Source organism: Vigna unguiculata, chromosome 4, assembly GCF_004118075.2.
Source record: "Vigna unguiculata cultivar IT97K-499-35 chromosome 4, ASM411807v1, whole genome shotgun sequence".
Taxonomy (NCBI): domain Eukaryota; kingdom Viridiplantae; phylum Streptophyta; class Magnoliopsida; order Fabales; family Fabaceae; genus Vigna; species Vigna unguiculata.
Window position 1 is genome coordinate 4,263,908 of NC_040282.1, and position 144,179 is coordinate 4,408,086.

Genomic DNA, 144,179 nt, shown 5'->3' on the forward strand with positions numbered 1-144,179 from the left:
AATCTAGCACAATCCAAGCATACACTCAATTACGCAATTCAAGCACTCATACAACAATCAATCATGCAATTCAAAGTCATCAGAATGATTTCTAGATGAAATTCAAGTAAAACAGTTAGCTTTCCTTACCTGTTATCATGTTTAGACAACTTTATAAACGTCAACGCATTAAAAACGTCAACACCTCTAACTCCACATGATGCTCTATCTACACATAGAAACATCACAAGAACGATCAGGACATACCGTTATGATCATTGATCAGTAGAGACTCATACTGATGATTAAAACGTCGCATGCAAGTGGAAGAGGGCTTGCATGCACCAGAAAACAGAAAAAGATTAAAAAAAAGAGCAGAAACTCAACTTACGCGAACGGAGAAACTGATCGGTCCAATTTGAAGAGCTTGCCGAGAGATCAATCCTACGGTCTCGGTTCTTCAATCAGACGACCAGAGATACAGAACCTTTAGAGAGAAGTCAGAGAACTCTAGAAAAGTGGTTTCTAGAGAGATGGTGTGTTTTAAAATAATGAAACTCGTTTATAACAATTCTATTTATACTAAAACCTTTTAATATTAAAATAATCGAGTCTCACTATTTTTAAACCACTATCACTTTTAAAACGCCATCTTCTAGGGTCTTACATGAATCAGCATATATATATATATATATATATATATATATATATATATATATATATATATATATAAGTCATTCATATTTATAATTACTTTCTGTTTGTTGACATGATATGAGGGTTTAGTGAAGTTCATAAACATTTTTAATGTGTATGAGCTATGCATTTAAAAAGAGTTAAATACGTTTTTAATTTCTTAAATTTAAATAAAAATTGGAATTAATTCATTTTTAAAACATTGGTCCAATTTAGTAATGTGTGGATTTAGTCTTTTGAACCGATTTTTGTTAAGTTTATTTGATATTTCAAAAGCGTTTCATGATAACATTTAAGTTATTTAAATTGTTTTACACATTTTCGCTTTAATGTTAGCTAAGAAACATGTTTAAAACGTCAAATAAACTTAACAACATTTAGTTAAAAAACTAAATCTACACATTTATAAATATAGGAGACTAAATTGGTTCAAAGTTTCAATGAGAAACTAATTTTAATTTTCAGTTAGAGCTAAAGGATAGAAACAAATTTAACTCTATTAAACATAAGAAAGATAAAACAATCATTAGTGAACTTTTTTAAGTGACATACATTCATGGGAATATGTTTGTTGAGGGTTTAAGAGTGTGTCATTGATGGGTTTATATATTTCATCATATGGGATTATAATCATGAGAGATTGTTATATATATATATATGTATATATATATATGTATATATATATATATACATATATATATATGTATATATATATATATATATATACATATATATATATATATGTATATACATATATATATATATGTATATATATGTATATACATATATATATGTATATACATATGTACATATATATATATATAACATTAGTTTTACACATATATATGTGGTATTTGACACCACTTTTATCAAAAAACCTTAAAACAATGTGGTTATGAGCTTTTTATTTATATAGTGTTTAATTTTGTTTTTTCTATCTCACGTATGACTTTTGATTCACACTTGAATTATTCTTTAAGCAAGTTGAACAATGAACAAATAACAAAGTCCAATTGTAGTTAAAATGGAAAGAAAATATAAAGTTCACTCAAAATGCTTCACACACAATTGAAGTCATGTAATCAACTAAAAATTGTAAGTTTATACATCTAAGCATGTATTTTTGTATTGTGAGTTGTCTTATTCTTTTCTTTTTGCCTGTATATGACTTGGTCAATGCATATAACTTTTCTTTTCCAGATTTCATTTCAAGTTCATGAGGTTATTCAATTTGTCAACACCCAATTTCGTCCGGGTAAAAAAATAAAAAATAATAATGCAAAAGATAAAAAAGGTGAAATAAAATGTAAAAGAGAAAATTAAAAAATTGTAAGAAAATTAAAAAGTAATAATAAAAAAAGAAAGCATGTTTGATACATTATTTTAACCCATTTTATACTTTCATTTTCTCTATGCACACCCCCACTTTCTTTTTTTCACACCATTCCAAACTCTCTCCAATCTCACGGCCACACACCACTCCTCACAATATCACTTTTTTATTCTTTCCTTTTCTCTCTCTCACATCCGCGGAACCCACACTCTCTCACACACATTACTCATTTACTCTCTCACTCACTTTATTCACGTCACACACTTTTCACTCTCTCACTTGCCATTTTCATACACTTTCACATATTATGTCATATTTGAATTCAAATTTTTTATTCTTCCAAACGAACCAACGGGCAAGAAGAAAAAAAAGGAACAAACCCATCAACACACGCAAACCCTTTTCAGAGACACACATCACGCCACTCACCTTAAAAAACCCACCATCAACTCCCTTCATTTTTTTTCTTGCACGCATTCTCTGTATTCACTGCCAACCCACAAAAACAGCAGTCCAAAATGACTTTATAGTGTGAACCCAAACCATTCCCACGGGATGCTTGGTCCTCCATTTTTCTTCTACACTATAACCCACAGCAGAGCCATTTTTTTTCCTCCTTTTTCACGCAAAACACGCGTACATCTTCATCATCTTCCACCATCACTATTGTCCTTCACCATTCACAACCTTCCAAAAGCTACATTTGTGAAAATAACAGAAGCAAAACTCCACCTTCTTCATTCCTTCATTCATCACCATGTTCATCTCCCATCTGCATAAAAACCAGAGACCCGATGCCAGCTCACACGACACAATCACACACATCAACGCAGAACAATCAAACTGAGAAGTGGGGCTCGGGGTCGTGGCTTCCGGACTTTTGGTGTGGCTCGTGCGAGAAGAAGAACGGGGGGCTTGGAGAGTAACGGAAGCCGACGACGCGTCTGGTAGCGGTTGTCGCCGTCGCCGGGAGCTCTGACGGATCGGGGTGCTTGCGAGATCGAGACATTGGGGCTGGAAAGAGTGGCTCGTGTCTCGCGAGAGAAGACATTGGAAGATTGAGAGAGCACTCGCAGAAGAAGACTTTGCGAGGTCGTTGTGCAAGACGAGCGTCGGCAGCTCCGTCGACGGTGGCCACCATCGTCTCCGGCGTTTACGGTGGCATATGCGCGTGACCCAGGGCTGGGGGTTGTGCTGTGTGGAAGATGATGGTTGGGAGAAGAAAGAGGCGTGGAGGGGATTTAGGTTTTAGGAGATGGGTGAGACACTTTTGCTCCCCGCGCATCCCCACTTTCAATCTTTGCACCCCCCTGTTTTCTTGTGTTGTTTTTTTTTCTCTGCGCACCCCTGTTATTTGCTAGCATCACACTCCCTTTTGTTGTCAATTTTGGACATGTTTTATATTTTACTTGTTGCACACACATTTTTACTGCACACACCCAATGCTTCATGCACCTCATACATTACTTATGCACTCCCATATTTGTGTCTTCAACTTTTACCCCCTTTTTTCCCACATTTTTAATATTTCAATAAAAAATCAAAAAAGGTTTGAAAATCATAAAAATTCACAAAAAACAAGAAAATTCAAAAATACAAAAAATAATTTTATTTCACTTTAGTGTCTGTCCGACCACTCGCGTTGTGTGACACTTTCTTTCAAATAATTCAAAAATACTAAAAATAATTTCTTTTTCTTTTTGTGTCAGTCTGGTCGTCCACACCGCGTGACACTCATTTTCAAAAATACCAAAAATAGTTTTTCTTTCTTTTTTCGTGTTTGTCCGACCGCTCGCGTCGTGTGAGACATACTTTCAAGTAATTCAAAAATACCAAAAAAATATAAATATCAAAATATAAAAATATCAACATTTTCAAACAAACATATCTTTTAAGAACTACGTGATCCTTGATTCTCCACCGTGAGATACGTAGGAGCAAGGCCAGTCCTTGTCAGGTTCACCTCCAAAAAATCAAATTATTTTCTCAATTGTTTCTCATATATTTTAAAGAACTACGTAACCCTGATTTCTCATTTTTAATGAGAATACGTAGGACCAAGGTCAATCCTTGTCGGGCCCAAAAAATTAAAAAAATATTTTTGTTTCTTTTTAGCATTTTTGTCTTATTATTTTTGGGAAAATTAATATTTTGAAAACCACATCAACTTTGCATTTTTAATTAAAGGTACCACCTTTGGGCAGGCGTTGTAGGGTGCTAACACCTTCCCTACGCGTAACCGACTCCCAGATCCAAAATCTGGTTTTCCGCAGACTTGTCTTATCTTGATGGTTTTCCATAGTTTTCCAGAATAACTATGGTGGCGACTCCAAATCTCTTTTCAAACGCGTTTTTCTTTTTCGGTTCGCCTTCTCGTCGCGATTCCGGTTGCGACACAATTCATCTTTATATATTCAAATTTGCAACATAGTTATTTCAGTTCCAACAAATGTGACATGCCTTTTATGTGAAGCATCTTGCTTCATAACTTATACTCTTTCAGTCATTTAACATACCCAATGAAGACACACCTCTATAATGGTGAGGAAATAAGACCCTCCGTCATGAATCTAAGCTCATTTTGAACCTCAAAGGTTTGCATTACATACTCAAACATTAATCATACTCAAACTAATGATTTACCCCATTCCAAGAAGAAGCCTTCATCAAACACTAAAAAATCCTGGCAAAAAAAGAAACGGAAAGGAATGCGTTCAATAATTTTTGTTTTTAAGAAATTTCCTACTCTGAAACGAAATCACATTAAAAACGACTGCTTTCAAACCAAAAGACATTAAAAAGCAAAAAAAAAAAACATAAAACAGACAACTGCATTAACACTAACCTCAGAAGGATCCAAGAACATGACGGAGTTCTGGTAAAAAATTTTGAAACTCAGACGTTTGGAAGCTGACATTTTCCCTTCTGCCAAACGAAACCCAAACCTATGGACTTTGAACGGTTTTCTTTACTTCTGCTTTCCAGAAACAGAACAATACACTTAATAAAGCGTTTCTCTCCTCTTTTACTCCAACGTTTCCTTTCTTCCTTTAATCAAATCGAGACGTCACATATAACAAAACGCCACATATTTTGAAAACATAAATAATAAACATAATAACTTACCGCCAAAATCAGATTTTTCAAATCGAATCTTAAACATATAATCATACTGCTTCTGCTGTGAAAAAAAAAATATTATATTATAATAATATTTTGCCTTTTAAATTAAATTTATTCTAAAAACCAATATCTATAATTAAAATTTCTATTAATCAAATAATTCCATATATACTTACGTAAAACATAAATAAATGTAAAATCCAAAACCGAAAAAAAAAAAAAAAAAAAAAACACGAGCCGGGTCACAACCTCGATAATCATAAAACTTTTGCTTCTTCATTCTATCATCTCGTAAACCTCAAATGTCACAATTTTATGTTATCTTACATCATTTCACTAGCCATATACTTATGTACAATCACTATTGAACCATCTAATAAACTATTCCTTTTCACCATTTTAGCAATTACAATCCTTTAAAATCTATATAATACTTCGTATTGACAAACTCATAAAATTAAACAATTAATTGATAAAAAAAAATTCTCTTAAATTGTAAAATATATCTCAGATCTTGATACAATATCTCCGATTATCAAACATATTAGTATATTTGAATTTATATCAAATAATTAGATGTAACATCAAACCAATATTAGTATGAGTTTTTTAAAAAAAATTATATAATATCCATAAGTATCTAATGGAAAGTATGAAAAGCAGTTAAATTTTTCGCGTAACATATTCAACATGAACTTGTAAAGCACAAACATAAAATGACTAATTCTTAAGACTCTATCATAAAGTCACGGCACGAATATTAGATTCTGCATCATCAAGATTTAGGTGTCAAATAAAGATATCACAAAAGAATTTTGGTTTCATTATTGGTTTCATTCACTGTTAACTTTCTAGAAGAAATTTTTTTTTAACAAAATTATAAATCAATATTTTTCAGTGACCCTAATAACACTTAGAATGGGAAATTCACCAACTTCAAACTTACTATACTTTGAAATTTACATTTAAAAAATTTTGTGTGTCATCCATCAATAACTTTAAAAAAAAAAGCTTTTGAATAAATGACAAATTTGTTTGATTTAATTTCTAATTTTTTTCACCATTTTAATCCTTATATTTATAAAATCTGTATTTTTTTACCAAATCTTTAATTTTGCGAACATTTTTTATTTTTCTAAACCTTAAATCTAACATTTCAAAAGTATCATTAATAAATAATTTTAATTAATATGATTCCAATAGTTCTACATAGTTTAAGAATAATTTAAGAATAATTTAAATAGATCTTGTTTCTTTATTTTTCTAAAATATTTGTAATGACAAAACCAAAATAGGACGTGATGATTAACTTTAACAATGTTATCTCAAGATACTTGAATTGATACTACATGTAAAAATCAAAATATTTTTTTATCATTTTACTCAAAACTTTGGTTTAATACACTTAATAGTCTCACATTGTTTAATTCTTGTTTGTTAAATTATTGAATGTACCAAAATATTAATTAATTAGTTAATATATAAAAATAAAAGAAATTAGCATACATGAATTTTATCTAAACTTTATCTTTTTAAATAACTTTGAAATTTATTACGAAAGATTAATATAAAATGGTAGTAAGTGTTTTTTTGGCAAATAGATGAGAAAGGAGAATAAAGTTTCCTAAGACAATTTTTCTTATCTTGTCGGAATCTTGCATCTTATGTCGTTTCCAATATTTTTCTTGAATTGAATTCCTAATAACTTGCATTTTGGACAACCAAAAGTAGGTATATAACAACCATTTATTCATCTCACTAATTATTGTAATAGTTTTGTTTCTTATTTAAGATTATGTATATATCAATTATTTTTCAGCTTAGATATGGTAACACGTATTATGTTATGCCATTTTAATATAATTATTATATGACATTTCTAAATTAATAGTAAAATGTCTCATGATTCCTTAAGCTTTTTATCATATTTTTTATGCTTCTTTCAGTTGTTCGTAAGCATATTTTCTTTATATGATTCCTTTTTATGCTACTAAAACAAAGCTATCCGAATGAATTTGGATTTTTTTTTTCTGGAGTTTTTTGTGTTATTTTTTTGATTGTACCTTCAAAACAATTTGATGAGTATTGATTTTGAAATTTAAAAAAATATTAAAAAGATATTTAAAATACTAACAGTATAATTTTAGTGTTCAACAGAAGATAACACCAAAAAATTCAGTAGAAAATCTATAGAATGGTCACTAGTAGATGTGTAATGAGAAAGAAAAAAAAAATCAGCGATATGTAATGAGATTTCTAGATGATCCATGTTTTTTTTACAATATTTATTTATTTCATGTCATCTTTTTAGTTAAAGGTTTTTCACCGTCTATTTTTTATATCAAATTTATATATACTTCTTTGTTAAAATTTTGTTGTTGTTTTTTTTTAAATTAATATTTTCCAATATGTACAAAGAGATTTTCTTTATCTCGAACTTTTGTAACTCATTCGAAGGAATATTTTTTTAAACCTTTATTATAATTTCTGTTTTTTTTTTGTTTATCTTGATTAAATTTCAATTTTAAAATGATTAAAAAATTCATTAATCATATTCTCAATATTAATTAAATTTTAAGTATATCATAAATTTAAATATTTTTTATCAAATCTTTATATTAATTATGTGACATGAAATTTTATGATTAATATAAAATAATGTTCGGTTACATAAAATCGCAATTCTTTTAAAGGAAAAAGTAACAAGATAAGATAATAACTATATCGTTTAATTAAAAAAAAAATAAAAAATAAAAAATAATATAAATACTTTAAAAACTTAAAAATTAAAATAACTAAAAATAGATTACCTTAACAATAATAAAATTTATGAAACATTTAAAATTTAATTAAATCTATTTTTAAACAATACTAAATCTTTTTATATAATGATAATGTTCCTGTAAGTTACATATTCATAAATATAAATCATATATTGAAACAGTGCCAAAGTTGGGTTTTGATACCTTTCTCGAGTTTACCAACAGTGCCCAAAATAATAATTGAGAAATTCTTTTTTCTTTTAGGTTTTTAGCAGTTCAAGGCTCCGACATTTTAAAATAACAAAAATAAAATGAAACGAAAGACGAAATTCACGTTTGAAATTCAAGTGGGACCACTCACCTCATACGTGTCAACCAACGAAAAAGTAGGAATCCTTTCAAACTTTTTTTACTATTTTTATAAGGCTAAATATGTTTTTGTGATTTTAAAATTTAATCATTTAAAAATTTTGAACTAATTTAGTCATTAATCTTTTAAAATATATGAATTTAATCATTTTAATCAAAATTTGTTAAGTTTATTTAACATTTCAAGCGTGTTTTATAATAATATTTGACTTAACTTAACCTTAAAGTTATTTGTTAAACAATATAAATAACTCAAATATAATACTGAAATGTATACGAAACATTAAATAAACTCAACACAATTTGATTAAAATAACTAAATTAACATATTTCGAAAAAATAAAGACTAAATTGATTCAAAGTTTCAAAATTGACAAATTCTAAAATTCGGACAAAAAACATATTTAACTTTTTTTTTTATTTCATCGGTTAGTTTAAGATCAATGAAATTCTGAATACTTATATTACATTTTTATCTTATTTTTCCTAATTTTAATCTGTTTACATTTAATCATATTAAATGGATCGTTAAGATAGTATAATTCACAATATTAGTCTGTTTAGGTCCCAAATGCATTAAATGGGTGTTTTAATATCATAGTTAAGTGATTTTAAAACTTTCATATGTTGAAATGCATTTTTATTCTCATTTTAATTATTTATTTTCTTAGTCTTATTACTAGAAAAAAAATGTAGATTTTCTTTTATTAATTTACATGGACAGTGACATTTATTGGTATTCATTGTGTTTCAAGACAGATGCAAACATGTTTACATGTCAGGTTTTTTTTTTAAACATATATACTTCAAAATAGAAACAAAAATAGACCATTAATGAAGATTAATGTTGTGAAAATGAAACTATGAAGTATTACAATCAGAAAGAGACTGAAGAAGTTGGTGAACAGAAAAAAAAAAAAAAAAAAGAGTACCATTTTGTCTGCTTTCTAACTTTACCCATTTGTTTGAGTACATCTCATTCATTCATTACACTTTCTTCCTTCTTCTTCTTTTTTTTTTTCAAAATAAAAGAGTATATATACATTTTTTAAGTAATTAATAACCTTCATTTTGATTATGAAAGATTTATTATTATAATTACAAATCAAAGAATATGATAAGATGAAAATATATTGGAGATTTGAATAAGTTTCATGACAAACCAAATAATTAGAAGAAATAAAAAATAATATATATATATATATATATTACTTAATTAATTATGAATATTTTAAAAATTTAAACTGTGATGAAAATATGGTGGTGATACGTACATCCTCGTATCCATCCTCATATCCAATTGAAAAAGTCGAAAATTTTTCATATCCATATCTATATTTAATCAATGCAAAAATAAATTCAGACAATACTCGGGAAAACAAATTTATTTGTCATTTCTTGTTAAAAAATATAAAGCAATTTGTAAGGAAATCATTTTTAATACTATTAGGTAAAACATGATATCATATAAAATCAGCCGCCAAATTCATTTTAAACTAATAAGAGAATCCACACATTTATTGTCTTAAAAAATTTAAGACTTTCAAATCAAAATGAAAACTTATTTCGAAACTAGATTATGTTTGAGACATCATCTATCATATTGTATTTTAGTTAATACATTAAAAACTACTCCATAATTGATCATGGGTGACGTAATTCATTATAACTTTATCCTCTTATTTTCTATTATTTAAAATATAATAATATATAAATAATAATAATAAATTAATTAAATAGTATTTTTTGTTTCTATTTCTCTTTTTCTTTCAATTAAAATTATTTTCATTTTCACGCCTTTGTTGTACCTTCTTTTTAATTATCTTCTCTTGCATTCTCTCACATTCTAACATATCATCTAATAAAGTTAAAAGAGTTATTCTTGAGTCAATCCATCTCTCATATTAATATATATTAATCCAATAAATATGAGTAATGTAATAATTCATAAAAGTGTTTTACTATATTCTATAAATAAAGTGATGAAGCTACAACCTTCTCACAAAGATAATGGAAGTAAAGTATATATAATGAACAAATGAGTAGTCAAAGCCTTAAGTCAAAAATAGTGACTCCCAAATTTGAATTCATAAATGTTAACACCTTTTATATTGTCACTCACTATGCTACTAAATCATGAAGACGATTACTTACAAACTTCAAGAAAATGAAGTCATGAAGTCTCATCCTTGTGTTTGAATTCTTTTAATGTAAATTTATTATTCAGTGTACAAGAATTTGATGAATGAGATTAAGTACTATTCATGTTAAGGAACACACATAATAATAAAACATGTATTAATTTATTATCTAATAGAATCCAAACAACTAATAATAAAACATATCTAATTAATGGTATAATATTATCAATATATATAGAGAGAGAAAGAAAGTAATTAATAATAGGTTAAATAGTAAATATTATGCTAATAATTGGGTTATTTATTTATTTTTTATATATACAATACTCATTACTAGAAACTCTTATCAGAATTTTGATGTTATTCTTTCTAAAGATTTTAATTGGCAGGTAATTACTTTGTGGATAATTATTTTTTACAAAATTATAAAGATCACAAGTATTCTTTATAAAATTTGTTGCGAAAAGTGTTTTATATAAAATATTTTGTAAAAAAATTGGCAACAATTTTCTGTAATTTTTTTTTCATAATAAAATTTATAAATATTTTCTAAAAAAAATTCAAAACAAAATTAACAAGAAATATGAATTTTTTTAGTAGAGACTAACACATTTAAAAAAAAACTTATAAATACGTATTTCTACAGAAATTATTCACTCACTCTTTTATACTTACTCTTATATATTTAATTTTCTTATATTCTCACTGAATTGAGTGCTGGGAATCTTCTGTAAGTAATTTTTTTCTTCTATCTTCACTGATGATTTGCAATCAACATTTTGGTTTCACCTAAAATTTTTTTGCACTGTTTTCAAGTAAGGACAATAATAGAAAATTATGATGAAAGAATACAAGTTCTTACCTACTTGTGTGGATTAACATTGGTGCATATAGTTGATATTAAAGTCGGTTTGAATTTTTTTTCAATTACAAATCTAATCATTTTAATTATATTAACTATAAATTTTTCATCCTAAATTAATCAGTTAAATTTTATTTAAAAAAACAACAAATATTGTGAAAGCTAGGAATTAGAGAAATAGATATGTTGAATTAAAAACTCAGTATACTTGAAACATCATTCCACAAAAACACACATAATACTTAGTCAAATTATGCATAATAACTGTATGAAACATGAAACCTAATAGACACATGTTGGTGCTGAATTGAAAAGTCTAAGAATTAGGTAAAAGGTTTTGCAAGCGAAGAAAGGAAGATAAGTTGAAAATACATTAATGGAGTGTGAAGAGAGAATGAAGATGATAAGAAAATAGTGAAGATGAAGTGTCTTGTTTTAATAACTTGCACACTCATGTTTCCACCATCAAGTGAGACACGCCACTTCATGCACCTATATATTTTATTATTCTTATTAAAGCCAACAAGAAGTAGATAGATTTCAAGATCACCAACTCCCTCCTATTGCTTCATATACTATTATATTTGAACATAATCTAGAGCAAAAACTATTTTAGAAAAAAAAAAATTCATATTTTTTATGATTTGTAATTCTATATAGTTTCATAATTTTATGTTTGTAACTCTACAGTTTCACTTTTTTCTAAGTTATTATTTATTTTTTATGGTTTTTTTTTATCTCTTGTTTTTTTCTATTTTGTTAAATAAGTTGATCATGATTCAATAAAATTTGATTAATTAAACTTAATATTTTTAATATTTTTGTCATCATTCTTCTACTTTTTTTTTATCTTAAAAGGTAATATTTAACTGCATAGTAAATAACCGATTTTGTGAGTGTGAGTGTACTAACATCAATGAAATTTAAATTTTTAAAATTGTTGTGGTATGTTCAATATTTTTACATCATTGAGGTTACATATAATTTAGATATATCTTTTTTTATCTGTTGAAATGTCTTGATATAATTGTAACGAAATTTTGAGTGTAATACCTTAAATACGATAATTGACCTTAATGATATTGTTTTAAGAGACTTGAAATTAGAACATTGACATCATGTGCGATGTAAATGAGATTTTGAACACAGATTGTCGTTCTTAAGAAAACAAAAACTCTTATTCTCTTAACCTTAATTATCTCTTAAACCTTGATTAAGAGTAGTTTCAGTGTTCAAAACAAATAATTCATTGAATGCAGGAATTCACCTTAATTATATTATTTGAACATACTTAATATTAAAACAAAAAGTTATTAATCTTATGAGTTTCATAAAATCTCATTTCCATGGAATTTAAAATCAACAACATCAGCATCAAACTGAGAGTTGAAGATTGATTGAAATAATGTTTAAGCAATCTGATTAATTAGTCAAATACTAATCAACCATCAAATTCCTTAAAAGTAATATAGCAACAGAAGAGTGTAGACGTTAATCTATTCACTAATCCTTATTATTAAGCAAAAAATATGTGGTGGAAAAGATTTGATTGTAATTGGTAGTTGTGTGTTGTCTTTTGCAGTGCCTAATCATCATTTGTGTTTCTGTCCACACCTCTATCGTTCTTCCAAAGGCTGTTTTTTCTCTTTTTGCTTTGTTTTATAACATGCTATTTTTAAGTTTGTGGTCAATAAAAAATGAATTTTCATTTTAATTTGAATTTAATAACAATTATTAACAATAAAAATTTCACACTCTCACCTAATTAGAAATAGCGTTTAAATGATTTGTTCGGTAATTATAGGAAAAAGTAATTGAAGTTCACCTTAATTTATTTATAGGGAGGATTCTTCTTTTGTGTTTACATTCTAAAATATTAATTTTACCCTTTGAAATATAATTATTTATTAAATTTTTGAAAATTGACCATTACTTTTACAAATCTTTTATAACATTTTTCTGTCTCTACTTCTTCTCTTTTTTCTCTATTTATCAAAATCAAAAGTTATTCTTTTATGCTTTTTGATATATTTCACTTTATTTTTAATTTTTAATAAATATAATTTTATTTATATATTAACTTAATAACATTATATTATCATCACTTACTACTATAATATCACGCATATTTAAAAAATATGTAAACCAGACGCGATAACACATGTGTTTATGTAGTAATAGAATAACGATTGTAAAATACATTAATAATATTTTGTAATGAATTTTTCTCTGGTTTAAAGATGATCAAGCTTAAAAATATTATTTATTTTCTCTGGTTTTAATTAAAAATATATTAACTATAACTTTTATTAGATTTGTTAAGCTTTTGTAACATGATAGAAATTGTCATGACAATTCTTGAATATATATTTTTTTAATTATCTTTAACTAAGAATTAAATTCGAGACTTTGAACTTGATGTTAATTATTATATTTAATACTTATTAATATATCAACTACTATAACTTATAATTAAAATAAAACTCTCATTTTAGAATAGTTAATTTAATAGTATAAATTTTACAATTTGATTTGATTTGATTGGAAATTAATTTACCTCACTTTTATTAAAAACAATTAGCACACCATATATAAGCGTAAAAAATTGTTTATTACTTGTAATATTAAAAATAAAGACATGGCTTGTAAAACAATTAATACTTTATTTCATCTTAAAATAACACTTAGATTGTTTTTTCAAGAACATTTTTCTTCTTTCAATGCAAGAAGCATTTTATGTGATGTAGAAGGAAGAAGGAAAATAAGAAGTTTATTTAGGAAAAAAAATGTGATTTTTGTTAACACAATCATTCACATGGAGAGTGTGTTACTATCGAATTGATGAGTGCCCTAAACTAATTTATATTAATGATTTAATAATGGTAATGATGTAACGTAGGGTACCCTACACTCACTCATACAAAACTATTTTTATCGTCTTGATTGGTGTGCTCTCTACGTCACTTTTTTCAACAACTCAATTAATATAAGTAATTTTTTTCATTAAACACGTTGTCATTAAATCATATTATTAAAATTGTGAAATATCACTTCTTTGTGATCATTAAGTTGAGGCATCAGAACCCATTGAAACTGTTAATATAAGAAAAACATCAGTACAAATGTTTAATTTTTTATATTAAATTTTAACAATAATTAGAGTTTTATTTAGACAATATGGTCAGATTTTAATGTTATAATTTTTGAGGTTTTTTAAATTTTTAGCAAAATAATAATTTTGTTGCTGTCTTTTTTTTCCTTAATGAGAAACTATGTGACTGATAAGGATGACAATAAAAAATAATATAAAAACTTCTAATATTTAAGATTTGAAATAATAATAGACTAAAATAAATAAGAAAATCTCAATATTATAAAAATTAAAAACTTATATGAATATTGATTTTATTATAGATGGTACTAAAATAAAATTATAAGTATAATCAAAACAACATTCAAAACACCTAACGGATATTCTTAATTTATATTTAGAAAAATTTAAATCCAAACATGGATTAACCTTGAAAAAAAACACTAGGACACTATATTGAGAACCGAGCACAAATATATATACTAAAACAAAAAACATTAAATAATCTGAGTTGAAAAGTATATTTTGTTATGATTAATAATTATTCTAAATTTAATATGGAGGTAGAAAAGACTCTGGAATAAGAATAAATAAAGACACAATAAGTACAAGTGTGGAATATTATAGAAACAGAGTGTACCTGCAAGTACATGAAATCCTCATAGAGGTGTTTACCATGCTGTCCTTAAAAAGCTGCCACATCAAGAGTTAGGACACACAAACAAACCAAAAGCAGAAGAAACGTCACAGCACACATTCTAAATTGGGACGAAGAGGTGAAGAGAAAAGATAAAACAGAGGAATTGCTCTGTTTTCTTTGTGTGGTTTCTCTGGGTGTGTGATATTCATCAAAAGCTCTCACCTTTAGTGTTGTGCAACAAGTTTTGGTTGAGATGGCTGACAAGGAAGAAGCCATGCATGCTGTTTTGAAGGAAGCTGTGGATTTGGTACTGAACAGACCAACCCATATCTCTGTTTCTTACTTCTTTGTTCACGGAATTGCTTGAACTTTATGAACTGTTTATCTTTGTTTCTGTCCTGTGATTTTGCAATATTTTAGTAGTTTTTAAAGAAAAAAATATGGGGTTGGTGAGTGTTTTCTGGGTTTTGTTTTGCTGTTTCTGGAGTTGGGAGTTTCAAGTTTTGTTCTGTTTTTGGCAAATTTCCTCGGATTTTGTTGTTTTGAATTTATTTATTTATTGATTTTTACATTTGGTTGAAATTTTTTTGCAGGAAAACGTCCCACTTGAAGAGGTTTTTCAGACTCTGAGGTGTGATTCAAATGGACTCACAACAAAATCTGCTGAGGAGAGGTTGGCCATTTTTGGCCACAACAAACTTGAGGAGAAACAGGTCCTTCCCTTCAATTTGTCTTCTTCTTTTGCCTTTTCCTCTTTAGTAGGGAAAGGTGCTTTGTAGTTGCAGATGGGAAAACATCCCTTTCTCCACTATTTGATGGGGAAAATGTAAAGTACACCTCCATTTTGGGTTGAAAGGAAAAGAGAGATGGACAGGGAAAAAAAGAGTAAGGAAAGTGACATAGATGGTAAGTGATATGATGAAAAAGGAATAGACATAGAAAGAAAAATGAGATGAAAGGAAATGATAGAGAGTTGATATCATATTATGAGTTGCTGGTTAATAAATTTATTGAAGAACTTAGAAAGAGAGCTGCTCCTACTTTTAATTGGAAGCTTGTTCCTAGGTGTTATTTTAGTTTGTCTGCTGAGCTCTTTGTTGTTTTTGCAGGAGAGCAAGGTTTTGAAGTTTTTGGGATTTATGTGGAATCCTCTTTCATGGGTCATGGAAGCTGCAGCAATCATGGCCATTGCTTTGGCCAATGGAGGAGTAAGTTGCTGCACACCTTTAATAATTTATTTTGTTTAAAATGTTCATTTTGATTTCTTTGTGTGAATGCTGAGAATGGGAGAAAGACTTTCTGAAATGGTAGTACAAGTTTCTTTTGGAACTGCATTATGTTATTGGTTTTGCCAATTTCCTGAATTTTTTCTCTTCACATTCATCAGGGCAAACCTCCTGATTGGCAAGACTTCGTTGGGATTATCACACTCCTTATTATCAATTCAACAATAAGTTTCATCGAGGAGAACAATGCTGGTAATGCTGCAGCAGCTTTGATGGCTCGTCTGGCACCTAAAGCAAAGGTATTAGTTGTTAGAAGCTTATTGGTGTATTTGTATTGTTAGGTAACTCATTTTCAAGAAAGTGAAAATAATTTGCTTCCATTTGATGTATCTCAATTCATGCACCGATTTATATCAGCCATAATAACGGATGTTTTGTCTTAATTTGACTTTTACTAATAACATTATAAAATTCTTATTCAGGTCCTTCGGGATGGGAAATGGATTGAGGAGGATGCTAGTGTTCTTGTTCCAGGGGATATAGTTAGTGTTAAGCTAGGTGATATTATCCCTGCGGATGCTCGTTTACTTGAAGGTGATCCGTTGAAGATTGATCAGGTGCAACTTGTAGTCTTTGCTTTTTTATCTTCTGCTATTTGGTTATCATATTTATGTTGTTGGTTTTTTAAGTTTCTGGTTTGGGTTCCAGTCTGCACTTACTGGTGAATCTCTTCCTGTCACAAAAGGCCCTGGTGATAGTGTTTATTCAGGTTCCACATGCAAGCAGGGAGAGATAAATGCAGTTGTTATAGCCACGGGAGTTCATACCTTCTTTGGCAAAGCTGCTCACCTTGTGGACTCCACAAATCAAGTTGGTCATTTTCAGAAGGTAAATTGAACTTCAATCTCTTTAATGAAATTGTATTTGTTCAAAATTAAGAAGGAAATGTTTTGTATTATCCTCTCCATGTGCTTACCACTACCTATGCAGTAAATTAGATAATTTAAGAAAACATGCAGTGATATGTGATTATAATATGATTTGCTTCTTTTGATTTTATATATAGAATGATTTGCTTCACAATGACACTTAGCTTGTTCTGAGTTACTTAAATAGGTTCTGACTGCTATTGGGAACTTCTGCATATGTTCCATTGCTGTGGGAATGATAATAGAGATCATTGTCATGTACCCAATTCAACACCGACAATATCGACCTGGGATTGACAATCTGCTTGTGCTTCTCATCGGAGGAATTCCTATAGCCATGCCTACTGTTTTGTCAGTGACAATGGCTATTGGATCCCATCGCTTAGCTCAACAGGTAGACATCAGTGCTTCTTGAGAAGTGGTTGTCTCATGTTTTAAATCAAACAGTTTAGAATTTAAGGGTTATGCTTCATACAATCATTGCAGGGTGCTATTACTAAAAGAATGACAGCCATAGAAGAGATGGCAGGAATGGATGTATTATGTAGTGACAAAACTGGAACTTTGACTTTGAATAAACTGTCAGTTGACAAGAATCTTATTGAGGTTAGTAGTAGTCAGTTTTGAACTGTGTTGTTTGCTGATTTTCTTTTTCTTTGTGTGGTATTCTTACAGAACTGGTTTTAATGTTCTCTATAGATTTTTGCTAAAGGAGTTGATGTAGATACAGTAGTTCTCATGGCTGCTCGGGCTGCAAGATTGGAAAACCAAGATGCTATAGATGCTGCTGTTGTAGGGATGTTAGGTGATCCAAAAGAGGTACATTCATATATGATAATATGATAATCCATCTCTTTTTCGTGTATGTAAACAGGCTGTTGAATTTAAATGTTGTTGTAGTATTGTGCTCATTACTACCTTCTCTGATTGCTACATGCTGTTGTATCTGATTTGTCTAAAACTCAGGCAAGGGCTGGTATTCAAGAGGTTCACTTCCTTCCCTTCAATCCAACTGACAAAAGGACTGCCATGACTTATGTAGACAGTGAAGGTAAAATGCATCGCGTCAGCAAAGGCGCACCAGAGCAGGTACTGTCATGAGCCAGCTCACTGCTTTTGTATAATGGTTGCTCATAACTACAGAACTGAACAGAACTGATTCATACTTTTAATGATAACTAGATTTTGAATCTTTCACACAATAAGTCAGAGATAGAACGCAGAGTTCATTCTGTCATTGATAAGTTTGCAGAGCGTGGCTTACGGTCTCTTGCAGTGGCTTACCAGGTACAGACATGTGTATTTGTGCTCTTACTTTAGTGGTGGAAATAGCAGAGTAAAGTTACATTGCTTGCACTGCTGACAGCATTTATCACCATATCACAGGAAGTTCCTGATGGGGTAAAAGAAAGCCAAGGAGGGCCTTGGCAATTTATTGGACTCTTGCCTCTGTTTGACCCCCCTAGACATGATAGTGCCGAGACAATAAGAAGGGCATTAAACCTTGGAGTAAATGTTAAAATGATAACAGGTATTTATCCTCTGCAATGTATTATATAATCAAAGGCAGAAAGTAAGTAATACATTAATGTCGCTTTTGATGACTCTATATTTGTATATGAAATTCTAACATTGATGAATGTATTGGCATTGGTGTCAAACTTGCTTTGGTTAAGTAATTGAAGTAAAGAAAGTATAGGAAGGTGCCTAGTATCAACAGTTTTGGCCTCTCCACTAAGTGCTTGATGTTCTAATTGTTTGAACAGTTTGTTTGTAAAGCAATCTTTGTAGAAAGTCTTTTTGTAACTTTTAGATGTATCACTTGTACTTTGAACTCATGTTTATGGATTTTTCGGTATACCATATAATATCTTTATGTGTACCAATTTCTTTAGGTGATCAACTAGCAATAGGAAAAGAAACAGGTCGCCGTCTGGGAATGGGAACCAACATGTACCCTTCATCGGCTTTATTGGGCCAAAACAAGGATGAATCAATTGCTACCTTGCCAGTTGATGATTTGATTGAAAAAGCAGATGGATTTGCTGGTGTTTTTCCTGGTATAATAACACCATTGTTTTCTGATGGTTTACTTTTATATGATATCATTTTCTTTTATTTCTTTGACTTAACGAGTTCATCTAATACAGAACACAAATATGAGATTGTGAAACGTTTACAAGCTAGAAAACACATATGTGGGATGACTGGTGATGGGGTTAATGATGCTCCTGCTCTTAAAAAGGCAGACATTGGCATAGCTGTTGCTGATGCTACTGATGCAGCTCGCAGTGCTTCTGACATTGTTCTAACTGAACCTGGTCTCAGTGTTATCATCAGTGCGGTATTGACTAGTCGAGCCATATTCCAAAGGATGAAGAATTACACGGTGAGCTTACATTCAGTTCTAACAATTTTTTTTTACCTGTGGGAGTTGGATATTCTGTTACATTATCTTCCCGGGTTATTTTTCTTTTCTTAGACAAGAATTTGTCATCATCTTTCCGGTGAATTACAAATTTCTGTCTAAGAACCATTGTCTCACCACCTCATTTAAAAAAAATGATAACTATCATCATTTACTCATCGATTATGATTTTCTTCTGAACAGATCTACGCAGTTTCCATCACAATTCGTATTGTGGTAAGTTTTATGGTCTAAGGTTGTTTATAAGCTATTATTCTTGCAGACACGACTTTGATTGCCAACTATGCTTTTATTTTGACAGCTTGGTTTCATGTTACTGGCCCTCATATGGCAATTTGATTTTCCACCATTCATGGTGCTGATTATTGCTATTCTTAATGATGGTATGCACCTCATTTTTTTACAGTAATATAGATCTCTTTTCTTACCAATGAAGTCATGGATATTTTTGTCACTATTATCTTATAATAATTGTCATATAACTTCTTTTTTCACTGATGTTGTAAAAAAGATCCTGTTTCTGATGTTTCTGATGTCAGGTACCATTATGACAATATCAAAGGACAGGGTAAAACCATCTCCATATCCAGATAGCTGGAAGTTGGCAGAGATCTTTACCACTGGAATAATTCTTGGTGGTTATTTGGCTATGATGACAGTTATTTTCTTTTGGGCAGCATATAAAACAGATTTTTTCCCTGTAAGAAACATTCTTTCATCAACCATTTGTACAACATCTAATTCTTTGAGTCACTAACTTTGCTCAATCGCTTGTATTGACTCTCCTAATGAAATATTCAGCAAACTTTTGGAGTTGCAAGCCTTCAGAAAAAGGACAGGGATGACTATAGAAAGCTTGCCTCTGCAATATACCTGCAAGTTAGCACAATTAGTCAGGCTCTCATATTCGTTACACGAGCAAGAAGTTGGTCTTACGTTGAACGTCCTGGTTTGTTACTAGTAGCAGCTTTTGTTGTCGCCCAGCTAGTGAGTGAAATCAACACAACACCACTTTTTTAGTTGCATGTGTATGTACGTTGTAAATATAATAGCAAGATTATAACTTGATCATGTGCTTTGGTGGAGCAGATAGCTACATTGATCGCAGTTTATGCAAATTGGAGTTTTGCTGCGATTGAAGGGATTGGATGGGGTTGGGCCGGTGTTGTTTGGCTTTACAACCTTGTCTTTTACATGCCACTTGACTTTATCAAGTTCATAATTCGGTATGCCTTGAGTGGAAGGGCTTGGGATCTTGTTATTGAACAAAGGGTATGTGTGTTCTCTCAACCAGTTGAAATTGAAAAGACTAATTCAACATTTGAACCTGTTGCTAACTTTCTACTGTGGAATCTTTTGCAGATTGCTTTTACAAGGAAAAAGAATTTTGGAAGAGAGGAACGTGAACTTAAATGGGCACATGCACAGAGAACACTCCATGGCCTTCATCCACCAGAGACTAAGATGTTTGGTGAACGAACAACTTACACAGAACTCAATCATATGGCTGAAGAAGCTAAAAGACGAGCAGAGATTGCCAGGTATGAATCCATGCTTTTCTTAGATCACTCTTATGCTGTTCTCTCTCTTTCTCTCAATCTCAAGTTGTTTAACTGTATAGTATAGCAATCATTATTTCATTGTATTTTTCTGTGAAAAAAACTGTGAAGAATCTTCAGCTTCTTGCACTTATGCTTGCATCACTTTTTGTTCTTCTTTGCTTTCTCTTTGCAGACTGAGAGAACTGCATACATTGAAGGGCCATGTTGAGTCTGTGGTTAGACTGAAAGGCCTCGACATTGATACAATACAGCAATCATACACTGTCTAGAATCATACACAGAACTCATTTATGTATAATGGAGTTAGCAGTGTGAACATAGAGCAGCAACAAATACATGCTTTAAACCTGTAGAACACTTTGTCTACACTCTCTGTATGTTTGATCTAACAGTTTTGGTGAACTGTGTTCTTCTGTGTCTACTTTTGGTAGACATGAAACTATTAATAGCATTTTCAGAGTTTTGTTTGTGCTTACAATTTGAAGTCTACTATCTATCAAAAAATCATCAGTCTAAATTGTGATTGTGAAGAGAGATTTCACTAAAAATCTTCTTCTTCCACAATTTTGTTGGAGTTAAAAAACCTGTCTAATCAACTTGTCTTTGTTTCTCAGTTCTTTATAATAAATTTGTTGTATCTTATTACAACGATAACATCTAACGAGTGTTCTGAGAAAATGTTGTTGTTTGTCTTTTTAATAACTTTCAATGTATCACCATCACTGATTTGAACATGGGATTTAAAAGATGAAATCATGTTTTGCATACAGGACGGTTTTTGGAATTTTATTAAGGAATTTCTTATCATCTTTCTGAACCTCTTGCTTGGATTATTCTCATTCAATCCTTGTACATTACAACATTCCTGTCTTATTTAAAATAATTAAATGTATTCAACGAATTCTAATAATTTAAATTTAAATTTGACAGTGAAATTTGTTAAAGTTAAAAGATATATAAAAAGCATAGGTCATTTCCATTTAGAACTCAACGAAAAATTGTTGGAGACTGACAGAGTCGTTAATTTCATGATAAAATATCTAAAAAAGTAATTAATTAATTTAATGGCGAGTCTTACCTGTAATCTCTATATTGATACTTCATATGTTTTTTATTAATTTCTTATATTCAAAACATGATTTTTCTTTTCTCATTCAAACAATAAATTTGAGATGGACTTGGACATCTCTTACAGAAATTTCTTACTAAAATTCCTGAACGTAAATGCGTCATAAATTTCTTGTTTTGTTAAGATTTGATTTATGAAACTTGTGAAGAACTTAACTGAATGCGTGATGAAGAGTGTATAAGAAGTTTTAAGAAGAGAAACGAAAGGAAGAACTTGAAATCTGAGCAGTGATAGACAGAGTTGTTGTTGGTCCAACGAGCTTCCTGGTGTTCATGATGGCGGCGTGGAGAATAAGTTGAGTGGTCACATAGCGTCTTCCCAAACCGAAAAACATCAACATTATGGGACCAAAAGACTGCACCATGTCGGAGTACTGTTCCTTTTTCGCAACAAATTTACTGTCGCCGCTCCACGCGCTCAACAGCAACGCGCTGCCACCGAGCACCACCCCGAAGAAGCACATGCTCTCGGGGAGCGTTAAAACGATCGAGAACGAACAGGCGAATGCGAACATGGCGGCGCTGAGCACCGCCCAGAGGAAGAGTCTGACGTGGGCGGCACGTGCCGATGGAGCGGGTGGGAGAGGGAAGAAGTCGACGGAGAAGTAAAGGACGTAGATGAAGGAGGTGAAGAGGAGCATGGGGTTGTCGTTGTGCGTGTAGGAGAGGTAGGTTATGAAGGAGGTGCTGATTGTGGTGGCGAGGAAACCTAGAATGTAGAGCGGGTTCACGCGGATGAGTGGCGCGTTGGCGTCACCGGAGGAGGTGACGGGGAGGAGCGGTGGTGGTGAAGTCATTGTTGTAGTTTGATGTGGTTTGTTTTGGTGAATGAAGAGTTAGTTTTATACGAAAAGAGTGAGAGATTGGGTTTGTAATGTAAAGTAAAAGCATTGATGTGAAGTTTTGGCTTATGAGAAGCTTCATCTTAAGCTTCATGGAAATTCCTAGAGACTTCCCACGCGTCTAAATTAGTTCAAAGTAGTACTTGGATTCACAGTAAAATAATGAAAATAAAGAAACCGAGTAAATATATAAATATATTTTTAGTTCTTAATTTTCAACGTAAATTTTATTTTGTTAATGTCAGATTTCACTATAATATAGTTAGGTGTGAGGAAGATAGGTTGAAAATTTATTGTAAGGTTAATTTAAAATATATAAATAAATGTAAAATTTATTTTATATATTAGTTTTTGTGAGATTAAATTAGATAAAATTTAATTTGTAACATTAGAGTAAGAATGTGTTGTAACTAAATTCGGTCTCACTTCAAAGTTTTAAAATTTAAATATATTTAACTCAAAAATAATTATATAAAAAGTTTAATACCGTTTTTAATTCAAATTTGTATTTTTATTCACAATAATTAGATTTAAAAAAAGTAATATAAGTTTAAATAAATTTAATTCATAATAAATTTCAAGTTTAATTCAATTTCATTAAAACCAGTTGTAATATTCGTTTAGCTAAATGTATCTCCGCAGTGAGGTTATGTAATTATCTTGATAAGTGACTTAATTAATTGAAATATGTCCTTATTAATAGAATTATTTACTTTTTTCTGGAGTGATAGTTCACTTAATGAATGAACGGTTTTTTCAATGGTTTTTTCCTAACGTTTTGTTCATCATTTCTTCTCTTTTTCTTGTTTTTAAAAGTTATCTTGAGAATAGTTTTTTATCATTTCCAACGTCCACTGCTATGAAAATGTTAAGTAGAAGATTATCGAAGAGATTTATGACGATGAATTTATGGTTCTTAATTTTTATTTAGTACTTAACTTTTTCATATCTTTTTTTATGTGAGATTTAAAATCACACTTAAATTTCAAGCAGAAAATAAAGTGATTTGAAGTTTTCAGATTTGTGATTATTGAATCAGAAGTTGTTTTGAGTTCTGAGCAAAAATGCCTGGTATTTGCGATGAATTATTCTCTATGAGGAATTGTGGGGGCAATGAAACACCTCAAAGAAACTTTTACTTTTACTTCTGCAAGAATTAAAAAGCTTAAATTATTTATATTTTAAGTTAAAAGTAGAATTTTTACATTTAACTACTTTTTAAATTTCTTATAGATCTTTTTAATTGATTTCTTATTAAAAAAATATTTTATTGAGTACTTAAAACTTTTATGCTTTTAAGTAGAGTTCTTATAATTTAATTTTGTTATTAACTAATATGATTATTATCTTACATAATTATTATTTATGTGTTTCTAGTATAACTAAGATTTCAATTTCTTGAAAATTTGAATATTTTTGTTTCAGTATCAGGTCTTTATTGTGTAATTTGTTTCAAGTGAAATGAAATTATCATTTAATCTTGTAGTCTTAAATAACCCTAATTATATTTATAAAAATTAACATATTTTTTAAAATTAACTATTAAAATAAAAATCAAACTAATGATAGAGATAGTGTTGATAAAGATAATTAAAGTTGTAGAGTTTACTTTTTTTTATTGTCTGTAATATTATATTTGAGACTACAAAATCAAAATAGTTGATGATATAAATAAATTTAATTAAAAATTGTAAATTTTTTGAGTACTTGATAAAACGAAATTTTTTTAATAAAGATTAAATATTACTTATGCAATATAACCCACTTAACATAAGAATCAAATAATAGACATTCAATTAAAAATATAAAAACCTTTAAATTTTAATAAAATAAAATTGTTAACAAAAAATATCTAAATTTATGAAAAACTTACAATTTTATGAAGTTTAACTTTTATTGTTTATCTACTTTCATTTTATTTAATATTCCTAAATCAGTCGATCCAGCTTGAACTTGCTAATTAAGAGGTTAAAATTAATTTTAAAGTTTCTGCTTTTTGTAGTTCATAAGTTGTGAATTTTTAATTCCATACTAGTTGCCACGCACACTAATCTTAATATAAACTTAATTTTCATGGGTAAAGGTTTAAGATTTCAATCCAAGCTAGTATTCAATCTTCTTTTAAAAATCATAATTTAAAAATAGTCTTTTCTATATATATATATATATATATATATATATATATATATATATATTATATTCAAAGTTTCAACTCAACTCAGTAAATAATTTTTATATAAAAATTATATTGTATTTGTATTTAGGGTTTAGTATGGTTTTGGTCCTTTAACTTTCAGTAAATTTTGAAATTAGTCCATTTTGAAACTTTGAACCAATTTAGTCTTCTATATTTCAAAATAGGTAGATTTAGTCATTTTAATCAAATTTTGTTAAATTTATTTAATATTTCAAACGCGTTTTATAATAGTATTTGACTTAACATTAAAGCAAAAATGTGTCAAACAGTATAAACAACTCAAATACAATCCTGAAATATGTACAAAACATCAAATAAACCTAACAAAATTTGATTAAAAGGATGTCTAGAAAAATGAAGGACTAAATTGGTCTAAAATTTTGAAATAAATTAATTCTAAAATTCACTTAAAGGACAAAAATATAATCTTGTATTTATATTAATACTATTTATAAAGTATCAAAATATTTCCCTTATCTTCTTTATTTAATACAAAAACCAACAAGTTGATAACACGGTATACACTTATTTTCGTTATAAACAAATTTATTCAGACCAAAACAGAGACATTGCTTCAACCTGGTACCTTTATCACACTTCATCGACAACCTTAGCCTCTGTCAATGGTTTACGCTCACAACAATCATCACTGTTGCAAGCACTACCACCATTCTTCTCACTCTCCCAAATGAAGTAGACACAGAACAGATACGAGTTGCCACCGATCACAAGGGCGAAGAAGAACACAGACTCAAGAAAGCCCATGAAAGTTGAAAACTCGAACGCAAACCCCAACATGATGGAACTGATCAAAACCCAGATCACGATTTTAATGTTGTGAGAAGATGGTGAAGATGGGGGAAGAGTGTGGTACAAGCGGAAGCAATAGTCCAAGAAGAAGGATCCGAAGTAGACGAAAGCCACGAATACGATGGTGGGAGTGTCGTTGTTTCTGTGCGCGCTGTAGATTGTTACCACGCTGCTGATCGTCATGTTGATGAATCCGAAGAAGGGTAACAAGCGTTTAAGCTTTTGGAGTGATTCATCGAATGAAGAAGTTGTGAGAGGAAGAAGGTGAAGTGATGATGAAGCACTCATGGAATTTTGATAGTGTCTGTTACTGGAAATTTGACTGTAACAGTCTCAAGATTTTTGAAGTGCCTGCAACTACAGTTTCTGCTGTGGTATGAAGATTCTTGAGATGCTTAACAATGTCTGTGACTGTAATCTGAATTACAGTGCCAATGCTATAACATGGATTACAATAATGTCAAGATTTTTGCAGTGTCTGTGACTACAATCTTGAATGTTGGTGACGGAAGATGTTGGAAACGAATTCACTTAAATTTAGGGTGCAAAGAGGAATTTCGTGGAAAGTAAGGTGAGGATTGAGATGTTTCTCTTGTGTTTCTTCGAAACATTGGAAAACATATTCTGAGAAAGTATCTAAGAAGTGTACGTGAGACTGCATTGACGATACGAAAAGGAAGTTTCTTGGAAGTTTCGGAGGTCCCACATCGATTAAAAGTGCTCAACCACAAGGTGTTTTTCTCGGGTAGGTTAGTTTGAATGAGACAGAATATAGAATCAGACTCATCGCTTTCCTACTAAAACTGTTTTGAATTTCTTAGTTATTTTCATATATAAATATATATATATATATATATATATATATATAATTAAAATTAATTTTGATAAAGATAAGTCCTCTCACAAAAACTGATTCTTTATATATAAATATATATAATTAAAATTGATTTTTAGCTCAATATGATAGTTGAACAATTCTTCATTGACAAGTCATTGTCTTAGATTAGAATACAAAAAGTATAAATATTTTGTTATATTAATCTGTAAACTGATTTTGAATTTTGATATCATGTTTTGATCAATTCATTATTAACAAATCTAAGGGTTGATTACAAAAAGTATGAACATCGAGTTTCACTACAATAAAGATAGCGAGTAATATCATTAACTTAAACTTAGTGTAATCACCACACTATATATACCATATAAATTTATAAATTCAAAAGGTAAACATGGTGTTTTACAAAGTGTAAATATCAAATTTGACTATAATAAAGGTATAAACTTAGTATTAAGCTATCAAATTTCACATGAAGTTCAATTCTTGAACTTGGTTATTATCATCAAACTTCATTTTTGATTGATATTTAAAAATTTAAGTTTTCAATAATGCACTGGTTTATTTTTGCTTTTTCTATACCGAACATCCTTAAAAGTGATATGGAATTTCAAAGTAAATATGGGAAAAATAAACGCTACTACTCCATTACTCTTTTGTTTTGAAAAAAAAAATATTATTTAACCCAACTCACGTAGAAAAGAAAATAATGTATTTATAAAAAGATTGAAAAAGTAACGAGGGTATTCTCAACTAAAAAGTAACGAGTGGTGTAAAAAAAAATAGTATTAAAATACTATTGTTTTGGGATTCATGAAAAGTCATTGATTTATGCAAACGAGCAAAAACTAGGTTCGAGTTAAGATATACTAAACTTCAAGCGTTGCATTTGGTTGTACTACACAAAGATTATTGAAGTTGGTGAAAGCTCTTTCATACCTTGAAATATTAATTAAAAGAAACTGTCCATGTTGTTCTACAAATAGACGTATTTGGACAAACTTTTACATATACACTTCTAAAAGAGAAAAACAAGTAGAGAAGAAAATCTCTCCATAACTTAAAAACTAATATATACAAAAATTAAAATAAAGATTTAAAGAAATTGTATGAGATAACTTCTTCAAATTAACTATGAAGAAAAATTGATTTTAATTTATGAAAGAAGTTATTTATTTGTTTTTATTATTCTTTTTTCTCATATAAGTACAATACTTAACAACGTTTTTTTTTTTCTACTCAAAGAGGGTGCATGTTATCACCCAATAAGAGGAATTGGAACATAACCTTGCATATGTGAGCCCTGATGATAAATTAGAAGATCAATATAGCCATTATGTGAGTCCAAATGGAAGGGGAAACAACCCAAATGGTTGGATGATTACGTGGTTAATGACAAAGTTGGAAGGAAATAGATTCTCTTGAGTTTGCAAAGATATTATGAGATATTGTTTTGTTTCCCTTTTTATGCTTTGCACAATTAGTTTTATTTCCTAAGAGACTATATATGTCTTTGGTTTTCACTGTGAAGATAATGAAAAATATTCCTTCTCCATTTTCTCTCTATTTCTAATTCTTTGGTCTATCTTTTATGTTTATGTCTCAAGACCTACCATTTGGTGCTTTCATTTAGAGAATGACAAGTTTGCCGTCCGCTAACAATGTTACCATGAAAGCTCTTATTTCTACTATCAAAGCCCTGTCCACCAGACTTGATGCCTTAGAAAGCAAAATTTATGAGCCAAAACTCCAAATTGACAACCTATTACACTTACCCACCACCATCAAACTTGACATAACTCGATTTAATGGGGAGGAACCCTTGGGATGGATCTTCAAAGTAAATCAATTTTTTGACTATCATCGTACCATAAATGAACAATGGTTAAGAATCTCTTTGTTATACATGGAAGGAGAAGCCCTAAGGTGGTATCAATGGATGCATAGCAATGGCCAACTCTCATTTTGGGCTGCATTTCTTCAATCTATGGAATTGCGATTTGTCCCGTCTGATTTTGACGATCCTCAGGGTGTGCTCTTCAAACTAGCTCAAACCAATTCAGTTCGAGAATACCAAGCTCAGTTCGAGAATCTTGCCAATCGTGTTAATGGTTTATCAGCGCCATTTTACTTGAGTTGTTTTATTTTTGGTCTTAAGCTAGAGATTCGACATGAAGTGATTCCTTTCTGGCCAAACTCGTTGTTTGAAGTCATCAACCTCGCAAAGTTACAAGAGGAAAAGATTTTTGCTGCCAAACCTAAATTTGGATATACCATTATGGCGACCACATCTCCATTTAAAGTCACTTCTTTTGCTACAACGTCAAGAATGACAGGACCATCAATCAGAACCACCAACATAAAAGCTTTGTTGCCTACACCATCCAATCCTCCAATATGCAAGCTCTATAAACTCGTAGGGAGAAAGGGATTTACTACTGCGATGAATGATTTACGTCGAGGCACCGGTATCAAAAGCGATTTCATCTTTTGATAACAGCACTTCAAGTTTCCTCGATTGATGATGAGCTCATTTTTATATTTAATATTTAATAACTTTTTACAATTTAATTATAGGTAATTTTTATTTACTTTATAAATATTTTTTACTTATTCAGTAGATAATTTTTATTTATTTAATTTTAAAAAATAGTTAAATTAAGAAAAATGGTTCAATTTCAAAAACGAGTTAAATTCAAATAAAATAGTAACCTGAAGGGTAAAAAAAAAAAGATAAAAAAGTGAAAACCGAAAAAAGAAATTTCCTTTATATTTAATAATAGGAATAGATTATTTTTATTGCATATTTTAACATCAATAGTTTTATTTTGTACGATATTATATTTCACATAATTCCTACATTTTTAATTTAATAAAACCTTTTGATATATTTCCATGTTTTAATTTACCTACGTTTGCTTTTATTTTTAAATCTCAGCATCATTATTATTATTTTGTACATGATTTCTCCTATTTCATAATATACACATATTCTGATTTTATTTTATTCATAATATAATATATTTTTATTTTGTATTATTTTATTATTATTATTATATTATTATTTTTAATAATATTATTATTAGTAATATTAATAATAATATTATTTCATTATTATTAATAATTGTTTTAAGACAATAATAATAATAATAATTATTATTATTATTAACATTATGATTAATATTAATATTTAAATTAATATTAATATTGGTATTAGTAACATTATTATTTTTAGTCCTGTAATGTAACAACAACTCATTCGTTCTATAAAGTTGTTTTTTTACAAAATTTACATTCTAAATTTGGAAAAAAAATGAATAGTTCAAAAATTCCTTAATCGTTTTATATCTGAGAATAAGAAAATGATAAAATTAAATAAAATAAATAGAGAATAAAAGTGATACTATTTTGCGTGATTTGGAAGGCTAAATGTACTTTTGAATTAATATTCTAAGTTGAATTAAAACGTTGAACCTTTTAGAATCAGTAATCCGTTGTAGTCTAGTTGGTCAGGATTTTCGGCTCTCACCCGAAAGACCCGGGTTCAAGTCCCGGCAACGGAAGTTATTTTGCTTTTTACTATTTAATGATAATCTCTCTCAACCACATTGTTAATTCAGCTTTGTTTTGATGCAAGTTATATTACAAATTAAATATCAAAGTAATAATACATACATTTTGTTTAAATACATATATACAATTACAACTAATATAAATATTAAATTTCAACTTGTTAAAATAAAACAAAATAAAAATTTGGACATACAAAAGTTATTATAAATATTAAATTTTAATTTGTTAAAATAAAATAATATGATAAAAGATTAGACATACAACTGTAAATAGTCTCATTGTTTTGGCTCGTTATATTTAAAGATAATAATGGGTTATATTTTATTTAATTCCATTACCAAACCATTCTATTTAAGAAACATGTATCTAGTAATTTACTAATAATATATCTATTAACAATATATTTATCTAAGAAAACAAATATACAGCAAAGCAAAAGTAATAATTCACTCTTACTTAAAATTTTGACACATGAGCATTACCTAAAATTAATCATTTTACATCTGAACTACTATTTACTTATTATTATTATTATTATTATTATTATTATTGTGACATCCCATTTTAATAGATTACGCTACTAAATAAAATATCACACAGATATAATAACGAGAAGCACTTAGATGAATATAAAACGTAGAGGAGATAACTATTACAGTCATCCGGAAATACTTAACAGGAATCTTAGGCATACCACATAGACCTAAGATAGAGAAGGTTTAAAGAAGTGCAACAGTCTTGCAAAAGGGTTGCCACTAAGGCAACTAACACAAAAGGCCTCCTGGCCCTGAGACTATTCCTAAGACCTCTAAACAGGAAGTCTAGGCCGCACCGCTGCTTCTCCCAGATCCATCATGAACCTCCCTCCCATCTGCTCCCACCAGAAGGTGATCATCGCAAGAGAGAAAACATAGCAGAAAGCAAACACAAACATGCAAGGGTAAGCTAGTGTAATACAATACTTATCATGTTGTAAAATAATAAGTGCATAAACATTCACAGGCATACAACACAGAGACACATCAATCATGTTATGGCAGACAAGCAAGACACTATGACTCAATTATCCGGATACATATATTAAGATCGGATTCACTGGATGCCTGCACTCGTGGTGGCCTCTACTGCTCTGCAGAGCCATTGCCAATGGGTTTCACCCTACCACTCACGAGGTTAGCCTTTAAGCGCCTAAGGCCATTATCCTGCCAGAGACTAGGGCCTCCCGCTACTCTCACCACTTGGGTCAGATTTCTCTACCTGAGACTCACTGACCCTTTAGAGTTTCGGGATGCGATCCTTACTTGAATCCATATCCTAATATATACACTACACGCCACCATGAAGTCTCCCCATGGGACTCATGGAATTACGCCTATCACATCATCAGAATTATGTTTCTCATACCATAACCACCACGTTGATCTCATGCATACAATCCTCATGTTAAGACATCACAAAACCACAATTCCATGATTAATCTCATACCAAGTATGCCAGTTTCATTCATAAAAACCCAAACACCCAAGCATATTCACGTACATCATATTTAGGAAGAATAGTTTGAATGGCACATGCAACAAATCACTCAAACAGCCAAGGAAACATAGCACACTCTCGCGAACTCGCTCAGGCGAGACGCTAGCCTTCCTGAGGCAGCGAATTCTCGCTCAGGCGAGATAGGCAACAGGGTTTTCTCACGCATTCTCGCTCAGGCGAGCCGCGTGACATGACCCCTTCACGAATTCTCGCTCAAGCGAGATGGGCAACGTGTGATGGTTCACGATTTCTCGCTCAGGCGAGACCTCCTCGCCTGAGCGAGACATGGCGTCGCTCAGAACGTGGACAGGTCGCCTAGGCGAGCTCTCGTGGTGGTGAGTACTCTGATACTCTCGCCTAGGCGAGACAAGCTCGCTTGGGCGAAAATAGCAGCGTTCACCACTGTCAACCCACATGCAGTGGCGGAAACAGCCCAGATCTACCCCCAAGCGCACATGCAACTCCATATCATTCGATAAAAGCATACTAGGCACGCATACGAACATAAAACAACCACAAACAACCCAGAAATATTTAAGACCGAAGAATCTAGCTTCCCTTACCTTGTTGAACGCTAGCAGAAGAGAGTAGCAACCCAAGAAAGGTAGTGGAGCACCGGAGTAGGGTACGGAGCCGAGAGTAAAGGAGTAGAGTGGAGCTAGCTGGTAAGGGGAACTTATGCCCTAACAGAGCCCTTTGGTTTTCGTTGAGAGAGATGAGAGCAACTACTTTCTGAAACAGATGGAAGTAAGAGTGTGAGGGTGGCTGGTAGGGTAGGGTGCCCTTCTATAGGGCAGGGCCTTGGGCCTCCGAAAAGGCCAGGCCCAAAAACTTTACTGAAAAAGGAAAAAAAAGGGGCTTACAATTATTATTATTATTATTATTATTATATTATTATTATTATTAGTAGTAGTATATATTATCATCAATATCATTATTACTATTATTATATATTATTATTGTATATCATTATTATTTTTAATTAAAAGGTACATATAATTATGATGGATATATAGTTATAATATAGTTATAGATAAAATAAATTTTAGTTATTGAAACAAAAAATATTATAAGTAATTTTGTGTAAATAAATTTTTATTATAAATAATTATTTAAATTTTAAAAAGTAGTTACTAAAATGATAAAAGTGTAAATAATTATTTTATAATGAGTAATTATTTAAATTCAAAAAAGTAGTTAATAGAATGATAAAACTGAAAAATAGATTTTTGTATTATAAATAATTATTTAAATTTAAAAAGTAGTAATTGAGAGGGTCAAATTCAAAAAATAAAAGAGGACATCAAAAAGATGTATTCTCTTTATATATAATTGTGATGTATATGCATTATTTGCATGTATTTATGTTTTTAACCTCAAATTCATGTTATTCTAACTTATTTTAATAGAGATTATATTTCACACATCACTAACAAATTGTTATGTCAATTTTACATTTTAACACAGATAAATTCATACTCAAATACTATTTTTAATCCTAATATTACCATTTCAGACAAAAATAATTGTCTCTATGTATTTATGTTTTTAACCTCGATTTCATATTACTCTAACTGATTTTAACAGGATTTGATTACTCAATACCTTTTTAATATTTATCATTTTTTTAAGTAGTATATTACTTCTATTTAAAAAATTTATTATAAACTTCATGTTATATTTATTTTGTATATGATCATATTATATAATATATTTATATTCTCACAATAATATATATATATATATATATATATATATAATATAATATTTTAAATTGACTTAAAATTTTAATAATATAACAATATTATTTTATGACATAACACTAATAGATAATATAAATTTTATAATTTAAAACAAACAAATTAATATACAAATATTGTTTTTTAATTTTATTATTATTTGTTCCTATTGATAACATTTGTTATTGTTATTATTATTATTGTTTTTTAATTTTATTATTATTTGTTCCTATTGATAACATTTGTTATTGTTATTATTATTAGTATAAATAGTATTATTATTATAATTCATTTTTATTAATTTATATATTATTAACTGTATTTTCTATTATCTATTAAATTAATATTAAAATAATATGATTTACTTTTAATTAATTCATTATAAAAGAAAAAAAATTAATTATTTAATATTTCTCATATTATTAAAACTTATTATTTAAATATTATATATATAATTATACATAATTATAACTTAAATATAATTATACAAATGAATTATTTATTTAAATGTAATAATTATATTAATTTTCTTAATTCAATTAAAACAAAAACAAAAAAACGTATGCACCGTGTGAAACCCCTTTTAACATTTCCCTCTCTCCGTTAAAAGCAAACCACCATACCTCATCTTCCTCATCTTCTCTGCTCCTCAATTCTCTTCCAATCTCTCTTCTCAAACTGCTGCCATCTCACTATCTGCCTGTTTCGTGCTCAGATTCTGGAAGGACCAACCCAACAGGACCCTCAACTACTCCCTCCCTCGACTTCCTTTCTCCTAGGTAGGTTCCATCTTTATTCTGGTTCAGTTCCAACTAGAATTCACTAGTTAACCTCTGAATTCTGGGTCTGATTGTGTGATTCTTCCTTCTCTATGTCTTGGTGATGGATTCTCCTAGGTTAAACTTCAATTTGCTTGACTCCACAAAACTGAATTCTTGGCAAAAAGGTAAGGGAAGCTAACTCTTCACTCAATTTTCGTGTAAAGTGTGTTTCTGAGTGATTTAATTGCATCATCATGTGTTTAATTGATGTTTGGAACTGCTTGTTGTGTGAAATTGAGTTTTGGATGAATTTACGTGGTTCTGCATGTGAAGAACATATGAGAATCCTGGTAATTTCGCCCAGGCGAGCAGCTCTCTCTTGAGCGAAAATATCAGAGGATCGCATTTGTCACTGCGCGAGGTGTCATTTAGGCGAGCTGGGGTCGCTTGAGCGAGAGACACTCTCGTCTAAGCGAACCAGCTTAGCCTGAGCGAGAATTCGCTCAGGATTATTGAATTGCCACTGTAAGAGGTCTCGCCCAGGCGAGAGCAGCTCGCCTAAGCGAGACAACTCTCTAGCTCAGGTGAGATCCTCTAGCTTGAGCGAGATTCACTGCAGAATTTGATTTCCTTCTCTGTTTTAGATTAAATGAAGTTGTGCTAAGTGGATTGATGTGATAATTGTCTATCCTGAATGTGAGTTTTATGAATGATAGTCAGTGTGATGGAATTGTGTGAATTTGGTCTGTATGAGAATGTGATGGAATTAGGATTTCAAGGGAAATCCTAAGGATGATGGTTTTAGTGAATGTAAGGACATGAGGACTCAAATTGGTTGTATCCTGACGCTCCTATAACCATTAAGACTCATATAGAATATAATGGATTATGTCGGGAGGAGTAGCATGAGGTCCTAGTCTATGGACCCGATCCGTCATAGGCGCGAAAGGGGCTTATCCTGTGAGTGGTTGGGTGAATACCCCTTGTGCCCAAAACTCTGTAGAGTTTGGGAACCGTCACAGGTGCAAGCCACCAAGAGCTCCAATGTCACTTACATAATCCGGATATCGAGTCTAGAATGGTGATTGTGTGTTATGATTGTGGCTATTTGAACAATTCTAATAGATGTGATAAACCTTGATTGATGCTTAACTATTTAATTGCATGATTTCTCTTTATTAAGTTAGCTTACCCTTCTTGCATATGTTTGTTTCGTGTGTCTTTCTCTTTTGCAATGATCGCCCTTATCGTTTGGCGTGAGCAGCTAAAAGTGCAGGTGAAGATACACCCCTCCTGAATAGGAGTTGAATAGTGTTTGAGTGCTTCCAGAAGTAGCTTCCACCCTTAGTTTTGCTTAGATGTTTGGGTGTTTTGTAACCCTCTCTTAGTGTAGGCTCTATGTATAGGCAGTACATGTATAGTTGTCTTGAGGATGACTGTATTAATACCTTATACTAACCTATTACTATCATCTGCCTTTGAATTATCATAATTTAATATTTTGTTTGATAGCATAAAAATTATTAAAACGGGATATTACAATTGTATTCTACAATTGAAAATTTTTGGATCACGTAATTCAAAGTATCCACAAAACTAAATAAAACTAAAGTCTAAACGTAAAACTAGGCCTTTTCACTGTTGGTGGAAGAGTGCAAAGGGGTATGATATTGATAACTATAATTAGTAATGCACAAGGTTAATTTTGTCTTTCCGTATGTTGGAAGAGGAACCATGGAGGTGCAAAAAATAAATAATCATGAAAATATATTTGACGGAACTAACTCGTCGGCCTGTAAATGTGATCCACTGAAACCCAAGTAGAAAATAATAACAAGAGGAAAACTTTAAATAAATAATAAGAGTCAAATATGTTTTTGTCTCTTAATTTTTTGTGAATTTTGTAATTAATCAATTTTGAAATTTTAGATTAATTTAGTCTCTCTTTTAAAATATGTGAATTCAATCATTTTAATAAAATTTTATTGAGTTTATTTGATGTTTCGTATGTATTTTAGAATTGTATTTGAATTGTTTATATTATTTCACATATTTTTGTTTTAATGTTAATCAGATAAAAAAAAGGGTAAATATTGATGTATGAATTGTATAATAATGAATCGAAGTGGATATGAATGAAATAACTACAATAGATATGAATAATCGAAGTTGAGGAACTCGTGAAAATGCAATTATGAGGCAAAGATTAAGATTCAATGATATGGGTGAAGGCACAAACAAGTTACAACATTTTGTGTATCCAATTCTATTTTCTAATGTACAAGAATAAAAAATGTTCGGAAGGAAAAACATGAGTATTAAATTTAGGGACGACTTAAGGATTTTGAAATTTTAAAGTAAATTTAAAAATGATTTTTTTTTTAAGTTTTTTATTTTTTTGAAAGTCTCAAACAATAAATACTAAAAAAATTAAATTATTTTTTTGGAGACTTAAAATAATTAGTACTATTTTTTTTTTAATTTAAAACAAGCTTAAATTTTGAGTCGGTCAAAATTAAATTACAAAGAAACTCTCGAAAGACATGATTGATCTTCAAAACTTTTGATAAAGTTTGGTTGCAACAATGAGTGCCAAAGGCAACATAGGAAAAATGAATAATACCATGAAAACAATAAAATTAATGTAGGTAACGTGTCTAAATTTGATGGGTGGTAGTGCTAGTGCTCCTAATAAGTCTTGAATTACATTGACAAAAACAATTATAGATTAACCAATTGTGGTGCACCAACATAAGGTACCAACCGATCTTCTGCATCATAAAACAATATTCTATAAGGTTATCGTCTTATAAATTTAATTTAATTTAATAACTGTCTTCTTTGTTTACCCTTAGGAATCACATTAGATATTAATTTTGTTCATAATGGAAAAAATGTTTTCATAAATACTTATTCAACTTAGATAAGTATAGTTTGCAGAGATGAAATTATGAATCTGAGTAAAATCTTTAGTTTGTACTTTCGTACAACATGATACTTTAGGTTAAAATAACGCGAGTCTCTTATATATAAAAAGGTTAAATTTTAAAATTAATCTCTTTTCAAAATTTTATATTAATTTAGTTTTTATTTTTAAAAATATGTGGACTTAGTTTTTTTTAACAAATTTTGTTAAATATATTTAACATTTTATAATAATATTTGAGTTAACATTACAAAAAATGTGTCAAATGATATAAATAATTCAAATATTATCATCAAATGTGCTTGAAACGTCATATAAACTTAACAAAATTTGGTTAAAAGAACTAAATTCTCGTTTTTTAGAGATGATAGACTAAATTAGTTACAAATTTAAAAAAAAAAACTAATTTCAAATTTCACTTAAATTCAAAAAAAAAAAAAATTTAATCCTGTATAAAATTAATCATCAAATTGATGACTTTCGAGTTCTAGCTCCCCTATGTGCCCTGGAACCAAAATTTTTTCTTCAACCTTAATATTATAATTAAATGAGATTATATCACACATTTTTAATACTGAATTAAGAAGAAACAAGGAAAAAAAAAAAGAATAGTTGGAAGAGCACACATGAAGCAAATGAGGGTAGCCTAAGGATGAGGCTTTGCATAATGATTTTCCACAAGGAAAAAACAACGTTATCTGTGGAATAATTTAGAGAGCAAAGTGAAAGTCATATGTCGTAGGTTCCAATTTACCAAGTGGCACTGCTCTGTGCTGTTTTCAAAAAGCAAAAAGAAAAATGCCTGTCACTTTCTCTCTCTTGCCCGCACTGCCCCACTTCCCCACTTTTCACGTTTTCAAGCCTGCCCGACCTGCCCGCTGTGGAAAAACTTTCCCTCTGTCACAAGCACTCTCCCGCTTTCCTCTTCATTCTTCAACACAACACCAACTCCCTCTCTCTCTCTCTCTCTCTCTCTCTCTCTCAATCTCTCTCTCTTCCACTTTGCTTTGGATTTTAGACTCACTTCACAACTTGGTTTGTGTTTGTGACTTTGTTTTTGTGCTGTGTTGGTCTCACTCATCCATCTGAGTTCATGTGTTTGTTCATCCTTTAGAACATTTATGCCATGCTATTCTTCTTTTTCTCTAGCTCCATATAGTTCAATTAGTAGTTTCTAGCTCTGTGTCTAACATTTTTTGAGAGTTTAGTCTCTGACTTTTGACCCAGAGATATATCTTGAGTTCACCCAAAGGAAAGTTGTTCAAGTATTTCTAATAGCTTGAAGTTGAAGTGGCTTTGTATAAAAATTTTGAGACTTTGGTGCATGGAGAGTTGTTTGTGAGAGTTTTTGGAAGATGGGGTTTGGGAGCAATGCAGTTCAAGCAGGGAGTTTGGATGTGGACAAGTCAAAGGCCAGGAAGAACAAGGAAAGTGGTGTGAAGGAGAGAAAATGGGGGTTTAGATTTAGCATCTTCGGGAGTTGCATACCTTCAAGATCAAAAGTTGATAGCACCACAGTTAGTGGCACTAGTGCCCCTAATAATGGTAAGTTTCTTTCCACATTAATTTCCTTAGCTTCATCAAAATATGTTCTATTTGTCATTTGTCATTAATTTTAGGTGGCCAACATTAGTTGTCTGTCTTTACTTTTCGGGTTGTACGATCTTTCCACCAAACCCTTTTTGTGTTTGAGAGTGTGAATCTGTTTTGAGAAAGAAACTAATGAATTCTGATTTCTGACAATAACACTGATTTGAGTTATTATTGTGCATTTTTGTTGAGGGTGTTGAAGATCTAACATGAAATAATTAAAGGCTTTCAAAGGCAGATTCTTTTCTGCATTACCTTTTGACCACAACATGTTTTTTCTGTAAGCACTGTCTGCACTTGATGTTGGGAAAAAGAGCCAAGAAATGTATTTTGTAAATGATATCTAGTTGTTCTGAGAATTGTTAGATAAGACTTTTTTATTGTTGTTGTATCCTGAGAATCATTTTCCCAAAGATTCAATCATATAGGAACTTATAAAAATTGCTCAACTCATGGTTTATATTCTGAATTGACACGAACGACTTTGCATTGATTGCTTTGTTATTATACAAGTGCAGTGAAATTGCAATGAAGTTGTTTAAAGTCAAGAATGGCATGAACAAATCATGTAATAGTGTTCATTTGTTCTCATTTTCAGGTGAAAATGTGAAGTCAGTGGTAACTGAATCAGAGGAAAACAAATCTGCATCTGATAGAATCACAAAGGAAACAGTTGCTGCTCCAGGGTCCTCTACCACAACCAGTGATGCAGAAAGCAACCCTTCCACTCCAATATTCAGTGAGGAGTTGAAGGTTGCTTCTTGTTTGAGAAAATTCACATTCAACGGACTTAAGGTGGCAACAAGGAATTTCAGACCAGAGAGTCTTCTCGGTGAAGGAGGGTTTGGTTGTGTCTTCAAGGGTTGGATTGAAGAGAATGGAACTGCACCTGTGAAACCAGGCACCGGGCTTACGGTTGCGGTCAAGACCCTCAACCACAATGGCCATCAGGGTCACAAAGAGTGGCTTGTATGGAACTTATATATCCTTCTCAACTTTCACATTTTCATTTTTGTTGTTGGTATAGTTCATATGCTGTTAACATTCTCAATTTGTCTTTGCTTCTTCTCAGGCTGAGTTAAATTATCTTGGTGATCTTGTCCATCCAAATCTTGTTAAACTGGTTGGTTTCTGCATTGAAGATGACCAAAGATTACTGGTTTATGAGTTTATGCCCAGAGGCAGTTTGGAAAACCACCTCTTTAGAAGTACACTACTAACCCTTTTTATTTCTGTGGTAAACCTTTTCTATTTCTATAGCATGCATACAGAAAACAAAAGCTAAAGTAAAATGGCTCTCTTCTCATAATGCATTTGTTCTTTCTGAAAACAAATGCTATGTTTAGGATTAACTGTTTTTCTGGTAACAACCATTTGTTTGTTGAAGGACCCCTGCCTCTTCCTTGGTCTATCAGAATGAAAATTGCACTTGGTGCTGCAAAGGGTCTTGCTTTTCTCCACGAAGAGGCTCAAAGACCCATAATATATCGTGATTTCAAAACATCTAATATACTATTAGATGCGGTATGTAAGTAAACTAGTCAAGAAAGTATTTATTGTTTCATATTCATTCTCCAACCCAGAAAATAAAAGCAAAAATGTTCATGTTCATAGGAATACAATGCCAAACTCTCTGATTTTGGACTTGCCAAAGATGGTCCTGAAGGGGAAAAGACACATGTGTCAACAAGAGTTATGGGAACGTATGGTTATGCGGCCCCCGAGTATGTGATGACTGGTGAGTTTTGAGCCTTACCTCTTCATTTTCAAGCTCAATACTTTCTCTATATAACTTACAATGAAGGTAGCTTTTGTTGTCTAGAATTTGCACTTGCATTCTAAAAGCTTTTCTGTTTTATAAGTTCTTAGACTATCATCATGATTCTAACCCTCAGTTTGATCCTTCAAAGTTATAGTCAAGGCCACATAAAATGAAAATATCATTGAAATGCAAAATCCAAACCATCAAGAAGGAAAAAGGGGAAAGGGTGACCAATGATCTTTAAAAGTTTCATATTAAGTTATTGAATTAATTTTTCAAAATGTGTGATCTTTATCTTAAACTCAAGAAGTAACTATGATGAAATACAAAGCAAGATAGTTACCTCAGGCTTTGGCTACTCATAACTATGATGAAATACATGGTTTGTGCATAGATGTATGTATACTTACAGTCCAATTCTTACTAGGACATTTGACATCAAAGAGTGATGTCTACAGCTTTGGAGTAGTGCTACTTGAAATGCTCACCGGCCGGCGATCCATTGACAAGAAGAGACCAAATGGGGAACACAATCTGGTGGAGTGGGCAAGACCGGTTCTCGGAGACCGGAGGATGTTCTACCGGATAATCGACCCCCGCCTCGAAGGCCACTTCTCGGTTAAAGGGGTACAAAAGGCTGTGCAGCTTGCTGCTCAATGCCTTAGCCGTGATCCAAAATCCAGACCCTTGATGAGTGAAGTTGTTCAAGCTTTGAAGCCTTTACCAAACCTCAAGGACATGGCTATCTCATCTTATCACTTCCAGATTGCGCGAGTAGACCGAACCATGTCCATGCCGAATCATAAAAATGGCATCAGAACACAGATAGTATCTGTGCCAAGGAAGGGTCAACCACCTGTGAGGACGTTGTCTACTTCAAATGTTCCACATGGTTCTCCCTACATTCGATATACCAAGTCTCCAAAACCTACTGGGTAAGAATCATCACAGTTTCACCATCTTTAGTTTGATGATTCTCTCTATTCATTCAGTTCCCACAAATTACTTCATCAGCTGTACATACAGCAACTTCTGTGTCCTACAAGAGTTTCTCTGAAACCTCTGATGGAAGAATCATTAAAGTCTTCTCTGTCGTTGCATAATCTCAAATAAGTTAACTGCATGACACAGTTTCATGTTACGTGGTAATTGTAGGGGCTTGTCGTACACAGATTTCAAGTGGGGTAACTGTTATTCACTGAAATTGTATAACTTTTCTACGTTGTCTTGGTTTTTTCTTCCTTTCAGAATGTAGTTTTTGTAAAGAGAAAAAATGTGGTGTTAACTCATGTTAGCCATAGATTTTTACACTCTCATTGGACAATATACTTTTTCAGCCAACACTCACTGATGTTGTACTAGAAAAATGTTTGTTTTATTTTTTATTGTTGTGTCAAATGTGTTGGTTGTTGAGAAAGAGCATTGTTTTGTTTTTATGTGCAATCTATTATCTTTATCAACTGGTATTGTAGTAGTTATTTATTTTATTTAAAGTTGAATTGTTCTTCTTAGATCATTTTCTGATGCTGTGAATGCAACATTTAGCATTGCACACAAGTGTGTGAACGTTTCATTTAGAATATATATATATATATATATATATATATATATATGCAAATCAATATAATGCAATTGCTAAAGCTTTTAATAGTAGAGAAATATTTGAAAAGTATAACAAAAATATGATTTTTTTTTGTATTTTATTATTTCTTTATTTTATTCAATTTGGATCTATTACTAAATAAAAAAATCAGTTTTTTTTTTTTTCAAAGATAAACCATGTGACCACTTTTTCTTAGATAGTGATTTTTCCAAACTAGTGGTTGAACATGTTTGCCTTAGGGTCACAACCTGGTCCCATTTTCTTGTACCTTCAAAAATCTTGATGCATTCCCTTTCATTACAGAAAAGGAGTTTCAAAATATAATTTACTATTCAAAATGAAAAGGGTGTGCCAAAAATTTTAAATGATACAAATCTATAACTTCTGTTGAACAAGTATTTGGTGTTCATGTGCTTAGGATAAACCTATTTTATCATTATTATAAATGAATAAATTATTATATCATTTTTATTGTTTAATGGATAGTGTTAAATGTGATGTGTATTTTTTTTTTTAATTTGTGCATTTTTTGGTGTATAAGTAGTTTCATGTGTGTTAAAATGTTTTAGGGGAGAGAAGTTAGTTTACGAAAATTTATTTAAAAAGGTAAAATGTTTTTGTTATTTTATTGAGTAATTAATTTATTGCTACTCTGCACTTAATTAATTAAAATGGTAATTGCTACTTTGTCATTTTAATTAATTTAAAAGGGTAAAACTTCTTTCAATTATACAAACCATCTTATCTAATCTTCTTTTTTCTATTTACCGAATTTGTATTTAATTTGGTATAAATAAACTGAATAAATTATAGATAAATTGGACTTCCTCGTCATGGTAGCATATATTATTATTCATTCATTATTTGATGTGTTATGGAGACAGTGAGAGTTTATTATATTATAACTTTATTCTTATTTACTTTGATTATTTTCTTTTCTTTACTTTACTTTTATTATTTTCTCTTCTCTTTATAACTAAAGGAGTTTTGAATTTTCAACTTTTGATTATGACTAAAGTATATAAATCAGAATTAAATCCATGCATGCTTGTGAAAAAGAAAAAAGAAAAAGAGTAAAGAATGTGAGAACTTATTGTGCCAATATTCTACTCTCCTTTTCATTACTATATATATATATATATATATATATATATATATATATATATATATATATATATATATATATATATATATATATATATATATATATATATATATATATATAACCCATGTTTCTCTCGTCTTCAAGACTAAATGAGTTTTGAATTTTAAACTTTTCATTTTACATATAAAAGAGGAACATAATTCATTCTTAAATAATCGAGTTTAGTACTTTACAAGGGAAAATATATAAATGCAGATAATCGAGTACTTTACAATGTTAATTAAAATGTTTTGTATTGCATGAAAAAAAATCACATGCATAAGTGTTTCTTGATTTATATTTAGTAGTAGCATTTAGGGTGTTAGATATAATTTTTATTAAACATTAAAAAGTAACCGGTGCTTCACAAATTGAGTTGGATTAAATTTAATTCAACCAATTATTCAACTCAATTAAAAATTAATTGAATTACGTTGATTTTGTGTATTTTTCTTTTAAAACATCAACCCAAGCAATTAGGTGGCAAATATGTTGAGTCAATCAAGTTTTACCATTTACATTTATTTTTAAAGTTTTTAAAACAAAATTGAAATAGAATAAAACAATACCTTAAAACTAATTACTTCGTGTAAGTTTTAATAAAATTTAAGAAAACCTAAAAGTACTTATACACTAACAGCAACTATTTTTTGTCTTTTGCATAAGAATTCGTGGTAGTTAGTCCTTTTGTTTCTTCTTCATGAAGTGAGAACAGAGTAATAAGTTTAAGGCTGTATCTTTAATATTGAGATGTTCCATAATTATAGTAATTGAAAAATGTCATATATATATATATATATATATATATATATATATATATATATATATATATATAGGTTAGTCCTTATAAATGTTACTTTTAATTTTAGTTGTAAGACTTAATTGTTTAAGTTTAGATAAATAGAAAATGGATATGTATATTTTATATATTTTTATTTGGTATTTACCTTCACCTTTTTAAATTTAAATTATTGGTATATTATCTAATCTCATAGATTTACCATCTATCATTTTCATACTCAAATTTCATCTTTGAAGAGGTAATATAGGTAATATAGATCCAAATAATAAGCAGTTAGAATAAGATTCAATTTGTGATTTGTAATGTATGTAAAGTACTATTATTTAAATCCTCAATGGATTGCTAAGTGATAGAATTTTTTTCTCAAGTCATAATTTAAAGTTTGGAGAAAAGTAAATAAGAACAATTTTATGTACTCTATTTCTCTAATTACTCAAATGATTAATGGTTTCTAAAGTGATGAAGAGTCAATAACTTGAGGTGATCTCTTTTAAGATTGTAACTTATTGCAATAAGTAACATTGCTTAAGTGAGGGTGTAACACTTGAACATTGAAAATTCATGTATTTTTACGAAGAGTTGGAGGCTTAAACAAGGAAGATTTTGAATAAATCCTCTATTTTTTGAAATTGTTATCATTCAAGCAACACAAGTTCACTCAAACAACATGAGATGTCACTTGTACTGCATGGCCGAAGTTATCTCCAAGTGGAAATAATCATGGATTGGATTTTTAATGATCCAATTCACATTCATTTTGGATTCAAATAATTGGATTAGATTTTCGATCCAAATACATTTTTTCAAAAAAAGTAGATTGAATTTTTTAAAAATCCAGATCCATATATTTAGATCAAGTTTAAATTCAGATCTAAATATTTAGATCAAGTTCAAAATCCAAAATCCATTTTTCATAAAATAAATTCAAATTAAATTTTTTAAAACTTGTGTCCATAGGGCTGACACCATAGAATTTGACAGATTTTTTGTCGGCGCCAACGAGGCTAAATTTCAGCATGGGATGAACTTGGATGACTTTCGAACGAATTTTGGTCGAGGACGACGTGACCAAATTTGGGCCAAGGTCGACTTGAAAAAATTTCAGTCGAGATTGACTTGATTAGATTCGACTGAATTTCGGCCAGGGCCAATTTTGCCTAATACGACCAAATTTTGGCCAAAGCCGACTTGGCCAAATATGGCCACATTTGCGGGCATGATCAATAAAATTTCGATCATGGTTGACTCCACTAAATTCGTCGGCCAGGAACGACTTGATTGAACATGGTCAATTTTCGATCACAGCCGACTAAGTTGAATATAGTCAAATTTCGTTCAGGACTTACTCGACCGAATACGACTAAATTTGGGTTAGTGTTGACTCAACCAAATTTTGGTCATGACCAACACGACTGAATTTGGCCAAATTTAGGTCAGGACCGACTCACCTAAATAGGACCAAATTTCAGTCACGATCGACTTTGCCGAATACGACCAAATTTAGACCAGGACCAACTCGGTCAAATTTTGGTCGAGGCCAACACGACCAAATTTTAACCGAAGCCGACTCGACTGAATTCGGCCGAATTTTGATCGTGACCGACTCAGTTGAATACGGCCAAATTTCGACCGTGACCGACTCATTTGAATATGGCCAAATTTCATCCTAGGTCGTCTTAGTCAAATACGACCAAATTTGGGCCAGGGCCGACTCGGCCAAATCTCAATCGGGGCCAACTCGATTGAATTCGACCGAATTTTGACTGGAGCCAATTAGGCTAAATACAGCCAAATTTTGGTCGCGGTTGTCTCGGCCGAATACGGTCAAATTTTGTCTAGGTCGACTCAGCCCAATGCAGTCAAATTTGGGTCGGGGTGAACTCAACCGAATACTTCCAAATTTTGTCCAGGACCAACTGGGCCAAATTTTGATCGGGACCGATTTGACAGAATTTGGCCTAATTTAGCCAAATTTTGTATATGGTCACGCCAACTCAATCAAATACGACTAAATTTGGGCTAGTCCGTCTCAACCTTTAGCCTAACCTAACAAAAAATCTAAACTGAAAATTTGGATTGGATATTTTGGATTATCCATTTTGAAAATCTAGATTTAGAGTATGGATATACAATCCATAGAATATATAAAATGTAGATCAGATTGATATCCAAATCCAATAAAATGGATTAGATTTTTAATAAAATGAATATTAAATGGATTTGATCATAGCAAAAATGGATTTGATCATGAAAATTAGATTTTTTGCCCATCCTTAGTTTAACTTTTCAAATCATCCTCTTCTTCCTTCCACTCATTTAAGAGTTCAATAAATATAAATTATTGTTGTTATCCTCATAATTTTTATTTTTATGTGTTAAATAAACATTAGTTATTACTTTTACCCTCATATTTTTATTCCTTCAATTTTATATATATTTAATCTCTTTTTATTAATACATTTTTTTACAAGAGTATAATTTAAATTTGTTAGTACAAATTTATGGATACATTAACAATTCTTTTATTAAACTTCTAAGATTTTCAATTGAATTGTAAGCTTTAAAGTTTATGAATATAAATTTCAAGGTTTAGTGTTTACTGACGTCTCACGTCTCACTTCTCACGTCGCACGTCGCACGTCTTACGTCTCACGTTTCACGTCTCATGTCTCACGTCGCACGTCTCTCACATCCCACATCCCTAGTCCCACGTCTCACGTCTCTTACGTCTCTCATGTCTCACGTCCCACGTCCCACGTGTCACGTTTCTCACGTCCCACGTACCACGTCTCACTTCTCTTACGTCTCACGTCCCACCTCCCACGTCTCATGTCTCACGTCTTACATTTCACGTCCCATGTCCCTCGTCTCACGTCTCACGTCCCACCTCCCACTTCTCATGTCTCACGTCTCACGTCCCATATCTCACGTCCCACGTCTCACATCTCACGTCCGATGTCCCTCGTCTCACGTCCACGTCTCATGTCACGTTCCACGTCCCACATCGTCACATGTCTCACGTACCACGTCTCACGTCTCATGTGTCACATCCTACGTCTCATGTTTCATGTCTCACGTCCTACGTCATCTCACATTCCACGTCCCACGTTTTACGTTCGATGTTCTACGTTCTCACATCCTACGTCTCATGTCCTACGTTTCACGTCTCTCGTCCTACGTCTCACGTCTCACATGTCATGTCGCACGTCCTACGTTTCACGTAGCACGTCCCACATCTCACATTCCACGTCTAACATTATTGCACTGAAACACTTTATTCTTTCATAAAATAATGGTGCTTTGGTTTACTGGTTGCAGTATATTTAAGGTTCTTCTTTGTTGTTTATCCTTATTCAAGTTTCTTATTGATCGAAAGAAGAGAAAGAACATTATTTTACAAGAAATAGGAAAACTAACCTTATGCAACAACAATAATTTGAAACTTTTGCAAATGTCCGCTATCATTACATGGATGATTTTAGAAAAGTGTTTAGATGTTGGCAGACAATATTTTTTTATTGAATTTTTGTTCTGACATTCAATATGCGAAGAGATGTGTCACAAAATTCTAATTAAGGATGGGCAAAAAATTCATTTTTTATAATCCAATCTATTTTTTCTATGATCTAATTCATTTAATATCTATTTTATTAAAAAATTAATCAATTTAAAATTCATTTTATTGGATATGGATATCAATCTGATATATATTTTATATATTTTATCAATTGGATATCCATTCTCTAAATTTAGATTTTCAAAATGGATAATCCAAAATATCCAATCCAAATTTTCAGTTTATATTTTTGGTTAGGTTAGGCTAAAATTTGAGATCGACTAGTCCAAATTTAGTCGTATTTGATTGAGTTGGCGTGACCTTATACAAAATTTGGCCGAATTCTGCCAAGTCGGTCTCGATCAAAATTTGGCCCAGCTGGTCCTGGACAAAATTTGGAAGTATTCGGTTGAGTTCACCCCGACCCAAATTTGAATGCATTGGGCTGAGTCGACCTAGACAAAATTTGACTGTATTCGACCGAGACAACCACGACCAAAATGTGGCTGTATTCAGCTTAGTTGGCTCCAGTCAAAATTTGGTCAAATTCAATTGAGTTGGCCCCGATTGAGATTTGACCGAGTCAACCCTGACCCAAATTTAGTCGTATTTGGCTGAGACGGCCTAGGGTGAAATCTGGTCGTATTCAAATGAGTCGGTCACGATCGAAATTTGGCCGTATTCAACTGAGTCGACCACGATCGAAATTCGGTCGAATTCAGTCGAGTCGACTTTGGTCCTGTTGGCCTCGACCAAAATTTGACCGAGTTGGTCATTGCCTGAATTTGGTCGTATTTGGCAGAGTCGATCGCGACCGAAATTTGGTCATATTTAGGCAAGTCGATCCTAACCTAAATTTGGCCAAATTCAGTGGAGTTGGTCATGACCAAAATTTGGTCAAGTCGGCACTTGCCCAAATTTAGCCGTATTCAGTCGACGAAGTCCCGAACAAAATTTGACTATATTCAACTTAGTCGGCTGTGATCGAAAATTGGCCATATTCAGACAAGTTAGTCTCGACCGACGAATTTAGTGAAGTCAACCCTAACCGAAATTTGACTGGTCAGGCCCTGACCCAAATGTGGCCATATTTGGCCAAGTCGGCTCTGACCAAAATTTGGTCGTATTAGGCAAAATCGGCCCTGGCCAAAATTCAGTCGAATCTAGTCAAGTCGATCTCGACTGAAATTTTGTCAAGTCGACCTTGGCCCAAATTTGGTCACGTCGTCTCCGATCGAAATTCGTTCGAAAGTCATCCAAGTTCATCCCATGCTGAAATTTGGCCTTGTTGGCCTCGACAAAAAATCTGTCAAATTCTGTGGTGTCAGCCCTATCGAAAATCTAATCCACATCCATTTTGGATCCAAATAATGGATGTGGATCCAAATTTGTGTCCATAAGGCTGACATAAAAGAATTTGACAGATTACTTCCAAATTTTGTCCATGACCAACTAGGTCAAATCTCGATCGGGACCGACTTGACAGAATTTGACCTAATTCGGCCAAATTTTGTACAGGGTTGCGCCAACTCAATCAAATACGACTAAATTTGGACTAGTCCGTCTCAACCTTTGGCCTAACCTAACAAAAAATATAAAGTAAAAATTTGGATTGGATATTTTGTATTATCCATTTTGAAAATCTAGATTTCGAGAATTGATATCCAATCCATAAAATATATAAAATATAGATTAGATTGATATCCAGATCCAATAAAATGGATTTTAAATGGATTGGATTTTTAATAGAATGGATATTAAATCGATTGGATCATAGAAAAAATGGATTGGATCATAAAAATTAGATTTTTTGCCCACCCTTATCCCCAAGGATGTGATTGAGGCATGTTAAAAATGTAAGAAAGGTTCATCTCAGACATAGTGTTAGGATAATAGCCACGTGAGCTAGTACAACGTCCTGCATATTAAGACTAGATAAAGATAGTTAATCAAGGTTAAGAAATCCTAAAAAGAGATTAATCTATGTAACCTAGGCCCAACAAATAAGGTCCATATAGGTACTATAAATAACATTGTTCTCAAGGTATGTTTTTTGGATTATTATTATTATTGATATTTGGCTATCTATGTTACACCTTTAACTTGAGCGTTAGAGGACAATACGACACAGTGAAGTGAAGTGTTCTTAGCAAGAAGGAAAGAGAAATAAGAGACATGCGTGTTTGTGAGTGATACCTTGGTCTAGCAAGAATATCGCTTAAGTAGTGAATTTATAAATAGGTCGCGCAAGCAATGATGTCTCTCAAATAAAAATTCTTGATTTCAATTATATGTTTTGAAGTATAAATTATGTCTTTTTGTTATAAATTATAAGGAGTTCATTGATACAATGATATAATTGAACAATGAATGAAAATGTGTAATGAGATATGATAATTTATTAAGAGGGTACGATGAATTATAAAGAACTTTATTAAACATTAAGGTTTTGAAAATCATGTTGAAACTAATTCAATTGTTGGTGTGTTTGGAAAATTACCTAGTTGGTGATTTGTTCTATTGAGAAAATGGAACACGTAGTGTCCTAAATGGATAAGTAGTAGGTTCATACTTGAGAGGATATTGTGTCCAAAAGTTATGGTTGTGTTATTGAGTATAAGAGCTTATCAAAGTAAAGAATATCTTCTAGCTTAGTAGTTTAAACCACATAAATGAAGATATTAAATTATGAGTATTACTATTATTTATGGAGTTTGTGCAAAGAATTATCATGATGTAGTGAACATGAGGTTGATTATATCAAAAGAGTTTGAAATAGATATTAATATTTGGTAGTACATGTTTAATACAAATCTTTCATAAGATTTAGAATATTATTGAATTACATTAATTTTACGAAATTAAAATTTGTATAAAAAAAAATCATAAAATGAGTTGAATGTAGTTTGATAGATAATATGTGTTATTTTTTAATAGGAAATATGATATAAAATTATGTCAAATAAGATGGTAAAAAAAAAACTGTGATGATGATATCATCATCATTAGAATTAATGAAGGGATCACCAATAAGAAAATAGGTCATATAAAAACTAAAATAAAAAAAAAACATCTATATCGTAATGCTATTAATATTTTTTTAAACTTTAAATCACATATAACTTTTTGACTTTTCGAACATATGCAGGAGATATCTTCGTTCTCTACCATTCAAAATGAAAAATGTATTGGATTTGATTTTGTTTGTTATGTGGAAATTAAATGGAAGTTTATTTCTACCAATTGTAGAAAACTTGTTCTAAAACTCAGCAACTCCAAAGAAAAAATAAAATCTAAGAGTGGGTGAGAGAGTGAATATGTTATCATTAATATTTCTTATTTGTTTACTTTAACAATATATGCGAAATAATATATATATATATATATATATATATATATATATATATATATAATTTTAATAAAATTAAGGGTCACAACATTCACTGTTACACAAATTTAAAAATTAAAATTTGGGACTAATTTATAAACTAATTTGAAGATTAAATTTAATTTGATTCAAATATTAAAAAAAAAAATCCAACCGAAATTGAATGGACCAGATTGGATCATATCATATTTGTGGATTATTTACCCATACTTGAAAAGAGATTAACTATGCCATACATATTACAAAAATTCATAATATTTTGAACAAAATAGTAGATTTATTTGACTTGATGAGTAAAACTATTCAGGGGAAAAATACATATCATCTATGATAAAAAAGAAATTAGCGTGGTTATAATTTTTATCATTATTTAATTCTTTGTCTCCACAATTTTTTTTTCAAGATTTTTTAATATGTAATTTTTATAAAAAGAATTTACAATTTTACGTACATTTTTTGATTCGATAAAATTCTATACTTCACGTTTTGTTTAAGATATCATTAACAAATAATATAGTTAATTAAAACATAAAAATAATAGAAATAAACAAATGAAAATTGATAATTAAACCAAAACTAAGACTTTACAACTGTGAAGACAAAAATCACTAAACAAAATATACACTATACAAGAAAAATTTTAAATAATTATAAAATCTAGTAAAAAAAATTAGTCATTATAATGATTAATTTAAATAATAATTTATAAACTAAAAATTATTGATAATTAAACTAATTTAAAAAAATTATAAATGGTTAATAAAATTTAAAGTAGATATGTATTTATGAATGAATATATTCTGAGAAAAAAATTCCACATATCCCTATCCATGTTATTAAAATGTTTTTTCTAAAATAAAAAGCAATGACTTTTTAGAGTTTTGATTTTGGACACTATGAAGAGAATGTCACAGAAAACATATTCTCCACATGAAACTATACCAGATAAGCCACAAACAGGAACAATATTAATGATAAGTTGTAATCAAGATCCTTCTCAGACAACCTAACTAAATGGAAAATATACTCTTTTTTTTTAATTTTTTTATCTTACTTTGATCCTCCTCACAGTATAGAAGACAACATACATCGAAAGCTTCAAATATATTTTCAATTTTTCTGAAATGATATTTTAATAAGTTGGACAAGTAATAACAGAACAAATACATGATTACCAGTTAACATATGCACATCAATTAAAAAATATAAGAAATAAAAGTAAAGTAAAATAATAATAATAATAATATATTTAAACCAAATAAAAAATTACTTTGTAGTTATTATATATTTGAGATATCTTGTATTAGTGGTGGACAGATATTTACAAGAAAAGTCAACTTTCAAGAATTTTGAGTTGGCAATGAGACCAAGACTTTGGCAGTCTAAGACTTATCGCAGTCTAAGAATTTGGCAGTTATTTAGAAAATTTCAAGACTATAATTTTCCTTAACTTAAGGGTTTATGAAAAACAAAAAATTTATTTTTCAAATAATATGTAGGCCACACTCATTATAAAAATTACAATTCAATCAGAGAAACTATATTTATTATAATTTGTTTTAAATAAATACATGAAAGTAAAATATATATTTAGGTTTAATTAATTGGATGTATCCACTCTCATTCATGTATGTTAGTTTGATATTTGCTTTTAAAAATGTGTCAATAGAATCATAATTTTTGAAAAAATGTCTCAATTAGGTCTTTTCCAGAAAAAAATTATTAACACCGTTAATGTTATTAATGACTTTTACCACTAAAATTTTAATATAAATATCAATACTTTATTTTGTAAGTCATTTTAAATATGAATACCGTTAATGACTTAATAATTTTGTTCTAAAAGGAACCTAATTGAGATATTTTTTCAAAAGTTGGGACTCAATTGACATCTTTTTAAGAGCAGGTACCAAACTGACACATCCGAACAAACGAAAGTGGGTAATTAAACCTATATATCTTTTTAAAAGTTGAGACTCAATTGACACCTTTTTAGAAGCGGATACCAAACTGACACATCCGAACAAACGAAAGCGATTCGACTAATTAAACCTATATATTTATTATCAATCATTAGTTATCACTAGAAAATTTATTAAAAAAATTTATAAAATAGAAAAAAGTACAAGTGGAATCACCTCAATTCTATTATAAAAATTATACTTCACAAAATATAAACAAACTAAATTAACTAATTTATCAGCACAATAAACTTTTTTAAACAAAAAATATGAAAAACTTTTATTTGCATAAAAAAAAATACAAGAACTCGAAAAATCGTTTATTAATCCAAAATATCATTACAGACTAAAGAAAAATCAACGTTGAAAATAATGCAGCTTCTTAGTTGTTTGAGATATTTATATTTTAGTTAATTTTAAGCATATTATAAAGTTAAGTTGATGATGTGGGAAATGCTACATCATTGTTCTGCAATCATAAAAAAAGTGAGATTGTAAATTGTCAAACGCATTTATGCCATTCACACAGGTTTTCATTGCACGGAAATTTCCCACAATGGAAAAGCCCGTTTCGCTGTCACGTAATCCAAACACGCCACGCCAACTTAAGTTCCATTCTCTATTAACTACAACGATTAATTAATAATCACGCGTTATCTTCTATTTTAAACTCAAAACTAAGATTAAACTATTTTTGTTTGTAAGTTCTAACCAAATTTTTTTAGGTTGCAAAGTGCAATTATGTGAGAAGCAGTGAGTTTCTGATTTTATTTGAACGTCAGTTTGAGAGGTATGGATTTCGGAAAGAAACAAACACTATCGACACTATTTTTGTTTGTACCTATTTTTTAAATGTTTATTTAATGCAACAAATAATATTATTAGATTCATTCAATAATATTATTTAAAAGAAGAATACATTTAGTGGTGGTGTTCAAACTCCAACAATTGCAATAACAAATAGTTACAAACTATGCTAAATATATCGTTCTAATGTATTGGTGTTGATGATGTGTGTAAGAAGAAAGAATAAATAAATAAAAAATAATAATAATGTGTACCATGCAAATTCCACGACAAGAATAAAATAATAAATGATAAAATAAATAAAAAATTAATTAACACAATTCGGTACATCAAAGTTCTACATGTTTTATTTATTTTTTTATGATAAAAAATAAAAAAATTACAATTTTTAAAAATAAATATGAATAATTTTTATAATTTAATTGTTAATTTTTTTTTTTGTAAATGATATTTTTTGTTTAATAAAAAAGTAGTTAATTTAGAAAAAATAGTTAAATTTAAAAAAATATCATTTGAAGAATAAAATTAGAAAAAAAATATAAATATCAAGAATATGAATTTTCTTTATATAATAGTATAGATTATTATTATTATTATTATTATTATTATTATTGTATTTGAGAAAATTTTGAGATTTATGTGGTTAACACATACAATACTTTTATTGGAAGAATCGAAAGAAACAAAAACGTAGATTTTTTAACGACATTATCAATTGTGCGTCTAATTATTAAAGCGGGATGCAGTTTCCACTTACGATGTTTTTTTATCATCAAATGTATGTTTAATGTATTAACAAAAAATAATTTTAGAGACTGTCATTTTATTTTATTTTACTTTATTTTATGAAGAAATTTATTATTATCACAAGATACTGCACATATAAAATCAAAGCCAAAATTAGTATGAACATAGAATTGTTGCACATATCAAAATCAAAGCAAAAATTAGTATGAACATAGAATTGTTAGGTAGAAAAATTAAGATAGCATATGAGGACTCATATTGACATGATTTTCGTTATGTGATTAAAATTCAGTATTATTTTTTGTGGTCTTGTTCAAACTATGTAAAAGTTTGAAAGAGGGAAAATAAATAAGTGGGTGAAACTTAATATTAAAAATTGATGAAATAATATACTAATACTATTTAATAATAAAATATTTGTATACAGCAATAGGTAATATATTCAATACAACGTCTTTGTGTGTAATATTAAATACATAATTTTAGTTATACATTATATTTAAAAAAATATAAACAATATTATTGTGTGTATCATATTTAACAAATATAGTAAATATTATTAGTCATAAAAGATTTGCATAATAAAGTGAAGGATAAGGATATTATGAATCCATTTTTTGCCTTCTATTTTTTATTTCCTGGTTTAGTTTAGTGTGAGTCATTGATTAATGTACCATTATCTTTTCTTCTGAAAAAATTAACTACTCACAATAAATTTAAGCCTCAGAAAATAAAGATTAAAGAATGAGAGTAAAAAAAAATCGAATTCATATTATAATTTTCCAAAAGTGAATCTATGAATGGTTAATAAGTTATTTGATAGTGGATAGCTTCTAATTGACAAGTTCATAATTTCGAAACTAAATTATTATTATGTTAGAGATGTTTGGTAAAATAGCATGTATAAGTTTTAGACAAAAAGTAATATTATTATATATTTATAATTTTAGATTCCTTTAAAATAAACAAATTTGTATTAATTTTTTGGTATTTTTATTTATATTTAAAAGTTTTATACAATTTTTTACTCAAACAAATTATTTTATTGAAATGAGTTTATGAAATTAGTATTAGTTAAACGTAATTTTGATTTATTTATTATTTTTTAATTTTATAATTTTGGTTACTGTTACACTAAATTTCACTATGTAAAATTGGCTTACCACGATACTAAATAAAGAGGATTATTCAGGAACTGTCTTCAAAAAAACACATGGCTCATTTTGTAATTTTTGCGTCATTTTCAACGACAAATTCACAAGAAACAACCATTGTTTTATATAACGATGGTTAAAATAAAGATCGTTGTTGTTTTTAAATTATTTGTATATAAAATTGATTTGATGGAGATCATAGCAGGCATTGAGGAGTTAATCATGTCTGTTCTGCGATTATGGATGATGTAAGTTAAATTTTTAAATCATTTTTATTTTTTACCTTCTTATATATTAAATGTGTGTTTTCATTATCAAATTAGGTACTTATATGGCTTGTGTGTGGAAGCGGGAAAGGATGACACATATGGGATTATAGACCTTCATTTAATGACTCCAATGGGCAATAGGAATGTTGGAACAAAAACGTACATCACTAATTTCATAATGCAGCGAAATAAACAAGTTTACCTTACTCCATATATAGATAAGTAAATATATCCTTATTTTTTTTCATAACATATAGATTTTGCATTTTAAATATATTTAAACTAATTTTCAATGCAGTCGTCATTGTCAACGCTAGTTGTATTAGTACTACAATGTACCACTTTATGATTTTGTTCTTATCATAGACCTTTTCCCCCTTATTTAAAGAGCATAATAGATACGTAATATACATAATTCTATTTTAAGAAACACCTTCCATTATACATTCACCTTGAATATAAAATTTCATGTTTTCTAACATATTTTAATTCGAGTGCTTTTAATGGACAAAGTATATTGAGTGGTAGATCGACTGCCAATAAGGGTCACTTGGATTTCCCTTCGGATATTTATATGTTACCATTCATATACTTTTAGTATTATCATTTAATTTATCAAAATAGTTTTACTATGAGTGTAGTGTAATAAAAAAATTTTGGTAGTTATGAGTGTGTATTACATCATGCAATGGATGACAACAATTATGAAAGACAATTATGAACGTGGTTGAAATGAGGTAATATGTTAACTTTCATATCTACTAATTTTAACTTCAACTAATTTTTATATGTACTAATATTAATTTTTCGTATACTTTTGCAGAAATTCAATGATCCAAGTTCAATGGATTCATGAACATTAGCATTTGTTCAACAATTATGGACAAAGTATTTTTTGTCTAAAGTTAGTTATAGTTAGAGTTAGTTTATACTAATTTTAATATATTTGTTATTTGTAACAATTAGGAATCATTTAATATTTAGATTGTCTTCAAATATTTTTGAACTATCTTTGGATTTCTGTGTGGAATTATTTTGATGACAGGTTTTGGATAAATATGTACTTCCCAACAACTTTTTCTATAAATAAAATCAACATATAACGATGGTTTTAATCATAATTGTCATTATATTGGAATATTTAACGACAATCAAGATAATACCTGCTGTGGTATACCATTTTCAAATTGTTTTTTATTGGACAATTTATAACGACAAACTTTTTTATTCCAAACTAGTTCCAAACTAAAAATGTTTGAAGTAACTTGTAATTTTAAAATTTATAAGCTAAGAACTCCTAAATAAATTATTTTAATATATTTATTAAACATTTTTATGTGTTCCGATTAGCTTATAAGTTATTCAAATTAACTTATAAACTAACAAAAGGCTTATTTGTATTTTTAAATATAAAATTAAAAAAAGGAAAAATATAACTTAAATTAAAAAAGGTTAACTTTTTTATAATATTAATTATTAATATATTTTTAGAGTAGTCATTATAAAAATCAATAAATTAATCGTAGATAGTCATTATTACTTATAAGAAATCTGATCACCTTAAAGTTCAATCTTTTTCAATTGTATAGATACAAGAAAGTCTACATTTGGTTATATGTATCTTGTAGATGAAGGAACAATTTCATGGAAAAGTGTGAAGCAATTAGTCATTACTGCATCTATCATGGAAAATGAATTTAGGACATGCTTTGAGACTACAGTTCAAGCTAATTGGTTACAAAATTTTATTTTAGGACTTGGAGTAGTCAACAGTATTGCCAAACTACTTAAAATTTATTGTGACAATTTCAAAACAATCTTCTTTTCTAAGAACGATAAGTATTTCAAAGGTGCTAAACATACGAAGTTGAAATACTTTATCGTTAAAGAAGAAATTCAGAAACATAGAGTGTTAATATAACATATTAACATTGACCTTATGATTGTTGACCTTATGATTGTTGACCTTTTGACAAAAGGGTTATCGCCAAAATTGTTTGCTGACCATGTAAAGAATATGAATATTATGTCTAGTAGAGAATGTTAAACGTTGAATGTTAATGTTATTAATGTTTATGTGACACTTTGAGCTCTTTGATGTCCAAGTCTCTAAAATTTGTGATTTGTGTTTTTTCCTTTATGTTAATGCATGCAATTATGATGAATAAAACAAATTATGTTATTGTTGTTGTTATTGAAATGATATTATGTTTGAACCCATTATGAATTTCTCATGAATTCAACTATCATGACTCTTGTTCTTTCTATATTTTTAATTATGAATAATGATGAAACCACGTAAGGTCCTTTAATGCACTTTATGTTTTTGTATTGAATCATAAAATGTTATGACATCATATGAGTCAAATGAGAGAATGTTTAATTGACTAGTTAATTCTATTATGTAAGTCATTTAAAATATTATGATCGACCCAAATGTAATTTGATAAGATACAAGGACATATTGCCTATTATGGGAAATTATAATAAAACAAAATAAAGATAAAAAAAAAATCAATTTCATTTGGTTTATAAAAGAGATAAGGATTTTGTTTCTGACCATAATATTATTTCACATAGAGCCATCAAAAAGATGTGTGAGAGGAGAAAGACAAGAAGATAATTTGAAAAAATAAGGTTGAAGAACAAAGATTTAAAAATTCATTCTCATTGAATCTCTCATAGATCAATGTTAGTACCCTATTATGATTTGTGTGTTGATATGTGGGAATCATGAATATTAAAGATTCTATATTAGTTTTCTGGAATGAATTATGATCGTAGAAAAGATTTACATATAATTGAAAGGGGGTTACCTTGATCATATATCACTATATATTAGGAGTGGCAATGCGGGCCAGTCCGGCCCGCATAAGGCCCACACAACGCCCCGCACACTTTATGCGAGCCGCATACTCTGGTCTGCCCCGCATATACGTTGGCCCGCAGGCCCGCGGCTTGGCCTGCACAATTTGGACATTTTTTAACTTAAAAGCATTTCCTAACCATTTTGAAGCAGTCCTAGACATAAAAATAGTGCAGTAACACGATTCTACCAAAACAAATCAACAACAACCAACAATTGAGTAGGGGCAACACACAACAACAGCGAAATAAACACACATTTCAAGTAGTAACCAATGTAAAGCAACATACACTTCAAACGAACCCAATTCAATTTCAATAGCAAACCACTTCAACAATAAACACTAATTCAGCAGCAATACAAGTTATTGCAGATTCAATGAAAGCAACATAAATGAAATTGAAGGGAAGACTCAAAACCTATGTGATTGCTGGTGCGGTGACAAGCATGAATGGCTAGCCAAAATCGAGATGGGTGGTTGCTCCTAAAGCTTGTGGTGCGGTGACGATCGTGAATCGTGAAAGTGGTCGAGGAGAGCCGCTACTACGCCACGGTGGCCGTGAATCATCAAAGGGGTGGGGGAATTGCTTTCCTGCGGTGCGGTGGCCGTGAATCGTGAAAGGGATGGAGGAGCTCCTGCGCTGCACCTCAATGCGGTGGTCGTGAATCGTGAAAGGGATGAAGGAGCTCCTGCGCTACGCCGTGATGCGGTGGCCGTGAATCGTGAAAGGGATGGAGGAGCTCCTACGCTGCGCCGCGATGGGCGTGACTCGTAAAAGGGTGGAGGGGTGCACTCCTGTGGCTTGCGATGCGGTGGCCGTCAGTGGTGAGCTCTGTGCCAGCACCGGTCGTCAGTGATTGCAAGCCTACGATAGCGGACCGTGAATGGTGGGGGGAGACCATTCGACGGTAGCGACGTTGGCCGTGATTGGGTTGGTCAGCGACGTCAATTGGTTGCAGTGTGCACTCAAGAAGATTTACGTTTTTAGGGTAGAAGAAAGTGAGGAGAGGGGCAGACAGAACATAAAGTTTGCTTTAGGGGTTTGCTTGGTGTCTCACTCAACAACAGTACACAAAACAGTGCAATAACACAACAACACATAACTTACTAACTTAAGTTTATGTGGGCCGCGAGCCTATACGGGTCGGGCCGTATCAGGCTTGCGGGTTCAATTTCCAGACTCGCTTCACGTAATTTGTGCGGGCTTGCGGACCGGCCCGCCGAGCCAGGCCCTAATTGTCACCCTACTATATACATAATTCTCCTTTTTGTTTTTCACATTTGTTTTTCAATTTGATCTCATATATACAAAGTTTTTAAAATTAAAATAATTACTTTATCAATTTTATTTGTTAAGTGACATTTTCTTGAAATTTAATTGTTTTTCTTTATTTGACATTTTTTTAAACTTAACCTTTTTTAATTATATAATTACCTACCAAGTAAATTAACAGTAATAATAATAATACTTTTATTAAATATAAAATTATTTTCTATATGAAGTATTCAAATTAACTTATAAACTAGTAAAAAAGCTTATTTTCTAAATATAAAATAAAACAATAACTTAAATTAAAAAAGGTTAAAATTTTGGTAATGCTAATTATTAATATATTTTTAGAGTAGTTATCATAAAACTGAATGAATTAATTGTAGATAGCAATGTTAATGAATAATATTTTTCTCATTACAAATAATAAATTCACCAAAAGTCCAAACCTATATTTGACATGAACAGCCAATACACAAAAGTTTAATATAATGGATAATTGATTACAGACAAGTGGCCGGAGATATTTACAACCTAGAATATAACTATGGCTTATGTCACTTGTGATAAGACAACATGTGGTCCCTCGGAAAAATAGGGAAACAGCCATTTTAATATATGGATTAACCCCACGCTATCTTTTCTCCTTTACTCAAAAATAGATAATTTGGTTATTTATTCTTTAGTTGATTTTAAATTATTAAAATATAATTAGTTTATTTTTCAAAATTGTTTCTCTTTTAATATTAAAGTAATACTTGTACATATAGACCCGAAAGTGATAATAGATTCTCTTTTATAATTATTTCTGAAATATTAAAAATAATGATATTACATGTATATTTTAATTATTATTTAAGATGTAGTTTTTATTGTGTCTTTATATTTATAAATTTAAAAGATATAAATACCTAACTTTTTCTTAAAATTCACACTATATTTATCATTATTTAAGTTTAATTAGTCTGATAATATTTATTTTTATTTATATAAATTGATATCTATTTTATAAAGGTGTTAATTGAGTTCTAAATTTTTAAAAAATATTTTAATTATATTATTTTTTTAAATAAACCTAATTGTAGCATATTCTTAAAAGTTAAATTTTTGTAAAGATTTAAATAGCAAATTAACACGTATAAAAATGAAAGGATGTACCATGCCTATAATAAAACTTATTAATTATTACTTTTATTGTGCACTGGCACTCTTACTTAATTGTGTTTTAGAATTTTGCAAGTTTCTCTCTATTGGTGTCAACTAATTTATTATCTTGAAAACCACACATCATCTCGTAAAGAATAATATTAATATTTTATTTTTTATCAAGATAAAAAAAATTACCAACTCTTTATCAATAATATATTTCTCTTTTTTCAAATAACAAAAAAAAAAAATCCGAACAATATATATAATATCTATATCTATACAAATATATTTATATATATATACTCTGCTCTATGGTTTGCACTTTGCACTTACTTACTGCACATATTATAAAGGTTCATTCCTGTGTTTCTCAGCTTAAAAGGTGAATTTCTTCTCTTTGCTTTTGGATGCTGACAAAAGAACCAATTTTTGGTCTTTGAATTTTTTTTATTCGTGATTCACGCGTTATAATTTTGAATTGTTCTCTCTTAAATTTTTTTGTCAAAGGGATTTGTATTCAATTTTTGTGCTTGCTTTCTGGGATCAGCTCAAGGTTGCATCTTTTTTGTTGGGTGGTTTGAATTTTCCTTACAGTTTTGGTTTGGTAACTTTTAGGTTTCTTGGATCCTAATATTTGGTTGACAATTCGTCTCACTGTTTCTCACTTTTAGGGTTCTGTGTTTGTTTATCTGGAATTTTGTTGGTTTCCTCTGCGCGATTCTTAGGAGAACAGAGAATGTGGAGTTCCAATCCAAATGAGTATTTATTACACGTTGAAAAATGGGTTTTGGTTATTGGATTTGCAGTTGAATCTTATTCTTTTGTTTCCTTTGTCTTTTGTCTTTTAATTTTGTCCCCCCTTCAAAGTTCAGGTATATTGGATAAACTAAATCGTAATATTTTACTGAGTTTTTTACTTAATCCATTGTGTTATTCTTTGAAAACATACATATTGTTCACTTTTATTGCCTTTATTCTCCTCTGGTTCGAGTATTTCTTTTGGCTGAGAGTCGTTGGGTCTTGTTGACTTTTTACCCACCGTTTCTTTACAATCACATTTCTGAAATTTTGAATTTCTTCCATCCACTATAGATACTTTCTGTGGTTAAACATATTTTCAAATTTTACTTTATCACTCTCTTGGTAAACTGGTGATGGGAATTCAGAAAATTAAAGCAGATTGGTGGAAGCAAAAATGATAAATTTCACTATATTTGTTCTATTTTGTTGAGTAGTATTATTCTATTACAGAATTGAATAATGGGTCAAGCATTCGGTTGCTATCAAGTTGATCAGTCAAATGTGGCCATTAAGGAGCATTTTGGAAAATTTTCTGATGTTCTAGAACCTGGATGCCATTGTCTGCCTTGGTGTCTTGGGTATCAGATCGCTGGTGGTTTGTCACTGCGTGTGCAGCAACTTGATGTTCGATGTGAGACGAAAACAAAGGTATCTGCTGCTTCCTTTCCTTCACCTACGTTGTTTCATGATGCTGTTCATTATTTTTGTTTACTATCATGAAATTGTTTGGTACATAACAATGACAATTTATACTTGATTGACATAAATAACAATTTCCAACAAAGTTTATCTGTGTATTTCTAATAACTTCATATCAGAGTTCTAGGGTTGTTACTGGTTTTCATTGATCTATGCAATGTATAAGTTTTTATTGGTCAGTTTATGCTATCAAATATCAATATTTTGTTTTACCAAGATTTGGAAAAGATTTTGCAAAATTGTTTCGATGTTTCCTATGTGATTTACTGTGATATGCTATTAGAGTTTGACTTCCATTAACTTGTTAGGATAACGTCTTTGTCACTGTGGTTGCGTCTGTGCAATACCGAGCTGTTGCTGAGAAAGCATCTGATGCATTCTATAGGCTTACCAACACAAGGGAGCAGATCCAATCATATGTTTTTGATGGTACGAAAGATGACTTTTCTATTTGAAATTCCATGCATATGTAATTATTGCAGTCAAAAGGGTGTTAATAATCAACTTTGATCATTGGTGGTTGTCGTTTGTGAAGCAATATCCCTTTTGGGTGTTGTGTTGTGTTGTGTTGTGTCATTAGCAGAATTGATAACTGTGGCTAACTTCTTTAACACTGCTAATATTTTCCATTTCTTCAGTTATCAGAGCCAGTGTACCAAAGTTGGAGTTGGATTCTGTCTTTGAGCAGAAGAATGATATAGCAAAGGCTGTGGAGGAGGAGCTTGAGAAGGTAACATTCTTTCCTGCAATTGCATATCATTCAAGGTCATAACTTGTAATCACCCTAATTAACAAGTTTATTCAACCTTGATGTTCATAGGCCATGTCAACTTATGGATTTGAGATAGTCCAGACCCTCATTGTTGATATTGAGCCTGATGTTAATGTCAAGAGAGCAATGAACGAGATTAATGCAGGTAACATGTTCTAGTTCCTAAAGAAAAAAACTTCTATATATTTGTGAATATATTTATGTTGCAGTTTCCTGTACCAAATTGCTCTTACCTTGCATAAGAGTACGTAGACATGTTATATTATACATACTGTTTGAGTTCTTGCGTTGGTTTTGGATGGAACTGACTTTGTGTATAAGCATTTTTGCAATATGGTTTGCTTGGTAGCTATAACTATGTTTTCAGCCACCAGAACACAAAAATTACAGATTCCCTGATAGGATGATAAAGTACTAGGAATTAAAAATTGCAGAACTGCATTCTTACAAACTTCTGTTACTTACAACATGTTTACATGATTATATCCTCATCCTTTTCATTGTCTTATCTACAGCTGCTAGATTAAGGTTGGCTGCAAATGAGAAGGCTGAAGCAGAAAAAATTCTGCAGATCAAGAAAGCTGAGGGAGAAGCAGAATCCAAGTATCTGTCAGGACTCGGTATAGCACGCCAACGTCAGGCCATCGTGGATGGCCTGAGGGACAGCGTGCTTGCCTTCTCTTCGAACGTGCCTGGGACAACAGCTAAAGATGTGATGGACATGGTGCTGGTGACTCAATACTTTGACACCATGAAAGAGATAGGAGCATCTTCAAAGTCGTCGTCGGTGTTCATACCGCATGGCCCTGGCGCCGTGAAGGACATTGCCGTGCAGATCAGGGATGGTCTTCTTCAAGCTAGTGCTTCACAGACAAATTAAGCTTTCTTGGAGTTGTAAATAACATAGTGTGTGTGTGTCTTTTGTGTGAACTTAGAATGTCTGTATCTTTTCGTGTTTCTATTTTGTATGTGTTCATAATACATCTTAAGTATTGATGTGCAGTTTTCTTTAATACTTGTGTTGAGGATAGTTTTGATGTCAAGCTGTTTGTGAATCATATTGTTGGAGGATATGTTATTTAAGAATTACGTTCCAAAAGATGTGTTCTATCTTGAAAGTTGTAAAGTGAATGTGTAAAAATGCGGTTCTCTATGTTTACTATTTTTGTTGCATATGCTTTCACCTCTTTGCTTATTGTAAAGAATATGAAGAATTTTGAAAGGGTAAATGATTTCTTTTAAGAATTTGAAATATTTTATGATAAAATATATTGTTTCAATGATTTGAGAAAGTCCTTCATTATGATTTGCTCAAGCTTATATAACACGTGAACTTAGTCATTACTTTAGCAAGTGTCTTATACAATCCTTGACATTTCTACCTTACTAATCGCTTAAATGACTCCAATTTCTGCTTAAACAAAGATATTTCTTCTTGAATTTGTTTATGAAGAAAAACTAAAAGGAAAAAAATTAAATTATGATAGAAAGAATCCTTATAAATTTAAATAAAAATGCTACTAAGAGATAACTTAAAAGAATGATAAGTACTTTAAAAATTTCAATATTTAGGATCAAAAGATAAATATATTAGGCAAATATCAATAATATTATACTACGACCATATTGGGAATTATCTAAAGTTCCAATAGGTTGTTCTTGATACTTAATCTAACCATTGATTATTACATAAGGTTCACATGGGTATTTGCGATGAAGAAAAAAAACAAAGACTTTTAAGAAGTTTAAGTATATTGTTGGACGCTCTTAATGCTTAACCAAATTAGGATGATGATCAAACATTGTCAGACTACAATATTATAGAATGTTGTTTTAAGGAGTTTAACAAATGTTATAAATATAAAAACATTGAAAAACATTTTTTTATTAGCAATGTTAGTATTTGTTAACGGAGGAGTTGAACTCATAATCTTTCTCACCCTCCATTCCTTTTAACATTAAGTCATTCTTATATTTTTACATCCTTTACGATTTAAGGATGATTGAAGTGGTGAATTAAAAATAGATAAAAAAAACACATCAAAACTTCATTATTCATCGTTCATACATTGGTTATGATTAAAAAATGTAAAGCGATATGAGCTAACTAAATTACTTATCATGAAAGCGACAAATGACTTTTAACCATAAAAGAAAATAAAGTCTTTCAAAAAAAACTTAAAAAATAAATAAAACTAGTTAAACAATATAAAATAATTTTTAAAACTCGATTATCCTAACTCAATATAAAATAATTGAGTTCAATCACGTCTAAAAGAAAAGAGAAACTAAATTTTTTCTAGTAGATTAGATGATAAATTTACGTGAACTCAATTCAACTATACTTATACACTAAATATAAATAAGCATCAATACGAATTTGAATGGCTCAATGCAATAAAAAAGACCATAAAACCGTGAAATCGTCAAATCTACAATCCAATAAAAAAAATCTGTTAGGCTGTTACTTCCTGCACCCATCAAATTTCTTCATGTACCTTATCATTTTGAATTTTAATTTTTAGAACAAATTAAATTATTTCGAAAGATTTTTATTTGGAAGATAATCACTCACTTTTCAGAAAAACACTCACTCATTCCGATTTTGGAAAAACTTTTCTGAAAGCTTTGATCGGGTGCAGGAAGAAAATTGATAAGGTTCAGGATGTAACACCCAAATCTGTTTTAATTGAATCTTATTGGGCTTCAAATACCCTACATCACAATAAACAGATGTGCAAATCCTAGCTCATATTAATTAATTTTTTTAGACAAAAATAATTTTAGAAAAAATATAATACGATGATTTAATGACAAAAATATCAATAAACTATAACACCTTGAAAAGATATATTAAATGAAATACTAAATTCAGATGTTTTTTGAGAAAAAAAGGCATAATTTATAAATTTATTGGGACTAAAAGAAACAAAAAGTTATATTCAATCTTTAATGCTTCACTTCATAAAAAAAGCTCTTTATTTAATGGATATCAGTTAATAGTAAGAACAAAATTAAAAAAAATGATGAAGAAATGGAAGAAAAAAAATTAGCAACTATAGAATTTTAAGTTGTAAAAATAATATTTTGGAGCAGAAATAAATGTTGGGAGTGTAACTAGCAATTACCAAGAAAATCCTTATTTTTTTTTTGGTCTGCCACAGCTTTATTTGTTTGGCCCAATTTATTCCTTCTTTCTTTCTTTTGCTCAGAAAATTTATCTGCGTTCCTTTTTATAACAGCGTTTGGTTCCGGACATATTTGAATACCGAAAACCGCGTTTTGTGTATGCAACATCAAACACACCCTTGTTCGTTCTGTTCTGCACTGTCGCTCTTCGCCGTTCGCGTCAGCCATGTCCGACGGCCATCTCTTCAACAACATCACCCTCGGAGGCCGCGGAGGCACCGTAATATCTCTCACACAATTTTTCTTCTTCTCTCTAACCTTCGTTTTTTTGCTCTTTCCGAAACCCTAGGGTTTTAGTTTTGCTTCGTTCAATTGTGCTTTTGCTTTCTGTCTCTTGATTTCACTTAGCGTTTAAGTGAGATTTGTGGTGCTGTCAAGTGGTTAGATAGCTTATATTAGAGTTTTGCTCTGCATTTTCTTTTCTTCTGTTTTAAACCCTAATTATTGTTATTACTGTTGCTGCAGTCTTGTTGTAGGAGATTATTATTATTTTTTGGTTATAGAAATGTGTTGAAGTTTTACTTGTTGCTTTAGTACTGACCAGAGTGGGATGTTTGTGCATTAGTGGTTTTTGTTTTGCTGTTAAAACCCCAAGGAAGTGTTGCTTTTGCTGAGTAGATGAAAACTGGGACAGTAGAAAACAAGGTTTTAATTTGCAGTTGTGGTTGCTGTGTTACCGCGGTTATTATATTGTGAGAAATTTAGGGCAAACATGCTTGTTGTAGTTCTTGATATCGCGGGAGTTACGGAAAAATATGCTTATTGCGGTTCTTGGTATTGTGGGAAATTACTGACAACCATGGTTTATTTAGTGGCAATGGCGGTCGTGGAAATCCCAATCAGCGACAATTGCAGTTGTGGAGACCCCAAAACCTTGACGCCCAAAATATCTGTTATGCACATTTTTTTCAAAAACCTTGGTAGAAAATAGGAAATCCAAAAAAAAAGGTTTTCTTGTGGGTCATGTGTCTAGTTGTTCGAAGCAAGTGAAAAGTTGTTTTCGTTACAAATTTTATACTTTTGTACCAGTAAGTGGGCATATTGGGTGGTGGTCTTATGTGCTGTTTATCTAACATCTTTAGGAATGAACTGAATATGCTGGGCATATACCCTACTCAGAGTTGCGCTGCCTGTCCCATGCCTAATTTTTGTCTGTTTGGTTGTTATTTCAATGAAAAATTAATAACAGTTGTAGTTGAAGAACTAAACTTTTTCTGTGAATTAATAATAGTTGTAGTTCAAGAACTAAACTTTTTCAGTGAATGAGACTGAAATTAACAATGGATATGTATAACACTTCTTTTTGTGTAATTGGGTTGCAGAATCCAGGGCAGATAAGGATATATGCTGGAGGAATTATATGGAAGAGACAGGGTGGTGGTAAATTAATTGAAGTTGATAAATCTGACATAATGGGGGTGACATGGATGAAGGTTCCAAGGACTAACCAACTTGGGGTTCAAATCAAAGATGGGTTGTACTACAAGTTCACAGGATTTCGTGACCAGGTTACTCTCTCTGCCTCTTCAAATGTGCATTTTCATACAGTAGTGATCGAAAAAAGAATTCAAACTTCTGGTTTGGTTTTCTTGTATTTTGATCTTTATTAACACTTTTGAAGATCTAAATATTGAGAATTTGGACTTGAATTTCTATCAAATGTTTGATCTGAATTTTTTATGTTATTACTTTATAATATTTTGCAGGATGTTGTAAGTTTGACCAATTTTTTTCAAAACACCTGTGGAATATCAGTAGAGGAGAAACAGCTTTCTGTTAGCGGACGTAATTGGGGAGAAGTTGATCTAAATGGTTAGTGTCTTAGTGGTAATATTACAAGAACTGGCTTATGTGTTGTATCTTGTAACTGACCTTCTGCGAATGATGTGTCACTTATAACTCAAACATCATTTCTTGTCATCCTTAGTTACTATAATTTTAGTGTTTGGGGAAAGAATTTAATTTGACATTACTGTTCTGTTTGATAGCACACGAGGAAATGGTATGTAATATCCCTAGCACAGGGTTGAGCTCTCTTAACTCGAAAGAAATTTGGTTGATATCATCCAGTTTGTTCTTGGGGAGCATTTGTTTTTCTTGTATAGTGCATAATGATTTCCAAAATCAAGGAAGGCTGTAAGCTTATTATGTGCTGCTGCTTTTTTCCCTCCCTAATTTGCAGTTGCTTCGTTTCATTTTAGTGTACTTAATGTCAAATGCATTTATGCACCCCTACTTCTACTTGGTAATCACATTAAGTGCAATTTTTTAAGTGAAAAACAGTTGTTAAGAGAAGGAAGTGGTTTTATTTGTATGTGTATGACTGTATGTGATTGGAAGGTGAGGGTGGTGGTTTACTTCTCAAGGAGAAACTTTATCTCATTCTTGTTTTCTTCTTTTGTAATAAAATCTTGTTTGAATAACTTGACTTGACTTCTTTTGTAATTATGCTACTAGTAGAGTAGTGGATGTTCTTATGTTTCTATTTGCATTTCAGGAAATATGCTGGCTTTTATGGTTGGTTCAAAGCAAGCTTTTGAAGTGTCTTTAGCAGACGTCTCTCAAACACAGCTTCAAGGGAAGAATGATGTGATCTTGGAGTTTCACGTGGATGACACAACTGGAGCTAACGAGGTATATTTATACTTTCATTATCTAGTTTTGTATGCTTAAGCAATTTCGTAGAGTTTTGTCAAACTGGCAGCTTTTTTGTAAGAAAATTGTTTTCATTCCTGTTTTAGCTTTTACAGTATTGAAGACTCTAGTTATTAGGTTCAATTTGATTGTGAAATTTCTGTGGTCTAATATAGTTTATGTTGTGATCTCAGAAAGATTCATTGATGGAGATAAGTTTCCATATACCAAATTCGAACACCCAGTTTGTTGGTGACGAAAATCGTCCTCCTGCTCAGGTGAGTTTGTTCATAGATGTAAAAGATTCCATGTTATAATAACTTCTAGGTTAACTGACATTTAATATCAGGTTTTCCGTGACAAAATAATGTCTATGGCTGATGTTGGTGCTGGAGGTGAAGATGCTGTTGTTACATTTGAGGGTATTGCAATCCTTACACCAAGGTAATGTATTAAAATGCACATAAAAATATTATGCAAGCATTTTTTTGGCACGGTTGTCTTTTTGCATCTAATATTTGTGTACTTTCCATAAATATATACACATTAATGTCCATTAATATAAATTTGTACTTTTATGCAGGGGACGATACAGTGTTGAGTTACACATGTCATTCTTGCGGCTTCAAGGACAAGCTAATGATTTCAAAATTCAGTATAGCAGTGTGGTTCGCCTATTTTTGCTTCCTAAGGTTCATTCCCTGGTCCTGTGATATTTGTTTTCATATTAAGTGATTAAGGATGAATAATGCCATTATCCAGCCATGTCTTTAGATCAGTGTTTTTCTTTGGACCTTTTTAGATTTGCTGACAATTTCTCATGTATCTGTAGTCTAATCAACCACATACCTTCGTCATCATTAGCCTTGACCCCCCTATACGGAAGGGACAAACTTTGTACCCTCATATTGTGATGCAGGTAATTGCTCAATGGTTTTTGGTTTTCCAAGTTGTGAGATTTGTATTTTACATGCTTCTAACATTGTTTTGCTAATTTCTGTGTAGTTTGAAACTGACTATGTTGTTCAAAGTGAATTGGCAATAACTGAAGATCTTTATAACTCAAAGTATAAGGATAAATTGGAGCTGTCTTACAAGGTATTTTGCTTCAACTGTTAATAATTGATTCATACATCTGTACAACCCCTGAGATGCCGCTCTTCAAGAATTTTTTTGGAAAATGGAAAAAGGGTATCTTGCATATTTTAGATGATTGAGTGATGCATGCCCTTTTGTAACTTTCTGTCATGCATATTGTGTGGTAGCTGACGTATTTCCTTTTCAATTGAACAATCAGGGACTTATTCATGAAGTGTTCACCACAATATTACGTGGTTTGTCAGGTGCTAAAGTGACTAAGCCTGGAAAATTTAGGAGTTGTCAAGATGGTTATGCAGTGAAATCATCTTTGAAAGCGGAAGATGGAATTCTCTATCCCCTTGAGAAGAGCTTCTTCTTTCTACCTAAACCTCCCACTCTTATTCTTCATGAAGAGGTAAAGTCTGACTGTGCTGACATGATCAAATGTCAATTACTGGTTCATATTGGATATGATATTGTGCAAAATGGAGGTTTTAATTGTTGATCTTTCCTATTAGATTGACTATGTGGAGTTTGAAAGGCATGCTGCTGGTGGCTCCAATATGCATTATTTTGACCTTCTTATTAGACTGAAATCTGAACAAGAGCATCTATTCCGTAATATTCAGAGAAATGAGTACCACAATCTGTACGAATTTATCAGGTAAATGTTATCCCATTCCCATTGCATAATTTTACATACAACTGATTGTCATATAAACAATTTGTTTTGGCTTGCACATGCAGTTCAAAGGGCTTGAAAATTATGAATTTGGGAGATGCCCAACCCACTGTTGGTATTAAGAAGGTTCTTGAGAATGACGATGATGATGCTGTTGATCCACATCTTGAGCGTATTAAAAATGAAGCTGGTGGAGATGAAAGTGACGAGGAGGTGATCAAACAGATCTTTTATATAATTTTCATCTTTTTTTTGGTCAATGACTAGCATTTAGTAAATTTTGTGTTCTAGTTTTATAAACAAGGCGACAACATTAATTATATTGACTAACGACTGAAAATGGTTGGGCATGAAAACTTAAGCACGCTTCAAGCATATGTTTCGGTTTTTTTCATTATTGAATTTTCATCACTAAGCATGCAATTGTTCTTTCTCCTATTTTTTAAGTGTCTATCCATTTTTGTGTTTTCTATTTTGCTTTTATAGCGTTTATGTGCCTTTCTTCTGTGCTTCTGCTTTTGCACATGCACACACACACACACATAACTTGACTCTATTTAAACTGGTCCACTTTGTCTTTGGGGGCTTAGCTTGGCAGTATTTTCCCGCGCTTGTTTCTATATATACATTAAATGGTGGTAAATGTCTACAGGATTCCGATTTTGTTGCTGACAAGGATGATGAAGGTTCTCCTACTGATGATTCTGGGGCAGATGATTCTGATGGTAGTGATAGTGGTGATGAGAAAGAGGCAAGTGTTATTATTTTTTTTTTTGTCTTTGTTATCTGTGATAATTCTCTACTCTTAAGTCTATGGCTCTGCTGACACCTTAATAGTGACCAATTTTCAGAAGCCTGTGAAAAAGGAATCAAAGAAGGACCTGCCTTCTAAGGCGACTACTTCAAAAAAGAAATCTAAAGATGATGAGGATGGAAAGAAGAAAAAACAAAAGAAGAAAAAGGACCCGAATGCACCCAAGAGGGCAATGTCCGGTTTCATGTTCTTTTCTAAATTGGAAAGAGAGGTGTGTGTTCTATTCTGTCATATAGTTTTGGGTTTAAGTTGTCGTTGGGGGTATGTCACCTCACTGTTGATCTGCCTAGCCTCAGTTTGGGGTTTACAATGGAAATTGGAGTAGGGCTGTGTACTTAATTTTGATGTACTTGAAATTTTGGGGAGAGTATCGAAGTTTCTTTGGTTGGGTAGAGAAAAATAATCTTCACCATGCCTTAGTAATCTGTAACGTTGAGATCATCCAGCAAAACCTGCAATGAATGCAATTGAGCCTTAATAGGCATTGTTCCAATTTGTCTGAACGCTGAACTCATGCAGCGAACTCGGTGTAGCCAAAAATGACCTTTAGGAAAATTGTTAATTGCTATTTTGATTGATAGAAATTACAAAATTTACCAGAAACGGTGCTTGTAAGGAGGGTGGTTTATACAAGTTTAGTTCTTTATGTAATATTTTCTAAAAGTATTTATATTTTGCAGAATCTAAAGAAAACTAATCCTGGAATTTCATTTACGGATGTGGGAAGAGTACTTGGAGAGAAATGGAAAAAGATGTCAGGTATGGCTGCTGTGTCATTCCTGATCTGAGCTTATTACGTATATAGTGACTAAATCCACTAAACTGTATAATTTGTTTACCTATTGAATGCAACAGCGGACGAGAAGGAACCATACGAGGCAAAAGCACGCGAAGATAAAAAACGTTACAAGGATGAGATCAGTGGTTACAAGAATCCCCAACCCATGAATATTGATTCTGGAAATGACTCTGACAGTTCCTAAGGCTGTTTCTCAACACTGAAAAATCCTGTCAGTTAATGCACTTCCATAGTTACGTGTATTCATGGCATGCAAGCTAATGTAAGTCCTCATATTTCTTACCGGTGATGCCATCTACGCACATGCTCCGTAAATTGACAAGTTTTTCCTCTTTGAAATGGCTTGATAACTTGTGTATGAGACAGAGGAAGGACGAGCTTTGTGCGTTGATCAGTTAAATCAGTGGTCTGTGTTTGAGACCCAATTTCCTAATATATTGCCTATAAAATGACAGTCCCTTGGGTTTTTGACCCACCGATGTAGGACTTGTAACATATTTATACCTTCGACTTTTGCATGAATAGGATTTAAAATGTCATATTTAGCTTACTTTATTCATTGCATATTGGTACTCTGAAAGTCGTTTTCTCTTCTATTTTGTGTATAACCAAGGTTATTAATTACTAGAAGGCCTTTTCTCTTTTATTTTTTATACTATTATATTTTGGACAATAATTACTTAGTTAAGAGAAAGTAAATCAAGAATAAAGAAGATAGTTTAACTTTGAAAATGCTTACATATTGGAGGTCATTTAATAGGATTATTTTCATTTTACTGGTATCCATTCAACTTGTAAATGTCTGCAAGTTTTTCGATACAAATATTAATATGTTAGAAAACTACGATCAAAGGATTTGAGCCATAAATACAAATCTTGAGTGAATGGGAGGTGATTCAAAATTAATGACTTGTTGGAGGTTTAAGTCAAGTCAAGTTAAACAAATATTTTAAAATAAATTATACAAATTTTAAAAATAATTACAAACATAACAACGAAACACATTGCAGATATATTCCGAATCATCTATTACTTTATATAATCATTACAAATTAAAAGTGTGTAGGCACGAGTGTATTCTTTCCACTCTTTATTATAATATAAATGTGTGTTTATAAAAGTTAAAAGAGATTGTAAAACTGGGAAAAATTTATAAAATACACAAAGTAATGTGAGTGTTTTTCTATTTATGATGCTTGTTTTGGTTTACTTTTTTTTTTTCAGTTTTTTGAAGTAGATTATGTACAATTTTTTTTTTCTTATGATAGTGGTATGTAATATGAGAAAAATAAGTAAAAGGTAAAAGAAAAGAATAGTGGAGAGCATTGTTGTTGTAGTTTTTGGGGCTTTCTTCTTGCACCTCACGTTTTTCTTCCTACACCCCACGTTTCAATGTAGTCATTATAATCCAACAAATTATATATATATATATATATATATATATATATATATATATATATATATATATATATATATATATATTATTAAATTAAATGGATAAGCAATAATTACTACTTATTCACCTGTATTTATTTCCCGTTATTTTTACTTAGCACTCCATAGTTATTTCGAAATTCCTTTTTGGATTTTTTTCAGATTATCTGATTCAGGACTTTTCCTCATTTAGAAATTTGGTTTTAGATTTATAAAAGTTGGTTTCAGAAATTCAGTTAAGAATTTTCCAGGATTATGAAATTCAACTTTGGAGTCTCCAAAATTTATTTTGTAATATATATTAATTTATTATAAATAATTTATTATAATTTAAAATTGATAGTTTGATTAAAATTTGAAATCAAAAAGTATATTTAATTTAATATTTATAAATAAGTTAGGAGTAAATATAATAATAGGAAAATTATGATTATAATATATTGAGATTATAGTTCTCTTTTTTTTTTTGTAAAATTATATTTGAGAGATGTATATTTGTAAGACCCCTTTTCTTTTTATTTCTGCTCTAATAAGGTTTGGGCCTGGCTTGGTTAGAGGCCTAAGATCAGTCCACTTGAGGTCCTATGATCCCCTCTCAGCCACTTACCTCTTTCATTCTGTTTATTTTCGCAAGATAGTCCCCTCTCTTACTCCCTCTCTTTTCTCTATCAGAGAGTTCTGTTAGGGTTTGATCCAGATTCTTCTCGGAGTTAGCATAATGTCATTCCTCCATGTATGCATTAAAACCTTGTTTTCTTTTCGCTTGTTTCTATTCCTAAGCTTTGGTCTCACATAGTCATTGTCAAGGTCTCATTTTCGTACTCCATCGTTTATTTTCAGCTTCTGAAGCTACTGTTGTACTGTGGTGAGCCTTGTTAGAGCTTTTTTGCGATGCAGTTCTCTTTTTTCAAGTAAGGGAGGCTAGGGTTTTACGTTTCTAATTTATTTTGCTTGTTTTTAGTTCTGTTTCGTGTTTCTGATGATTGTGTGGTGCTTATGATGGTATGAAAATACATTGTGTGTTGTTCTGGGTGAGTTTCTGGTTTTGCATGCGTAGAACAATGGGGGAGAATTGGTATTTTCGCCCAAGCGAGATGGTTTTGCTTAGGTGAGAATAGCAGAAGCTCACCCTGGTTTATGCTCAAGCTCGAGCTCTCGTTCAGGCAGAGAGTCTACATTTTGAGCGAAGAATCATATCGCTCAAGCGAGGGATCTTGCCTAAGCGAGAACTCGTAGAGCCTTCCAGTGCTATCTATTTGTAGTCTCGCCTAAGCGAGAGCCTGTAGCTTGAGCGAGAAAACTTCTCTCGCCTGAGCGAGGGCTCCTAGCTTGAGTGAGATTGGTCAGGGACGTGCTCCAACGCTATTCTCTTCTGTGTTTTGAGTGTTTGGGTTGCATGATTGAAGGATTTATTGTAAAAGCTTGAAGTATGATGTTGCATATGTTTAATGGGATGAAATGGGGTTGTTATATGTTGTGTTTGGCATGAAATGAAATATGGATGGGTTGGTTGGTTGAGCATTGACATGAAATTATAATGCTTGAGATAAAAGTTGTGGTTATGGTGTGAGGAACATGAATCTGGTGTGAGATAAACGTAATTCCACGAGTCACGTGTGGAGATCTCATGGTGGTGTCCAGTGTATATAATTAGATAATGATTCAAGTAAAGATTGCATCCCGAAGTTCTAAAGAATCAGTTAGTTTCACATAGAGCAGACTGATTCAAGTGGTGAGAGTAGCGGGAGGCCCTAGTCTTTGGTAGGATAATGACCTTAGATGTTTGAAGGCTAACCTTGTGTGATAGGGTGAAACCCATGGCAATGGCTTTGCAGAGCAGTAGAGGCCACCACAAGTGCAAATATCTAATGAATCTGATCTTATTATATGTATTCAGATTATTGAGTCATAATGTCCTATTTGTTTGCTATCACATGTTGAATGCCTATTGTGTTGCCTATTTGGAGAACTGTTTAATATTACTTGCTAAATGCCATGTTGAAATTATTTTTACACTAGCTTACCTTTTTCGTTGTGTCTGTTCTTTGCTTTGTTTTCTCTTTTGCAATAAGGTGATCAGATGGGGGAATACCTAAAGATAGATCGGTAGGTGGTGACGCTGCTGTGTAGTTTGGAAATGTTAGCTATGGCTCTTATGAGCAGCCTTAAGGCACCAATGCCTTTGTAATTTCATTGCTCTAAGAGCAGTCTTTTGCAAAACTATTGCACTTAGTGTTCTTGTTCATGGCATTGTGTAGTGCCTTTGCTTTTCTTTTCGGTATACTTGGATGATTGTAAAATCCTTTATACTATATGGCTTGTGCTCTACTTTTACTATAATTATGCGACTTTCATTTAATATATTTATTCTATATTAAATGGGATGTCACAATATTTATTTGATTAAAATAATTTATGTTGTAAATTTTGGTGTAATGAATTAGAAAAATAAAATAAAATAATGATTATGAGTGAAATTATTTGTAAAGGATTTTAATGTAAAGTCAAAATTAAGAATATGAATTTGTAAAACATTTAAGGATGGATTTAAGGGGACAACCTAATTGCTCCAAAAAATATTTCTTTAATTTTTTTTCTATATATATTTAAATTTAAATTTTTATATTTTTTTAAATAATTTTTTTATAAATAAACCTAAATGTTTTTTCTCGCGCTGAGTTCATTCTAAAAGAAATTATCAACATGTTCTATTACAGAATCAAGACATATTGACAAATTCTTTTATTTTTAACCTTAATTCCCAAATTACAACCAAAGGATTTCATGTTTGTACTCTAAGATTCGCAACTCTCGTGATTGCAACTCGTGTTCAGCGGGTTAGCCCACCCACAACGGTGGATCTTAGAAGGCATTTAGGGAGGCTATGGCCCCACCAACTTTTTTTTAATTTTTTAAAAATAATTTTAAATTGATTTTTATTTTATCATAAAATATAATATGTAATGTTAATAAATAATAAAATATAAAATTAAATATGATAAATAATAATAAAATTTATTGAGATATTTTTCTTATTCTCTTTCATTTTAAGTTTCTCACATATTATATTCATTACTACTCTTGGATATTTTATTTTGTTTTTTGTTTTGAAAAAGAAATAGAAAGTTATACACAAATTTATTCTCCTCACTCTCATTTATCATCAGTTCTTTTTCATTCTCTAACAAAAAATATAACTCTCTTTTGTCTATTGATAGTGAAATATTAATTTGATATTTAATATTTTTTTCATCATGAGTTCTTTGTATATTTACTTTTTTTATAAAGAAAGAGAAGTTATGTACTATATGTTTTTTCATAATCATTTTTTAGATGTGAATTGATTAACATAAATATTTTTTAGTAATTATGTCTCTTAATATTTTTATTGGATATTGATAAATTATTGTTTAGTTTTCATTTTTTTTAAATAGGTAAATTGATGAAGAATAAAATAACAGATTCATTTTTTTAAGCGATGAAAAGAAAGATATTCGTGAAGATTAAAACAATAACTTCTTCACCTATTTTCATGGATGATACTAAGGATTCAAGTGTTAAATTGAGAAAATCTTATTAAAATTCAAGGAATTATAGGTGGGAAGTTTCATATTAATTATTTAGAATTATAAGTGGAAAGTTTGATATTAATTCTTTAAAATTTATTCTCAAATATAGAGTGTTTTATATTAACGGTGTTAGAAAAAAAATAAAAAAAAAATAAAATTGATGAATATTATAACCAAATTGATAAAAAAATAATATTAAGACCAAATTAAAAAAATTGAACGAATATCGAGATCAAATCAATATATGTTCAATACCATTTTTATTTGTTAAGATGTTGCTCCTTATCTTCTCTTTACATAAACAAAAATGAATTTACGGGCTAGCCCGCGTTATACGAGCCTTATGTGGGTCGGGTCTAAACGAGCCGGACCAGACCGCATTGCCACCTCTAACATTACATGTAATGAGTATAGCAATACACATTAGATGAGTGGATCCATATACTAATTAGACGAGTCTAACATTAGATATTAGATGAATTTGTCAATGCACTGATGATAAGAGTCTAATAATATATACAAGTTAGGCCAATATATCCATACACGATTTGTATTTATAACAAATATATTCTATGTATTTTTGCACAGTCTATCATTTGTATTTTTAGATAGTTCACTCTATATTTTTTAACATGTTATATCCTTTATATTTTTACAAAATTTACTCTTTACAAATTTACATATATATATATATATATATATATATATATATATATATATATATATATATTTAAACTTATGAATAATTTTCACAATTCTATTCAAAATTTAATTATAAACTTAAAAATATAATTATTGTTTCCAAATAATTTTAAATATAATATATATTTAAATATTTTTTAATATATAATATATATTTACTAATATAAAAAACACACAAAGAAAAATCAACTCGTGCATAGTTTAAAACTAGTTTATTCCTAAAAGATATTAGAAGTTATTTTACCCTTTTATCCATTTATTTTATTTTTAAACTTATTTGTCCTCAACATATGCAAAAAATAATTTTAAAGATTTTTTATCTTTTATAATAAAAAAAGTACTTCTCTTAATGTTTGTTTTAGACACATTGTTAATTACCATCTTTAAGAGTTGTTTGTCTAACATATTTTTAATATCTTTATTATTAATGAATAACTTATATTTAGAGTACTATTTTTTTATAATATTTTTTTCATTTTAAATTTTATTTTTTTATGATTTGTAATTACTTGATCGTTTAATAAAATCAAATTTTGATCAACATATTTAACTTATATTTCTTAAAATAATATTACTATTTTAAAACTCATATATTTTTATCAACCACAAATTATCTGCACTATATATCATAATTGTATCTCAAAAAACTATTTTACTTTTTTATTCATTAATACAATGTACTTTATATTGTGGTCTGTATATTAGACGCACATCGATCAGACAAGTGTAATAATATAACAAAGAAATGTTAAAAGTATTGCTGCTCTCGCATGGCCCTCAAGAAGAAGGGGTATTGGAGTCCCTGAGTCCCCTTCTCTTGCTGTTTTCTTGGGAAAGATGAACAGTGGTGACGAATTCAGGAGTGGGCACATACGACTCCACAGCGATCTCGTGGGCTTCCTCAGCTTGAGCATTCAGAAAGTCATCGAATTCAGCAATGCCAGCCTCAAGGCGTGGCATGGTGATGGCCAAAGTGATGAAAAGAATGAAGACAACCTTTGCAGCACTTCCTCCCATGTTTTTTTTTTTTTTTGTTTTTTTGGCAAGGTTGTTCAAGGTTTAGGGATTTCTGTTGAAGCTCAGAGAATCCAACAAATACCTTTTACAATCCTGTGCCGAGGAGGAGAGATTATTGATTATTTTATGGCTTGTGACATATTGGTTTATGAGTTCATCCCTTTTATACCACACAAATCCTTAACAGAACAATGGTAATCCTTCAATGGTGGGGTGTGATTCCATTTTCAGCAACCGAGAGTTGTGGTTTGCCGATAGTTCTGTTACCACAAAACTGGAAAAGAGAAACAATTATTTGTTAACTACGATCAAGTATTAAAATTACAATAAATTTCTTGTTGTTTTTAATTAGGGTTAAATGTGTTTTTATCTTTTAACTTTTACTAAAAATTGAAATTAGTTCTTCTTTGAAACTTTGACCCAATTTAGTCCCTCAACTTTTACCTACGATGAATTTAGTTATTTTAATCAATTTTTGTTAATTTTATTTGAAGTTTTAAACGTATTTCATGATAATATTTGACTTAATATTTAAGTGAAAATGTGTCAAAATGATGTAAATAACTCAAATATTATCATGAAATGTATTTGAAATGTCAACAAAACTTATCGAAATTTGGTTAAAAGGATTAAATCCATACATTTTGTAAGTTTGGGAACTAAATTGGTCTAAAGTCTCAAAAATGCACTAATTCCAATTATCACCGAAAGTTAAGGGACAAAAATATTAACCATTTTAATTATTATATTATTTACTTTGAATGGTTATTTTCAGATTATATAAATAATATTAATTGAATAAATTTATATATTAATTATTGGTTATAAAATTTTAATCGCCCACACACTTTATGCGAGCTGTAAACACTGGTCCGCCCCGCATACTCCTTGGCCCGTAGGCCCGCGGGTTGACCCGCTTTTTTTTTAATTTTTTTTTAATTTTTATGATAAAAATTTCAATGTTTAAAAATTGGGAAACTTTAAGAAGTTCACAAAATTAAGTAAAGACTTTGGGGAATTAGATGATAAATTGATAATTTAACATTTTCATCATATTCATACTATGACATACACAATGTATTCTTTAAATTTTAGCACATTAAAAAATACATAATACTTGTCTTTTCCAGTTATACAAGAATTTGAATGCAAGAGTTCATAAAAAAGTAATTAATAATTTTTTTTTTAATTTTATTCGGGCTTGCGGGCCGGCCCACGCGGGCTGGAGGCTTATGCGCGACACGACTAATAAGAGAATTGATAGAAATTTATAATATGTATTAATAGACTCATATAATATGTGTATAAATAAACTTGTCCAATGTATATTGTTAAACTCTTTTAATTAACGTATGGACAAACTCATATAATGTGTGTTGCAAGACTCGTTTAATGGATGAACTCACCTAATGCGTATTCTTAGGCTTGTCTAATTGTTACATGAAATGACTTGTTTTATGTTTTATGCATAAAATACTTGTCTAATTAGTGCATGGATAAACTAGGGATGTCAACGGGTGTACGGGTAGTAGCTCACCCACTGGATAAATATTCATCTCGTACCCGTATCCATATCCATGCGCGTATCCATTATGCGGTACCCATATATTTGTTTAATATCCATGAATATCCATGAATATCCACGGGTACCTGCAGATATTTACAAAAGAAAAGTTTTATATTTAACAACATCTTTTAACTATAAATTCAAATAAAAATACATGCATAACATTCATATATTTCAAACAAAGTGCAAATATTTCATTTAAATAGTGTTGAATGATAATTTACAAAGAAATGAAGATTTTTTAAAATCAATTGACAAAAAACAACTCATTCAATATCAATGTGTTAATGTTTTAATCATGTTTTTTTTAATTTTTTTTTAATTTAAATTAGAGTATAACGGGTACGGGTATCCACGAGTACGAATACTATGATACCCGTACCCGCTCCGTTAACATGCGGGTATAAAAAAATACTCGTACCCATTACCCGCAGGTATCCATTTATAATATCTATTTCTTACCTGTTGCGGGTTTTATTTGCGGATACCCGCACGTACGAATTTTTTTGACACTCTTAGGATAAAAACATCTAATGGTATTTTTAAAGTCGTCCAATTAGTGTATGAACAAATTCGTCTAATGTATATTACAAGATTCATCTAATTAGTGAATGAACATACTCTCTAATGTTTATTAATAGACTCGTATGATTTGTGTATGAAAAAGCTTGTCTAATGTATATTGTTAGACTCGTCTAATGAATATATGAATTAGTTGTCTAATGTGTATTGCTAGATTGGTTCGATCAATTCATCGACAACTCATCTAATCAAATTATGTGTAAACTTATCTAACCAACGTATGGAATGACTCGTCTAATATCTTTTTGTTATACTCTTCTACTTGGTGTATCCACTGTCTCGTCTAATGTGTATTGTTAGACTCGTGTAATATTTTTTGCTATACTCATTTAATAAGTATATGGAAAGACTTATCTAATGTATATTTCTAGACTCATCTAATCAATGCATCCACAAATTCTTCTTATATGTATTGTTAGACTTGTCTCATAAGTATATGGACACACTCGTATAATGTGTATAGCTAGACTTGTCTAATCATTGTATGTCCAGACCCATCTAATGTGTATTGCAAGACTCGTCTAATCATTGAGTGGACAAACTTGTCTAATTTGTATTAATAGACTTGTCTAATTTTTGAATGAAAAGACTTATCTAATGTATTTTGCTAAACTCATCTTATCAGTGTATGCACAAATTGGTCTGGTGTTTGTTGATAGACTCGTATAATCAATGTATAAACAAACTTGTCTAACGAGTATTCTTAGACTCATTTAACCAATGTATTAAATGAATCATCTAATGATTTTTGCTAAACTCGTTTAATTAGGGTCTCAACAAATTAAATTTGGGTATGAAAAGACTTATCTAATGATTTTTTCTAAACTTGTTTAATTAGCGTATTGAATTAAATTTTATTAACAGAAAAGTTTGTTGTGAATATTTTTCATAAAAAAATTGCAAGAAGTTTCCTGCATATTTTTAAATTCCACATTAACTAATTATCCACGAAGGTATTACCTACCGATCAAAATTCATAGAAAAAATGGCAAGAAAATCTTTTCCTACAAATTTTTGTAAGAAATTTGAAAAAAAAGTGACATGAAATATTGGAAATTTTAGTAGTATATTAAATATAATATTTTAATTTATTATTTTATAAATATAACTATTTAAAACCTATTTTATGTACATATCATTAATGCTATTTTTTATTAGATAAAATTAATTAATTTTTACATACTAAAAAGAAGAATAATATTTAATAGTAAGAAAATTGATGTTATTATTTAATATAAAAATGATAAATATAATTTTTTATTGATAATTGTTTCAAGACAAAATAATTTCATCAAAGTTATTTTTATACTTTATTATCAATAAAAATATATTATTTTTTAAATATAATTATCTTAAAAATAAAAATAAAATAAAATTTTCAAAATTTAATTTCATAAATGTCTAAGTAAATTGAATTAGTAAAGTAAATTACCTAAATATAAAAAACTATTATTTGGACGGCTGTCAACCAATAAAATTGAATTAGTAAAGTAAATTACCCAAATATGATCTGCAAAATGACCGGCATGACCCTCTCGACCTATCCCTCAGATGAGACGTAGTTGGTTCGGTTAATTCTCTCAACCTATTATTAGATACAACAAATGGGTTCCTTAAATGTTCTATGATACTATGATCAAACTTTTTCAAAAAATAATTTTCCTTCCTAAATATAGATTGATGTAATAAAGTTGAGAATAAAGTTATCCATTTTGCCAAAATTGAGGATGTAAGGCCCACTTATATTATGTCTTATTTAAAAAAAGGGCCACTCCGAAACAGATGGACCTAGGGCTAGCTCAAAGGATACAATCGAACCCCAAGTCTGTCCTAACTCACTTTTCCTGCTCATTCTCAGAAAACCTTAGAGCTGCAGCCATCTCCCGCTCTGCTAGGGTTTAGTGTCACCTTGGTCAAGCGAGTTCGAACCAGTGCTTTCCTCTCCACGTAAGTATTTCCCTCAATCGTGCTTGCAATTTTTGCTACTGTTGCTCTGGGTAGCTCATGTCTCTACTGCCTTTTCCTTTTTCCAGCTCCTTAAGTCGTCCCTGAGCTAGCATCAGAGCTGTTGTGCTAAATAACTTTGGTCTAGGAGTCTTCGGCTAAACCCTTCTAGGTAAGGGAAGCTAAATCCTTCTGAATATTCCATGAAATCTACCTGTTTTATGTCTGTTTCGTGATTGAATGTATTGTGTGTGAATATGTGTTGTTGGGGTTACATGTTTGAACTGCTTGGATGCTGTTGTGGGACTGTTGCACGAGAGAACAATGGTGAGCACTGATTTTCTCGCCCAAGTGAGTATGTCTCGCCTAAGCGAGATTAACAGAGGCTCGCCCAAGCTATTTTCCACGAGTAGTCACCCAGACGACCAATGCGTGTAAGGCCACTGTACTGGAAGTCGAGCTCTCGCCTAGGCGAAAGGAGCTCGCCTGAGCGAGAGTCCTTCTCGCCTGAGTGAGACCTTTCTACTTGAGTGAGAAGTTGGATGAGAATGTGGTTGGCCCTGATGTTTCTCTGATATAAAATGTTGACTCTATGCTTGTATGGATATTACTTCTAAGATATGAATGGAGTGACTTTTATGAATAAGATGGTGTATAAGTTGTGATTCATGAGTTTTAACATGATGTGAGCATGATGTTTGTATGAGATGATTCATGGAATTATAATGATGAGTTTGGTATGGGTTTGACATGAGACATGAGTGAAGGTTGGTTAATGAATATGGCATGGTGTCGGTATGAAATACACTTTACATTCGTGGTTTGGGAAGGATGAATGGAATGGATTCAACATGGAATACAAATGAGAATGGATTTTAAGGGTGGCACGATATATATATATATATATATATATATATATATATATATATATATATATATATATATATATATATATATATATATATATATACATATGCATATTAAATATTACTTGTTTTGTTTATGATTGGTCCATGGTTAGGGCGTAATTCCTTGAAATCTCTAGGTGGGGTTCAAGGTCGCGCTTCAGTGGTCGAGACGTAATTCCATGGCCCCTATTAGTGGGTGTCCATGGTGGTGCCCCATCTATATAATTTGGTAAGGATTCAAGGTAAGTTGCATCCTGCACTCCAAGGAGTCAGTTAGTCTCACTTAGAGCGGACTGACTCTTGTGGTGAGAGTAGCAGGAGGCCTGAAATTCATTAAGGGCTAACCTTGTGTGTGAGGGATTGATTCATTGTAACACTTGTAACACATAGCTCGGGGGTGAGCAACTCGGGGGTGAGCAGAGGTATCCACCACAAGTGCAAGCATCCGCTGAATCCGACCAGATTATATGTAATCCGGATGAGTCGAGTCGAGTCTTAGTGTATTGACTGAAAGGTCATAACATGCTTGGATGATGTATGTATAATGGACTGTTATGGTATACCTGATTGCATGATAGAACTACTTTTGGCTCTAGCTTACCCTTCTACTTTGTTGTGTGTTCTGCTGTGTGGTTCTCTCTCTTGCGATGATCATCAACTTGTTGATGTGAGCAGATGCGAGGAACACCCATGACCAATAGGGAGGTGATGGTTCCGTTGCTTAGTCGACTGGACTTCGATTTTTCTTTTTATGCCTTTTGCTAGGGTTATGACCCATGTATTATTTGATATGTACTGTGTTTCTGATTACTTTAGACCTTATACTTTGTCTTGTTTGGCATCGTGATGTGTCCTAGGATTCTCTTTTCATAACTCTTGGATATTTTTAGGGAGTGAGTCCCTACTTCGCATCTCTGCTTTTATTATTATTTGTGTGACGTGTCATTGAAGTAAGTTTATTTATTTAAATGGGACGTTACAGAGGAAAAATAATTCAAATGACAAAAAAAATCATCATTTGGGACAGGTGTCAATGAGATTAGGTCAATAAGATAAATTACCTAATGGTGAGATTTCTTAGATATAAATTGATGATGACTTTCCTTTATGTTATTTTTATACTTTTATTTAAACTATTAAGATTATTTTATTATTATTGTGTTAGAAAATGATTACTCAAATATTACTAATAATAATATAAATATGAAATAATATAATAATAATTATTAAATCAATAATAATACTAAGACAATATATAAAACAATGAATATTAATCAGATATCAACAAATATAATAACAATAAAAAATAAAAAATAAACAAGGTAAGGAATAGAAATATCCTGGGTTGAGGCACGCATAGTGCTATCCTTAGAGAGAAAACGCCCCTACTGCACAAGGCTAAACAAATACACAATCATATGTGTTTCAAATCATAAGCTTTCTCTCCCAAGATACAACAACCCGTCAGATCGATCGAGTGCAGCGAAGGATCTCCGAACCTTATGAACACCCATTGTCTTAAAGATAATATAGAGAAGAAAATAAGAACACTTTTAAGAAAAATTCTAGAGTTTGTTGTCTCTGTTATTGTTGTTGTTTTCTTCCCCATGCACCTAGGTGGTATTTATAGGTAGCAAAAGGAGTCAAAGGAGTAAAGTATAATAAAAAATATAGCTGTTAATCATAAAACACATTAACCCATAAATTAAAGGTCTATAAAAACATGAGTAACAGTAGAATTTTTATTTTAATTATTTATTTTTTAAATTATATTAAAATATTTCTAACAATCCCCCACATAATTTAAAAAAAAATAAAACAAAAAGATATTATCTTTTAAAACAAAATATTGTAGTTCAGTGTAAGGAACCTTCCAGGTCTAACCCTTACACCTAGTGCTTATAAACTTCCACCTGAGAAAATGCAGAGACTTAATTGCCTTGAACTACATCCCCTATGACCGGATTTTAGTAAATAACACATACAATATCGGTGTTCATTATAGGTTCTAATCAGTGGGTGCACGTTACGGCCTTGTGCATGTATCTTGTTTCATGAGTGTCACTTAGAGACTTGCCCATGTCTCACAATGGCAACCCTACCATCACACTCACTAGGTAAACCCTCAAAGGGTGGTTTGTGACTCACACCCCTACAATAATTGTCATTGGGTTTATTAAGAGGTATTTTATAAAATAAGCATAATAATGCACATACCTCAACCATTAGGTTTATTAAGAGGTATTTTATAAAATAAGCATAATAATACACATACCTCAACCTTATTATTGTCACAATTTATAGTATACCTCGCCATAGGAATGAGACATAAAATTTAATCAAATTATTTGGTGTACTTTAGTCAACAACAACATCGTTATTACCCATTGAACTCCATTTCATGGGATCGCCATTCATGTGGAGATGAGTGTCCATTGTTGCAACTAATTTATGGGCTATAGTCTCATTCCCCTCGACAACTTAAATTCTTGTTGTTGATGCATCAACCCTTTGATAAGCAGATCTGCAATATTTCTTTCTGACTTGACAAAGTCAAGAGAGATAATATCATGAGTAATTAAGTTTCTAATATATTTGTCTTTTGTTCTTATATGTCAATTTCATTGACATTTTTACTAAAAACTTTAAATATAACAATTTAATTGTCAGGATGCTTTGAACAAAGGAATAATGTATGCTGGTATAGTAGACCATGATAGAACAACAACTTTTTAACATATTTCCATGATAGTGCACCTCCATCCAAGGTTAAAACATAGTCATAACCAATAGGTGATTTTGCGTCACCAAAATCAATATCCAATTTACATTATCCTTCAATCATCTCAAGAAATTGGACATATTGTCATAACTAGAAGAAACACATATAGTATTACACTAGATGGCAAAACAATGAGGTATATTTATTCACTTTATAATATATAACCAAGATTTTTTTATTAACAAGTATGTTAACCATTGCAAGACACCCCCACGCTTTGAAATATTTTAAATGTGGTTCTCCTTTCTTTCATAACTCATAAAAAGTTTTATCACAATCTTTTGTGTTCAAAATATGGTAAGCATGATATAAAATTTCACTAATATAATGTTAGGCAAGCTAGAACTTGTAGAATAAGATTTACCATATCAGAACATTTTTTTTTTCTTTCACTACACCATTATATTAACACCATACACTATATGAAGATGTTACATAATGAATAATACCATGAGTTTCACACAAAACACTCATTTATATATACATGTATTGTCATTTCTCTATTTAATTAATTTTGTACCTCAAAATTTCATAATTTGAATGGTCTCTAATCAATCTTTTCAACTTCTCAACAATTGTAATAATAGCATGTCATAAATCACAACTTAACATATGGAATAATCAAAGAGAACTTATAAATATTTTATTACAAGATAAAGATTATATTTATTATCAGTCACTTTTTTTTATATATAAATATCAAGCTAAATTTCTTTTTCTCTTTGCAAATGCAAAGTTTAGTTCAAGTGTTTTCCATAACATAATAGTAGTTTTAGTATGACAAATTATTTTATAATTATTTTCATACAAAACAATTAAAATATATTCATGATATAGAACACCTTTATCAATGGTAACAATACACAAAATTAAAGCATAAATTAATATAAAAACCAAAATATTAGCTATAGACATCACAAAAAATTATTCAATGAGCAGGAATATCATTTATTCATAATTTCAATTATTGTTACCAATAGAAATAGAAACAATTATACACATAAGATTTTAGGCTTAGTTGAAACTGATTGAATTATAACCATAAGAAACACTCATAACATGTATTTTTCAGTCTTCAACTATATTGTTTTTAATTTAGAAATGAATACAAACGAGTAATCAAAAATAGAAATAACAAGAACTTAATTTTTCTCTCTAAGAATGTTAGAAAATGATTACTCAAATATTGCTAATAATAATATAAATATGAAATAATGTAATAATAATAATTATTAAATCAATAATAATACTAAGACAATATATAAAACAATGAATATTAATCAGATATCAACAAATATAATAACAATAAAAAATAAAAAATAAACAAGAAAAGGAATAGAAATATCCTAGGTTGAGGCACGCATAAAGTTATCCTTAGAAAACGCCCCTACTGCACAGGGCTAAACAAACACACAATCATATGTGTTTCAAATCATCGATCGAGTGCAACGAAGAATTTCCGAACCTTATGAACACCCATTGTCTTAAAGATAATATAGAGAAGAAAATAAGAACACTTTTAAGAAAAACTCTAGAGTTTGTTGTCTCTGTTATTGTTGTTGTTTTCTTTCCCATGCACGTAGGTGGTATTTATAGGTAGCAAAATGAGACAAAGGAGTAAAGTATAATAAAAAAATATAGCTGTTAATCATAAAACACATTAACCCATAAATTAAAAGTCTATAAAAACATGAGTAACAGTAGAATTTTTATTTTAATTATTTATTTTTTAAATTATATTAAAATATTTCTAACATATTTTAAACCACAAAATTATTTTTTTATTCGGTATTAATTTATCATTTTAAACCAAACGCATAATATTCACAAAGGAGAGTAATAAAATCCCAGTAAATTAGGAAAATTTCCATCCTTCTAAGTTCTATGTTTTAAATAAACTAATCATAGAAAGTTAGTGGAGATAATTTTTTCTGCTAAATTTAGCTTAATTTTTTACATGTAAAGACCCGGCCAAATACTTTTATAAAATACTTTTAAGAAATAGTTTAAATTTAGAGAACAAAACAATAAAATAAAGTATATTTTAGAAAAATTTAATTGTATTTTTTAAAATTTTAAAATGTGTTTTTGAAAAAAATTGTTTGAAAGAATAAAACTATTCCATTTTAATAAAAATTAGGACTAAATTAAACAAAAAATAACACAATATAAGAATTCAATTGAACATAAGGGAATGACACAATCATAAATCAACACGTGACATTAACATTGACATGTGGCATGATGTTGACATAACATGTGGACAAGTTGTTTTAAAATAAAATTATAATTAAAAAATTAAAGAAAAACACACTAACACTTGACATGCACTTATTATAACTATTTTAAACACCATTAAAAAAAACAAATTAACTAAAATAGACAAAAATTAGGAGCTAATATAATATTTTCAAAGTAAATAAGCACCAAATCGAAGAAGCAGAACAAAAACAATGATTATTTAAGTTTTAAAGTAATTACCATTTAGAAATATGTTGATCAAAATAAAGATGAATGGATGAATTCATCAGATAAGCATATTAGAGAAACACATTAAAAATATAAATTTATTTATTTTATTAAAAACTAGCATATGTTGATTTTGATTATTATTTTATCAAGGTAATTAGCTGAATGTTGCGTTACAGTTGTATATTAAGTTTAGAAAATTGCCGAAAATTGAGAAGAAAACAAGAAAATGAAGTGAAAAACGAGAATAGTTACTTATTTTGTGGGATGTGATTCTCAGCCAGTTAAAAAATAACAACTAAACAATTATCATTTTATGAGCACCGAACATGTTCTTATACGAATTGAAAAACAAATATATACGGAAGGGTAAAATAAGAAAAATACATTCATAAAAGAAATGAAGTAAAAAATGAAAATGGTTACTCATTTTCCTATTTTGTGGGATGTGATTCTCAGTCAGTTATACAATAACAACTAAACACGATTATCATTTACGGGGCACTTAACATCTTCTTATTTGAATTGAAAAAAAATATATATGGAAGGGTAAATTAAGAAAAATACATTAAATATGATATTCACATTATATATTGTTACTAATTTTACTACTAGAAACCTAGAACTTTTGTATCTATAACTTTATGATAACCAAAAAAAATTAATACAATTAGGCCTTTTAATTTATTATAAAAACTATCAAAGTAAAATTATCATTATAAATTTTCTTAGAGGTTACGGAAAATAAAAAAATTATTGAAGAAGATAAGATGAGCACGATAAATAATATGAATGATAAAAAAAGTAAAATAAAAAAATACATAAAGAAGTTATCCAAATCAATTCGTATTATAGATTACAAAACATAAAAAACTATTTACAAACAAACTTAAAAATTACTTATTTCTAATATTCTAAGAAAACAAATATATATTAAAAGATGAATTATGTAATTGTTATAAATAGTTATAATTATATATGTTCGATTCCATTATTTTTTGTCTGCTGTTAAGAGGTTGCGAGTGATGAGAAACAAAAATGATTTATTTAATTAATATTATTTATATAATCTAAAAATAAGTAAGTAATATAGTAATTAAAAAATTGTTATTTAAAAACTTGATTGTGGTTAACGTATAGTTGTTTTCTTTTCGAGTTTTGTGGTAACAGAATTATTGGTAGACCACATCTTTCGGGTGCTGAGGTTGGAATCGCACACCAAGATTGAAGGATGACCGTTGCTTTGTTAAGGATTTGTGTGGTATAAAAGGGATGAACTCATGAACCAATATGCAACAAGCCAAAGAACAATCTCTCCTCCTCCACTCCCCCTGGTACAGGCTTGTCATCAAGGTCTTTGTTGGATTCTCTGAACTCCAACAAGAATTCCTAGACCTTGGACAACCTAGCCACAAAAATAATAAAAAATAAAATAAACATGGGAGGAAGTGCTGCAAAGGTTGTCTTCACGCTGCTGGTAACTTTGGCCATCATCATCCCATGCCTTGAGGCTGGCATTGCTGAATACGACGACTTTCTGAAAAATCAAGCTGAGGAAGCCCACACAATCGCTCTCGAGTCCTATGTGCCGACTCCGGAATTCGTGGCCAGTGAGCTCAATTACCATGTTCATCTTGCCATGCAAAACAGCACCAGGAGGGGACTGAGGGCGCCCAGGAACCCTGCTTTTGGGCCATGTGACAGCACCAACCCCATTGACAATTGCTGGAGGTGCAACAAAGACTGGGCCAACGACAGGTACCAGTTGGCCAAATGCGGAAAAGGGTTCGGAAGACGCGCAGTGGGAGGCCTCGGTGGACCCATTTATGTTGTCAATGATACCTCCGACGACGACATGCAGAACCCTAAGCCAGGAACCATCCGTCATGCTGTCACCCAACAGGGTCCACTTTGGATCACCTTCTCACGCAGCATGAGAATCACTCTGCAGCAGGAGCTTATGATTTCCTCCGACAAGACCATCGACGGTCGTGGCGCCAACGTTCAGTTCAAGGACGGTGGTGGCCTCACCATGCAGTTCGTGAACAACATCATCATCCACGGCATTCGCGTGAAGAACATCGTGCCTAAGGATGGTGGCATGATCAGGGACTCTTACAACCACGTTGGACACAGAACCAGGAGTGATGGTGATGCCATCTCCATCTTCGGAGCTTCCAACATTTGGATCGATCATGTTTCCCTCTCTAACTCTGCCGATGGACTCATCGATGTGATCGAGGGATCCACTGCCATCACCGTCTCCAACTGCCACATGACGAGACACAACGATGTGATGTTGTTTGGTGCCAGTGACACAAACCCCCACGTCAATGACAAGCTCATGCAGATAACGGTGGCATTCAACCACTTCGGGCAGGGACTGTCCCAGAGGATGCCAAGGTGCAGATTTGGATTCTTCCACGTTCTTAACAACGATTACACTCACTGGCAAATTTACGCCATTGGTGGAAGCTCAAAGCCAACTATTCTTAGCCAGGGAAACCGTTTCATTGCTCCCAACCTCGATTTTGCAAAGGAAATCACACACAGAGACTACGCTACACCTGAACAATGGATGCAATGGCAGTGGCAATCAGACATGGACCTTCTCATGAACGGTGCCACTTTCAACACCACAGGTGCTCCCATCCAGATGACATACAAGAAGGGTCTCATCATGAAGCCAAGGGATGGCACCCATGTCAGCAGGCTCACACGCCATGCTGGTGCTCTCAACTGCTATGCTGGCTTTCCTTGCTAGGGAATATATATATATATATAGATACACACACATGTGTATGTGTGTGTTCAATTTTCCTTTCTGAGACATTACAGAAGATGTATGGTTTGTGCGCTTTTAGTTGGAGGATGAGTAGACTTGAGTCTGGGTAGCCTTACATTGGAGATCACATTCTTTATTGAATTTTTTTTGTCTTGTTCTATACTTGTGCCTTCCCTAATTCTTTATTAAAACTAACAGCACAATAATTCATAACAACAACAATCCATATTGATTACTTACTCGAATGAAGATATACACATCAGGCGTTTATTAATATTTTAAACAAATGTGCGCTCATTTGAATTGTCCTTGAAGAAGGGTAATTAAAAAGGTTTCGTTTGATCTGCTCGTTTTTTGGTTTCCCATTTTTTATTTTGGCATTGAAGATTGTGATTTCGTTCGTGGGCGAAGGTGTCTGAAACAGAGGTATATGTGTCATGAAACCCTAAGTTATTTTGATTATGTGGTTTGTGGTTGTTTGTGTTTTTGGTCTTCGTTTCTCCCGTGTCGTCATTCTGGGTTATGTTTTTCTTGTTTTAAATTTTGGGGTAAAAGGTTGTTTCAAGGTGATAAGCAAAGTGAAATGTAAATGTGTGATGTAATATTATCAGGGATCAGTGGGGGCAACAAGAAAAAAGATGAATATAGATAGCTCTTGAGTTTCTTAATTGATTGTTTCTTATACTTCTCAAGTCATTGCTGAAGAAAAAAGATGACAAGTACTGACAATTAGAGTGTATATATCATGCATGCTCAGGTAGTTCGTACAGAATTTATATACATCGAAGCATATAACGTCAGGATCCACCATTGTTGGCAATGAAGGGCGTGGAGGGATGAAGATAGAAGATTGTGATTGTGAATGGTAATGAAGACGAGTTATTTGTGGATGAGGGTGCTGGAAAAATAGATGAATATTATATGAGGATGAAGATGGTGGTTGGAGCTAGGTGTTATGTTTGCTGTGAGGATGAATGTTTTGAGAGATTTTGATCAGTCGAAGAGATCTAGGAGGTATCCAAGGTCACTGGGTTGGAATATTTTTTTTTTACGTAGTTGCCACGTCAAGAAAAAACACCAAGGTATTAGAGATTGATCTATGAATTTCAAATTAATTAGAGCAAATTTTGAAAGAGGCACATCAAAATTGTTTAATAGTTTAGGGATTAAAATCAAAGTTAACATTATTATAAATTTATGTAACAAATTTTATAAAGATAAAAATATCTTTTAAAATTTATAAATAATATCTCTTTTACCAAAAAGTAAGCATTTTGAAATTTATAAAGTCTCTATTAAAGAGTAAGAAAAAACATCTTTCTCAAAATGCTTGAAATATGAAGACTTGAAATGTTTGAAAGGTAGAGTCTTTAAATTTTGCAAAAATAAAAAAATTTGTCTTTGAAATTATCAACATTAAAATATAGTTATTTTATTATTTAATTCATTTTTTTTTACTCTTTAGATGTTTAACTAACACTATTTTTTGTTAGTTTTTCTACTAATTTAAATATTTTACGTTTGATTACATTTTAATTTTTAGGAACACTAAAATATAATTATTTATTATTTTTTAAAATATTAAACACAATTATACAATAATTATGGACACTTTTGTCCTATAAATAAAGTAAAATTACATTAATAATTATTAAGTCATAGTTCATTTAAAACTACAGTTAACTATGAACACACACACACATAAGTGGGCTTTATTGAAGTTCTTTTTTGAATTTTTTTATCAGCAATAAAAAATATATAAATAGATAAACACTTGAGGTGCTCCAACCCTTTTACATATGAAAAAGCAAAGAACAAAATCGCATAAAACCAAAAAAGAAAGCAACACCTATAACCTATCAAGAAGAGGATATAACAGTTTAAGATAACTATTATACAAGCAAAACATAACATATTTCTGAAGACAAAGAGACAAAAGAGTGTTGAGGATTCCACAAGCTCAAGGAAAAACCATTGTCTTAGCCAACTTTGTGACAATATTTCTCTTTTGTTTTCTATGCATGTCCATTTGGTCCATAAGTCCACACTTTGTGTTTTGCAAAAATCTCTAGACTATATACCTAAGTCTAGATGACACATTAGATGAGCACAAATAAAAAGTTGAATAAGAGTGTAACTTCAAAAAGATATCGCAAACAAAGTATATCTCAAAGCACCTAACAAACAAGAACCATGTGATGTGTGTGGACAAGACCGCACCTTAAGCAGCTACAAAAGCATCCCCCAACTAACCAGAAAGAAAACCACACTCCTAATCCACTATGGATTTAATCCACAAATCTGGACACAAGCACCACTTCGAGTATGTGAATCTCGCATTAGAAACATTATTAGTTATCCACATCCAAGCCTTGGCTTGGCTAAGTTGAAAACTTCTTCACCATCCTTCACCTTATTCTTGAAAATGATTCCATTCATATGCATCCAGATGGTCTATACAATAGCAATCCACACATACACTTTCAAATAAAATTACCTTTTTTACTTAATGAGTATTAAGTTCTTAGTATTTTTCTAGACTAATTGTTATGTATGAACTCTTGCCATTTGAAGAAAAAGAAAACAATTGAGTTGAGCAAGTTGTGTTGTAAGGATTGACCATAGTTGTGTTGTAAACACATAAATCCAATTTTATTGCAAATAAGTGGTTATCCCTTAGAACTTATATGGTTACCTTCGTATCTGAATTTGTACATTAAACAATGTACATGCCTGTCAACCAAGCCGTTGTGCCGATAAGAACCCTAACACCAACATCACTACATTTATTGTTCCATGGTGCTATTCAGTTTGTGAAAAAAAATCAAAGTTAATTACTTAAATATAGTTTGTAAGGAAATCGATATCGTACACCATCTATGTGGTTATTTCTTTTCCACATTATACACAATTATGAAACAACTATTTTATTTATAAATGTTCAAATTAACTAAATTAGTAATCAATCAAAAGCCATAATAAAATTTATGATAGGAACACCAATTTTTTCATAATTCACCAAGAATGAAAGTGTCCAAGTTCTTTTCATGTACACACAGATCCAATTCTGTTTCAATTAAGTGCTTATTGCCTATGTTGGTGTATGGCCGGGTACATCCCGACCCAATAAGACAAAAATGGTTGGGATCACCCCGGCCCAAGTATGAGACACATTCGTTGTGGCCCAGTCACTGGGGTACCTGCTTTTCACCTTTTCTCCAACACAACACAGAGGGCCCAATAAGTGTGATGGCCGGATATATCCCGGCTCCTTTTGGCCGAGTACATCCCGGCCCAAGGGAGTGGCAGATAGAACATGTGATTATGGCGCAGAGGTACAGAGGAGCAGCGCGCAATGTCAGCCAAAAAGGAAAGAGTTGATATTTGGCAAAGTACAGACGGACAAACCCCAAAAAAAGGAAGGAGTTGATATTTGGTGAAGTACAAACGGGCAAACCCCAAAAAAGGAAGGAGTTGATATTTGAGAAGTACAGATGGCAAAACCCCAAAAAAAGCAGGAGTTGATATTTGAGAAGTACAGACGGCCAAACCCCAAAAAGGAAGGAGTTGATCTTTGACAAAAGTACAGACGGACAAAACTCAGAATGGAAAGAGCTGATCTTTAACAAAGACACAGAAGAACAATCTCAGCCAATAAGGAAAGAACCGATGCGTGCAACCTCAGTCGGAAAGGGAAAGAATCGATCCTCGAATACAAACGGCCCGCAAATAATAATAACAGGTCCATTAAGAAATTAATATAAATTAAGGCCTAGTGAACAGGTAAAGGTACGCTTTTCTCACTAACCTACTGCACCCCATATCAATCACTCTCTAACTTGAGCGTCAGAGTGCCTGTAGGTACCCCACCCCCGGAGTGCAGACGGCAGGGAGATCCAGGAGGAGTCCAGGGAGGAGCAGGAGGAGGTTCGACACAGAGGGTTCTTGAGATCGTCTGGTTCCGCACCGAAATAGTATCGATCAGGTACAACCTATAAGTTATAGGGTTACCTTTGTGTTTCTGATTTTTGTACATTCAACAACTGTCAACCAAGTCGTTTTGCTAAGAACAATCCTAACACCAACATCATTTCATTTATTCTTAATCATTGAAATTCGGTTTGTGAAAAAATATAAGTTAATTAATTTAGGCTTAAATATATATTTTGGTCCCTATTTTCGTTGTTTTTATTCAATTTGGTCCTCATTTTCGTTTTGTGTTCAATTAGGTATTAATGTTCGTTAAACTTTGGTCAATTTTGTCCTTTTCACTGACGGTGTTTAAATAGTTAACATTTTTTAACAGTACATGCCACGTGCCAGCTGTTGTTTTTCTTTTAATTTTTTAATATTTAAAAAAATTAAGGTATAAATACACATTTGGTATCCAAACTTTTTCGGAAAGTTCAATTTGGTACCTGAACTTTAGGAATGTTCAATTTGGTACCCCAATTTTCTAAAGAGATTCAATTTGGTCCTCTCCGTTAAGTTGGAGTTAACACCGTGTCCGTACAGGACACGTGTCAAGCCACGAAATTGGATCATTTTAAAAAATTTGGGTACTAAATTGAACCAAAAATTTAAATTAGGTACTAAATTGAAAATAACTATTACGCTGCCACATGTCATGATTGTAAGCTGCCACGTGGCACGATGATAAACTGACACGTGCTAGTTTTTAATTTTTTGGAAAAAAAAATTAATTTTTTTGAAAAAAAAAATAAAAATAAAATTAAAATTTAATGGCTTGACACGTGTCCTGTACGGACACGGTATTAACTCCAACTTAACGGAGAGGACCAAATTGAATCTCTTTAGAAAATTGGGTACCAAATTGAACATTCCTAAAGTTCGGGTACCAAATTGAACTTTCCGAAAAAGTTTGGGTACCAAATGTGTATTTATACCAAAAATTAATTTTTTTTTAATTTCAAAAAAATTGTCCACATGTCAATGCTAATGCCAAATGTCAATTTGTGGTTTTGTTATTTTTTTTTGTTCAATTTAGTCCCTATATTCGTTATTTTTGTTTAAATTAATCCTAATTTTTGTTAAAATAAATCAATTTTATCCCTTTCAAATTTAAACCAAATTTAATATCTTTTATACAAATTATATTAATATTTTCTAACATTGACATTTTTATTAATTATTTTTTAAATTTAATTATAAATTATTAAATTTAATTATAAATTGAATAAAATTCCTATATTTAATTGTTAAATAGAATATAATTATTTAAAATATTATAAAAATATAATTATTAAATATTTTTTTCTAATATTTATATTCTAAAATACTTTTAAAATTGATATTTAAAAATAAAATTTTAATATAAAATATTTTAGATTTTAATATCTAAAATTCAATAAAAATATTAAATATTTTAGATTTAAATGTCAATTTTACAAATGTTAAAATATATTTTTAAAATTTTAATAATTATATTTTAGTAATAGTTAAATGATTATATACTATTTAACATTGAATCTAAGAATTATATTCAATTTATAATTAAATATAATAATTTATAATTGAATTTGAAAAATAACTAATAATGATTTCAATTTTAAAAATTAAATTATTTCATTTTAAAAAAAATTGGGACTAAATTAAACAAAAATAACGAATATAAGGACTGAATTGAAAAAAAAAAATAACGAATATCAAGACTAAATTGAACAAAAAGAAATAATACAACCAGAAACTGACAGATGCAGTAGCATTGACATATGACACAATTATGACTTGACACGTGGATAATATTTTTGAAATTAAAAAAAATTTCAATTTTTTTTTTAAATATTTTAAAAAATTTTAAAAAAAATAGAAAAAAATAACAAGAGCTAACACGTGATGTCATGGATTGTTAAAAAACGTTAACTATTTAAACACCGTTAGTCAAAAGGACCAAATTGACCAAATTTTGACAAAAATGAAGACTTAATTTAATAAAAACAATAAAAATAGAAACCAAATGTATATTTAAGCCATTAATTTAAGTAGCATGTAAAGAAAAGGTTATCACACATCATTTATCATTTATGTGATTATTTCTTTTACAAATTCTACACAATCAAGAAATAAATATATTTATTTACAAAAGTTCAAATTCACTAAGTAATCACCATAAATGATGTGTCAATTTTTTTTTCATGTCAAAAGAAATCCAATTTTCTACCAAATAAGTGGTTACCTCTCATAAATTATATGGTTACCTTTTTATCTGGCTTTGTACATCAAATAGTGTATACCAAGTGGTATGATAGCACAAAACTATTCCACGTGTGTACACAAATCTAATTCTCCAATTTCGTTACAAATAAATGGTTACTCCTCATAACTTTTATTGTTACGTATATATTTGGCTTTGTAATGTATGTGGTACTAACCAAACAACTCTGGTAACAACAATCCTAACATCAACATCACTTTCTTTATTCTTCCACGTAGCAATTTGGCTTGTGAAAAAATAAAAAATAATTAACTTATAATGCTTGCAAGGTCATCTAAAGGTCATTGGGTTAACAAACTAAAGGTCATCTAAAAGTTAATTATACATTTGTAGAAAAAAAAAAAGGCCTTAAGGTGAACTCATAAAGGAATCATGTTTTATATGAAAGTTCGGTTCATGATAGTCACCAACATAATTGCTTAGTACAAAATTATAGACGTGGGTAACCATATAAATTCATAGAGGTAAAATAAAATGTTAGTCATAATCTAGATGTCCAGATACAATACTTATTAGATATGACGTGCATCTGATATGCTAATACATCTATTTTGAAAATAATAGGATACAATACATGATATATGTATATTGAAAAGCACATAAAAATTCTTAAATTTATGATAAATATATGACTCATATTGTCTGAATCCAAATTATAATCATATGTACTAAAGATTGTCAAAATAAAAAAAAATTATAAATTATTGTTATCACAATAGTACTACTGCTTTATAAGATAGATACTTTATTGATAAGTATCGGTAAAGTATATGATATAGATATGTGTCTGACACGAATACGTGATCCAAATTGAAGTATTGATGCATCTAACTATTTATGTGATATTTATGTGGTCATCCCTTATGTGAGTCAGTTTAGTAGAAGCAATAACAATCGAATATGTGATATATGCCCTGTGCTAAACAACATAGGAATCAATTTTTACCAAGTGAGCACACTACAAGCAGTTTGTTTAAATTAGTTCATTAAGATTTATGGGGACCTTATCACACTCTTTCATCTTGTTACTTGCCTTTGATATTTTATTTCTCAACCATGTTATTCCAAAAATTTCCTCACCATCTCTTTGTCTGTTTCTAAATACAATGAAATTCCTATGATCCCATATACTTCTAATCATAGTCACCCATATCACCTTCTGAAACTTATTTCCTTTTACATTCAAATCAGACATAAAATTGATCAATATATTGTAAAGTTTGGTTATGTTGTGTTGTTAATACTTCAAATCCTTTAAAGCAAAGATTCCAAGCAAAGTTAGATACCATACACTCAAAGAAAAGATGTTGAACTTATTCTTCATATATACCACAAAGGGGCGCATAAATTGCAAGATAATTGCACCCCTCTCATTTTGTTCCTATCAAGATATAACTAGCAAACATTTTTACAAAAGCCTTAAAAAAACATAATTTAAGTCTCTTTTATCTTTATTTAGTTGATTTTAGATCTGAAAACGTCAAGAGCTTACAGTGTTGAAAATGTGAAGTTTTGAAAAAGACATACATCAAAATTGTTGCTTTTTATGAAGATTTTAAGCAACAATTTTAAAATTGTTGTCGTACTGAAAATTATGGTTTATTACCTACACCTACGCTCACCTAGACTACGCCTAAAAAATTATTGTCTAAACTTTAACCCCCAGTTTTTGTGGTTTAATTCACAATTTTGTGTTGTTGCTTAAAGTAATTTTTATTATAGAGTCAGTTGATAACTTACGATAACTTTCAATTCTCAATGTATAATTTATCTTATGAAATCTTCTAATTTTTATTATTCATCTAGAAATAGTTTGATCAATGCAACAATTAATTCATAATTAGAGTAATTAAATGATAAATATATTGATCGGACAATGCATTAAGTAAGGTGTTGCAAATGTCTATTGCTTTGGCTTTTTTGTATTTCAGGGTCTCTCTGGTTGACCACAAAATTGTAAAATATGATCCGTTGATTTTTTTTTTTCAAAATTGAGTCAAGTCGTTATGAGGGAGGACGACATTAAGATGAAGTCGTCCTCCACCCGGCCGGTTTCCTTTTTTTTTTAAAAGCAATGTCTTCATTGGAGATGACAGTTTTGGTTCAAATGAAAAGTGAAGTCGTCCTCTAACATGACAACTTCACTTTTCACTTTTTTTTTTCAAAATTTTCAATTTTCAATTTTCATTATTTTTTATTTTTTTCTTTCAAAATTTTCACTTTTCACTATTTTTTCTTTTAAATATATAAGATTTTATAATTTTTCCTATTTTTTTTTTCAAATTTATCAGTTTTCATTATTTTTCCTTTTCTTCAAATTTTTCAGTTTTGATTTTTTATTTTTATTTTTCACTTATTATTTTTCCTTATTTTTTTAACTTTTTCAGTTATCATTTTTTTGAACGAGAAGTTTTATGTATTTTTGTTTAAAATTTTTCACTTTTATTTTAATTATTAATCAATGTTAAAATATATTAATTTAATATTTATTTTTATTCCATTAATTTTTTTTACTATTTATTCATCCAATAAGTTTAAACTAAAAAATAATTAAAATTTATTTATTACGAAAAAAATAACTGAAAAAGTGAATTTTTTATATTAGAGGACGACTTTACTTTTTCCACCACACACAAAACGTCCTTTAAGGACGACATTGCCTTTTAAAAAAAAATAAAGAAACCGGTTAGGTGGAGGACGACTTCATCTGTAATGTCGCCTCCCACCTTGACGACTTAAAATTTTTTGACAAAAAAAAAATGAATGAATCATTTATACAAATTTTATTTAAAATAGACCCAAAAAAAAAAAAACCATGTTGATTTGCTTATACTCGTATTTTTTGATTAATATAAAAAAAAAAAAAGTCAAACCTATATCATCTTATCTATAATCAAACTTGTATTGTATGATATGTAGGTAAACAGATATCGTTTGATAGATTAATTTTGTATGGTTGGATGAGTTGACCTCACATCGTATAACAAGTATATAAGACCTAATAAGTGTATTTTATGATACTTACCGGAGAAACATATAGTCTTTGATATAATAATAATAATAATAATAATAATAATAATAATAATAATAATAATAATAATAATGTTCTCTATGTATACTTTAATGTTTTATTGTGATTAACAATCGATCAAATTAATTTAGTGCAACCATTCTTATTTTATAAATTAATACAACAACTTTTAAAAAATAATTATTGAATTTTAAGCAGGGTGAAAAATAACAAATAATTATTCCGCTTTTTCAGTTGTATTTTTGAAGTTAACATAAATATAGCAGAGTTTTATGGTTGAGATTGAACAGAAGGATTTGGAAGCCACATCTTTAGTTGCTAAAATCGGAATCACACGCCGCATCTGAAGGGTGACCGTTGTTATGTTAAGGCTTTGTGTACTATAAAAGAGATGAAGTGATGGAGAAATAACACAAGCCAAACAACGATCTCTCATCCTCTGCTCTAACTGGCACAGTTGCCAAGGTCTTTGTTGGGTTTCAACAGAGTTCCCTAGACCTTGGACAACCTAGCCACACAAAACCAAACAAAAAACCATGGCAGGAAGTGCTGCAAAGGTTGTCTTCACCATGTTGCTCACTTTGGCCATCATCATCCCATGCCTTGAGGCTGGCATTGCTGAATACGACGACTTTCTGAAAAATCAAGCTGAGAAGGCCCACGCAATCGCTCTCGAGTCCTATGTGCCGACTCCGGAATTCGTGGCCAGTGAGCTCAATTACCATGTTCATCTTGCCATGCAAAACAGCACCAGGAGGGGACTGAGGGCGCCCAGGAACCCTGCTTTTGGGCCATGTGACAGCACCAACCCCATTGACAATTGCTGGAGGTGCAACAAAGACTGGGCCAACGACAGGTACCAGTTGGCCAAATGCGGAAAAGGGTTCGGAAGACGCGCAGTGGGAGGCCTCGGTGGACCCATTTATGTTGTCAATGATACCTCCGACGACGACATGCAGAACCCTAAGCCAGGAACCATCCGTCATGCTGTCACCCAACAGGGTCCACTTTGGATCACCTTCTCACGCAGCATGAGAATCACTCTGCAGCAGGAGCTTATGATTTCCTCCGACAAGACCATCGACGGTCGTGGCGCCAACGTTCAGTTCAAGGACGGTGGTGGCCTCACCATGCAGTTCGTGAACAACATCATCATCCACGGCATTCGCGTGAAGAACATCGTGCCTAAGGATGGTGGCATGATCAGGGACTCTTACAACCACGTTGGACACAGAACCAGGAGTGATGGTGATGCCATCTCCATCTTCGGAGCTTCCAACATTTGGATCGATCATGTTTCCCTCTCTAACTCTGCCGATGGACTCATCGATGTGATCGAGGGATCCACTGCCATCACCGTCTCCAACTGCCACATGACGAGACACAACGATGTGATGTTGTTTGGTGCCAGTGACACAAACCCCCACGTCAATGACAAGCTCATGCAGATAACGGTGGCATTCAACCACTTCGGGCAGGGACTGTCCCAGAGGATGCCAAGGTGCAGATTTGGATTCTTCCACGTTCTTAACAACGATTACACTCACTGGCAAATTTACGCCATTGGTGGAAGCTCAAAGCCAACTATTCTTAGCCAGGGAAACCGTTTCATTGCTCCCAACCTCGATTTTGCAAAGGAAATCACACACAGAGACTACGCTACACCTGAACAATGGATGCAATGGCAGTGGCAATCAGACATGGACCTTCTCATGAACGGTGCCACTTTCAACACCACAGGTGCTCCCATCCAGATGACATACAAGAAGGGTCTCATCATGAAGCCAAGGGATGGCACCCATGTCAGCAGGCTCACACGCCATGCTGGTGCTCTCAACTGCTATGCTGGCTTTCCTTGCTAGGGAATATATATATATATAGATACACACACATGTGTATGTGTGTGTTCAATTTTCCTTTCTGAGACATTACAGAAGATGTATGGTTTGTGCGCTTTTAGTTGGAGGATGAGTAGACAAGTCTTCTGCAACAGACATTGTTGTTTGAGCTTGTGAAAGAGAATAAAGTGCTTCATGGGGGTTCAATTTGCAAGAAAGAAAGTTCCAAGTTACTTGTCACCTTTTTTGGTATTCAGTGTAACTTTTGTCCTCTCTTATTCATCAATATATTTTATCACCCTCATTAGGGGCATCTTTTAAATATAATCCTCTTGCTTAATATAATCATATTTACTATTATATATATATAAAAATATATATGCCATACACAACTATCTGTTATAGCTTCTTCAATTTATAATATACTAGTTCAAGATTAAAATATATAAAAAACATTTTCTTTGCTAATTAAAAAATAATTAATTTATTTGGAGTTTAATACCAAGAATTAACATAATCTCCATTATATTTAATTTAAATAAGATAAAAAAAAAGTTAGATTGAAGTTTCACCAAATATTTTTATAATTAATTCCACCTGGAAAATTATATTAAAAAGGTGAAACTAAAAGTATACACTATAATTATAGCTTTCTAATAAATAAAAATGATTTTGTGTAGTATTATACTATAATTTTTTGTGAATTATTTGAAGAGACTTTTATAATTATAAGGTTTGAGAAATGTAAACTAAATAAATTCAAAGAGGTAAGGATTAACGAAAAGCAAGTTTGATTAAGAATAGCAGAAATTATTATCACTTCATAAATCTCTCAACCCTTCTTAATTATTTTTTTAGAGTTTAGAAATATTCTTGAAATTTTTATATAGATAAATTTTCTTCCCTTTTCAACAATTAATTATCTGGATCACAATTTAATTTATGAATTAGGGTATAGAAACGCATTAAATGGAGCACTTAAGAAAGTTAAACCGAAATAATAATTGATATGGATTGCAATTTCTCAAAATTCACTCTGGATTCTAATTTTCCACAAATTTTTTCTTGTATTTTTTTCTAAATTTTTTAAACAATAATTGCTTAAAAAAGCTATCATTTTTCCTTAAAAAAAGCTATCATTTTACCTAAACCGTGAAAAATAAATGTGCTGTTCATGCAGATATTGTTTGTAAAAGTGGTTTGAAATAAAAATATATATATTCAAGTGTACGAAACTATATTACGAAAATAGATTAACACTTTCGATTTGTTCATATTTTACATTTCACCATCCGCAATTTTTCTAATAAATAAATAATTAATGATGCTAGGAATAGTTTAAATTAAATAAAAAGTAAAATTATCTATTGAAAACTATTATAAATAAATTTTAAATATTTTACTATTTATTTATTACTTTTAAGGCTTAAATGGTCTTTTGGTCCTAGTTTAGGACCACTTTTTTCACTTTGGTCCTACCTTTGAAAATGTTTTCAGTTTGGTCCTATTTTTCGTAATTTGTTTTCAATCAAGTCCTTTTCGTTAACTCCGTCAAAATCGTTAACGGAACAGTGCCAGCGTGGTTTTTGCATTGTGACGTGGATACTGTTCAGTGAGTTGGACGTTTGCACTATGCTGACCATTTAATTGAAAATGTGGATTTGTTTAGGGTTAATCTCTGATTAAATTTGGTTTAGGTTTAGGGATTTCGTCGTCGCACTTTGAAATTGTGGATTTGGGGGGCCAATTAGGGATTTCGTCCTCGCTCTTTGAACTTGTGGATTTGGGGCTCGCATTAGGGATTCTGGCATCCAATTTCGTCGCTCATCTTTGCTCAATCGCTGCGGAGGGAAAAAGCGATCTCATCGTGAAGGTATGTCGTGCTTTAGGTTATTACTGATTGTCGGAATTGATTGGGTTTAGTGTTAATGATTAGGGTTTTGTATAATCGGTGCTGCATTGTTTATTGTTTTCGCTGGTGACCCACCATTTTTAATTGCTTCTGTTGTCGCTATCTGTGGTGGGTGGGTTTCATGGTTACTTGTCGGTTTGTCGGTTTGTCGGTTATAGAAAGCGTATTTGTTCCCCCCATTTAAACATTGTTTACCATTTGCAGGTTTTTTTGTGGGTTTTTTTGTGTTTCCAATGTCTGATGAAAGGTTTGAGGTTGTGGTCCACCACCGTGGTGAATTTGCTAAAAATGAGTGGTGTAAGTATGTTGGTGGAGAAACTACTCATTGGTCATGCGATCCTGACCACTGGAGTTATTTCAAAATATTGGGGTCTCTTAAGGAAATGGGGTATCATAGCGTAAAGGGATTATGTTATTGTGTGGAGATGTTGTTGCACCCTTTGAATGATGACAGGGGTGCACTTAATATGCTTCATATCGCAAGACATTACGGTGAAGTGCATATGTTTGTTGTGCATGGAGTTGATGAGGCCCAGGTAGATGATAATATAGTGGAACCTGAAGGAGATGATGGGAGACCTGTAGAGAGTGGAGAAAACAGTCATGCTGTTAGTGAATTTGAGGTACTAGGAACTGAGATTGTAGTCTGGTCTGCTCCACCTGAAGATGTAACTTCTGCTCCAGTTGATGATGCTAGGAACGAAGACACTGAAATTGGATCAGATGAAGGTGAAGTGGTTGACAGTTTAAGGAGGTGTGGTGAAGAAGAAGTGGGAGTTAAGAATGTGGGCACAGGTGAAGAAGAAGTTGGAGGTGAGAATGTGGGCACAGGTGAAGAAGAAGCTGGAGTTGAGAATCTGGGTACAGATGAAGCAGAAGTTGGAGGTGAGAATCTGGGTACAGGTGAAGCAGAAGTTGGAGGTGAGAATTTGGGTACAGTTGAAGCAGAAGTTGGAGTTGATAAAGGGCTGGATAATGAAAGGGATTGTGATGATGAAAGGGTTGAGGTTGATAGTTGGATTGATTCTGATGCAGACTGTATAGGAGATAGTGATGGAGACGAATGGGGTTGTGGTAATGGAGGTACTGAAGGCGTAGTTGATGTAGAAATAGATGTTGATTATGGTCAAGGCGAAGTTGGTCCTAGTTCACAAAACCATGATAGTGAAGACAGTGCAAGTCAATCAGAAAATGATGGTAGGAGTAGAGATAGAGGACTGTCTGATAATAGTTGGGAGTCAGAAGAGTTATGTAGCATTGAAGGCAGTGGTAGTGAGACAGAACATGATGGGATGAGTGGTTATTTTGGTACATTTAAGAAGCCTAAGTCCATGGCTGATTACAAATGGGAGGTGGGGACAACCTTTGTGGACAAGGAACAATTTGTTGATGGGGTACGAACGTATGCTGTTCATGCTGGTAGGAACTTGAAGTTTGAAAAAAATGACAAGGAAAGAGTGCGGGTGAGATGTTTAGGGGCGCAAGGAAAGTGCGAATGGTCCCTTTATTGTGGATTTCTGGTTTCTTGTCAAACATGGCAGCTTAGGAAAGTTCAAAACCGTCATAAGTGCAGCAGAGAATTTAGTATAAATTTGATGAATTCAAAATGGTTGAGTAAAACCTTAGACAACACATTAATAGAGAATCCTAATTTGAAGCTGGTTGATATACGAAATAAAGCTGCAAGGAAATGGAATACAAAGGTGTCAGTTTCAATGGCTCATAGGGCAAAGCAACTAGCAGCGAAGGTGGTTGAAGGATCTTTTAAAGATCAGTATAGAAGGATTTATGATTATGCTCATGAGATAATCAGATCAAATCCCGGATCTACAGTTAAAGTTAAAGTGGAAGATGTTAATGATGAGAAGATTTTCATGCGAATTTACACATGTCTAAAGGCATGCAAGGACAGCTTTGTCAGCTGTCGACCCATCATAGGCCTTGATGGTTGTTTTTTGAAAGGACAATATGGGGGTGAGCTACTCACTGCTGTAGGTCGTGACGCAAATGACCAAATGCTTCCTATAGCCTACGCAGTAGTTGAAGTTGAGAACAAAGACACATGGACCTGGTTTCTGGAGTTGCTGATTGAGGACTTGGGAGGTGATGATGTATGTAGGTTCTGCACATTTATGTCCGACCAGCAAAAGGTTATATGTTTCCATATTTTGTTGTGTTCATTGTTCTTCTATTTCTGTAATATGAAAACTAACTGACTAGTATATACACAGGGTTTGCTTCCTGCCATACAAGACCTACTGCCTGGCGCTGAGCAAAGGTTTTGTATGCGCCATTTGTACAACAATTTCAGAAAGAAGTTTGGAAGCAAGCAACTAAAAAGCTTGATGTGGAAGGCTGCAACCTGCACGCACCCAAGAGCATGGGAAAGAGAAATGCATAACATTAAAGAAGTGAACGAGGAAGCATTCAAATATCTAATAGCAATACCACCAAGGTTAGTTAGCAATATCACTGATTCTCCACATTAACAATGGATTAACAAATTTGTATTGGCAGATATTGGTCCAGGTCTAGGTTTACCATGCAAGCCAAATGTGACACGTTGGTAAACAACATGAGTGAAGCCTTCAACAGCGTAATTGTGGATGCAAGGTCCAAGCCAATCATCTCAATGCTGGAAGACATCCGTTTGTATATTATGAAAAGGTGGTTCAAGAATAGATCCAAGGTGCAGAAGTACGAGGGAGATATATGCCCTAAAATACGCGCCAGATTGTCCAAAGAATCTGAACAAACTAAGTATTGGATACCAAGGTACTTTCGAATCTGGTCCTACTTTAGGTTTAAAATTTGTCAATTTGGTCCTAGTTTAAGGTTAAGTTCTTTTCAATATGGTCCTAAGTTATTTTGATTATGTGGTTTGTGGTTGTTTGTGTTTTTGGTGTTCGTTTCTCCCGTGTCGTTATTCTGGGTTATGTTTTTCTTGTTTTAAATTTTGGGGTAAAAGGTTGTTTCAAGGTGATAAGCAAAGTGAAATGTAAATGTGTGATGTAATATTATCAGGGATCAGTGGGGGCAACAAGAAAAAAGATGAATATAGATAGCTCTTGAGTTTCTTAATTGATTGTTTCTTATACTTCTCAAGTCATTGCTGAAGAAAAAAGATGACAAGTACTGACAATTAGAGTGTATATATCATGCATGCTCAGGTAGTTCGTACAGAATTTATATACATCGAAGCATATAACGTCAGGATCCACCATTGTTGGCAATGAAGGGCGTGGAGGGATGAAGATAGAAGATTGTGATTGTGAATGGTAATGAAGACGAGTTATTTGTGGATGAGGGTGCTGGAAAAATAGATGAATATTATATGAGGATGAAGATGGTGGTTGGAGCTAGGTGTTATGTTTGCTGTGAGGATGAATGTTTTGAGAGATTTTGATCAGTCGAAGAGATCTAGGAGGTATCCAAGGTCACTGGGTTGGAATATTGTTTTTTTACGTAGTTGCCACGTCAAGAAAAAACACCAAGGTATTAGAGATTGATCTATGAATTTCAAATTAATTAGAGCAAATTTTTTAATAGTTTAGGGATTAAAATCAAAGTTAACATTATTATAAATTTATGTAACAAATTTTATAAAGATAAAAATATACTTTAAAATTTATAAACAATATCTCTTTTACTAAAAAATAAGCATTTTGAAATTTATAAAGTCTCTATTAAAGAGTAAGAAAAAACATCTCTCTCAAAATGCTTGAAATATGAAGACTTGAAATGTTTGAAAGGTAGAGTCTTTAAATTTTGCAAAAATAAAAAAATTTGTCTTTGAAATTACTATCAACATTAAAATATAGTTATTTTATTATTTAATTCAGTTTTTTTTTTGCTTTTTAGATGTTTAATTAACACTATTTTTTGTTAGTTTTTCTACTAATTTAAATGTTTTACGTTTGATTACATTTTAATTTTTAGCAACACTAAAATATAATTATTTATTATTTTTTAAAATATTAAACACAATTATACAATAATTATGGACACTTTTATCCTATAAATAAAGTAAAATTACATTAATAATTATTAAGTCATAGTTCATTTAAAACTACAGTTAACTATGAACACACACACACAAGTGGGCTTTATTGAAGTTCTTTTTTGAATTTTTTTATCAGCAATAAAAAATATATAAATAGATAAACACTTGAGGTGCTCCAACCCTTTTACATATGAAAAAGCAAAGAACAAAACCGCATAAAACCAAAAAAGAAAGCAACACCTATAACCTATCAAGAAGAGGATATAACAGTTTAAGATAACTATTATACAAGCAAAACATAACATATTTCTGAAGACAAAGAGACAAAAGAGTGTTGAGGATTCCACAAGCTCAAGGAAAAACCATTGTCTTAGCCAACTTTGTGACAATATTTCTCTTTTGTTTTCTATGCATGTCCATTTGGTCCATAAGTCCACACTTTGTGTTTTGCAAAAATCTCTACACTATATACCTAAGTCTAGATGACACATTAGATGAGCACAAATAAAAAGTTGAATAAGAGTGTAACTTCAAAAAGATATCGCAAACAAAGTATATCTCAAAGCACCTAACAAACAAGAACCATGTGATGTGTGTGGACAAGACCGCACCTTAAGCAGCTACAAAAGCATCCCCCAACTAACCAGAAAGAAAACCACACTCCTAATCCACTATGGATTTAATCCACAAATCTGGACACAAGCACCACTTCGAGTATGTGAATCTCGCATTAGAAACTTTATTAGTTATCCACATCCAAGCCTTGGCTTGGCTAAGTTGAAAACTTCTTCACCATCCTTCACCTTATTCTTGAAAATGATTCCATTCATATGCATCCAGATGGTCCATACAATAGCAATCCACACATACACTTTCAAATAAAATTACCTTTTTTACTTAATGAGTATTAAGTTCTTAGTATTTTTCTAGACTAATTGTTATGTATGAACTCTTGCCATTTGAAGAAAAAGAAAACAATTAAGTTGAGCAAGTTGTGTTGTAAGGATTGACCATAGTTGTGTTGTAAACACATAAATCCAATTTTATTGCAAATAAGTGGTTATCCCTTAGAACTTATATGGTTACCTTCGTATCTGAATTTGTACATTAAACAATGTACATGCCTGTCAACCAAGCCGTTGTGCCGATAAGAACCCTAACACCAACATCACTACATTTATTGTTCCATGGTGCTATTCAGTTTGTGAAAAAAAATAAAAGTTAATTACTTAAATATAGTTTGTAAGGAAATCGATATCGTACACCATCTATGTGGTTATTTCTTTTCCACATTATACACAATTATGAAACAACTATTTTATTTATAAATGTTCAAATTAACTAAATTAGTAATCAATCAAAAGCCATAATAAAATTTATGATAGGAACACCAATTTTTTCATAATTCACCAAGAATGAAAGTGTCCAAGTTCTTTTCATGTACACACAGATCCAATTCTGTTTCAATTAAGTGCTTATTGCCTATGTTGGTGTATGGCCGGGTACATCCCGACCCAATAAGACAAAAATGGTTAGGATCACCCCGGCCCAAGTATGAGACACATTCGTTGTGGCCCAGTCACTGGGGTACCTGCTTTTCACCTTTTCTCCAACACAACACAGAGGGCCCAATAAGTGTGATGGCCGAATATATCCCGGCTCATTTTGGCCGAGTACATCCCGGCCCAAGGGAGTGGCAGATAGAACATGTGATTATGGCGCAGAGGTACAGAGGAGCAGCGCGCAATCTCAGCCAAAAAGGAAAGAGTTGATATTTGACGAAGTACAGACGGGCAAACCCCAAAAAAGGAAGGAGTTGATATTTGGTGAAGTACAAACGGGCAAACCCCAAAAAAGGAAGGAGTTGATATTTGAGAAGTACAGATGGCAAAACCCCAAAAAAGGCAGGAGTTGATATTTGAGAAGTACAGACGGCCAAACCCCAAAAAGGAAGGAGTTGATCTTTGACAAAAGTACAGACGGACAAAACTCAGAATGGAAAGAGCTGATCTTTAACAAAGACACAGAAGAACAATCTCAGCCAATAAGGAAAGAACCGATGCGTGCAACCTCAGTCGGAAAGGGAAAGAATCGATCCTCGAATACAAACGGCCCACAAATAATAATAACATGTCCATTAAGAAATTAGTATAAATTAAGGCCTAGTGAACAGGTAAAGGTACGCTTTTCTCACTAACCTACTGCACCCCATATCAATCACTCTCTAACTTGAGCGTCGGAGTGCCTGCAGGTAGCCCCACCCCCGGAGTGCAGACGGCAGGGAGATCCATGAGGAGTCCAGGGAGGAGCAGGAGGAGATTCAACACGGAGGGTTCTTGAGATCGTATGGTTCCGCACCGAAATAGTATCGATCAGGTACAATTGGCGCCCACCGTGGGGCCAGACAATTCTCAAGAAGGATGGTGTCAACAAGAGCAGCAGTTGATCAAAATACAGTAGCAGCGGAGTTGCAACGAGAGATGAACCCCCAGTTGGAGGAATTGAGACACAAGAACGAAGAAGAGATAAATGCCCTGAGAGAGGAGAACCAGCGGTTGCGAAGGCAACTTGAGAAAAATTCTCAACAAAGGGAAGAATCTCACAGTAATGGAGAAGGAGAGGGCGACACAGGTCGAGATGAATTCAAGGTACAGACCACCACCCACCAAACAAGCGCGAGACCCAAAACAGCTAGACGACACCCCTTCGTGGACGAGATCATGGAGGTAGAACTTCCTGCACGCTGGAAGGGATTGACTATGAGCCAGTACGATGGCACTACCGATCCGGAGGAGCACGTTGACGTATTCACCACCCAAGTAGGGTTGTACACTTGAGATGATGCAATTCTTTGTCGTGTGTTTCCAACGTCCCTGAAGGGTCCTACACTCAATTGGTTCACACGATTACCACCTAACTCTATTGATTGTTTCGATACGTTGGTCACCCGTTTCGGCATTCAGTTCGCCACCAGTAAGCCACACCATCTCACTTCTCTGGCGTTAGTAAATATACGACATGAGAAGGGAGAATCTTTGCGAGAGTTTATGGAGTGCTTCGGGAAGATATCGTTGAATATCTCTAATCTAAATCCTGAGGTCGCCATGCACCACCTTGTAACAGCGTTAAAGCCTGGCCCGTTCGTTGACAGTCTATGCAAGAAGCCCGTGAGCAATCTGGACGAGCTTCGAACCAGGGCAACCAAATTTATGCAGATGAAAGAATTAAAGGAGTTTCGCAGTACGACCCAATCAGACACCCGGGAAAAGAAATACATTGACAGAGAAAGGGTGTTAGCACCGCGACCTGACAGTAGATTCAAGGACTCTAGACAACCAAAGTACAACAGGTACACACCCCTCGTGTCTAACAGAACGAGAATTTTGGAGGAGGCCCTTAATGACGACCTAATAGCAACCCTCAAAGGGTCCCGACTCCCCCAAATGCGGATACCACTAAGCATTGTCGGTATCATCGAAATTATGGGCACACGACGGAGGATTGTTTTACCCTGAAAGATAAAATCGAAGAGCTTATACAAACAGGACACCTGAGAAGATTTGTCAAACGGGAGGAAGGGGGATTCTCTTTAAGAGAAGAGCGAGAAGGTAGATATGAGGAGCGACCACGAAAAACGTCAGGGTACCAAGAGAGGCGAGAAAAAGGCACCAGAAGTAGGGTTGAGCCCGAGAAAGATGATGAACAGGATGTGAGGGAGAAACCATTGAGAGGGGTGATCAACTATATATCAGGAGGCTTTGCAGGAGGCAAAGCCACTATGTCCGCGAGGAAAAAGTACGTCCGAGCAATCCAAAATGTTAATGTCGTATCTACATGTCCATGGCGGCACATGCCACCCATCACATTCTGTGATGATGATTTTCAAGCCATTGACCCCCAACACGATGACCCAATGGTGATCTCAATGGAGATTGATGACTTTGCAATAAGTAAAACCTTGGTAGACCAGGGTAGTTCAATGGATATCCTGTACTGGGGCACTTTCAAAAAGTTAAGAATTTCGGAAGTAGAAATCCAATAATACTCGGAGTCGATCATGGGCTTCTCAGGGGAGCGAGTGAATACAAAGGGCTACATTGATTTGTTCACCAAATTCGGAGCAGGGAGAACGACGCGAACGGTAAAAATTCGATACCTTATTATTGACGCTCACACCTCTTATAATATTTTGTTAGGGAGACTTTCGTTGAACATGCTTGGTGCGATGATATCCACATATCACTTAGCTATAAAATTTCCGTCAACTTCGGGAGACATAGTCACTGTACATGTAGACCAGCCAACTGCGTGCAGATGCTACGCAGATAGCTTGAGAGAAAGACCCATACACCAAGTTGAGAGCCCAGCACCGCTACAATACCAAAATCAAACCCAAGTCTTTTCACCAGGAAAATCTAGTGTGGCGAATGGCAAGTGCTGCCCAGAAACACGAGGGGAAGTTCTCGCCCAACTGGGAATAGGGCCACTCCGTGTCAAGGAAGTTGTAGGTAAATGCGCATACAGATGGGAACACCTATCAGGTGTCTTTATTCCAACAACCTGGAACGCCTCACATATGAAGTATTATAGTTATTTTATTAAATGCTTATTTTTTATTTTCAGACTTCTTACGAACGATTTGTGGATTGATTGCATAATAAGTGGTGTACTCTTTCCTACCTTGATCTTTTTTTTAACCTAAGGAGGGTTTTGGTCAAGAAGGTTTTAATGAGGCATCGTAGCAATGAATAAAGCATAATTTTTCATTATTATTACTCTACGCTTACATTTTCCATCGCTGAAGCACACACACATTTAAATCAAGTGCATCAAACAAATACTTTCTTAGCATTCTCTCTATGGGAAAGGAAGCTTCGTCAAACTAGATGATCCCCTCATATCTATATCAATGGGAAAGGAAGTTTCATCAAACCAGATGATCCCCTCATATCTGTATCAATGAGAAAGGAAGCTTCATCGCCCTAGATGATCCCCTCATATCTATATCAATGGGAAAGGAAGCTTCATCGCCCTAGATGATCCCCCCATATTGATAAAATAAATACGACAAAAATGACACGTAACAACTCACAAAAGCGGACTTACTAACCTAGTAGGGGAAGAGGCCAGGTACATCTCGGCCAAGACACATGTTGGCAGCATCACAACCACATCCCAGCCAGAAATGGCCAGGTACATCTCGGCCAGGAATGGCCAGGTACATCTCGGCAGCATCACAGCCACATCCCAGCCAGGAAATGGCCGGGTACATCTCGGCCAGGAATGGCCAGGTACATCTCGGCCAACCACACTCTTTCTTTCCTTCATATTCGATTTTACACATTTCAGCCTCTTGTTTCACTTCGTTCACTACGAGACTGAGGGGGCTGGTGTTGGTGTATGGCCGGGTACATCCCGGCCCAATAAGACAAAAATGGCTGGGATCACCCCGGCCCAAGTATGAGACATATTTGTTGTGGCCCAGTCACTGGGTTACCTGCTTTTCACCTTTTCTCTAACACAACACAGAGGGCCCAATAAGTGTGATGGTCGAATATATCCCGGCCCCTTTTGGCCGAGTACATCCCGACCCAAGGGAGTGGCAGATAGAACATGTGATTATGGCGCAGAGGTACAGAGGAGCAGCGCCCAATCTAAGCCAAAAAAGAAGGAGTTGATATTTGGCGAAGTACAGACGGGCAAACCCCAAAAAAGGAAGGATAGACATGTCAAAGTGAGTCAACCCGGCTCACACGGGTTGGCTCACCACGAGTCGGGTTCAAAATGAGTGAACCCAACCCGGCTCACTTTCTAGTGAGCCAGAAATTTTGTAACGCGGCTCAACCCACCACGGGTTGGTGGGTTAAGTGGGTTGGCTCACCAACCCACCTAATTTTATTTTTTTTAGTATTCAAATATTTAAATAAATTTTTAAGTAACCCATGAGATGACAATCGTAGTAAAATCAATAACCAATGTTTTGATCATGCTCACCACTATTATATGAAAAATTATTTCGAAGAAAGTATCCATTAGTCTAAGAAAGCACAGCTAATATTACAAATTTTTTGTCATGCTATTCGACAAAATATAAATAAAAAAACTATACATTTTCTTCATGCTAATTTAGAAAAAAATGTTTATAAGATGGTTACTTGAGTAATTTACTATAAAGATTATAGTTAAAGATTAAAGTATCAACATATATATAACTTGACAATCAAATTAATTAAACATTCAAACTATTCAAATATAATTAAGCAACATTCTAGCATTTAAAAATATGAAATTATGAAAAAATATAATAGGAGTAGTAAATAATTATTAAAAAAATTTAAAAAATTAAAAGAAAATTAAAAAAAAATTAAAAAAAATTGTAAAAAAATGTTGGTGGGTTAAGTGGGCCAACCCACCTTCAACCCGGCTCGAACCCGTTTAACCCGTGGGTTAAGTGAGCCGGGTTGAATTCAACCCACTTTTGAAAAAGTTGAATTTTTCTCAACCCAACCCGGCTCGAACCCGTGGTGAGCCGGGTTGGCTCACGGGTTGAACCCATTTTGACATCTCTAAGGAAGGAGTTGATATTTGGCGAAGTACAGACGGGCAAACCCCAAAAAAGGAAGGAGTTGATATTTGAGAAGTACAGACGGCAAAACCCCAAGAAAGGCAGGAGTTGATATTTGAGAAGTACAGACGGCCAAACCCCAAAAAGGAAGGAGTTGATCTTTGACAAAAGTACAGACGGACAAAACTCAGAATGGAAAGAGCTGATCTTTAACAAAGACACAGAAGAACAATCTCAGCCAATAAGGAAAGAACCGATGCGTGCAACCTCAATCGGAAAGGGAAAGAATCGATCCTCGAATACAAACGGCCCGCAAATAATAATAACAGGTCCATTAAGAAATTAATATAAATTAAGGCCTAGTGAACAGGTAAAGGTACGCTTTTCTCACTAACCTACTGCACCCCATATCAATCACTCTTTAACTTGAGCGTCAGAGTGCCTGTAGGTACCCCACCCCCGGAGTGCAGACAGCAGGGAGATCCAGGAGGAGTCCAGGGAGGAGCAGGAGGAGGTTCGACACAGAGGGTTCTTGAGATCGTCTGGTTCCGCACCGAAATAGTATCGATCAGGTACAACCTATAAGTTATAGGGTTACCTTTGTGTTTCTGATTTTTGTACATTCAACAACTGTCAACCAAGTCGTTTTGCTAAGAACAATCCTAACACCAACATCATTTCATTTATTCTTAATCATTGAAATTCGGTTTGTGAAAAAATATAAGTTAATTAATTTAGGCTTAAATATATATTTTGGTCCCTATTTTCGTTGTTTTTATTCAATTTGGTCCTCATTTTCGTTTTGTGTTCAATTAGGTATTAATGTTCGTTAAACTTTGGTCAATTTTGTCCTTTTCACTGACGGTGTTTAAATAGTTAACATTTTTTAACAGTACATGCCACGTGCCAACTGTTGTTTTTCTTTTAATTTTTTAATATTTAAAAAAATTAAGGTATAAATACACATTTGGTATCCAAACTTTTTCGGAAAGTTCAATTTGGTACCCGAACTTTAGGAATGTTCAATTTGGTATCCCAATTTTCTAAAGAGATTCAATTTGGTCCTCTCCGTTAAGTTGGAGTTAACACCGTGTCCGTACAGGACACGTGTCAAGCCATGAAATTGGATCATTTTAAAAAATTTGGGTACTAAATTGAATCAAAAATTTAAATTAGGTACTAAATTGAAAATAACTATTACGCTGCCACATGTCATGATTGTAAGCTGCCACGTGGCACGATGATAAACTGACACGTGGTAGTTTTTAATTTTTTGGAAAAAAAAGTTAATTTTTTTGAAAAAAAAAATAAAAATTTAATGGCTTGACACGTGTCCTGTACGGACACGGTGTTAACTTCAACTTAACGGAGAGGACCAAATTGAATCTCTTTAGAAAATTGGGGTACCAAATTGAACATTCCTAAAGTTCGGGTACCAAATTGAACTTTCCGAAAAAGTTTGGGTACCAAATGTGTATTTATACCAAAAATTATTTTTTTTTTAATTTTTTTTTAATTTCAAAAAAATTGTCCACATGTCAATGCTAATTCCAAATGTCAATTTGTGGTTTTGTTATTTTTTTTTGTTCAATTTAGTCCCTATATTCATTATTTTTGTTTAAATTAATCCTAATTTTTGTTAAAATAAATCAATTTTATCCCTTTCAAATTTAAACCAAATTTAATATCTTTTATAAAAATTATATTAATATTTTTCTAACATTGACATTTTTATTAATTATTTTTTAAATTTAATTATAAATTATTAAATTTAATTATAAATTGAATAAAATTCCTATATTTAATTGTTAAATATAATATAATTATTTAAAATATTATAAAAATATAATTATTAAATATTTTTTTCTAATATTTATATTCTAAAATACTTTTAAAATTGATATTTAAAAATAAAATTTTAATATAAAATATTTTAGATTTTAATATCTAAAATTCAATAAAAATATTAAATATTTTAGATTTAAATGTCAATTTTACAAATGTTAAAATATATTTTTAAAATTTTAATAATTATATTTTAGTAATAGTTAAATGATTATATACTATTTAACATTGAATCTAAGAATTATATTCAATTTATAATTAAATATAATAATTTATAATTGAATTTGAAAAATAACTAATAATGATTTCAATTTTAAAAATTAAATTATTTCATTTTAACAAAAATTGGGACTAAATTAAAAAAAAATAACGAATATAAGGACTGAATTGAAAAAAAAATAACGAATATCAAGACTAAATTGAACAAAAAGAAATAATACAACCAGAAACTGACAGATGCACTAGCATTGACATATGACACAATTATGACTTGACACGTGGATAATATTTTTGAAATGAAAAAAATTTTCAATTTTTTTTAAAATATTTTAAAAAATTTTAAAAAATATAGAAAAAAATAACAAGAGCTAACACGTGATGTCATGGATTGTTAAAAAACGTTAACTATTTAAACACCGTTAGTCAAAAGGACCAAATTGACCAAAGTTTGACAAAAATGAAGACTTAATTTAATAAAAACAATAAAAATAGAAACCAAATGTATATTTAAGCCATTAATTTAAGTAGCATGTAAAGAAAAGGTTATCACACATCATTTATCATTTATGTGATTATTTCTTTTACAAATTCTACACAATCAAGAAATAAATATATTTATTTACAAAAGTTCAAATTCACTAAGTAATCACCATAAATGATGTGTCAATTTTTTTTTCATGTCAAAAGAAATCCAATTTTCTACCAAATAAGTGGTTACCTCTCATAAATTATATGGTTACCTTTTTATGTGGCTTTGTACATCAAATAGTGTATACCAAGTGGTATGATAGCACAAAACTATTCCACGTGTGTACACAAATCTAATTCTCCAATTTCGTTGCAAATAAATGGTTACTCCTCATAACTTTTATTGTTACGTATATATTTGGCTTTGTAATGTATGTGGTACTAACCAAACAGCTTTGGTAACAACAATCCTAACATCAACATCACTTTCTTTATTCTTCCACGTAGCAATTTGGCTTGTGAAAAAATAAAAAATAATTAACTTATAATGCTTGCAAGGTCATCTAAAGGTCATTGGGTTAACAAACTAAAGGTCATCTAAAAGTTAATTATACCTTTGTAGAAAAAAAAAAGGCCTTAAGGTGAACTCATAAAGGAATCATGTTTTATATGAAAGTTCGGTTCATGATAGTCACCAACATAATTGCTTAGTACAAAATTATAGACGTGGGTAACCATATAAATTCATAGAGGTAAAATAAAATGTTAGTCATAATCTAGATGTCCAGATACAATACTTATTAGATATGACATGCATCTGATATGCTAATACATCTATTTTGAAAATAATAGGATACGATACATGATATATGTATATTAAAAAGCACATAAAAATTCTTAAATTTATGATAAATATATGACTCATATTGTCTGAATCCAAATTATAATCATATGTACTAAAGATTGTCAAAATAAAAAAAAATTATAAATTATTGTTATCACAATAGTACTACTGCTTTATAAGATAGATACTTTATTGATAAGTATCGGTAAAGTATCTGATATAGATATGTGTCTGACACGAATACGTGATCCAAATTGAAGTATTGATGCATCTAACTATTTATGTGATATTTATGTGGTCATCCCTTATGTGAGTCAGTTTAGTAGAAGCAATAACAATCGAATATGTGATATATGCCCTGTGCTAAACAACATAGGAATCAATTTTTACCAAGTGAGCACACTACAAGCAGTTTGTTTAAATTAGTTCATTAAGATTTATGGGGACCTTATCACACTCTTTCATCTTGTTACTTGCCTTTGATATTTTATTTCTCAACCATGTTATTCCAAAAATTTCCTCACCATCTCTTTGTCTGTTTCTAAATACAATGAAATTCCTATGATCCCATATACTTCTAATCATAGTCACCCATATCACCTTCTGAAACTTATTTCCTTTTACATTCAAATCAGACATAAAATTGATCAATATATTGTAAAGTTTGGTTATGTTGTGTTGTTAATACTTCAAATCCTTTAAAGCAAAGATTCCAAGCAAAGTTAGATACCATACACTCAAAGAAAAGATGTTGAACTTATTCTTCATATATACCACAAAGGGGCGCATAAATTGCAAGATAATTGCACCCCTCTCATTTTGTTCCTATCAAGATATAACTAGCAAACATTTTTACAAAAGCCTTAAAAAAACATAATTTAAGTCTCTTTTATCTTTATTTAGTTGATTTTAGATCTGAAAACGTCAAGAGCTTACAGTGTTGAAAATGTGAAGTTTTGAAAAAGACATACATCAAAATTGTTGCTTTTTATGAAGATTTTAAGCAACAATTTTAAAATTGTTGTCGTACTGAAAATTATGGTTTATTACCTACACCTACGCTCACCTAGACTACGCCTAAAAAATTATTGTCTAAACTTTAACCCCCAGTTTTTGTGGTTTAATTCACAATTTTGTGTTGTTGCTTAAAGTAATTTTTATTATAGAGTCAGTTGATAACTTACGATAACTTTCAATTCTCAATGTATAATTTATCTTATGAAATCTTCTAATTTTTATTATTCATCTAGAAATAGTTTGATCAATGCAACAATTAATTCATAATTAGAGTAATTAAATGATAAATATATTGATCGGACAATGCATTAAGTAAGGTGTTGCAAATGTCTATTGCTTTGGCTTTTTTGTATTTCAGGGTCTCTCTGGTTGACCACAAAATTGTAAAATATGATCCGTTGATTTTTTTTTTTCAAAATTGAGTCAAGTCGTTATGAGGGAGGACGACATTAAGATGAAGTCGTCCTCCACCCGGCCGGTTTCCTTTTTTTTTTAAAAGCAATGTCTTCATTGGAGATGACAGTTTTGGTTCAAATGAAAAGTGAAGTCGTCCTCTAACATGACAACTTCACTTTTCACTTTTTTTTTCAAAATTTTCAATTTTCAATTTTCATTATTTTTTATTTTTTTCTTTCAAAATTTTCACTTTTCACTATTTTTTCTTTTAAATATATAAGATTTTATAATTTTTCCTATTTTTTTTTTCAAATTTATCAGTTTTCATTATTTTTCCTTTTCTTCAAATTTTTCAGTTTTGATTTTTTATTTTTATTTTTCACTTATTATTTTTCCTTATTTTTTTAACTTTTTCAGTTATCATTTTTTTGAACGAGAAGTTTTATGTATTTTTGTTTAAAATTTTTCACTTTTATTTTAATTATTAATCAATGTTAAAATATATTAATTTAATATTTATTTTTATTCCATTAATTTTTTTACTATTTATTCATCCAATAAGTTTAAACTAAAAAATAATTAAAATTTATTTATTACGAAAAAAATAACTGAAAAAGTGAATTTTTTATATTAGAGGACGACTTTACTTTTTCCACCACACACAAAACGTCCTTTAAGGACGACATTGCCTTTTAAAAAAAAATAAAGAAACCGGTTAGGTGGAGGACGACTTCATCTGTAATGTCGCCTCCCACCTTGACGACTTAAAATTTTTTGACAAAAAAAAATGAATGAATCATTTATACAAATTTTATTTAAAATAGACCCAAAAAAAAAAAAACCATGTTGATTTGCTTATACTCGTATTTTTTGATTAATATAAAAAAAAAAAAAGTCAAACCTATATCATCTTATCTATAATCAAACTTGTATTGTATGATATGTAGGTAAACAGATATCGTTTGATAGATTAATTTTGTATGGTTGGATGAGTTGACCTCACATCGTATAACAAGTATATAAGACCTAATAAGTGTATTTTATGATACTTACCGGAGAAACATATAGTCTTTGATATAATAATAATAATAATAATAATAATAATAATAATAATAATAATAATAATAATGTTCTCTATGTATACTTTAATGTTTTATTGTGATTAACAATCGATCAAATTAATTTAGTGCAACCATTCTTATTTTATAAATTAATACAACAACTTTTAAAAAATAATTATTGAATTTTAAGCAGGGTGAAAAATAACAAATAATTATTCCGCTTTTTCAGTTGTATTTTTGAAGTTAACATAAATATAGCAGAGTTTTATGGTTGAGATTGAACAGAAGGATTTGGAAGCCACATCTTTAGTTGCTAAAATCGGAATCACACGCCGCATCTGAAGGGTGACCGTTGTTATGTTAAGGCTTTGTGTACTATAAAAGAGATGAAGTGATGGAGAAATAACACAAGCCAAACAACGATCTCTCATCCTCTGCTCTAACTGGCACAGTTGCCAAGGTCTTTGTTGGGTTTCAACAGAGTTCCCTAGACCTTGGACAACCTAGCCACACAAAACCAAACAAAAAACCATGGCAGGAAGTGCTGCAAAGGTTGTCTTCACCATGTTGCTCACTTTGGCCATCATCATCCCATGCCTTGAGGCTGGCATTGCTGAATACGACGACTTTCTGAAAAATCAAGCTGAGAAGGCCCACGCAATCGCTCTCGAGTCCTATGTGCCGACTCCGGAATTCGTGGCCAGTGAGCTCAATTACCATGTTCATCTTGCCATGCAAAACAGCACCAGGAGGGGACTGAGGGCGCCCAGGAACCCTGCTTTTGGGCCATGTGACAGCACCAACCCCATTGACAATTGCTGGAGGTGCAACAAAGACTGGGCCAACGACAGGTACCAGTTGGCCAAATGCGGAAAAGGGTTCGGAAGACGCGCAGTGGGAGGCCTCGGTGGACCCATTTATGTTGTCAATGATACCTCCGACGACGACATGCAGAACCCTAAGCCAGGAACCATCCGTCATGCTGTCACCCAACAGGGTCCACTTTGGATCACCTTCTCACGCAGCATGAGAATCACTCTGCAGCAGGAGCTTATGATTTCCTCCGACAAGACCATCGACGGTCGTGGCGCCAACGTTCAGTTCAAGGACGGTGGTGGCCTCACCATGCAGTTCGTGAACAACATCATCATCCACGGCATTCGCGTGAAGAACATCGTGCCTAAGGATGGTGGCATGATCAGGGACTCTTACAACCACGTTGGACACAGAACCAGGAGTGATGGTGATGCCATCTCCATCTTCGGAGCTTCCAACATTTGGATCGATCATGTTTCCCTCTCTAACTCTGCCGATGGACTCATCGATGTGATCGAGGGATCCACTGCCATCACCGTCTCCAACTGCCACATGACGAGACACAACGATGTGATGTTGTTTGGTGCCAGTGACACAAACCCCCACGTCAATGACAAGCTCATGCAGATAACGGTGGCATTCAACCACTTCGGGCAGGGACTGTCCCAGAGGATGCCAAGGTGCAGATTTGGATTCTTCCACGTTCTTAACAACGATTACACTCACTGGCAAATTTACGCCATTGGTGGAAGCTCAAAGCCAACTATTCTTAGCCAGGGAAACCGTTTCATTGCTCCCAACCTCGATTTTGCAAAGGAAATCACACACAGAGACTACGCTACACCTGAACAATGGATGCAATGGCAGTGGCAATCAGACATGGACCTTCTCATGAACGGTGCCACTTTCAACACCACAGGTGCTCCCATCCAGATGACATACAAGAAGGGTCTCATCATGAAGCCAAGGGATGGCACCCATGTCAGCAGGCTCACACGCCATGCTGGTGCTCTCAACTGCTATGCTGGCTTTCCTTGCTAGGGAATATATATATATATAGATACACACACATGTGTATGTGTGTGTTCAATTTTCCTTTCTGAGACATTACAGAAGATGTATGGTTTGTGCGCTTTTAGTTGGAGGATGAGTAGACAAGTCTTCTGCAACAGACATTGTTGTTTGAGCTTGTGAAAGAGAATAAAGTGCTTCATGGGGGTTCAATTTGCAAGAAAGAAAGTTCCAAGTTACTTGTCACCTTTTTTGGTATTCAGTGTAACTTTTGTCCTCTCTTATTCATCAATATATTTTATCACCCTCATTAGGGGCATCTTTTAAATATAATCCTCTTGCTTAATATAATCATATTTACTATTATATATATATAAAAATATATATGCCATACACAACTATCTGTTATAGCTTCTTCAATTTATAATATACTAGTTCAAGATTAAAATATATAAAAAACATTTTCTTTGCTAATTAAAAAATAATTAATTTATTTGGAGTTTAATACCAAGAATTAACATAATCTCCATTATATTTAATTTAAATAAGATAAAAAAAAAGTTAGATTGAAGTTTCACCAAATATTTTTATAATTAATTCCACCTGGAAAATTATATTAAAAAGGTGAAACTAAAAGTATACACTATAATTATAGCTTTCTAATAAATAAAAATGATTTTGTGTAGTATTATACTATAATTTTTTGTGAATTATTTGAAGAGACTTTTATAATTATAAGGTTTGAGAAATGTAAACTAAATAAATTCAAAGAGGTAAGGATTAACGAAAAGCAAGTTTGATTAAGAATAGCAGAAATTATTATCACTTCATAAATCTCTCAACCCTTCTTAATTATTTTTTTAGAGTTTAGAAATATTCTTGAAATATTTTAAATATTACTATTTATTTTACTATTTATTTATTACTTTTAAGGCTTAAATGGTCTTTTGGTCCTAGTTTAGGACCACTTTTTTCACTTTGGTCCTACCTTTGAAAATGTTTTCAGTTTGGTCCTACTTTTCGTAATTTGTTTTCAATCAAGTCCTTTTCGTTAACTCCGTCAAAATCGTTAACGGAACAGTGCCAGCGTGGTTTTTGCATTGTGACGTGGATACTGTTCAGTGAGTTGGACGTTTGCACTATGCTGACCATTTAATTGAAAATGTGGATTTGTTTAGGGTTAATCTCTGATTAAATTTGGTTTAGGTTTAGGGATTTCGTCGTCGCACTTTGAAATTGTGGATTTGGGGGGCCAATTAGGGATTTCGTCCTCGCTCTTTGAACTTGTGGATTTGGGGCTCGCATTAGGGATTCTGGCATCCAATTTCGTCGCTCATCTTTGCTCAATCGCTGCGGAGGGAAAAAGCGATCTCATCGTGAAGGTATGTCGTGCTTTAGGTTATTACTGATTGTCGGAATTGATTGGGTTTAGTGTTAATGATTAGGGTTTTGTATAATCGGTGCTGCATTGTTTATTGTTTTCGCTGGTGACCCACCATTTTTAATTGCTTCTGTTGTCGCTATCTGTGGTGGGTGGGTTTCATGGTTACTTGTCGGTTTGTCGGTTTGTCGGTTATAGAAAGCGTATTTGTTCCCCCCATTTAAACATTGTTTACCATTTGCAGGTTTTTTTGTGGGTTTTTTTGTGTTTCCAATGTCTGATGAAAGGTTTGAGGTTGTGGTCCACCACCGTGGTGAATTTGCTAAAAATGAGTGGTGTAAGTATGTTGGTGGAGAAACTACTCATTGGTCATGCGATCCTGACCACTGGAGTTATTTCAAAATATTGGGGTCTCTTAAGGAAATGGGGTATCATAGCGTAAAGGGATTATGTTATTGTGTGGAGATGTTGTTGCACCCTTTGAATGATGACAGGGGTGCACTTAATATGCTTCATATCGCAAGACATTACGGTGAAGTGCATATGTTTGTTGTGCATGGAGTTGATGAGGCCCAGGTAGATGATAATATAGTGGAACCTGAAGGAGATGATGGGAGACCTGTAGAGAGTGGAGAAAACAGTCATGCTGTTAGTGAATTTGAGGTACTAGGAACTGAGATTGTAGTCTGGTCTACTCCACCTGAAGATGTAACTTCTGCTCCAGTTGATGATGCTAGGAACGAAGACACTGAAATTGGATCAGATGAAGGTGAAGTGGTTGACAGTTTAAGGAGGTGTGGTGAAGAAGAAGTGGGAGTTAAGAATGTGGGCACAGGTGAAGAAGAAGTTGGAGGTGAGAATGTGGGCACAGGTGAAGAAGAAGCTGGAGTTGAGAATCTGGGTACAGATGAAGCAGAAGTTGGAGGTGAGAATCTGGGTACAGGTGAAGCAGAAGTTGGAGGTGAGAATTTGGGTACAGTTGAAGCAGAAGTTGGAGTTGATAAAGGGCTGGATAATGAAAGGGATTGTGATGATGAAAGGGTTGAGGTTGATAGTTGGATTGATTCTGATGCAGACTGTATAGGAGATAGTGATGGAGACGAATGGGGTTGTGGTAATGGAGGTACTGAAGGCGTAGTTGATGTAGAAATAGATGTTGATTATGGTCAAGGCGAAGTTGGTCCTAGTTCACAAAACCATGATAGTGAAGACAGTGCAAGTCAATCAGAAAATGATGGTAGGAGTAGAGATAGAGGACTGTCTGATAATAGTTGGGAGTCAGAAGAGTTATGTAGCATTGAAGGCAGTGGTAGTGAGACAGAACATGATGGGATGAGTGGTTATTTTGGTACATTTAAGAAGCCTAAGTCCATGGCTGATTACAAATGGGAGGTGGGGACAACCTTTGTGGACAAGGAACAATTTGTTGATGGGGTACGAACGTATGCTGTTCATGCTGGTAGGAACTTGAAGTTTGAAAAAAATGACAAGGAAAGAGTGCGGGTGAGATGTTTAGGGGCGCAAGGAAAGTGCGAATGGTCCCTTTATTGTGGATTTCTGGTTTCTTGTCAAACATGGCAGCTTAGGAAAGTTCAAAACCGTCATAAGTGCAGCAGAGAATTTAGTATAAATTTGATGAATTCAAAATGGTTGAGTAAAACCTTAGACAACACATTAATAGAGAATCCTAATTTGAAGCTGGTTGATATACGAAATAAAGCTGCAAGGAAATGGAATACAAAGGTGTCAGTTTCAATGGCTCATAGGGCAAAGCAACTAGCAGCGAAGGTGGTTGAAGGATCTTTTAAAGATCAGTATAGAAGGATTTATGATTATGCTCATGAGATAATCAGATCAAATCCCGGATCTACAGTTAAAGTTAAAGTGGAAGATGTTAATGATGAGAAGATTTTCATGCGAATTTACACATGTCTAAAGGCATGCAAGGACAGCTTTGTCAGCTGTCGACCCATCATAGGCCTTGATGGTTGTTTTTTGAAAGGACAATATGGGGGTGAGCTACTCACTGCTGTAGGTCGTGACGCAAATGACCAAATGCTTCCTATAGCCTACGCAGTAGTTGAAGTTGAGAACAAAGACACATGGACCTGGTTTCTGGAGTTGCTGATTGAGGACTTGGGAGGTGATGATGTATGTAGGTTCTGCACATTTATGTCCGACCAGCAAAAGGTTATATGTTTCCATATTTTGTTGTGTTCATTGTTCTTCTATTTCTGTAATATGAAAACTAACTGACTAGTATATACACAGGGTTTGCTTCCTGCCATACAAGACCTACTGCCTGGCGCTGAGCAAAGGTTTTGTATGCGCCATTTGTACAGCAATTTCAGAAAGAAGTTTGGAAGCAAGCAACTAAAAAGCTTGATGTGGAAGGCTGCAACCTGCACGCACCCAAGAGCATGGGAAAGAGAAATGCATAACATTAAAGAAGTGAACGAGGAAGCATTCAAATATCTAATAGCAATACCACCAAGGTTAGTTAGCAATATCACTGATTCTCCACATTAACAATGGATTAACAAATTTGTATTGGCAGATATTGGTCCAGGTCTAGGTTTACCATGCAAGCCAAATGTGACACGTTGGTAAACAACATGAGTGAAGCCTTCAACAGCGTAATTGTGGATGCAAGGTCCAAGCCAATCATCTCAATGCTGGAAGACATCCGTTTGTATATTATGAAAAGGTGGTTCAAGAATAGATCCAAGGTGCAGAAGTACGAGGGAGATATATGCCCTAAAATACGCGCCAGATTGTCCAAAGAATCTGAACAAACTAAGTATTGGATACCAAGGTACTTTCGAATCTGGTCCTACTTTAGGTTTAAAATTTGTCAATTTGGTCCTAGTTTAAGGTTAAGTTCTTTTCAATATGGTCCTAGTTTAGTTTTAAAAATTTTCAATTTGGTCCTAGTTTAAGGTTAAGTTCTTTTCAATATGGTCCTAGTTTAGGTTTAAAATTTTTCACTTTGGTCCTAGTTTAAGGTTAAGTTCTTTTCAATATGGTCCTATTTTAGTTTTAAAAATTTTCACTTTGATCATCTTGCAGTTGGTCAGGTCAGAAGCTGTTTGAAGTTAGGCATGTCTCATTAATTGGAGACAAGTTCACTGTCAACATAGAAAGCCAGGAATGCAGCTGCAGGAAATGGCTCATTAGTGGGATCCCATGCTGCCATGCAATTGCTGCACTGAACTTCCTCAACTTGAAGGCAGAAGATTACATTCCACATTGGTTCAGACGTACAACATATGAAGAGATATACAACTCCATAGTTCTTCCTGCCAATGGCCAACTTTTCTGGGAAACAACTGCCTTCCCTGATGTTCTACCACCACTTAAAAGAAGGCTACCAGGGAGACCAAAGAAGAAGAGAAGGCTGGAAGCTTGGGAACTTACAAAAGATAACACTCAAATGAGGCCAGGTGGTCATAGAAAGAGATGTTCAGTTTGTCGTGCACTTGGGCACAAGAGGAACAATTGTCCAGCACTTCCTGTCCATGGCTGTGCTGAACGTCCCACTGAAGCTGCAGCAACACAACCAACTCAACCCACACAAAGTGAACCACAACCAACTCAACCCACACAAAGTGAACCACCACCAAGTCAACCACCTGCAACACCCACTCCACCTGCAGCATCAACCCCACCAATTGCAGCACCAACCCCACCAGCACCAGGACCACCACCCAACACTGCAGTACAACAGCCAAGCCAACCATCTTATGGAATTAGAAAGATGAGGCCAAAAATGCAAATAAGAAGGCCACCACGTCCATCATGAGATTAATGAATGTATTTTGGGAGAGGGAATATTTTGTTATGTATTGTCAATGTGATAATTGGAAATGATGATGTACTTTAACAATTTCTGGATTTTGATCACTGATATTTTGATGGAATGCTTAAAAGCCTTAATTAGTAATGCATTATGATTTGCACTTTTCAGAATTTTATCAATTTTTCAGAATTGTTCGTTCCTCAGTTCATTGAAATTAAACTATTTTCAACAGCTCAGAATATGTAATTAGAGATAAAGGAATATCATTCATTCATTGAAGTAATTATTCAACATAGTCAACGACAATTACAACCCATAAAACTAACTACAATCATTACAATAAGAACACCTATCACAGCTAATGACAGTTGCATCCGTTTTCTCCAAACAGTCAATGCATTTTCAATATAAGCAATCTTCTGCCTTTGCCTAGCGATAATGGCATCTCGCTCATCAGCACCCTCTTCGTAACACCACTTGAAAAAGTTGCATCCCAACACATCTTCACCACATCTCTGCAACACAAAAAAACCATGAAGATGAAAGTGAAAGACTGAAAGTGATAGAAACACCCAAACCCGAACAGTGGAAAACAAACCTTAAAGTTCGCACAGCCCCAAAATTGTTTACCCAAATTCTTTGTAGTTCTAGCTGTGCGCACCACTGCAATGTCTTCGCAATCGCAAATTGGGGGTGACCCTGAAACCCTAGAACCACCATGGCAGGAATTGCAACTCCGATGAACCCAGCTGTTGCAAGAAGATGAAGATGCCCCACGAGACATTGGTTTTCAGCTGAAATGGAACCCTAAACTACAATGAACACATAAACCCTAAAATTCAATTTAAAATCTGGGCAATGACAGTGCAAACGTCCAACTCACTGAACAGTATCCACGTCACAATGCAAAAACCACGCTGGCACTGTTCCGTTAACGATTTTGACGGAGTTAACGAAAAGGACTTGATTGAAAACAAATTATGAAAAGTAGGACCAAACTGAAAACATTTTCAAAGGTAGGACCAAAGTGAAAAAAGTGGTCCTAAACTAGGACCAAAAGATCATTTAAGCCTACTTTTAAACTCTAAATTTTCTTGTTGCTTTTAGAAGATTTATCATTTATCCTTTTACAATCAGAATCTATCATTTAGGATTTTTATTTTTTTTGACAAAAGAGAATAGTAATGAGTCAAATCATATTTATAATCTACCTTATATCTTATATTAATGGTATGTATTCATAATCTTTGCATTTGTTTGAAATCATAATTCTTGATTTAAAACTTTAAAACGATGAAAGTCACTTTAGAATTATTTTGACTAAAACTATTTTAAAGCAATAAATTTGTAAGAATAAATTTTACTATATTGATTTGTTCTGTTCTTTAAAGCTTAGATTACAAAGTATGCGTTTATAAATTTAAGAATAAAATTTAAAAACTGATTTTTAAAATTAGTTGTGATTAAATTATTTAGTATGTAAAAGGTTTATCCTAATATCTATTTTTATCGGTCAAACAAAAATATTTATTTATTAATATGAATCTTAATATAGTGATAGTTCATGACATGATGGTTAATGTTGAAATATCTATTATTATTTATAAGAGTATACTATTAAAATCATGTTGAACAAATATTTAATAGGAGGCGTCTTAATTGTAGTATCGAATACCTATGATTATGTTGTAAAATCTTAGAAAATGGTATTTTAGAAGTGATAGTGGTTTAAAAATAGTGAGACTCGATTATTTTAATATTAAAAAGGTTTAAGTATAAATAGAATTGTTATAAATGAGTTTCATTATTTTAAAACACACTATCTCTCTAGAAACCACTTTTCTAGAGCTCTCTAAGTTCTCTCTAAAAGTTCTGCCTTTCCGGTCGTCTGATTGAAGAACCGAGACCATAGGATTGATCCTATCAATGAGCTCTTCAATTTGGACCGATCAGTTTCTCCGTTCGTGTAAGTTAAGTTTCCGTTGTCTTTTTGGTTTTTTCTATTTTCTGTTGCATGTAAGCCTTCTTCCGCTTTCATGTGTTGTTTTATGTATCAATATAAGTCTCTGCTGATCAGTGATCATGATGATATGTCCTGATCATTCTTGTGATGTTTCTATGTGTAGATAGAGCATCATGTGGAGTTAGAGATGTCTGACGATTATAGAGTTGTTTAAGCAAGATACCAGGTAAGGGAAGCTAATGTCTATTATGTCTCACAAACTTGTTAAGAATGTTATTATATGATTATTCTATAATTGATTGATGTGTTTGATATATGAATTGAGTTGTGATGTTTGAAAACGATAAATGCTTAGGTTTTATATGTTGTTTGAGAATAATTGTATGCTATGGGTGCAATTGGATGCAATTGATGTGAATATTTTGATAGAATTAATGTTTGATACTCAAATGGTCTTTGGTGGAGGTTTTGGAGTTGTATGGATTGGTTGAATATGTATAAATCAGTTTTTGTAGAATTATGCATAATTGCTTATTCGCTGGGCGAGCCTACTCGCTGGGCGAATAAGTTGATCTGCAAAATTATGCAGAACACTGATCTGTAGAATTATGCAGATTCGCATACTCGATGGGTGAGTGCTACTCGCTGGGCTAGCATGGGCCAGTGGCTGGGCTAGTGTTACTCGCTGGGCTAATTTCCAAGTCAGGAACTTCCAAACTTGGACCAGTGGCTGGGCGAGCATGAGATTGGTTAATGCAAACCCAAGGAGGATTAGCATTTATTGTGGTAGTGTATGCATTGAGGTAGGGATTGTCTTGGCAGTTATCCTGACGCTCTAATAACCATTCAAATTCTCAAGTAGAGAGGAATGAGGTATGTGGTGAGAGGAGCAGGAGGTCTTAGTAGGAGGTCCTAGCCTAGGGGTTTTTCCTTGACCATAGGTGTTAACGGACTGACCTTGTATGTGGTAGAGTTTTGACTCTTAATCTGTTGCTTTGCAGAGCATGAGATGCCACTACAAGTGCATAATTGACTGGATCCGACCTCACTGCATGTATTCGAATTAGTTGAGTCGTAGTTTAGAAATATATGTGTGTGAATATATGCTTGTTTGTAGTTGTTAGATATACCAATGCTATATGGTTTAAGAAAAATCTTTAAAAGTCATTAGCTTACCCTTCTTCTGTGTTTTTGTCTTGTGTTGTATGTTTTCCTTTTGCGATGATCACCTATTCGGTGGGAGCAGTGGTGGATGCTGTTTCAGAGGCACCTTTGGAGGCTGAGGAGCCATCTTTTAGGTCGGAAGGAGGTCTCAATGAGAAGTTGTTGTAAGTGGTTAGCTTGTGTTTAGGGTTAGAAAGGTTTGGTATGTATAATTGATATATTTATATAGTCTGATCATTTGTAAGACTGTATTAATATACTTTATACACTTGTTTATTTGTTTTGAATATTAAGGTGGAATATCCTATTTTATTAGTTTTAAGCTGCTAAAATTGGGATGTTACATTTTGGTATCAGAGCAGTTCGTCCTTAGGATGACCTGAGGGTTGTGGGTTCGTCATGTCTTTTAGGTTTAAGTACTCGGGTTTAGTAGAATTCGTTTGTGAAACTATAAGTATTAAGAACAGAAAACATCTTGATATAGTAGTGAGGGTGCACACTCATGACTAGATCAGAGGTAGTTTTCCTTTCTTAATTCTAATGGTTTAAGAATATAAGAGTGGTAGACCAAAGGTTTTGGCTGTCAGTAGACGTTAAAGTTTTGTTTTCTATGTTATGGTTTGTCTTTGTTGCACCTCTGTGGTTTGTGTTTAGTGTCTATAGTGATAAAGGGATGCAGATTCAAGATCAACTTGACCTACTAACCTTCATGAAGGTTGGAAAGGATCTCTGAAACAACTTATTGCCTCAAAGATATGAAGTTGTTGTATGAGGCTTATCGGTGAGCGAGGAAAGCTATGTTTTTGGTTTGTAGACTAAGATGTTAGAGTTGACCAACAACATGTGGAATGAAAGAGGTTTAAGACAAGTTCTTGGGATCAAATACCACAAGCTTTACAAAAGGAGTTGAGTCTAGAGGTTAGCATAGGGGAAGATATCAGCGTGTGCTAGTGCAACAACGTTTGAGAAAATTAACTTGGTTTTATCTTCGGGTAGTGTTCAGGTTCAGAGATATGTAAATACAAGAGGTTTGAGGAGAAATGTCATTTGATATAGTCATATGACCATATCCATTAATTTTCTTGGATTAGTAAAAGAGAAGCAGATAATAGATCCTAGGTTGCAGGATAGTGAGGTTGTATGGCACAGAGAGAGCTAAGAAAAGTGAACACACCGAATGTGTGTAAAGACGACAAATCTCTCGTGGGAGGTTAAGATGGAGTAGAGTTTGAGGATCAATCAGGTAGGCTAATGTTTCCTAACTAGATGGAGAAACAATGTGGATGATATAGAGGTGCCATAAAAGTTTTATGCTAGGTTGAAAAATCAGAAAGAGATGATTAGATCTTGGTAGTTGGTAGCAGCGTCAAAGTCGAGTATAGTAGGGATGTTGCAAAGAAAGTAGTTCACATGAGAAGAAAAATTGACCTTGGTATGAGGAAGAGGAATTCTAGTATTGAAAGATGAAGCGCGTTGTTAAGTTTAATCTTACGAGAATGGCAAAAAACTTGTAAAGAAAGAGCATAGTGAAGGCAAAGAAAAGTCTGAAGTGGTCAAGATGGTGTTCACTATAGTTGGTGCTAGAACAGTTAGCACAAATGGTCAGATTCAAGGATACAAGGTATGAAGGTGGTAACTGGACTAAAGGTTTTGGTTTCGCTCAAGGTCAGATATCGTTTAGTATCGTCGGTATGGTAAATGAGTCATGGTTAACTACAAGAGGGGAGTTAGAGTTTGAGTTGGGGGTTTTGCTACAGTTGCATATAAGTGAACTTTTCTTAGGTGTGTGGTATGTCTCATGGTGATCAAAGGATTCAAACTGAAAGTCAACGTAAAGTGTTTCCTTAGCAAAGTTTGAAGTATAATCTCAAGGGTAATTGGGTTTCTTTCCAAGCTCATTCTTGAGAATTGTGATGTCAAAGGAAGTCATGTTCCATGTTTCAAGAAGGTGAGTAAGTGGATGTGAATCAAGTATGATATAACGTTGAAAAGAGAAAACAAAGTGTTACATTTATGAGTGTTTATCTAGAGAAGGCCATTGAAGAACATACGTGAGAGATCTTTGTGTTGGAGAAACTTTTTGGTTATGTTCTGAAGCAGATACTAGATCTAACCTTGAAGCAGTGAGGTTGTTATTGCATTGGTGTTTGAAGCAGAATCAGTGTCAATAGTTCCTTACTTGATGGTTTGTTCTAAAAATGTGGAGTAGAGACGACATGTGGAGTAGTTAGTGGTTCAGTTGTAGTGTGTCACCTTAAGGATTACAACATAACAATTTGGAAAGAGAAGTGGTGGTACGTTAAGATATACAAGCGTAAGTGTGTTTAAAAGAGGTGAATCTTGTATGATGGATGATTAGAAGGAGTGGAAACATGTGGAAGGAAAGGAAGTTCTAAGAGTGACTCTAAGCAAGGTTTTTCAAGTAGGTTGTTGTTGTTATCAAGGTTTTGTGGCAAGTTTCTCATGTATGAAGAGTTTCGTCAAGATGTTGAAGAAAAGCAGAATTGGCGTTTCAAAGTTGATCATTCTTGGCACAGGTAAGTCTTCGAGGTCTTTTGTGACTAAACAACCAGATGTGAGAATGTTTGTTGATCATAGTGGCGCAACAGAATGATGGTGGAACATGCTTATGAATAGTTGGGGTATGAGAGGAGAAGTATTTTTACTCATGTCCTAGTGGTTGATGCAATAGCAAATTCTCTTAAACACCAAAGGTGTCATTAGTACATGGGCTAGTTAAAGGTCTTTAGTTATCATTCAGAGCCAGAAGTGTGAAGTTGCACAAAGGAAGTTGGACAAGAAAAGGAGGAAATGAACAAAGATAGGGTTTCGAGATGGGATGCCGACTAGAAACGAGAAAGTGAGAAGGGATGCTTAACCAAAATGGGGTTCAAGACTTTGGACAAAAAAAAACTACAAATTGACACGTGGACAAAAAAAAAATCAATGTGTCATATCAAAGTTGTGCAACATGGTACTATTAGTATGACGTGATAGTAGCAATGTGATGTGGCAGTTTCATGTGACAAAGTCTCAATTTAGTCTTTATATTTATTTATTTTTATTCAATTTAGTTCTAACTTTTGTTAAAATGGAACAATGTTGTCCCTATCCAAATTAAGACCAAATTCATTTTTTGTATAAATTTTATGCTACTATTTTTATTAAATTTCACATTTTTATTAAATATTTCTGAAAATATTTTTAAACTAACTTTAACTATATTAGTATATTCTATTTAAATCAATTACTTACTTTAAAAAAATATTAATTAAGATTAAATTAGTCATTTCATCCCAATTTTTTTTAAAATAGTTGAAGTATATAAAAATTATAGATAAAATTTTAAACATAAAAATTTACTTATATAATTACTAATTAAACAAGTCTAGGTAAATAAAAATTTATTTTAATTAATAAAAATATTTGTAAAAATTTTAGAGTTGGTTTAAATATAATTCCAAAAATATTTAATAAAAAGTTAGCATAAGATTTATACAAAAAATAAATTGTCCCAATGTGAAGAGGACAACATTCTCCATTTTAAGAAAAATTGTAACTAAATTGAATAAAATAAATAAATATAGTGACTAAAATGAGACTTTGTTATGTGATATTGCCACATCATATTGTTACTGTCATGTCACACTAATAGTGTCATGTGCCACAATGTTGATATGACACATGGAAATTTTATTTAAAAAAAAAAACTACAAATTGACATGTGACATTGTCTTTAACATTGTTTGTGCACTATAGATGGAAAATATCAAATTGCATCAATTTTTCACAAATCGGGATCAAATTAAGACTAGAAACTTAGAAGACTAACTTGACATTTTTAGACTAATATAGGGAACACATGACTAATTAAACAAAAAATAAAAATAAAATCATAATATTTTAAAAAGAATTATTAGAAGTCTAATAATAGAAAATAGTTCATTTATAAAAATAATTTTTTATATTGTTATGACGCTTTTGTGAGAATGATTTAATTAAAGTTTTTTCTCTTAATCAAGTGGTATTCAACTTTTGGTGCAAGAATTTTTTTTTATCAATGACAAAAATGCATCGATTTTCATGGTAATTTTGATTAGTGATGACTTATCGATGAAAAAAAATTCATTAACAAAATGATTGTCAATAAATTTTATTGGTAAATAAAAATATTTATTGATAATTATCGATGATCAAAATTTGTCTCTAAATATCGTGATTTTTTCTTTTCCTCTTTTTCTTCTTCCTCCTCGTCCTTTGTGTTGTTGCCATCACCACCACATTTGTCACCTTTGACTCCTCTTCCTTCTCCATAGTAATTGTCATCACTACCTCTGCCTCTGTCATCGCCTACTCCTCATCTTCCTCTTTTTGTTCCTCTTCCTTCTTCTTTTCTTCTTCACACTCATCTTCAATTAATTTATAGCAAATATTTCATGAGATTTGACTGAAAAAATTGGTGTCCATTTTATCATATTGTATCACAATATAGTCAAAGCCTAAAGCAAGAACTTTGACATCCATTTTACCAACGAAATTTATCAACAAACATATTAATATAATAAACATTATAAATTACCGACAGATATTTCCGTTGGTACTAAAAGTTACAATTTATTAACAGATGTTACTAACGGATCTATTATCGATGAAAATACGGTTGATAGTTAAAATTCTCAAATTCTTCTGTAAATTATTTACCGATGATTATTTTTTCTTTCAATAAAATTAAGTTACTAATTTATCATTTTCTTGTATTTATATTGTTTATCTTGAAGAAAAAACATAATGGCTTTAGCTAGTTATTGTGTGTTATACTTGCAAGAAAACAAAAGATAAAAACTCAGAAGGAGACGTCATCATAAACCAAATGAATTTTCATCATAGATGAATATAAAAATACATGCACAGGTTTAACACAATGTTCTGGAAATTCCAATTTTCTCAAAATGTTTTTCTTTTGGCCATGTACAATATCTTTGTAGATATTAGAGAAGTAGAAAATGCACTTATGACATATAAAAAGATTGTAAGAATGAGAGAAAAAGAGAATAAACTAACTTAATAATACACATTGTTTATATATAGATTTGTTTTATATATATTTATTCTTTTCAGACAATCGATAAAAAAAAAAACACAATGACTTCTGTTTCAGGTATAGGGACCTAGCACCTATCTAAAACACTCAATTTGTCCTTATACTCTTCTTATACCAACTTCTACCGCTCGATCTCCTTGTTCTCTTTTCCGTTCGGTTTCTTTTCGCTTTCTTCCGCTCAGTTGTCTAGACGATCGGAATACTTGTCTATAAGGCTTCGATGTTTAAGTCAATTCAAGTCTGTTCGGGTAAGTGCAATTAATGTTGTAATAAATGCGAAGTAAAAGTTATCACCAACTTACCTTGGGCCCCTATTTATAGTTTTTGACATTAACTCGTGATTAGGGTTTTCTTAATCATGGCCAATTGCTTTTTAAACTTGATTACTGACTTGCATTACTTTAATTTACTTTTAGCTTATTGATTTAGTTTGATGCACCTGCCCGACCGAAGGGCTGTGCATTCTGACGAAGGTCTCCATAATTGTGTTATGACGACAAAATTCCAGTAGAATGAACGGCGGAGGTCGTTTCATCGTGAGCTCCCTTAAATCACTCCGAAGAAATTGCCATATTAACAACCCATTGGATCGTCCGCCTGTAGCGGCGGCCTTCAGCCACTTATCCTTGAGCCACCTAACTGATGGTCCTGCTGGGAGTGTCAATAGGTCATACAGTACAACTTCATCTCAAATTAAATTTTTTATTATACTATATAAATTTTATCAATGCACTTTTAGTTTCATCACAATTAACAATTTTCAAATTTAACAATACAATCAAGTCTATCATCCAACCTATTTATAAAATTTCTTAACTCATTCGGACCTTCTTCTTTGAATTTCCTTCACACAAATGTCTAATTCACAATAATTAGTAGTTATAAAAACTTATCCATCAAGAAGAACATCAAGAAAACCAAACAACTGATAGAAAAGAAGACATACAATATGTTTGCATGTCTCTTAGTCCCGATAAGAACACTTAAAACCAAAGTTTCTTTTTCCTTTTTTTCTTCTTTACCTCAACATCAATTAGTCACATTATCCAAATCCCACTAATAACTCCCATGTGATAAATTTTAAGGATAAAAAAAAATTATTCCTTGAATTAATGAACTAAGAGTTAGATAAACCAACAAAAATGAGTTGTATATACACCATGTAGAAATAAACAATACAAATAATTACACACAAAAAAATATTAGAAGTTGAAAAAAGAAGAAAAAAAATCCCACCACAGAATTGAGAATCTCATTTACCCTCTATGTGACCCTTATTTGGTAAAAATATTAGATATAAAAAGGAAGCATGAAACAAGTAGAATCTGAATGTCCCTACATGACACCCAATTGGAAAACATTTAAAAGGGTTATTAAATATTGTTCTCCTCTTACATGACATTTTATGCAAACGTCATTCCAAAAATTACAAAAGTCTTCTTCATCTTTGGGAAAATCATCGTTGTCTTCTTAAGATTCTTTCTTATCTCTATAGTGTCCATCAACTTCTTCTTCCTTAATTTTTTCTTTTGAACTCAAGAACTCAATTGTTATATATCATTGCACCACAACACAGTTTAACTTCTTTTTTTCTTACTATGTGTGTTCCAATTAACTGGCACAAGTAGATGTATGTGGTGGAATCATTATGTGGAACATGGCTTAGGTGGAATTCTTTGCACCACTTAACACCTTCATTAAATATTTCCCTACCAACTATTAAAAAAAACTATGAGGATCAAAATTAGTATGACTTTATAAATATTAAGAAAATTATATTACCATGATTAAGAAAATAATTAAATAAAAAGTTATGTCAAATCGATCGCATCATGTGTAGGGAAGTCCAAAAAATTCGTACCCACGAGTTGCTGCGGATAAAATCCGCAACGGGTAGGAAATGAATATTGTAAATGGATACCTGTGGGTACAAATATTTTTAATACCCGTATGTTAACGGGACGGGTACGAGTATCATAGTATCCATACCCGTGAATATTCGTACCCGCTATACTCTAATTTAAATTAAAAAAATATAAAAAAAATATAATTAAAATATTAACCTATTGATTTTGAATGAGTTATTTTTTTATCAATTAGTTTTAAAAAAAAAATCCATTTCTTTGTAACCCGTCATTCAACACTATTTAAATGGATTATTTGAACTTTGTTTAAAAGTTATGAATGTTATGTATTGTATTTTATTTAAATTTATGATTAAAATATGTTGTTAAATATTTATTTTTATTTTTTTTAAATTTCCGCAGGTACCCATAGATATTTGTGGTTATTAAAAAATTATGCAGGTACCCCACATAACGGATATTCGACGGATATGAATATAAGTACAGGATGAATATTTATCACGTGGGTAGGGTACGGACCGCCCGTTGACATCCTTAATCATGTGACCTTATAGTGCAAATTTTCTTTTTCAATTCACTGATAAAAAGAAGAAAATTTGTAAGACTAATAAATAACTATGGTATTTGAACTAAAATTCAAGAGAATACTAATAAATCATTGCTCCGAATGTATACCAAACCCGATCATCTTAAGTAAGACTTCAAGAGGGTTTTTTATATTAGCTGCAAACATAAAAATATCTCTTAAGAAAAGTGATGCAAAAATAAATCTAAGTTCCTAACTTTTAAGCTTTAAAATAGGGAAAGGAATGTTATTTTGTGGTTTGATGAATCTCCCAAAGCCTAAATAAATTGGAAAAAGAGAAAATAAAAAAATAGGCAAAGAAAAAGAAAGCAAAGCCTTGCATTAAATCACTTCTTTAACACAGAATCGCGAGAAAAATGGCTTTTAATTAATTAAATCGCTTTCAAAAGACTAATTTTAGCATTCATAATCTATCTAAGTGGTAGGGTTATAGTCAAAAGCCTCTCATGCAGAATATAAAAAACAAAAAGGTATAAAATATGTTTTTCTTTATATGGATCTAATAATTAAATTAGAAATATATCTGACTAAATTTTATTAAAATTAAATATTTATGAATATAATCATTTAAAAATACAATAAAAGATTTTGTAAACATAATCTATATGATAAGCATTTGAAATCCAACAAAAGATCTCAAAATGATAAAACATTTAATAGTATAATAGTTGGTAAAATTTATAATAATTTAATACAATACACACATTTATAAATTTAGCAAAAATAGACATGGAGAACAGGAATTTATATATAAATTAGTCATTATTTTTTCTACTTTTCATATTCTCCTTCAACACTGTACACATCCATATCATATATATAATCTTAAAGACTGCCAAATGCAGATATTTTCATTGAGTACTGTTTTTCTTTGTTTTGAGACTTTGTTTTGCAATTTAAAACTGAAAAGGTGTTAAATGAAATAGTTTATAAGAAAAATAAAACTTTATTGGAAACATATTAAAGCCTGCAAATGTGGATTAATGGTGAAGTTGTGATTTGTGATGGCTCATAAGCATTCTGATAGGAACTTTGTGTAGACAATAAGTTTTCTTTTTCCTCTGATTTTTATGCTCTCAGACAAATCTGCAATGCTGCAGCATTGAAGAATCTCCAATTAGGGATACATGAAAAAAACTTGTTTATTATATTAAAATTATGAAGCATTAACATTAGCAACATTTTTGTAAAAAGGGTAGTCTCATATAATGATAGTTCCTCCATTGTTGTTCTCATATAATGATAGTTCCTCCATTGTTGTTCATTATCTGTGATATCATTATATGGAAAGTGATGAACTGTTACAGAAAAAACTTTGATGGATGGAGAAGTAAAGAAAGAGGTGATGACTCTTTTTGTGGCGAAAAAAAAGCTTACTCTGAAAAGCAAATTGCCTGCTGGAACACATATTCTTGCACTTTTCATCAAAATTGGGAAATTATTCTTCTTCACATTGTTCTGAACCAACTCTTTCTTTCATTACTTCACTCACAATTCACTTCTTTATTCTTCTCTGCATTCAAAAGTTTCTTTATATAGAAGATAAATGGAAAACATGGCACATCAATATTTTGAGTAAATACTCTGAATATTATTATCATTCAATCATCATAAATTGTTAGGATATGATAAATGTGTTAACTTTTATGGTAATTATTTGAAGAGTTATATCAATAATATTAACAAAATATAATCATTAAACTTGAATACTTTGAAAAAAGAACTTGTACCTTCTTCTTTAATTTTTTCTTTTTATATCCTATATTGACCAACTTAGTTTTTTCATGTCACTTCAGTATTAATATTTTAAAATTTCACAATTTAATCTAATTCTTTATTCATATATATATTTATTTAATTATTTTCACTCAACTAAACCTTAGATTTAATATTTTCATTCAAGATATCCTTAAAAAAAAAAAAAAGCTATTTAAACATTTAAAATATGACAAAGAAGAGGAGCATAAGTAAGGACTAGATTAAAATTACATATTTCCTTGTCTGAAATAAGAAGACTATACTATCACAGAAAAAGGGTAAAATGATTTTGGTGAAATCATTTATCATTGAATAAGGACTAAAATTTTATATATTTTTTTGGAAGAAAGAAAGAACAAAATTAAGGCATTAGGATTTCGAAATCGATCTAGCTAGGATTTATGAACTTTGGGTGAGCATGGAATTGTAAATCTGTACAAATTTGTAAGCCACCTTTGCAAAAGAATCTATGAATCAAAAGACATGTCAAGATCAAAATCAGAATCTATCTTCTTTAGCTCGTGTGAACATAAATGCCCTCACTTTTATTTATTGATTATTATTCTTTTTCATTGCATTATTACAAAATCATTATATCCCCCAAAAAAATCAATTAGATTCTCTAAACAGCAGGGTTGAACACAGACTTCTGCAGCATAAAAAATATGCAGTAATCAATCTATCTGTTAATTACAAATTGCAAAAACTAATTCCAATTTGAAGAAATACTATAAAAGAATTCTTGTAGCATAGAACATCATACCAAGGATGTTTGCTGCAAAACGAGGAGAGACATGTACAAAAGGAAATTAATTATTCCACTATGGAAAATATTAACTAAAATCTATGTTACAGAATCTAGCAGAGTCGACTTAAAGATGAAAACTTCAGTAGTTTCCATTGTCGTAGAATCTATACTATAAGAAGATGAATTTTGTGACAATACTGTCACAATTAGTGACAAAAACTACAGAAAAAACCAATTTGGTCTAACAGAGAGACACTGTGAAAGATGAAAGTGGAATTTTTTTAGCTGAAGGACTCAAATGGTTCCATCAAGATTGTATTTTAGTGCTGCAAAAATGAATTGACATAAATGAAATGAGTGTATGAGAAAAGGGTTATTATATATTTGATTGTTTTGGTAGAGAAAAGCATGAGGGCATGGGGAGAAGAATAGAGAGAGAATAGAGAAAAGGGTGATAGGTCACTGTGAAGAAGCATCTTGTAAAATAGATTATTCTATGCTACTCCTAGTGAGATTATTCTATCCTAGTAATTGAAAAATCAGCAAAGTAGCCTAAAAAGCATGTAGGATAGCATATTATAAGCTGTAGATCATGTCCTAAATCTTTCAACAGTTGTTAGTTAGACATCATGATTTCCTTAGCAGATGTCTACCATGTAGTCACTGCCACTGTCCCATTATATGTGACCATGGTTCTAGCCTACATCTCAGTCAAGTGGTGGAAGCTCTTCACCCCAGAACAATGTTCAGGCATAAACAAATTTGTGGCCAATTTCTCAGTCCCTATTCTCTCATTCCAAGTCATTTCATCCAACAACATTTACAAAATGAGCCTCAAACTGGTTTATGCAGACTGTGTTCAGAAATTGCTTGCATTTCTGATCTTCACAGCAATCATTAAGATCAAGGGCAGGGGGGGTCTGAAGTGGATCATAACTGGTCTCTCACTCTCAACACTTCCCAACACTTTGATCCTTGGAATTCCTCTCATGAAGGCCATGTACAGGGATGAAGCTTCTCTTCTCCTTCCACAGGTTATTTTCCTCCAGAGCATGGTCTGGTACAATCTGTTGTTGTTTCTTCATGAGTTGGATGCTGCAATTCCTGCAAGGACCATGCCTGTTGTTGCACCACCATCACAAGACTCAGGTGAACATTTAGATTTTCTTGATTTGCATCTTACAGGGAAAGAGGATTGTGTAGTATGGTAAGAGTGTGCTCGAAATTCAAGTGTGAGTCTAAGTCCCACATCGAATAAAATGAAAAAGTTGAAACTATATAAGAATAAAGACTCGTAAATTCATTACCTAAAGGTTTTTGGTTGGTGGTGGTGTTAATCACTTATATGTTGGTTGGACTTCTATCTCATTGGTATTATAACTCTATGATGATCTTCCCTCAGAATACTCATCAGAGTGGAATATAAAAAGGAATGAGAAAAATGAACATGTTCTTGAACAAATGCATATAGTTGTTGTTAAACTTTTTTTTTTTTCTCCTTCCAATTTTCCTGCATGTATTTATAAATTCTTCATTGTTTAATCACTTGATGTCTGATATTATATACATGTATTTATAAATTATTCTTTTTCAGTCAACTGAAGTAATCTATGAAAATCAAAGTGGGGCCTGAACCTATTTTAAATTTCTGTTTTTTTTTCTATTCTTTTCTTTCTTTCTCTCCTCAATCAGATTCCATTTGAATACCTATTCGTCTAAAATGTAATTAAAAGTTGACAAACTATCATACTGTCAGATGCATTT

At 31.9% G+C, this 144,179-nt stretch overlaps 11 protein-coding genes, 1 long non-coding RNA gene and 1 other non-coding gene across 14 annotated transcripts in view; 11 read left to right on the top strand and 2 right to left on the bottom strand.

Moving 5' to 3' along the window:
* Nucleotides 1-15,001: 15,001 nt before the first annotated feature.
* LOC114180373 (ATPase 11, plasma membrane-type-like) lies at nt 15,002-21,617 on the top strand. 2 transcript variants are annotated; one of them, XM_028066679.1, is made up of 21 exons: nt 15,005-15,303; nt 15,590-15,709; nt 16,106-16,204; nt 16,384-16,521; nt 16,705-16,839; nt 16,931-17,110; nt 17,339-17,545; nt 17,638-17,757; nt 17,851-17,970; nt 18,118-18,240; nt 18,334-18,438; nt 18,538-18,682; nt 19,047-19,211; nt 19,302-19,540; nt 19,763-19,795; nt 19,881-19,962; nt 20,119-20,279; nt 20,381-20,566; nt 20,669-20,851; nt 20,942-21,120; nt 21,314-21,617. In XM_028066679.1, exons 1-21 carry the CDS (start codon nt 15,250-15,252, stop codon nt 21,408-21,410), a joined length of 2,871 nt encoding a protein of 956 aa, XP_027922480.1. In that variant the 5' UTR covers nt 15,005-15,249; the 3' UTR covers nt 21,411-21,617. The 2 variants fall into 2 exon arrangements, with proteins under 2 accessions (XP_027922479.1, XP_027922480.1); XM_028066678.1 differs by having other exon boundaries at nt 15,002-15,303; nt 19,047-19,540.
* Nucleotides 21,618-21,768: 151 nt separating this feature from the next.
* On the bottom strand, nt 21,769-23,109 carry LOC114180375. Its single transcript, XM_028066680.1, has one exon. It carries the CDS (start codon nt 23,064-23,066, stop codon nt 22,458-22,460), a length of 609 nt encoding a protein of 202 aa, XP_027922481.1. The 5' UTR covers nt 23,067-23,109; the 3' UTR covers nt 21,769-22,457.
* Nucleotides 23,110-25,715: 2,606 nt separating this feature from the next.
* On the bottom strand, nt 25,716-26,727 carry LOC114181539. Its single transcript, XM_028068014.1, has one exon. It carries the CDS (start codon nt 26,404-26,406, stop codon nt 25,900-25,902), a length of 507 nt encoding a protein of 168 aa, XP_027923815.1. The 5' UTR covers nt 26,407-26,727; the 3' UTR covers nt 25,716-25,899.
* A 3,719-nt stretch (nt 26,728-30,446) lies between these two features.
* On the top strand, nt 30,447-30,519 carry TRNAE-CUC. The gene has a single exon. It is a non-coding gene; the product is annotated as a tRNA-Glu (tRNA).
* A 7,888-nt stretch (nt 30,520-38,407) lies between these two features.
* Nucleotides 38,408-42,286, top strand: LOC114181945 (probable serine/threonine-protein kinase PIX7). The gene is made up of 6 exons (XM_028068632.1): nt 38,408-39,036; nt 39,680-40,050; nt 40,154-40,289; nt 40,469-40,605; nt 40,696-40,819; nt 41,271-42,286. Exons 1-6 carry the CDS (start codon nt 38,847-38,849, stop codon nt 41,780-41,782), a joined length of 1,470 nt encoding a protein of 489 aa, XP_027924433.1. The 5' UTR covers nt 38,408-38,846; the 3' UTR covers nt 41,783-42,286.
* Nucleotides 42,287-61,861: 19,575 nt separating this feature from the next.
* On the top strand, nt 61,862-64,994 carry LOC114181993 (hypersensitive-induced response protein-like protein 2). The gene is made up of 6 exons (XM_028068730.1): nt 61,862-61,942; nt 62,812-63,009; nt 63,369-63,489; nt 63,699-63,790; nt 63,881-63,977; nt 64,348-64,994. Exons 2-6 carry the CDS (start codon nt 62,821-62,823, stop codon nt 64,710-64,712), a joined length of 864 nt encoding a protein of 287 aa, XP_027924531.1. The 5' UTR covers nt 61,862-61,942; nt 62,812-62,820; the 3' UTR covers nt 64,713-64,994.
* A 2,070-nt stretch (nt 64,995-67,064) lies between these two features.
* LOC114182241 (FACT complex subunit SSRP1) lies at nt 67,065-73,624 on the top strand. Its single transcript, XM_028069055.1, has 16 exons — nt 67,065-67,241; nt 68,344-68,529; nt 68,728-68,833; nt 69,519-69,655; nt 69,850-69,933; nt 70,005-70,099; nt 70,239-70,347; nt 70,488-70,574; nt 70,661-70,753; nt 70,953-71,150; nt 71,254-71,399; nt 71,483-71,630; nt 72,070-72,168; nt 72,269-72,442; nt 72,912-72,990; nt 73,087-73,624. Exons 1-16 carry the CDS (start codon nt 67,188-67,190, stop codon nt 73,212-73,214), a joined length of 1,923 nt encoding a protein of 640 aa, XP_027924856.1. The 5' UTR covers nt 67,065-67,187; the 3' UTR covers nt 73,215-73,624.
* A 1,359-nt stretch (nt 73,625-74,983) lies between these two features.
* LOC114180298 lies at nt 74,984-76,807 on the top strand. Its single transcript, XR_003603663.1, has 3 exons — nt 74,984-75,197; nt 75,305-75,375; nt 76,537-76,807. It is a non-coding gene; the product is annotated as an uncharacterized LOC114180298 (long non-coding RNA).
* A 14,507-nt stretch (nt 76,808-91,314) lies between these two features.
* Nucleotides 91,315-92,949, top strand: LOC114181675 (pectate lyase-like). The gene has a single exon (XM_028068188.1). The coding sequence runs from the start codon at nt 91,443-91,445 to the stop codon at nt 92,766-92,768; it is 1,326 nt and encodes a 441-aa protein (XP_027923989.1). The 5' UTR covers nt 91,315-91,442; the 3' UTR covers nt 92,769-92,949.
* Nucleotides 92,950-102,470: 9,521 nt separating this feature from the next.
* Nucleotides 102,471-104,220, top strand: LOC114181633 (pectate lyase-like). Its single transcript, XM_028068139.1, has one exon. It carries the CDS (start codon nt 102,592-102,594, stop codon nt 103,915-103,917), a length of 1,326 nt encoding a protein of 441 aa, XP_027923940.1. The 5' UTR covers nt 102,471-102,591; the 3' UTR covers nt 103,918-104,220.
* An 8,008-nt stretch (nt 104,221-112,228) lies between these two features.
* Nucleotides 112,229-113,850, top strand: LOC114182051. Its single transcript, XM_028068794.1, has 3 exons — nt 112,229-112,627; nt 112,772-113,276; nt 113,354-113,850. Exons 1-3 carry the CDS (start codon nt 112,229-112,231, stop codon nt 113,848-113,850), a joined length of 1,401 nt encoding a protein of 466 aa, XP_027924595.1.
* An 8,783-nt stretch (nt 113,851-122,633) lies between these two features.
* Nucleotides 122,634-124,383, top strand: LOC114181634 (pectate lyase-like). The gene has a single exon (XM_028068140.1). It carries the CDS (start codon nt 122,755-122,757, stop codon nt 124,078-124,080), a length of 1,326 nt encoding a protein of 441 aa, XP_027923941.1. The 5' UTR covers nt 122,634-122,754; the 3' UTR covers nt 124,081-124,383.
* Nucleotides 124,384-142,841: 18,458 nt separating this feature from the next.
* LOC114181571 (auxin efflux carrier component 8-like) overlaps nt 142,842-144,179 on the top strand; it is a 2,949-nt gene continuing 1,611 nt past the window's right edge. Inside the window, exon 1 of the mRNA XM_028068057.1 lies at nt 142,842-143,564. Coding sequence (XP_027923858.1) covers nt 143,045-143,564 — 520 coding nt within the window. The 5' untranslated portion in view covers nt 142,842-143,044. The remainder of the gene's footprint in view (nt 143,565-144,179) is intronic.

What these genes read in the sequence shown, in the direction of transcription:
- LOC114180373 (XM_028066678.1), top strand. Translation starts at nt 15,250, where the DNA reads ATGGCTGACAAGGAAGAAGCCATGCATGCTGTTTTGAAGGAAGCTGTG. An exon ending in TATTGCTATTCTTAATGATG is followed by an intron (nt 19,963 to 20,118) that starts GTATGCACCTCA and finishes TTCTGATGTCAG; the next exon opens with GTACCATTATGACAATATCA. An exon ending in ATCTTGTTATTGAACAAAGG is followed by an intron (nt 20,852 to 20,941) that starts GTATGTGTGTTC and finishes AATCTTTTGCAG; the next exon opens with ATTGCTTTTACAAGGAAAAA.
- LOC114180375 (XM_028066680.1), bottom strand. Translation starts at nt 23,066, where the DNA reads ATGACTTCACCACCACCGCTCCTCCCCGTCACCTCCTCCGGTGACGCC.
- LOC114181539 (XM_028068014.1), bottom strand. Translation starts at nt 26,406, where the DNA reads ATGAGTGCTTCATCATCACTTCACCTTCTTCCTCTCACAACTTCTTCA.
- LOC114181945 (XM_028068632.1), top strand. Translation starts at nt 38,847, where the DNA reads ATGGGGTTTGGGAGCAATGCAGTTCAAGCAGGGAGTTTGGATGTGGAC. An exon ending in CACTAGTGCCCCTAATAATG is followed by an intron (nt 39,037 to 39,679) that starts GTAAGTTTCTTT and finishes TCTCATTTTCAG; the next exon opens with GTGAAAATGTGAAGTCAGTG. An exon ending in GGAAAACCACCTCTTTAGAA is followed by an intron (nt 40,290 to 40,468) that starts GTACACTACTAA and finishes TGTTTGTTGAAG; the next exon opens with GACCCCTGCCTCTTCCTTGG.
- LOC114181993 (XM_028068730.1), top strand. Translation starts at nt 62,821, where the DNA reads ATGGGTCAAGCATTCGGTTGCTATCAAGTTGATCAGTCAAATGTGGCC. An exon ending in CCAATCATATGTTTTTGATG is followed by an intron (nt 63,490 to 63,698) that starts GTACGAAAGATG and finishes CCATTTCTTCAG; the next exon opens with TTATCAGAGCCAGTGTACCA. An exon ending in AATGAACGAGATTAATGCAG is followed by an intron (nt 63,978 to 64,347) that starts GTAACATGTTCT and finishes TCTTATCTACAG; the next exon opens with CTGCTAGATTAAGGTTGGCT.
- LOC114182241 (XM_028069055.1), top strand. Translation starts at nt 67,188, where the DNA reads ATGTCCGACGGCCATCTCTTCAACAACATCACCCTCGGAGGCCGCGGA. An exon ending in ATAGTGGTGATGAGAAAGAG is followed by an intron (nt 72,169 to 72,268) that starts GCAAGTGTTATT and finishes ACCAATTTTCAG; the next exon opens with AAGCCTGTGAAAAAGGAATC. An exon ending in GAAATGGAAAAAGATGTCAG is followed by an intron (nt 72,991 to 73,086) that starts GTATGGCTGCTG and finishes TGAATGCAACAG; the next exon opens with CGGACGAGAAGGAACCATAC.
- LOC114181675 (XM_028068188.1), top strand. Translation starts at nt 91,443, where the DNA reads ATGGGAGGAAGTGCTGCAAAGGTTGTCTTCACGCTGCTGGTAACTTTG.
- LOC114181633 (XM_028068139.1), top strand. Translation starts at nt 102,592, where the DNA reads ATGGCAGGAAGTGCTGCAAAGGTTGTCTTCACCATGTTGCTCACTTTG.
- LOC114182051 (XM_028068794.1), top strand. Translation starts at nt 112,229, where the DNA reads ATGGTGTCAACAAGAGCAGCAGTTGATCAAAATACAGTAGCAGCGGAG. An exon ending in TTGACGTATTCACCACCCAA is followed by an intron (nt 112,628 to 112,771) that starts GTAGGGTTGTAC and finishes TTCGGCATTCAG; the next exon opens with TTCGCCACCAGTAAGCCACA. An exon ending in GATACCACTAAGCATTGTCG is followed by an intron (nt 113,277 to 113,353) that starts GTATCATCGAAA and finishes TTATACAAACAG; the next exon opens with GACACCTGAGAAGATTTGTC.
- LOC114181634 (XM_028068140.1), top strand. Translation starts at nt 122,755, where the DNA reads ATGGCAGGAAGTGCTGCAAAGGTTGTCTTCACCATGTTGCTCACTTTG.